At 44.2% G+C, this 132,386-nt stretch overlaps 2 protein-coding genes across 4 annotated transcripts; both read right to left on the bottom strand.

Moving 5' to 3' along the window:
- Nucleotides 1-60,306: 60,306 nt before the first annotated feature.
- MAB21L3 (mab-21 like 3) lies at nt 60,307-76,994 on the bottom strand. Its single transcript, XM_010200369.2, has 6 exons — nt 76,914-76,994; nt 72,094-72,234; nt 67,426-67,717; nt 64,142-64,323; nt 63,145-63,339; nt 60,307-60,540 (listed from the first exon to the last, which is right to left on the bottom strand). Exons 1-6 carry the CDS (start codon nt 76,959-76,961, stop codon nt 60,307-60,309), a joined length of 1,092 nt encoding a protein of 363 aa, XP_010198671.1. The 5' UTR covers nt 76,962-76,994.
- A 14,476-nt stretch (nt 76,995-91,470) lies between these two features.
- On the bottom strand, nt 91,471-131,982 carry SLC22A15 (solute carrier family 22 member 15). 3 transcript variants are annotated; one of them, XM_062005227.1, is made up of 12 exons: nt 131,836-131,982; nt 117,782-117,994; nt 113,773-113,905; nt 112,784-112,948; nt 111,637-111,766; nt 109,725-109,940; nt 108,307-108,447; nt 107,446-107,531; nt 105,250-105,370; nt 104,279-104,351; nt 100,739-100,927; nt 91,471-97,760 (listed from the first exon to the last, which is right to left on the bottom strand). In XM_062005227.1, exons 1-12 carry the CDS (start codon nt 131,920-131,922, stop codon nt 97,674-97,676), a joined length of 1,641 nt encoding a protein of 546 aa, XP_061861211.1. In that variant the 5' UTR covers nt 131,923-131,982; the 3' UTR covers nt 91,471-97,673. The 3 variants fall into 3 exon arrangements, with proteins under 3 accessions (XP_061861211.1, XP_061861220.1, XP_061861229.1); XM_062005236.1 differs by having other exon boundaries at nt 109,728-109,940; XM_062005245.1 differs by lacking the exon at nt 131,836-131,982 and adding an exon at nt 116,297-116,381 and having other exon boundaries at nt 117,782-117,866.
- Between the last annotated feature and the right edge of the window lie 404 nt (nt 131,983-132,386).

Here is a 132,386-nt window from a genome sequence, read left to right as displayed (position 1 = left end):
TCGGTTTCAAAGCCGCCGCCATGCCGGGCCGCAGCGAGCTGTGCTGCGCCGCGCCCGCTGCCGCGCACCTTCCGCCCCGCGCTTCCCCTGCAGGGTGCAGCGGTTTGTCCCTCGCGACTGCCGCCCACGGTCACGGCAGGAGCTCCCCCATGCACACCCGGTCGCGGCCTTCTCAAGTCTTGTGGTTCCCCGTGGGTTTCCAAGACTGGAGCTTGGCTAGGGGACCGTTGTTACAGAACGGGTTGGAAAGACCTTAAAGGTAATCTAGTACGACCCCCGTGCAAATGAGTAGGCTCAGAGACCCATCCAACCTGGCCCTGAATGGTTCCAGGGATAGGGCAGCTATCAAGCTCCCTGGGCAAACCTGTTCCAGTGCCTCACCACCCTCACAGTAAACAACTTATTGCTTCCATATAGTCTAAATCTCTGTCAATTTAAAGCTGTTACCTCTTGTCCTACCACCACCTGCTTCCGTGCGTAGGAGGAATGTAGTTACGGCATCTCCCTGCTAAACAGCTTGAAACTCTCAACAGAAGAAAACGGAATTGAAGCTTAAAACATCTTGCTTAAGAGCTTGCTGGGCAAACTCATTGCCCATGGACCTGTGAATTTAAGGGGAAAGGATGCCACTGCAACCATAGCTATTTTTTTTTTAAAGGTAGTGGAAGGAAGCACCACTAGTGGTGGAGCTTGGTCTCATCACCATGCCCTAGACCTTCCAGAGCTTCTGATGAATCTGGCACTTGCAGACATGCAGGATATTCCTTATTTTGTGATTCCAGCTGGGCTTACAGACAACCCAACCTGCACGGTACTGAGGTGCTTCTGTGACTGAACACAGTGAATTTTAAAGGCAAAAATTATCAGTGAGATCAAATGCAATTTTAGACAGCAGGCCAGCATTTCGGAGACACTTCCTTAGTCTTCTATATAAGCTCATTTTGTGCCTCCGGTGGTCTTCATTGGATGTGTCACTCTGCTGACAGGGAGACTGAGGCTTTTGGTTTACCTAGAAAATACGTGGCACCTGAGCAGCCGTCTCCCTCCCAAGCTGCACTGTCTTAACCCCGAGGCAGTGCTCTCAGCTCTCATTACTCATCTTTGAGGTTTTCTTTTAAGGCTCCCCATTAAAAGCCTGGCTCTTGCAGGCAGGCAGGGAGAAGGGAACTGGGCAGAAATTTCACAGCCTGAAGTCACCATTTAATTTTAAACTCCTTAAGAGCGATCCACTGTACCAAACTTGTCTTTCTATGTGGCAGTGAAACATCATCAGTATGACAATAAAAGAAGGCCCCTTCAGACAACTTCTGAGCCATGTTGCCCCTTGAAGTGCTGCCTAACCAGTGTAGTTGATTTGGCACACTGGGTTTGATCCATCTTTTGCCTTAATGCATTGCCATTTCTTCACAACATGAAACTCTAGCGTGCAACTGTGATGCTGCAAACTCAGACCCGGTGTCTCTTTCAGGAGAAAAAATGTGTCTCAGTTCTGTTACTGGCAGTGATTTAAAGAGAGCAAATCCATATGGGTCAAAGGAAATTTTATTATGTCAAAGCAGATGGGGAGGGGAGGGTAGAGTACTTGTGTTCTCCTCCTGTAATAGCTATCAGGGAGATTAGCTTAAGAAAAATAGGAGAGCTCTGTTTTCAGTATCTACAAGCAATTACAAACTGTTTTTGATACCTTGGCAGGGCAACTGGGAGAAGCAGAGGTAATGTAAAGGAAACTTCACTCCTGCCACACTCTGCCCCCTGAGGGGGGCAGATCGAAATCAGCATTTAATACCTGAAAATTCCTGCTCTTTGGTTTATGCATCCCTCTACCTTCATCCTGGGAGTAACCATGAACTGTTATTTTTCAGATTTGCAGGAATACATTGTGTTTCCCTTCAGACTGCACACTGTGATGAGGTTGTGGGCTGGTGAACAGCAGCTGAATCCTAGGGGTAGGTGGCACGGGATGCGATACAAAGAGAAGAGTGGGCCTCGGGTGAGCAGTGCAAGGGTGTTATGTGAATGCCTGCTTCTGTGGACATCACACAGCCCTTCTGCTGCGTCTTTGAGAATGTTTTATAGCAGGGAGTTTTATTACGGCCATTTTAGGGACAGGAAAAGGGAGTCAGAGAGAGGGAAGATACACTACTTTCTGCTCAGACATATTCCTGCTTCCAGCAACAGACTGCATGTAGCTTGACACAAAGCAGCAAATCTTCTTTATCCCTTTGCACCTGCCACAGCCTAGGGCTGCATTTGCTGGGAAAACTAGGATCCCAGCAGTGGACACTACCCAGAGTAGGAAAGAATGTTATCTCTCACCTGTGTTTTGTTTCTATGACATCTGCCACGTTCATCAACATTTCACATTTGTTGCAACAAGAGCCACACTTTGGCCTTCACCTTGAAAAGCACAGCTGCTTCTTCAGTGGCAATTAATATGTACACGTTGGGGCAGTTGATCTATAATACAGTGCCCTATAGGCGGTACATTGCCCTTCCCAGCTGAGAAGAAAAGCTCCTGCTACTCCCACTTAGGGAAAAAAAACAATAAAATAATGGAGCTGGACTCAAATAAGCTATTTTCCCTCATCCGTTTGTACCTTATCTCAAGAGCCTCCAGAGGATAGGGTTACCTGCAGCAGACTAAAGCAGGCAACAGAAGTGGCAGCAGTGCAGATGGAGTAAGATGTGCTCCACCATGAGGGAGGTCTCTTATCCGTGTGGTTCAGAAAGGTAGATGAAAGGAATCCATGCTTTTTGGAGGGTCATTCCCTTCAGAGGGAAACCAGAGAAGACAAAGCGATTGGATGTAACTGTGTTTCTGTTGACCTTCCCTCTATAATACCAGGTCTCACACCTCCTGCTGTCTTGTCTCCTGCCTTTAATGAGATCACTTTAAGAGATAAGGCAGTGACTCCATTAAATGACAAGGGGGAAAACAATATCTAACTGTGGGGGGAGCAAAGATCAAGATCCGCTCTACCCAGTCAGGCTTGGCTAAGCTTCTTCCCGCACATTTTTTTTTCCTCCTCCAGCTGAAGGACACAAACATTTTGCATTTTTGACAATGTTTTGCATATTTTTTCTGAAGCCTTCCAAGTCATTCAAATACTGTTGTAAAAACATGACAAAGGCTTCTCAAGGGCCCTGTGAAAATAAGGGCTCCGGCCTTTGCCAGTTCATATAAACGGTATTACCTTCCTTCAGAGAGATGGCATCGCGGCCTGCAGAGGCGAAGGGCAGAAATGGGCAGCATTCCTATCATTTCAAGTGCCTCAGTGCTATGCCTGTACAAAATTCCTAGGCACTTCTGTAGGTGGGAACTGGGGCTGCTCAGCCTTTCTCGATGGCAACCTCAAAGTGCCTCAAAGGCCCGAGAACTTAAAAACTGGAGATTATTTGTGTTTTTGCCAGAGAGGAGGTGGAGGCTTACTAGAGTCATGCAGTGAATCAGATCAACGTGTGGGATTTAGGAGAGCGTGGTTCCTGTTTGACTGCTAGGAGACAGGTTTTTACTACTGGTTCACAAATCCTCAAAGACAATTTGGACGGGGGTGGGGGGGGAATGCTATGAGAGCACAAAAAGCAAAGCTGTTGTCAATAGACTGGAATACATCATTTGAGGATTTGTGCTTCTCTGGGAAAATGTTTAGGAGTTCATAAATAATTTTAAAAAAATTTTTAAAAGGTTAAACTGTTGCTCTGGACATGCATTTAAGTGGCACTTCTATTATCGTTCCATTTTTAGTTACCGACACTGTTTTTAATTCGCCCTCTTTGCCAGTGAGTTATCTGGGAGATAAGGCAGCTTTGAAATCCCTAGACTCCCTGGAACCACGGTGTCTATCTGTGTGTGCACTTTGCCATTCCAGAGCAGATAAACTGAGTGCTGTGGAACTTGGGCCTTCTCTGAAAATTGTTTGAGCACTAGCATGGTAATATATCTAAAAGAGCATAAGGTTGAGCCAAAAATGTCTGCATGTACTCTTTCTTTTCCCCCCTCTTTTTCCTCCTGTTTGCACCTGTCTATATTCCGTGGCAGGGAAGTGATTGCATCTAAGTATATACAAGCTGGTGAAAAATGCCAGATTTCACTTTTTTACCCAGCTGAGAGAACAAGTAGGTGTATTACTGATAAGTAAGAGGGAGTTGAAGATTGTTGCTCTAGGGTGAACAGGGAGAAAAAATGAAGTATATGTTGCCAGACTAGAAACAGTTCAGTTTAGCATTTTACTGTGCAACAGGTACGTTTTCAAACACACAAAAGGCATTAATAACTGTCCATTATTTTTTTTTCATTAGAAACATATGGCATTCCCAAAGAGAAACACCTCAAAGCTAGGACATACCAAAGTCCATCCTCTGCTCTCTGTAGCTGCCTGCACGCACTATGTTGCAGCCTTCAGTTACAACATGCTGCTGCATCCAGCATTTCACATGAAGGAGAAGGAATCAGTTGTACTAGGCCAAGGTTTCTTTTCATCTGCCATAGTGCTTCATTTTCCAAGACTAACATTCCCTGAATTCAAGAGCCCCTTGTGGTAGGGTGGCTGAAGGTGTTAAGAGAGAGCAAAGGAGGCTGACAGGGACCCTTGCTGGCTGCAACCTCAGACACTGAGGTGAGCACGGAGCTCAACATCTTGCCTGTTGACTGACAGCCAAGGAGGGGTGACAGTGGGATCTTAAGACCTGTCCAGTGGTGCTCTGTCATACCTTTGGCCGTACCTTCTAATACCTGATCTGGCCTATGAGAGGCCATGCCTTGCTTCCCCTTACCTCATGCAGGCAATAAGGGTACTAAATCTGGATTTTCCTGGTGAGGAAAGAGAGGATATGGCTGGAAGTTGTTGATCTGAAATAGCTTGAATGTGACGAGTTTCTAAGCAACCCACATAAGCCATCAAATTTACAAGGTGCTGGGGGAGGACTGGAAATATTCTTCCCAGCATGACAGGGATGGATTTTCTGGAGGTGGCTGCTTCTGTTCCCGTACAAATGATTAATACAATAAAAAATGAACACTATGAGATTGGGCACCTAAGGCCTTAAGTAGCCACGTCTTTAATTTTCATTTAAGTCTGCATCCATCAATAAAATATTTGATATTGTTCACTAGACAACTGAGTTCTGCACAAGATGTTCAGTCTGGCCCTGGTTCATCAAAACACTTAAGTGCTTTGCTGAATCAGGGACTTACTTCTCATTAGGGCAGGCACTTTTTATTCAAGGAAGGAGAGAGCATGGTGCAACCTTACCTCACTGTGTGGGCTCTCTTGGCAAGTGCTGTGCTGTGCACAGTAATAGGTTATGGATTAGGATCTTGCTCTCAAGGCTGAGGCTCTTACTCTGGGTCTTCTACCAGGCACATTTTTTCATCTAGTAGTTATTAAGTTGGCACAGGAGTGCTTGAGCTTTGAGAAGGAGAGAAGACGATAGTTGTTAGTTAGAAGTAGTACCGATTTGGTTGGATTTTTTTCCCCTCAATCAGGGACATTCTTCTATGTAGCTTCAGAATTACAGAGAAAAGGTTGAAAGTAGCGGGCTCTGAAATGGAGTCATCAGTGTGCAGGTTCACTATTGGGATAAACCAACCCCCATGAAGATGTTTCCAAAAAGCTACAAAACCAGATTTTTTGATAAGGTGAGCACTACAGAACAGACATTTTAGTAGTGCCTCTATTGTAATTGTCTAAAAAAGCAGCATGTGTTAAGGAGGAAAACAAAATGAAAAAAGACATATCCCCCGAGTACATTCAAAAGATGCCTCCCCAAGAAACAAAGAAGTAATCTCATAATTTAGGACTCTGGCACTCTGACTGATTGTCCCAAAACAGCTGTCAGCACTGTCAGGGCAAAAGCTTTGCCTCACCACCATAATCCCCTGTCCCTCCCTTCCCACCCTGGAACTTTGCATCTTTACCAGCAGCTGTGTTGACCCCAGTGCTCTGGACAAACACTGTGAAACAGGTTGGATAACCACTTGGAACAAACATGCAGAAAGTATCCCCTGTGTTTTTTTCCTTGGAGTCTTTTATTTGGGGATCTGCTCTCACATCAGGTCCATACAAACAGCAGTGCTAGCACAAGGCAGCATTGCTGCAAAGTGGTATTGCCACCACAGTGTGGAAGCCAGTGGGAGCCCCCAGACTTCCTAGTAGTCAAGGATAGTTCCTATATGGTTCCCATAGTTTATAGTGGCAAAGTGCTTCACATCTGTTAGGAAAGGCATCCTGCCCACCTGAGATAGGTAAGAAAATGCTCTGGTCTCACTGAGGCACAGAGGTAGGATGCCCCTGGGGTCCTGCAGAGGTGACTGAGATGGAGAAGGAGCTAGGAAAAAACCCAGTCTCACCCTAGTCTGGACTTAGGGCAGTCTGAGTATGGCCCTAAGTTTATGTGCAGAGAAATTGCTTGTCATCTTATCTTAGATGCACAAGAATCATAGAATCTTAAGGGTTGGAAGGGACCTTGAAAGATCATCCAGTCCAACCCCTTTGCCAGAGCAGGACCACCTAGAGTAGGTCACATAGGAACTCATCAAGGTGGGTTTTGAATGTCCCCTGAGAAGGAAACTCCACAACCCACCTGGGCAGCCTGTGCCAGTGTTCCCCCACCTGAACAATGAAGAAGTTTTTCCTTAAGTTTCTTTGGAACCTCTTGTGTTCCAATTTGTACCTGTTGCCCCTTATCCTATCACTGGATATCATTGAGAACAGCCTGGCTCCATCCTCCTGACACCCACCCTTGACATACTTGTAAACATTAATGAGGCCACCCCTCAGTCTCCTCCAAGCTAAAGAGCCCCAGCTCTCTCAGCCTTTCAACACAAGGGAGATGCTCCACTCCCTTCATCATCTTGGTGGCTCTGCACTGAACTCTCTCCAGCAGCTCCCTGTCCTGCTTGAACTGAGGGGCCCAGAAATGGACACAATATTCCAGATGTGGTCTCACGAGGGCAGAGTAGAGGGAGAGGAGAACCTATCTCAGCCTACTGCCCACACCCCTTCTAATACAGCCCAGGATGCCACTGGCCTTCTTGGCCACGAGGGCATATTGCTGGCTCATGGTCATCCTGCTGTCCAGCAAGACCCCCAGGTCCCTTTCCTCTACACTGCTCTCTAACAGCTCATTCCCCAGCCTGTACTGGTACATGGGGTTATTCTTTCCCAGATGCAAGACTCTACAATTGCCCTTGTTGAATTTCATTAGATTTCTCTCTACCTAACTCTCCAGCCTGTCCAGGTCTCATTGAATGGGAGCACAGCCTTCTGGTGTGTCAGCCACTACCTCCAGTTTAGTATCATCAGCAAACTTGCTGACAGTGTCCTCTGCTCCCTCATCAAGGTCATTAATGAATATATTGAATGGTACCAATCCCAGCACCGACCCCTGAGGGACTCCACTAGATAAGGTCTCCAACTACACCCTGCCCCATTGTTCACAACTCTCTACTCTCTGTCACCTACAGCAGTCACAGCCAGTCAGTCTGGTGGCCAGAAGGTATAGGCTCACAATGCTTCTCCTAAGCTGTGTTTGTAGAGGGGGTTCTATACCCTGGGAAACATGAAGCACATATGCATGATTGGTGTTTACATATGGGGCTATTTCAGGACAATATAACTGCTGGGAAAAAGGGATGATTGAAAAAAGGTTTTTAAACAGACAAGACAGCTCCATAAAATCCACCACTGCCTGAGACAGAGAGCCAGCAAAAATAAGCTTCACCGACAAATACAACTCATTCCAGCTTTTGCGGTGGGGAAATAAAACAAGAGAGCTGCCAGAACAGTGGGTTGCAGTTCACGGCGTGAGTGCATTGGTATCATTATAGCCTTGAGATGAGCAGTTACCCTCAGTAAGAAATGCACATTCAGCAGCAAAATTGTTCTATGCAGATGGGCTATAGCCCAAGGATGTGCTGTATTCTCAGAGTGTTTTCTGGCCAGAGCAACTCAAATAGGCATGAGCAAGCAAATAACTGACCAGCTATAGATTTTTGCTCTAAGTTTCTGAGTCTTCCTTATCTGCAACACAATTTGGATTCAGTAAGAAATTCTGGTTTTGCAGAACATCTTTCTCTTCAAGGATTTTAAACCCCACCTGTTTGAACTGATCGCTGTTCTGGGGCGAAAGAAAAGAGCTGCTTATCAACACTCCGTAATATTACCCAATGGAAAAAAAAAAGGAAATTAATTACAAGAAGGGGATTAATGAGAGAGAGAGAACTCAGATGACAGGCACAGTTGACAATGTTGCTGGTGCTTTTGTTAGAATGTCATTTTAGAAATCTTGTGTCTATGTGTTCAGAACCCAAACAAGAAAGCCTAAAAAGCAGCCTTGACTAGTGGTAATTGAGATCTTGAGAAGGGTTCCTTTGTATGGTGGAGAGGTACAGCTTATCTTTAAAAGCAAAGTCTTAGAAATCCATCTGTCCTTTGTCACAAGAGCGCAGCTTCATCCCTTCTCCTTCACTGGCTTTGTTTGGGATTTCTGGTGGCCACAAGGACAAGTGCTAGCACAGAGATTTTTCCAGCAGAGCTTCACACAAATGCATGCACTTATGTTTGCTTCATTTTTTAAATAATCTGAGGATGGTTGCTGTCTGCAACAAGGTGTAGCTTCAGACAGAACCTGCATAAACCTGCATTTTCACCTTTACCATGGATGAAGTTCATTAGACCCAGGGAAATTAGAGCAAAGTGCCAAGAAGTTGCTGCTTACTCTGTATTAACACCAGAGGACACGGGGGCTTTTGTACTTTCATCAGCTTCAACATGCATTGCAAAGAAAGGGTTTGAATGGGCATAGGCATACGACAGGAGCACAGGAGCACAACTGGACACTGCCAGCCTAGCATAGCAACAGTCTGACTGCAGAGCAGAGCAATAAGGAGCTCATATTCTTTCCAAAAGTTAGTGCAGAGTGGTGGTAGCTCAGACTCAAACCAAGGGAGGACCTGCATTGTCTCCCCTAAGTGTGGAAGTCACACAGTCCCTGATGGCAGGGCAGAGCTAGCTGCCGTGAAGAAGCTCTGGGGAGAATGCTGCTCCATTTCTTCCTCCACTTTCTTTTGCCATGGGGTAAAAGATGGTCAAAAGGCTCCTCTAACTTATCTGTCCTGTGCTTCTAAATTATAACTTTCAGCCTACCCCAGGCACATTCCTGTACCAGCAAGGCACCTTGGTGGTCTGCCTGTGCTGGTAAGGAGAACATGGTGATGGGTCCTTTCTTCATGACTAGGGGCCTCCCATCTCCACCTCATTGTACCAGATGGACTATCATGCAGCTCTCTTAGTCTTGGGAAGTTTCCAGCTGAGTTGCACATCAGCCAGAGGCTGTGATAGGCTCTGTCTGAAGGATTACACCCAGATTAAGAAAAAACGATCCTGTGTTCAATCAAATTAGCAGAAGTCTAAAGTACAAGGTGACAGTCAACAGCAGTGCAGACTGTGCACATGGGAACAAGGTATTGCTGGCGAAGGTCATGTGGATTCATAATACATCACATCCCATGGCTGGCCAAGGCCATGCCTGCTGTGGGGAGGATGCAGTCCCACACTGAAAGCCTCATAGTCTACATTAGAGGGGGACAGAAAGAAACACAGCATGGAGGGGAAAGGGTGGGATTGCTGGTGTTTCATACATAGAGAGCACCTCTCCCCAAAGAGCAAATTCATTTTACCATCATCCGGCACTGAACCTGGAGTAAGGTGTCAGTCCAGAAGCCTCCATGTTTCTCCACTAACTTTGGCCCTGTTCAAATACCTAAAGTTTTGAATAAGCTAAAGCAAAGGGCAGTGAATTGCACCAAAACTTGTCTTGCTCGAGCTTCTTGTAAATCCGTGGCAGAGTTAACATCTGCTCATATTCTGCTTGGGATCCCAGTCCCAGGCAAACCTGAAAGCCCAGCCTCTCTTGAGTGGATATCAGAATCACAGAATTACAGAATGGTAGGGGTTGGAAGAGGGACCTCTAAAGATCATCTAGTCCAACCCCGCAATATCAGCTCTTCACCAGGGTACTAATGGCTCCTTTTAATGCCCTTTTGGCACCAACTGTTTTTGGGCAAGTGCAGCTTTACTTTCATGCAAAATATATGTGTACAAGGACCTCAAAGTTGGGTTAACAGCACCTGAAATGATGGTAAATTTGCTGCCTTGTAGCGTGAATTTCTCCCCCCACCCTGAAGAGCCAGGTGCCCACCCCTGGGCTTCTCTCCCAGCACTCTCCTCCATCTCTCTTTGTTCCTTCTCATAGGCTGCTGAAAAAGCAGCATTCCCTGGGGCCATAGGGTTAACATCTATCACTCCAAGAAGGCAATTGCAGTGGAGAGAGTGAGCAGCTCAGAGGACTAGCATGTCCCAGGAGAACGTGCTTTGCTCCTCCAATGACACAGCTCTGTACAGTGCACAGGTATCTGCCAAGTACACGCAGTACAGCAGCCCAGCTCCCTATCCCCCAGTGTGGTTTGGTTTTTAATGATTATATAGTGTTCAGATACATTTAGACCGTGGCTTGCCAGCACATAGCTATTGTCTGCATGGGCATGTCCTCAAGAAACAATGCAGAGAGCCCATTATGGTTAGTGATAGACCTGAGCCACATAATTGAGATCCACCCTTAAGCCTCAAGATATTCTAATCTAATGCTCAAATCCAGAAGATTCTCCCGTTGCAGATAAAAGAAATAAAAATCCCCACCAGAACCAGCATTTCCAGAGCTGATTTTTCCCAGTTTCAAAGAGCCTGAGGATTTTATTTTGGTTTGAGGGCTCAGTGTCAGAGTTCAGATCTTGTTCTCAGATATGAATGTTCAGGAGGACTGCTGGATGCTCTAGCTTGTTTCAAGCCCAGACTATAGTTACATTGGAAGTGTTTAGCAGGGAGAGGCTAATCACGAGTTGAATGAACACCTGGGAAAATGATTTTTAAAGCAGGTGTGTAAGAGTCTCTTTTTGTGCCAGAATAGCAATATTGTTAAGAAACATCTTTTTTTTTTTGTTTCCCCTCACTTTCCTTTTTTTTTTTTTCAATTTATTTGGCAGAGAAGATGAAAAATCCATAATGGCAAAAACCTTAGTGCAAATGCTGTTGAATCCACTTAGAAGTCTTTTTGCCAATGTATACTCATTTTTGTTTCACTTATCAAAATCATTTAAACCAACAGAACTCTCTTGTGACAGCAAAAACAGTACTCCCATGAGGAGGGTTTGCTGCCATAGTTCTTCTGGAATACTTACACCTGAAAATTTCGAGAGCAAGGCCTTGTTGAAGTGAATATATATATATTTATGTTGCAAAGAGGTAGTCAGGAAAACAGCCTGAGTCATCTCCAATCTATCCCAATAGACAGATGAGAAAGCTTTGCCTTGCTTCCAGTTCCTACATAAATAGCGGAGCTTCGTCTCTGTTATTTATGCCCCAGTGAGTAGGAAGACTGCAGTAACAAACTTTACCAGTCTTGTCTTCATTCTTTGCAACTTATTACCCTCACAGTGTGCACACAAGCCTCTCCAAGGGCATTGCTAAACTCACCAGACAGCCTGCCCAAGGTATGTTCTGAAGAGCTAATGCATGTCACGCCCATGCAATCCTCTATTCCTTCATCTCCAGGCAAGGGCACGAACCAACCATAAAAGCACGCAAATCATTCCCTAAGTACTGTAGCAACACATAAAAGAAAGAATTTCCTTGCCCTGAGGAAGTCACAGGCAATGAAAAGATGGAAAAGGCTGGGGCAGAAGTGGAGGGGGGGTCAGCTGTTCGTTCTCTAGCTGAAATAACAGGGGCCTGGAGTTGGAAGAAGCCACGTGATAGGGAAGCCAAAACTGCAATGCTGGCCAGCAAGACCAGGGAGTGGGGCAGAGGGCTACCTTCCTGGCTGTGTGCACCCTCTGAGCTGATCAGCTGCCATGGTCTTTGTCTGGGCACAGGTTGCTGTCCATCTGGCAGGACTGGCATGGATCAGGTGCTGTGCCTGGCCAGGACCTGTCACCCCGCCTGAGCTATCCTGGCTCTCTCAGCCATCACAGGGAACTTCATCTGGCCTTGGCTAATGCCGCCAGCTTGGAGCTAAGGGAAATATGTGTCTTCCGGGGCCCAACTTAGTGCCCAGGGCATTAGCAGAAGCATGTTATTTCAGCTGAGTGAAAGGAGCTGCGGTGGTTGCCCGGGGCCTGCTTGCAAGTGGCTGATGCTCTACCGCCGGCCTTTACAGGAGCTATTGCAGAAAGGGCCTCTTGAATTATACAAATACTGTTTAATCTTGCTTAACAGCTTGAAGAAATGTCTTTTTCCCTCTTCCTTCATCTCTGGGGCAATGTTTCCCAGGTATACTTCTAAACTCAAAACACAGGCTTCCTGATGCAAGCTGAGCATATTGAGCAAGAAGCTGGCATTACTAAATTGGAGCGGTACCACCTTCTTCTGGAGAATCACAGTGAAGGAAACAGAAGGTTTTGCAAACCTAATCAGCTAGTCCTACGGGAAGTCATGAGACCAGCTCCTCTCAAGCCAAATCACTGCATGCTTAAACAACAAATTAAGATGTTGATTAACAGGAAAAAAAGTCTTTTAAATCTATATTGGCCAATTCAGTTCAAAAGGGAGTTTTATTGTTCTAAGTGTATATACTATAAATATGGGGGTTATTTGATGTTCTGAGAATTGCACAACAGACTGTGTCGTGCAGTCTTTAAAAAAAACGGTTTTAGCATGAGTGAGGTGGGTGGTTCTCTGAGGTACTGGATTTCCTGAACATGCTGAGGCTTTTGGGAGAGCTTCCAACCAAAGATAGAAGGATCTGTCATGTTGGAGTTTCTGCTTCTGCCAGGCAACAGAGAACAGACAGGATAAAAGAACATAAGCCCCTGAGAGGTAGGAGAGGCTAAAAAAAAGAGGAACGTTTGGATAAAAGAGAAGGAGAGACTGTTTATTGCTCTTCCAAAGATGAAGTCTGCTCTACATTTGAGTTTTGGAAATACCTTTTGTCTATGTTGCCAAAACAGCCAGTATTGTATTAGGAGTCAGCTAGATTATAGCAGGTTTTTCAGAGTCCTTGACAGCAAAACATGGGCACCTTCATGATTCGTGGCAGTCTAGCAATCCTTAAGTCAGCTTGTAAGATGGTGAGAAAAAGAAATTTAAAAATCACAGCCCAACAAAGACCAGAGTGTGATCAGAGACAGGGGCTCCAGGCAGAGTGCTGTGGCAGCTGTGGCAAGATGGAGAAGAATGGAAAGATGTCAGCTCCCCTTCTTCACCTGAAGGTGTTCAGGGCTGCAGAAAGACCAGAGTATAACTGATACTTCACCTTGTACTGTTCATTTATTAAATTTCCATGCTCATGTTGTGCTATGCGGAGCCTCATTTCCTCTGCTCAAGAACAAGGATCGCAAAAGACAGATGAAAGGCCATTAAAAAACATGATGGTCGGAGAAGGCTGAGGTGGAAAACAACCCTGCAAGTGGATGCAGGTTACACCTCTGGTTCCTTCTGGCAAGCAGTGCTTGTGCCTCTGTTTGTTTGTTTGTTTGATGTGGTTGAGGCAGGAAAGCCAAGCTTCTTGCTGTTAGTCCACCCAAGATAATGAGTATAAACTGGGTTGTTGCCAGTATAAAAAATAATGCCTTGAAGGAAGATTGTAGCATAGTAAAAGAGGTAATCCAAGTACTGCACCTAATTCTGTGCTTAACATTGTGTAGCTGAGATGTTACTCACTCTTACTTGATCTTTACACCAGTCTGACTGTTAGACTAGATTTCTACCCTACATTTGAAAGAGAAAGAAAAGTTTGATGCAAAGGGTAGAGTTTAGATCTGAACCACGAAGATAATCAAGCTGTAAGCTTCACCACAGAGGCATTGCTCCACTTCTAGCCATGTAAAGTATCAAATACCATGTTCTAGTTGGTGAGGATTCACCATGGAACCTAGGAAACTCCAGTTACATCCTAAATGGAAAATAGTAGTTCCCCACTGGACTACGCACTTGAATACAACATGCACCCATGCTTTCTTCTGTAGTGGCACAGCTGGGAGAGCTCTAGCCCTTGTCACCCAGCCTGAGCTGAATGAAGGGGATACGGACTGAATGCGTAACCTCAGCTGAATGAAGGGGATACGGACTGAATGCATACTCCAAAAGCCTTCTTTTAAGGAGGAAGGCCATGAGCTGTACCCAGTTGCCTCATTGATTAGCTCATGCTGACATAACCCACTCATTGCTCTGAGACAGGTTCAAGGATATCTACCCCACCCTGCTTGAACTGCAGAGAGTTTTCAGAACGGATGGCTGTTGGCACAGCAGCAGAGCCTGTGGGTACTTGTTAGAGGACTAAAGACCCTTAAAAACTTTAACAGAGATTCTTAATGCCTACCATAAATCATCCTTATGGTAAATCAAGACAGGCCTGCCTTGCCTCTGTGGAAATGAAGAATAATGCATCACAACTTTTATGAAAGGGCAGGTTTTCTGGTCTCTGCTCAGTTGCTGTGTCAGGAAGAAAATATGCCAGACTCTTCCTCAGAGGTCATGTTTTCTGAGCGCTCTACCCAGCTTGCTGCTTTCTCTTTAAAGTTTTTGCTCACTACTCCAAGTTCTTAACCTGATCTAATGCAAACTTAGTCTGAATTCTGACCCCAACATAAAATTTCTCATGGTTCTAGGTGAACTGTTTTCCTGGTGAGGCAACAGAAAGAAAACTGAAGCATGGGTCTCATCCCTCTATGAGAGCACTTGTCCTTGGGTTATAACTTCATAGCATCTTTTTTAAAAAAGAAAGATTGAGCCAAAATCCTGCCTTTAGCCATCTCCAAACTCTGGATAAACTTACAATTGGAATGAGCACAGGGGCCCAAAAGCAGAGCCTGACCCACATTAATTCCTGAGCAAATGATTAATAATGCAAGAGAAACAGAGACTTGGGACGCTCGGCTTGATTTACCAGAAAGGTTGTGCCCATGGATTGAGTTGCAGGTCTTAGCAGCGAGGCTTGCACGACTGCTCTGTGGCAGCAGGGGTGGAGGAGCCTTTGCAGGTGGCTTTACTCCTCAGTCTATCCCAAGCACGGGCTGCAGAAGGCATGGTGTGCATTACTGACCTGGGTTTCAGCACATCTACACGTGGTAACTGGAGAAGCTGGAGGAGAGCCACAAGGCAGGCAAGCTGAAATCGATCTAAGAACGAGGCAGTCCATCAGGTATCCTGTTGCAAATCCCACTGACAGGATGTCAGTAGAGCAGGACTGGAGATTACTGCAGAACGGGCCTTTCACATCTTATTAATATAAAAAGCAAAATAAATGCAAACCCAACAAGATTGCAGCTTTTGTGTCTGAAAATCTGAGAGAACACATGTAGCAAAGTGATGGCAATAGAGCTGAATCTCACGCGTATCAGCTCGAACCTCTGCAGCTTAGCATCCAGGAGGAAGACTGACATATCTGGAGTGACAGATGATATATAGAGGAGGCCACTACTGTCAAGCCAACAGTCTGGATCTCATCTGTATGATAGCTCTGCCAGGTGGGACTGCATCTGTGCGTTCCCCTCTTGGGTTTGGGAGGAAGGAGTTCATAGCTGTGTAGTACTATAGCCTGAAGGCACTGTACATGCATGGCCAGAGAGGAGGACTGCTGGGGACTTCAGGCTGCGGAGGGAAAAGGAGCTCTTGATGAGCACACAGCAGCACTGGCACAGCTACATTTTGTACCAATGCAGCCAAGCCACCCCAGGTACCCAGGCAAAGCCAGCTGGGCTGGTAATGCTCAGAGAAAGCCCTTACCTGCCAGGCACCCTGCTTGCCCAAGGTCTGCATGTCCTTCTACCCCTGACTGAATTGTTGAGAGGTATAGAGTGATCAGAAACACATGATACCTTTCAGCCCTGCACCTGCCTCAGGAGCTTGGACACCTGGTGCTTCACCGAGAATGCAGGTGGCTGCATCTGCACCTACCCATGCCCTCAGAAGGCTTTTAGTCAGCCTGCCACAGCTCGAGGTGCTCAGGCCTCACCTCCCTTTTCCAGAGCTGGAGATACCTCAAACCTTTGTACAGGGGGTATGAAATCCATATTTCTGTATTCATCTGCCTCTCCCACTATGCTACAGGGCTAACAGAAGACATATTCCCAGTGCTGGGGCTTATCTCTAATTCCCAGCGCCTCTCAACTATGTCCCGTTAATCAGAAACAGACAAGGTGCTCGGAGTCTGCTGCCAGGGCCTATCCCATGCTTGATCTTACCTGGAGGAGAGGGGAAGGTGAACCCTCATTGGTGATCTGACACAGGGCGATGGGGTGAGGGGCTGTCCCTCACGCTTGCTAGCATTGGGACTTCACTGAGAGGCTGCTCGGTAAAAGCCATGGCTGGCAGAACTGCTCTGGAAGCTGTGGTTTTCCAATTGCGTGTCACAGGGGTTATGTCCTTTCAAACTGTGTCTCTTGTCCTCTGCACAACACACTATAGCAATGAAATGAGAAATGGATAAGGTTGATACTCCTGAGATCCTTCACCTGGGTTGTCTGAAAAGCAATACCTAGATGACAACTCCTGCTACTAAGACGGGATTTTTCTGGATGACCTGCTGGGCTCACTCCCGTTCTCCTCTGCTTTACCTGTTCTCTATCCCTTCAAATTTACAAGAGCTAATGAGCTTATTCTCCCTAAGTCAAGCAAGTATCCAGCTGAGTGTGGAGAGGGAAAAAGGACAAGGGATCATGTTAGCAGCCTCAGAATAATGTATTAGAAATTGTGGCCTGTATCCATCACTCAGCTCTGCCACAGAGACTTAGATCGACACTGTTTCTTGTATCTTGTAAAACGGAGATAATCAGTCTTCCCAAATCTGCTGCTGGGAGAAAGTTTGTTATTGCTCATTAAGCCCTTCTAAAGGGCAGGGTATCTGGCCAAACAACTAGACTGTCTGTCACCTGGCTGGAAGGCGCTCTGTGACTGGAAATTCAACAGGCTCCTTCAAGGGGGAGGATCATAAGTTCCACAGGCCATCAGATAAACTGGAGGAAGTGAAAAGACAAAGGGGAAATTTTAAGTCCTTTCCCCTCCCATCTTCTGCCTACTGCCTCCCACCTTTGCCATGCCAACACAACAATACTGGTGTGACAGCCCTCTCCATCATTGCTCAGGGCAAAAGCAGCTTATGGTTATGCTGCACTAGGTCCTGCTGCCCACAGACCACATCTCTCCTTCATCCCTGATCCTTGTCCTCAGTCAGCAGGTGGACAGCCTGAGCAGCACCTCTCCTGGGAAAACACAAAGAGGAACGGTGATGGAGGGGGAAGACAGGGTTGGACGTAGGCAGGGGTAATGGAGGGTTGTAGTATGAAGCAGGATGGAAAAAATGGAGCTGAGCAAAGGCAGAAAGCGGAGATCCTGGGGTAAAAGATGAAAGAGGGTAAAGGAACACACAGACACCCTTGCAAAAGAAAGGCAGTGGGTAGAAACATGGAGGAGGGCCTGGCAATGGTGCTGGTGTTGCACACATTTCCTGGCAACTGGGAAAAAATGAGAGGTTGAACAGAGCCTCCTTCCCAGCACAAGCATCTCTGCAGTTAGAAACCATCTTTAGCTGTGTCCACTGGAGCTGAGTTTTAGGACCAGACCAGCAACATCACCTTCATTTGGTGCAAGCAGTGCCCATTTCCCCAATTCACTCAGCTCCAGCCCCTGCTTGTCTTCCTTGCTGTGGGCTGGTGATCAGTCACAGAGTGGTCACCCAACTTGTTCTACCGCTTTGGTTGGGCAACACGGAACAGTTACAGGAGACTGGAGAGTTCCTGTGAGGGAGAAGACAAGGAAAATAAGGCTGTACTTAAAAGTGCTACCAGTGTGATTGGTTTGAAAGGGGGCTGGGAAGAGAAGGGAAGACGGCACTTTGTCAGAGCAGTAATAACCCAAGCGTAGGTACAGGTATGCTGCAAAAGAACACTTTCACCAGAAAGCTTGTTTTACTTTTATAAGGAGAGCTTATTTCAGTTGGAAATTCCTGCAAATAACATCAACAACTGCTTTGTATGGGGAAGTATGTATATAAGACCCAGGTTGCTGCCCCTAGCAAACTCATGCTCATCAGCTGCATATTGCCTGGGAAGGAGTATCTGCGTTCACAGCACATGCAGGGTCACTGAATATAGCCAAGCAAGGTACAATCATTATTTATTAGTAGTTTGTTACCATCGATACCCTGACAATGTGTCTGCTGCACAAGGAAAATGGGGGAGGAGGCCATATACAACTTTGTGAATAGCATGCTGCTGACAAACCTCTTTGGTGAACACAAAGTCTTCACCAGTTGTTTTCTATTGCACAGAGGAATAGTTGCAGTAGCTGGGCAGAAAAAAAACCACACTGCTGGACAACTTCTCTGCTACAGCTTCCTGGCATAGGTACAGCCACAGAAATGAGACAAAACTACTTTACAGCAGTTAGGTTGTCTGACTTCATCCTGGCAGCTTATGCTCACCCCTAAACTCTCCTTCATCCAGAAGCAGCAACTCTGAGCCCTTGCTGATTGCATCCATTTTTCACATGCCATGCATGCTAAGGCTTGAAAAAAACATTTATGTCAGATATGGATCCTACTGTGACAGACAGGGACCACAGGCTAATCGTATGCCTGGAGGCTGAAAACTACATTCCTCCAAAGGAAGGGTAAAAGAATTTGCCTCTTTGTTTTAGGGATTGTTCTCCCCCAGCCCTAAGCACAAGCTGAATATTCATGAACCTCCTATGTGAATTAACTATCTTCTAAAAGCCAACACAAAGTCCTCATTCTGCATGAGGTGCCCAAGCACAGGACAAAGCCCAGCGTCTGCTCTAGCAGTGGGTTTCCCAGGGACTCTGCATGCTGCCTTAAACCAGTTGCACTTGCCTATTAAAGTGGGATCAAAACTGAACAAAGATCCTTCCAGAGCTGATCAAGGCGGCAGCAGCTAGTTCAGACTTCTACATCTCTTGACCTAACGTGACTTCCAGGCTGCCACATTGTCTGGATGGGAAGCCAGAAAGGAAGCTAACGTGATTTTTATTGTAAGTGCTGCTCACCAGTGCAGTCAATCTAGTTTATGTTAAAGTGTTCAGGTTGCTAAGTAGCTTGCCAGCATAGACGTTCAGCTTCATGTCCAGGCTGTATTTGTGGTAGGAGCAAATGCACGTGTATGAGCACAGATGTGTGTAATGTCTCATTTGCCGGTGTTTGTGGTAGCATGCATGAGGAAAACTGACATCTCAAGAGTGGGAGCAATCGGGAGGTTATTGAAGACATCAGAGACTGGTTCATTATATACATGATGGAGCTGACACGATAGCATTTCAGAAATGAGTATCACTGTGGAGTCAGATCCAGGTCCAAATAAGACGGCAAGAATGTGCCAAAAAAAGCCAAGTGAACTATTGTAAATGTGTGTGCAAAAGGGACAAGACATGCCTACTGCATGTACAGGGTCTGTCTGGGGTGAAGTTGGGAAGTTAACTGTTTTCACAGTAGCCTGTATGGTGTTGTGCTTTGCATTTGTGGCTAAAACAGTGTTGACAGCATGCCTGTGTTTTGGCTGCTACTGAACAATGCTTGAACAGTGTCAAGGCCTTGTCTCACAAGGAAATAGGCTGGGTATGGACGAGAGGTTGGAAGAGGACAGCCAGTACAGCTGACCCAAACTGACCAAAGGGTTATTCTATAGTGTGTGTCTATACCATATATCATACTCAACACTAAAAGCCCAGGTAAAGGAGGAAGGAGAGGGGTCTATGGTTATGGCATTTGTCCTTCCACACAACCAATATGTCTACTGAGGTTCTGCTTCCCAGGACATATCTGGACATTTCTGTGCCATTGGGAAATAGTGAATTCCTATTTTTTGCTTTGCTTCTGTGTGCAGCTTTTGCTGTTCTTATTAAACTGTCATTAGATTGACCATGAGGGATTTTTTTTCATCTTATTTTCTCCCCCTGTCCTGTTGAGGTGGGAGGAGTGAGAGACCAACTGGATGGGTGTCTTGCTGCTGGCCATTTTCAACCTGCCACACTGTCCTGTTGTTCAGGTGGTCTGTGTCCTTCCTGAGCCCCATGTGCAGGCAGCAGGGATTGTTAGAGACACTTAGGAGGCTGGGGAGCTGGTGAGGGCCTGTGTGGGAAGCTGCCTGGGGCTAAGGAATAAGAAGGACTACCAGGGTCAGACTGACTTTGTGCCTGTATGTCTGGGAACACAAGCGTCATTGTCCCTAGAAATACGACCCCGATACCAGTGGTAGTATGCAGTGCAGTGCAGTACCAGTGCTACAGCAGTACCTCAGTATAGCAAGTGCCTCCGGGCTGGCCTTGCCAGGCTGGCCCTTCTCAATCATCAGGGACCCCTGGCTGTCTGCACAGAGAGGTGAGGAGGCTTGTGCTGAGAGCTGGGCTTGTAGGTGCTGCCCATGGCATATGCTGAAGAGCATTCCTCCTCACCCAGCAGACCTGGTTGGTGCACATGGAGATTGCCTACTCACCTACACAGCAGCAGGGCCAAGAACGTCGGACACATGGGTCCCTTTGCCTGTGCTCTGTGCCATCCCCAGGTACACCAACCCCATGCTCTGCCCAGGCCTGTCTCTGCCACTGATTCCTCTCCAGCCCAGAGTGAACATCTCACAGCAAAAGGGCAGATGGTGACTGTCCTTGGTCAGTACCCATTCATTGTGCATCCTCCACCTGTTTTATGCAGGTAGCAGAGAAACCCTCGTACCCCAAAGGACAGACCTGGCAGGTGTCACCAAAATCAGATATTTTCTGCACTACAAGTGCTTGGACTCCACTTTCCCCTTTTTCCCAATCTCTAAATGGGATCAGTCTTTACCCTCAGAAGATACTGAAGGATACCAGAAGGACTGTTAGCTCCATGAGCTAAGTCCACACCCCACAGAAGCAGCAGACACGGGCATGGGCACAGCATGGTTTATGGGGTCCCCAACACAAATCCCTTCTGCAGCATGAAAGCAACCCTGGCACACATGCACCTAGGATGCCCCAGCCCCTCCCCCATCTCCTCAAAGGGCTATGTGTTTTTCTCACTACGCTTTTTACTTGGACCCTCTCCACCTGTGACCTTACCATGTCACAAGGCCTTGGCAGCCTCCTCTTGGCTCTGGATGGGCTGACCAACTGCAGCCTCAGGAGGAGGATGAAGAGCAGGGACCACAGTGACTATTTGTCTCCTGGCACTTTGGATGCTTACAGGGGAAGTTGGAGTCTGCTCTGTGTCCCTTCCTGGCTCCCTCTTCTTTCCCTTTTAACCCTATGACCTTCATCCTTTTTCTCCCATGAGTTGTTCCCATTCATTTCTGCTGTTTTACTTTATGCCCCCACATCTCAAGACCTACATGGTTTAGTTAGGATCAGCTGACAGCCAACCTCAGGGGTAGGGTTTTCCCCAGCAGTCCTTGGCCAGTGGACACATGATTAAAACCGGTGGCATAGTGGCGGCGGGAACCCAATCTGGCATTAATGAGGGTGAGAGGTTGCTGCGTGGCCAAATAGCAGCAGAACAAATGGCACCATGTGTAGCAAAGCTCTTTGTTAGCATAACACGGGTCTTGGGCACACACAGGGTGCTCAGCACTTTCCTAAGCAGCCATATCACATCAGGAGATGGAAGAGATTGGAGCCTACTTGTTTCTTGCAGAAAAATAACAACAACAAAAAGATGTCTTACATTTCTACTTTGGTTGTGTTTGTGTCTTTCTCATCTCTGGAGCTGACAGGGTCCAGATGGAGTTGGTCAGGCTGAGTGACCTGGGATTGAGAGGTGTGGAAGAGAGTTATCTCGCTTCTCTTTGCAGGGAGCCTGCTTCCCCCATCAGCTGGCAAAGCCAGCTAGATGTCCAGAGGCAGGGAAGAGCAGGCAGGATGCAAAGAGTCGGTGGTAGGCTTTGCTGTCAAACAGCTCATTGCATGGATCTGAGCCCTGCTTGAACTTTGCAGGACTTGGTTGCTTTGGGACCTGTCTCTACTGCCTTTCAGACCGTGAAACCCTTGCCTTTTCTTCACGCAGGTGCTTGGTGAGGCTGATTGCAGGCTGCTGGCTGTGAAACTCTCTTGGCTGACCGCTCTCTTGCAAGGTCTGTATTAAGAAACTCCTTCTCAAGGTAGCTCACTGCTATATTGTACAGCAAAACACTTGGGGCTTTACAGTAACTACCAGTATTTCAACTCTTCCATGTACAACACAGCAGGGACTTGCTGACACAGCCCAGTAAGCCAAAGATCACGTTTCTTCACAGCCTTAACTGACAGCAGATGTAGTGAAGTCCTGGTCCTAAAGTCCCTGATGTGAATGTGACCAGAAGCAGTTACATGTTTAGCTATTACTATACCCCCTACACACAACAGTGCTTCTCAATTGAAGGCTTGGAGGCAGTCCATAACCTTTGTGCAATCTTGGGAATTGTTTGTAGTCTGAGGAAGCTGCTGTCTACGTAGGCCACAGACATCAAAACAGGGTATTGCTCACAACATGTCCTTTGCAAGGTATTGTTAGCTAAGGAATGACATAAAATATGTGGTCGTATCTATCATCTGTTTAGCTACACCAGCATAATTCATGCAGTCAAAGAAGTTATGTCAGTAAAATTTCCCAAGTGGGCAAGCCTCGTCATGGTTTTCTGACAACCACATAATAGAACATTTTCACACTGCTCAGAGCAGCTAAGCAAGCATCAGACTTGGCTTTCTGTGTCAGAAACCCTCTGAACAAAAGCAGCATGTTAAAGGGTAGGTCACCATCCAAGAGTTTTTCAGCCTTTTCTGGAGTAGGGAGATGCGTGAATGGTTTCTGCCCTTTTAGAATATGAATTGAGAGTAAATTTTGCTAGGGATTTCAAAAATTGTCATTTGGAGTTGGGAACCTGGCAGGACAGACAGTTTGGACTGCATGCATCAGGAGAGTTTGTACTGGTGACTGCATTTCTGCAGCAGAGATGTGTCTGGTTCAAACCCCAGGTAGAAGGCAGACCAGCACAGGGTTTTGCACTGAGCATGTCTGCTTGCACAGATCTCTGCTGAAAACTTGCCTCAGGGCAGGGCCTCCCAGTTGTGCCCTTGACAGAAGTCATACATGATCATTTATGGTTTTGAGGATGTTTCTTTTGCATGCAGCCTGAGGAGGGGGACCTGTGAGGTTGATCACAGCTTCAAGGCCAGCGAAACAGCTTCTGGAGGGGTGGAGGTGAAGCCATTCAGCACCAAGCACAGAGAGGCTGAGCTGTCAGATGCAATGACTTTAAAAAAAGGGTGCTTACCTGCTCTTGAAAGCTTGTGCAAGGATGTGCTGGGTAGAATGACAAAGATATACTGTGCAATAACAACTTTGTCCTAGGAAAAGCTCCAGTGCCAGAATCTCACCCTAGCTTTGCAGGGCCTTCTACAGAGGTAGCACTTCCATTCTAGCATGGATATCTGGCATATCTAGCTGTACTGGCAAAATCCCTTCTGACAGAGGCAAGGAATGCTTACCAGAAGGGACCCTGGGCATTTCCGAGGCCACTTGTATGACCAGACCAACCACTTCATTACCACACTGTTGGTGGGTCAGAGGCTCGTCTTTCTGAGCATCTGAGGAGGATGATATCAGTATAAGCACATACAGGTGACACAGGGCTCTGTCTGGGCTGCAGGAAAAGTGCAAGGCATGCCATTAATTATGTCTATGTGGTAGCAGAAAGGAATGCTGTGACACTGCACACCAGTTAAGGGGAAGCCTTTGGAGGATAGGGCCACAGTGTTAGATTCTGTCAGCATGCCAAAATGAAGCTACCTGTGCTTAGTCAGCCAAACACCTTCAACACGCCCCAGGCTTCAGCTTGGCTAAGGAGAGCTGTTGAAACATTACCTGCAAACGTGATTTTTTTGCCTTACTGAATACAGCAAGACAGTATTGCTCTCCATTGCAATACTGATGGGGTGACACCAGGTCTTAAGTGTAGGAGGGTTTGACAAAAGCAGTGGAGATAGAAAGTGTGCCTGTGCAATAGGTTACATATGGAGCAATGGCCTGCCATAAACAAAGTTTGGCTTCACCTATGTAGAAGGGATCGTATGTACCATATTACAGAAAACAGGGACCAAATTCTGACATTTCATTAGCTTCAAGAGTGGTGCTGACTCAGAATATAGCTAAATGCAGTTCTAGTTCCCTGTGGACAAAAAGAATTGGTTTTCCTGTAACATGAGAGGAATACTGTACCTATCTGCTTCAGGGCTTTGGTATTTGCAACAGGGATGGGACTTTGGCAGGCCAAGGAGTAGGAGGCAAGAACAAGCCATGAGCTGTATGTGTGAGGCCACACAACAGATGGGGCTGGAGGCAAACTATCCAGATGAAAATTGTCCATGGGTAAAGCAAAGACCTGCTTGCAAAAACCTGTGTCTGAACTTGCCCACGCAGTTTTGAGTTTTGGTCCAAGCCTTCCTGGAAGCTCAGTGGTGTAAGAGGTAAGAGTCAGAGCAGAAGAGATCACAGGGTTCATATCAGTAGAGGGTACATACTGGGTAACAGATTCTAAATCCAGCAGCATCTTTGGTTTGTGACTCATGACAAGGGTAGTTTTGAAAAATTGAAGCTTTAGGTCTTTGGACGGTTTGCCAAAAAGGCGTCTTGGCACTGATGCACGTGAATTGCCCTCAGCTGAGCTCTGTGAGCACAAGAGCATGGGTGGCATTCAACCTCTCCTTGTTTTATCCACTCCCTCCATATCATCACCATCACAGACAGTGGAAGAATTGCACAAAGGGTTGCCTAGCTGCTTTCCCATCACAACCCCCCTGGCCTCTGACTGCGATGGGAGGTCTAGAAGGCATGGCTTGTGATTTCATCCAGTCTGCAGGAGACTGAGAGGAGCCACAGTAATAGGCTTCAAACATGTGAAAGGTCACTGCAGAAGGCAAGGGAATAACCTATTCTCTTTTCTCACTCGGCAAAAGTCAAACTCACGTGCCTGAAACACATTAAGAAGATCCAAGTCAATACTATGAACCATCTCTAAATAATAAGATGAGTGAATCACTTCCTGAGTAGGCTGCAGGATTGGAGAGCTGTTAAAGACATGTCAAAAAAACCTGATCTGTTATGGTATGGGACAGGTTTAGTTAATTGTGCCTTGGAGAGGAGGAAGAGTTACTTTACTATTCTGTGTTCAGTGATTTCACTAATCCTCATAGTATCCAGGGAACAAATGCAGCTATTAAAAGCTTTGTGAGATCCCTACTAGTTTGTGTTACTTCCATTCAAAAAATAAAAATGAACAGACTCACCCGTGGTTTATTTAGGAAGGAAATAGATATTCAAGGAAGGAAAACATCCTCCATTACTCTGTAGCCAATACTTAAGCAAAGACTGTGAGAGGAACTAAGTCCCGCAGTGCTTTCTAAAAGCAGGCAAAACATTCCCTTTGGGAACAAAAAGACATGCCACAGCCAGCACAGCCATTTCTCCCTTAAGTGCCTCTAGTTTCTTGGACTGGTGGGTTTCGACTTTTCTGATTATAGACCTTCACAAGTTGTTCTCTGTTTGAAGATGCAGGCCCTATACAGCGAACTTAAACTGGTCAGCAAAAGGCTTCTCTCCTTAATTAACTTTCACAGACTTTTCAGAAATATGGGGTCTGCAGACTGTAGGCCGAAGGTCACTTTGCTGAAGAGAGTTCAGAGTTAATCTCTTTAAAACCAAGTGCAAGGGATCAGGCATCTGAATGTGATGGTCTATGGTAGGCCTGGGGCTCTACTTTTGATTACACTCCCAGGGAGCATTTTGCATTTTGTAACTATTATTTGGGACAGACCAAAAGGGAATGAGTTCAGAGTGAAGAAAACTCTGGATAAGCAGAAGGGAAAAAAAGAAATCTTTTTGATTAACAAGGGCAGATTGGTCTATAAACCTCCCGGGGCTCGTCAACAACCTCGTGATAACTGCCATGCCTTTCTCACGCATTCAGAGATGTAGCTAGCCATTTCTCACATGCTACACTTGGTGTCTTCCAAGGCCATTTGCAACCCTCACAAAGCACCTGGACACTTGTCTCTCATGGAGGTGATAGCCCACAGCTTTGGGCTCAACGGTAAAAGCCTCGTGGTGAGTTCCTGAGTGCTGCATTTCCCTGAGGGTGGGGAGGCTGACAGGAGTTTCTGTTTCAGCTCATGCCCCAAGGGGCTGGAGCATGCTGTACTGCAGCATGGAGCATTGTTAGCAGAGACCAAAATGGGTTGTGCTTGGCAAGCACAGTGGAAAGGAAAAAGAGGGTGACCTGGGAGCATTGCTGTTCTCACTTCATTTTTCCATTGCATCCCGTTTTTTTTTTTTTTCCTCTGACAAGCTCAAAGAGAGAAATTGAACAGAAAGAAAATATAATCAGGTTCTCTCACCATAAGTACTTCAGGAGGGGAGCACTGTCAGAAAGAACAGAGCAAGAAGGTCTGGATTATAGCCTCCATCCTTCCACTCACCCCCTCTTCTGTCATTCATCCTCTCCTGGACTTGCTTTCTGTCCAGCATCCCACCACCACTGCCACTCAGGGTGCTGAGCTAATCTTTGCACTGCCGCCTTTACAGGGTACAAAGAATTTTGTCACCCAGAGGCTGGCTCTGAAGAGACATTTTTGGAAGAACCTCAGCTCTCCCCACAGTGTGTTGTCAACAGATACAATGGCTCAAATATGGCAGCAATTGAAGGTAACAGGAATGTCATTTCCCCTGTTGCTGGAAGCAGCTTCTGGCTGTTCAGAGGGGCTAGGCATCTCTGTGAGGCATTGACACAAAGCCCCTTGCACAAAGCTCATACCATACAGAAGGTGACCATCTCCTGTAGGACCACCTCCAAATTGCATTTGGCAGAAGCTGAATGTTGTTGGCATCTGCCTCTTTTAAAGAAGCCTGGCCCTTACCAACTGGTCAAACACGACCTCTCTTCTGTCCAGCTCGGCTGAATAGCCAAGGAGTGAATGGTCCAGACAGATCCTGTCCTGCAAAGGGGTACACATGACAAAAGGTTGCTTTCTTACCATCTGGGCCACGCCCTACCTTCCCAAAGGCTACATATGCAGCATGGGGCTCAGGGACACGATGTGTCCATCAAGCAACCTGCTTTGTCCTTCCCTGTCATCAGGTCACCCGCACCACCTGCCTCCTTCCATCCCTGTGCAGCAGGAGAGATAGAACACAGGGAATATCCTTGCTCTGTTGCAGCCTGGCAACTTCAGCTGCCCATTTCCAACACTCTCATGGTCCCCAGAGAAAGGTTTGCAGAGGACAGGATGTCAGGAATCCCCGGAGAAGGTCTATTTGGAGATGATTCCCTTTGGAAGCAGAATCTCAGCCATGGGACCCATAATGACTGACCCGCCTTAGAACTGGATCTAGAGAAAAGGCATTTTTCTGCATATGAGTGGCAACCTCAATCTCAATTTCTCCTGGCAATAGGCACAAGGCAGACCCCTGAACTTGACTCCCTCTTTGCTGGCAGAACTGCAAAGGCTGAGGGAATTGCAGCTCTCACAAGCCTCGGAGCAATTTCCTGGAGAATCCTTTGCTCACACCTGGAAGCAGAAAAGCCGACATTTCTTCCCTCCGTAGCATGGCTCTGAGAACAACGGTTGCCGTGAACTGACTTGAGACTGGGCCGCAGCCAAAAGCACACGGGTCCTAATGCTGGGGAGGAGCCTGTGTTTACATTCTGCTGTTGCCTGTAACCTCAGGCAAGTCACCGCCTCACTTGCCTGCACCTCAAGCCTGCTGAAAGTAACCTTTCCTGATCTTGCTTTGACTCTCCAAGAACGCAGATTCCTCTGCAAGCCCAGCACATACCAGTTTTTGCCTTTAGCTGGCAGATTTTGCGGGCCATGCTGCTGCAAGCAGACCCTCTGGGGCTGTGGATATGCCCTGTAAATGCTGCTCCTTTATTTCAAACGGCTTTTGCAATCCTCCTGTAACCAGAGCAGACAAAATTAGTGCTGGCACTAGAAAGTGGTTACACAGCATCCAGGAGGTGACACCCGTTTGTCATGAGGATGTGAAAGGAGAAATAAGTGGGAGGCTCTGATTGCTGGGGTGAACATTCATGTCTGAGAGGGTGAGGGAGCCCTGGCACAGGCTGCCCAGGGAGCATGTGGAGTCTCCTTCTCTGGAGGTTTCCAAAACTCACCTAAACATGTACCTGTGTGACCTGATCCAGGTGAACCCACTTTAACGGGGGAGTTGGACTGCATGATCCCTAGAGGTCCCTTCCAACCCTGACCTGTAATTCTGTGTCCCCTGAAGAGCCAGGAAAGGGGAAGTGGATGAATCCACTTGAGTGACTGGCTCAATCCTGGCTATTGTTCTACCAAACCATCCTGCAATGAAGCATGGACAGATCTGGACAACAAGCGAATGGCACTGCTAGTGAATGAGGCAAGCCAGATCTGTCCAAGCCTCAAGAGCTACCAGACAGACAGGACACTTTCAGAGATGCTTTTCACCCTGCACGTGTTTCAGGCATCACCAGATGTGAGTGACGTGAGCTGTCCAGAGTTGCCAAGTCAGCCTCACGTTCACTGAATTGTATCATGTGTCCCCTCTCTCAATGCCACCCCAGCTAGGAGAGGGTGCAAACACTGGAGGTTCCTGGGACAGAGTGGGGAAGGTGCCAGGCAATGTGCAGCCTGCAAACCTTGCCATGCCTTGCCGTGGAGCCCTGTTGCTGCCAAGGGCAGGGCTTGGCTGTGGCAGGCCCAGCTCTGGCACATGTGAGCAGTAGGCCATGTCTCCTGTTTCTCTGCACTGGCATGTGCTCTACGCCCTGGCACTGTATGGACTTGAGCTGCCCCATCTCCTCACAGGTGATATCTGAGGCTGGTCTCACCCCTGCTTGCTCTAACCTGTAAAGGCAGGATTTTGCCCACAGCACTGTTTTTCTCCAGCCATGCAAATTAATTTGCTGGTAATCAAGATATGTGATCTAACCAGTGCTCTGCACCATCTACCAGTGTCAGAGCTGCTGAGATTCCTGGCCTCCTTTTCTTTGTGCTCAAGGCCTTCGAGTTGCCAGCTCCCTGTAGCTTCCTTCCCACTCCCAGTTTCAGAGACTCAGCTTCCAGCACTGCCAGCTCTCCTGTGAATGAGTGCCCATCAGCTCCTTGTTGCTTTCTCCTGCATGAGCCATGCAAAATACTTGCACCCTGGCTGCAGAAAAGCCTTGGACCCTGCTTTAGTATCCCTGCAGATATTTAAAAGATCCATCGATGAGGTGCTGAGGGACGTGGCTTAGTGGTGGGCTTGGCAGTGTGAGGTCAGTGGTTGGACTTGCTCTTCAAGGTCTTTTCCAACCAAAATTATGAATCTATGATTATTCCTAATGTTGGCACAGAAGCTGCTTTGCTTTCCCGTGGTTGGTTGAGTGCATTCCTTCCTCCCTCCCCACTTAATTCTGCCCTATGGCAATTTTCAAAGCATTTTTGTGGCATCCAAGACCTGGAGACAAATTCATGAGATGTGGGGATGCGGTTTCTGTCACGTGCGGTTAGCTCCGAGTCCTTGCTAGTGCAGGGGGTGGTGGGTCCACAGGGGCCCAGGCACTGGCCCTATTCCTTTCTTGAGGGTTGGGGTTTGCTTACTGTTTCACAGCTGGCTCCTTTTTAAGTGGCATTAAAATGCTCTCCATGAGCTGATTGGGAAAATATTGTGTCTGCACTCCCTCTCCCAGGTTCCTGACAGCCAAAATAATAATTACATGGCCTGGGAAACAATGATTATTAACTGTAAGCCTGGGAACTGCTTTTGCTATTCAGCTTTATGGGAATCCATACGGCTTCCGTGGAAGGGGATTATTTACCTAGGTCCTGAGAAAAAGCCAAGGAGCCCATGTGCTCCTTCTGGCTATTGTATTGCCAAATCCCACGGCGGTGTAGCCGGAGAGCAGTTTCCTCTAGCTGTCATTAATCCTTGTGAGCTGGGCTGACTCGGCACACTCGATCCTTTGGGTCACTGGCCGCTGGGAAGCCAAGCCATTGTTTTGGGGCTTTTTTCCCAGATGGAAGGCTTGCTGGAGCTGAGGAACCAGGCTTTGCAGGCATTGTACCATCACAAAGTGACTGGCTTGCAGCCTTGCCTAGCTCTGATGCTGGGAAACCATGTGGATTTGGGCCCATTTTGATGAGGAGGAGGGACTGCCCCTGGGATGTCCCAGTATGTGCCATGCTCGCCCCACATGAGCAAGCTTTCCTGCTCAGTCCAGCAAGGACCTGCCTCCATCACCGCTGCCACGGATGGGATAGGACACCCAAGGTCCTCCCTGTTTCCTCCCCGTCCCTGACTCCCAGTCTGATGTTCTAGGTTCTACAGGGAAGAAGCAAGAAGACCCCAATTCAATGCTTGAATTGAAGCAAAGGAGATATTATCTTTCTCTAAGAGCTAAAAGAAAGCTTCCAGGGGAAGGTTTTTAATAGGGATGGTGCCCGTGGCATACGTGTGAACATGTATGTGCAGAGAAGGCCTTTCATTCCTTGCTGTGGGCTTGTGGAGCCCTTTGCATTTTCTCCTTCTTCAAAAGACACGTGTGGTGGCCCTCAGGGAGTGGGAAGGAAAGAGGAAGATGTGAGAGAGCAGTATCAGTGATTCAGTCATCATCAGACCATCACCATCACCCACGGAACAAACGGAACAAACCAGCTCACAGGGACACTTGAGAACAAGGTGGCAATAACGAGCAGGCCAGCTGTCTGCAGGATCTTGAGCTGCCCCTACAATAACCAGGCAGCATATCTTCTCCTGCATACCATCAAACTGACCCACTGCTTCACTGGCTGAACCAGGGTGAGAGGGCCAGCACTTAGGAACGGCCCCTGCTTAGCAAAGCATGTCACCAACCCTCACGAGTCTAAAATTCCCATAACATGTTACAGCCCAGAGCTGTAAGACAGCAAGCTCTGCAAAGGATTCTTACAGTGGAAACCTGTCCTGTTTTCAGCTGGTACAAGGCTCTGTTTTGGATTTGTGCTGAAAAGAATGTTGATAACACAGGACTGTTTTGGTTATTGCTGAGCAGGGCTTGCACAGCATTGAGGCCATTTCTGCATCTCCCTCTGCCCTGCCAGTGAGTGGGCTGAGGGTGCACAAGAAGATAGGGGGGAACATGGCCAGGGCTCAACTGGCTGGGGTTAAACCACGACTGAGCCTTAGGAAAGAAAAGAAATCCGAGTGTTTTCCAAATCAGGGTTCAAAGCAGGTTTATAGCTGTGATGGGAAAGTCTCTTTTCAAGGTTGCTTCTGCATCTACAGAAGACTATGCTTTAGGCACAGCTCAGAAGAAAGCAAGTTGTAGTTTCTTCTGCTGGACGATGGCAGGAAAAGCACCAAGGAGCCTAGAAAGAGGTGTCTTTTCTTTCTCTAGGTGAGGCATAGAGCTGGGAGTGCCTACGTGTGGGCAAGCCCTCACATTGCTCCCCATTCCCGTCCCTCCCAGGGCTGCTGCAAGGCCATGGAGCAAGGCAGGCAGCCTCTACCACCCACCCAGCTCTACCATCACATCGTGACTAGCAGCTCTCCTTGTGGGTTTGCAGGAGGAGCCTCCCTCTTCCAGTCCTCTTCAGGGGCATGAGGTGCAACTGCGGCTGTGCACGTGGCAGCAATATTGTTTTGATGCTGCAGTCAATCCTTTATGATAACTCATTGCTTTGTGAGGTGCTAATGGAGATTAAGAGGGCTGAGAAAGCTACATTTTAAAAGAGTCCAGCAGGGATATCAGGATGTGGTGAAGATCTGTCTGATTGGCCTCAATGAATGGAGCTGGGCTGTTGTCCTCTCCACTGCCACCCAGGCAGAGGACATGGGGAGAGACTGGGGGTCTTCTCAACCTGCATAGCATGGGGTTGCCTCAGAGACCACTGAGCTGGTGCATCTCATGGCCCTGTGTCTGGTGTCAGTCTGGAGCAGGAGCCAGCATGGCTCCATGTCTGGGCTTCTTGCCCATACCTTGAGCATGGAGCTGCTGTCTCAGCCAGCCTCAACACCTTGCAGGGATCACAAAGCACCAACATCACCCAAGGGACCCACTCGAGCCTCCCCTGGGAGCCTGTGGCAGAGTGAAAGCCCAAACTGTGACTACCTGAGTCTCTGCAAAGCAGCACCAGCCTTCAGAGCGTGTGGAGGAGCGTGGCGATGCCGCTCTTGGGTATTGATCACTCCTTCCCCACCCTGCTCTTACCAGGAAGCAGTGTGCAGGGGAGCGGAGGATCACCCTTCCCCTCCCACGTACTCAGCGGATGCGGAGCACAGGGGCAGCCGGACAGAGCCGCTTTCTGCAGCACACTGCTGCTATTGTCCCTCTGGGCCCCAGGGCCTCATCCCTGCCAGGCAGGCAAGGGTGTGACGTCCACAGCCCAGCAGCACAGATGGCAAGGTGAAGGGGATGAAGGCAAGCCTCTGTAGCAGGCAGCCCACTGCTGCATCTCCCTGTCAGAGCCACACCAACTTTTGTGCAAAAGATGGTTTAAAAGAGGACACTAAGGGACTAAAAAAAGGGGAAATCCAAGTGATTTGGATTTAGAGAGGGAAAGGAGAGGTGACAGAGACGTTGAAGCAGAGCCGGGTTGGGAGCTGGAGTCGAAAAGCTGTGAGCCCCATGGGAGTCAGGCAGTGAGAAGAGACAATGTGATGGAGGGGAAGGAGCCGGCTCCCGCTTGGGGACACGTGAGCCCTGTGCAAGGCTGCAATTAGAGAGAGGAGACAGTGTGTCTGCCTGTGCCAGGAAGTCTCCTCTGCCATGGACACAGGCTGGCGCAGGGCTGCCTGTTCTGTGCCTCTCCACACAGCCCCCCTGGCGTCACACCCCCAGGCCAGGCGCTGGCAGTCCCCACAGAGCTTTCCTCTGAAGTGCAGGAGGCTTTGCCCTCCAGTGCTGTGATGAGGTGTCTGGTGGTGCCTTGTGTGTGCTGTCATGGCTGCACAGATGTGCCACAGCTTCTGTCCCCAGGTCAACCTTTCTCTCCTGGCTGCCCCCTCCCGCCTCCTAAAATAGCTGCTGAAATACCAACATCCTCGGGGCATGCAGGTTGCTTGACCGTCTGCCTCTCACAGATGGCAACAGGCCCTTTGTCAAGCTTTTGGGATTTTCCCAGCTGAGGGATGCTACAGGCATAAGCGACCTCAGAGCACAAGCTCTGGTTTTAGCGTCCTCCTCTGCACTGTGGTTATCCAGCCCCCAGTGGAAAATTCAAGTTTGTTTGGAAACAAAGTCTCTGGGTTTGGCTCAGAAAGGCTCAAAAACCACCACACAAGGGTCACAAACTTTTAACACAAACCATGTTTGGCCAGAGCTGTACAAGAGGAGAGAGGCAGAGAAGGAATAGGAGCACACACCTTTTTTTGCTACCACAAAGCTCGTCTGGGAAACATTTTGTGCTTCACTCTCGTTGGACATAAAGGGCCTTGCAAAGAGTTAGATGCTGTAAAAGGAAAGCGAATTAGCAGCGCAGCCAGAGCAACTGATTTCCAAACATGCTTTTTACATTTCATTTTCCCTGCCCAGTGAAGAGGTGAGAGAGTGAAGCAGAGCTACTGCGACCTTCCGCTGGGGTGACAGCAAAGGGAGATGCTTGAAAAGAGCCAGCAACTCGTGGCAGGAAGAGAAGAAATGGGAGAGCACCAGTGAGACAACAGTGGGCTTTTTAAAATGTAAAATAATATACTTCAGACTTGCAGTGGTTTGGGCTTTTTTTTTTGCTTCCTGCTCAACAGTTTGAAACCAACCCCAACTCTTTTTCTGGTCATTTTAAGACCTTTTTTTTTTCAGAGGGAAAATGAAATAGGAGGTGGGAGAGAAGACCTGCTTGTCTCCCTGCCATTCTCACCTGCGTGGCAGCGGCCTTGGCGATGAGGTAAGGCAGCACCGTGTATTGACCCACGTGTCAGAGAGAGAAGATTACAGCAGCCTGTTTAGAGCCATGCAGCAATAACAACTGATTTGTTTTTGCACCAAGAGCGGTTAGGGTTGGTTTTGTTTCATTTTAAATAAAGACATTTGGACTCCAAAGGTCATTTCCGTGGAATAACAATGCTCCTTTCAGAAAGGGGCACCGGCAGGGTCTCCCGCACACCCAATGCGGCCGGTCTGGTTTGAAAGCCGAGCTGCGGCGGGTGAGCATCCCCGGGGCTGCCCTGCACACGATGCAGCGGTTCCACAGCCCGGTGCCCCCACCCCCTGCCACCCAAAACACAGGAGTTTTGGTCAGGAAGGGATGCCGGCTTCTCCGCTGCGCTATCGGCGAGCACTTGGAGCCTATTTGTCAATAAAATGAGGATGGCATCCAGCCCCTCTCCCCGACATGCCACAACTTCAGCTGCACCCCTGTGCCTTTTTGGAGCACTGGTGCATCCTCAGCTGGCAATGTGCAGCCGTGCACTTCCCTCATCCTCACGCGGGAGGATCAGAGGTGACTAAACCCACTGACGGAAAAAGGGTCTGTTTGCAAAGGTTTTCCTGCTGTCTTTAAATGGCAGGTGAATTTGCCTCAGTAAGAAGTGGGTACTGTGGGCTCCCTCCGTGCAGGTCTGCCAAAGGAAGGCGATTCATTCACCTCACAAGGGAAGTTCTCAGTGGAGCTGGAAGCAAAAGCGGGCATCTCAGTTCCCAGTTCCACTTAGATTACATATTTCTTTCTTTACCTCTATGCTTCCTAAAGAGCTACTCAGGCTTTCAGCAGGCAGAAACCAACGGTGCTGCAAAAAAGAGATCATGCTGTTTCTCTATCTTGCAGACACACAAAGCTCCTGTCTGCTGCAGCGCAGCCCTCAGCATCACTTTCTGTCAATTGAACAGGCTTCAGGGCACTTTGCTTTAAAAGCAAATTATCTTTTATTCTGTTTGGGGAAAGAGGCTGCAGAAAGAAAAAAGCCTTTGGGATTAAGAAAAAAAAAAGAAAAAGCTCCCACTGCTGTTTGTCACCCTCTTGGAAATTTGTGAACTCTTTTGCCTGTATTTATCTAACTTCTTTGCTATTTGGGGATTTGCCATAGCTATCTGCACAGATGACTTGGGGGAGAGCTGCTTGGCTGGTATTTTTGGCTGGTGCATTGGTTGTTACTGTGAGCTTGGGTACTGCGGGAGGATGCAGAAAGGAGCCTGAATCCCCTCATTTCTCTGCCTCCTCTCCCTCCTCCTGCCCTGCCCACCAGCAGCACCTCAGAAGTCCCTAGCTGATACGGCCAGCCCAGATGCTGCCAGGAGCACTGAGGACTGGAGGAGTGGAGAGGGGAGAAGGAGGCCGGGATGGACAGCACAGCTGGCTGCAGTGACACTGTCTGGATCTCTTCTCCCCACCCCAGCCATCTCGTGGCCACATCTTGTGGCAGCTGAAGGAGGTCTGCACAATTTTGCCTCCCAGGGACACAGCAGGAACACGATGGCTCACAGGAGAAGGCAGTTTCCCCCTCTGCTCTTTCCAAAGCTGCCCTGATGACTCCCAGACAGCTAGCTCCAGGGTGAGAGAGAAAAGCACAGGACAAACACAGCCACTGCTCACAGAAAGGGAGGTGTGGGTGTACACAGGTTGTATGTACACTCATGCATGTATGCACCTTCATACTCTACAGCTTACAAGACACTCAGAATTTTAAATTTCCTGTCTTACCAGGGGCCTTTCCAAACCAGCTCCAGTCATGGTTAACCTCGGCTGCCCTATGCTGTGCTCAGAGGTGGGCTGTATGGGGAAGAAAGGAGCTGCCACTGTGGCAGTGTCACCTCCACCTCTTCGTTTGTGACTAGGGATGCCCCAGCAGCATGTAAACCAATTCCTTGTATCCTCTAAACAGCATCAATGCATGTTTATGGCTGAGAATGGGGTGAACCCCAGCAGCAAGCAGCAATTGACTCCCATCCCTTCAGGCAGCGATGACACAACAAGGAGACTCATGCTGTCAACCAAAGGCCTGCTCAGAGCCTCTGTGCATCTACTAATGATAAGGCCCTTCCCAATTTCTTAGAGGCTTGTGGGAGCAATTTTTTTCAGCTCTGGAGTTTTGATTAGGGCTTGTCTTCCAGTAGCCAGGAGGTCACAGTGTCTGGATAGATCACAACCTGAACATCTGCATCCTATTACACAGCATGGTGATTATTTTTCAACATTCCCCATGTCTTCTAACAGTGACAGTAGTGATTAAAGCCCGGAGTGGATTCCTGAGTAGCATTTCAACTTCCTTTACTTTCGCATCCTGACCGTAAACAGGAGCAGAGGGCTTTCCTTGGGCACTGGGTCAGGAAGCCCATGTACCTTATGGTGATACCGCCACGCTGATGAAAGCCCAGAGACGTCACCTGGTACAAAGCAGCTGAACAAACCTGCCAAGGGGTGCCAACAATAGCAGGATGTCACTGCAGCTTGCAGGGAGGATGTTTCCATTCAACGATTCGGTTCCCGTGCCAAAAGCCATCCACTCATCCAAGGAATAAAGCCATTGTCTCCAGGAAGTGACCACGAGCAGACCCTGGTGGCTCAGAGAGAGGGATGAGGGTTTGCATTCCCATCTAGCAGCCAGAGCAGCAAGAGGAGGAGGCGTGCGAGGTGAGCTCCGGCCAGGGCACCTCTGGGCAGCCCTGTTTGCACCTCTCACTTGATCTGGAGCTCCTGTTACAACGAGGCTCCATAAACCTTCTCTTTGGAGACTGGGGCTGTATTGTTCTCTTTCTTGGGGGAGAGAAGGGAGGTGAGTTGGGGAGATCAAGGAGCTAAGAGGAAAAGGATTAGTCAGGTCAAGCCTACAGCAAGAGGCTGGAGCTGCCAAGCAAATACTCCAGCCAGAAGACAGCCTCAGAATTTCCTGACCGAGTAAGGATTTTACCTTCTCTCCTCATTATGGGAGGAGGCATTAATGAGCCCACATTTCTAGGCCGTCAGGTTTGGGCTTGTGTGGGTCAGCATTCGACATTCAAAAACCTTCTTTCACCGCAATTTTTCACCACAGGGTTTTGTCAGGCAGCCAAGGCCAGGAAACTGTCTCTAAATGAGCACAACTGCTCCGGGTGGGTCCCGGCGCTGAAAGCAGCTGCTGTCTACACTCTGGATGTGGCCAGCCAGGAGGGAGGAGGCCGGGCTGTCTCCTGGCCACTCACCCCTTCTCTTGGGAAAAGGGCCTGTCCGCAGGCCCTGCATAGCAGCAGCTCCCGGCACTTCTGCAACTCTCCCCATCCTCGCCCCTCTTCACCTGCCTTGTATTTCTCAGCTTGGCTATGCTTATCTCTTCCTCGGCATTTGCAGCCTCCCCATCCCCATCCCCATCTGCCTGCCCATACGTGCACCCACGTTTGTGTGCCTCTCCTTGAGCCCCAGCACGTGCCTTGCTCTTAATAACTGCTCACGTTTCCCTAACAGCGACATGCACATCTGCGTGGGTCCCTATTTTTCTCCTCGGTTACACTCGTGTGCCTCTCCCTGTGCCTGCCTGCATCTCTGCTTACGTTTGTAATCTCCCCTCGCTGGCTCTTTTCATCATGGTAAACAGGACAGACACGTGTACCCAAAGCCTCGTGCTGGCTGGAATCATGCCGGCTGAGAGCTGAGATGGAGGGATGGAGAAGAGGAGGAGGGGAAACACAAAGGGCTATTGCAAAAGGCCTAAGGGACAGCCCATCTTCTTGCTGCCCACACTGGTCTCATGGAAAGATCTCATGAGATAAACCTGCTCATTAAGATAACAACTGGGTGGGTGCTCCTCAGATCTCACTCAGTCTCTGAGAAAAAGAAGGGCAAGAGTGTCCCTAGGCTGATGTCTCTCTTGGGCTGATGGGAGGCTGAGAGTGAGAGGCACAAATGCACACGAGATCTCCGCTGAAAGGGGAGAGCTGCAGAGAGTTGGAAAAGGCAAGCACAAGGTAAAAATATTCCAGTGTCAGAAAAATGCAGGGTAAGTAATTAAGGCCACTTAAAATAGGGGTAATATACATCATTCCCTCACAAAGAAAGGGTGTCCCGGGACCTAGTTTCTAAATACCTCTGCAGAGCCTTGGTTAAAACTTTGTCTCCCACACAATGATGCATTCATCACATCACATACCACCTAGATTGCCACCCACAGTGGGGGACTTGTGCTTCCAGGCATGCATCAGGGAGGATGAAGAGGGAGGATGCTGCAGTGAAGACATGGCAGGACTAAGCATCCAAAAGCAAGGGCGGGGGAGCTGTGGTAGCTGTGAGCAGCTTGGAAAGTGCAGAAGACCCTGATGGGCCAAGCAAGGGGATGCAGAGAGGCATGGGGAGAAACCCTGGAGCAGGAGGGACTGGCAAGGTTTCTGGAGAGATGGAGCAAGCTGGCTTTTACATCCCATGTGGCACATGCCACATAAGTGGTCAGAGCCACCCTGGGGTATTGTGACAATGCTGGTGGCATTCACGTGTGCAGGGAGGCAAGGCAGTGGCTGTGCCAAGGTGAGAGAGGCATAGAGGAGAGCACAGCCCTCAAAACAAGATGAAAATGAGTCAGCTGTACCAGCTGATGACTAGGAGTGTGTCCTGGAAGTTGTCAACATTTCTGTCTCAGTTTCTGGAAAATACCCAGCATCACACACATTCCCCAGTGGAAAACTACTGCAGCAGGAGTCACAAACACGGGGAGGAGAAAGGGCTGGTGAGACCAGGGCTGTGATGATGACCCCTGCTCCGACCTGGTGATGCCAGACCCAGGCTCGGTCAAGCATACTGGCCATCTCCCTCCCCATGTGGCTTTCTAGGTGTCCCCTGTCCCCCACACACATGGCCAGCTCACCTGGGAGCAGCCAGCTCCTCACCTCGGGTACCACCAGATGCACATCTGTGTCTTTGGCTGCTCTCCTCACAGGGGTGCCCACTTGCAGACCAGCCTCTGAGGCTCACCAGCACAAAGTTCAGCAAGGTTTGGCCTTTTTCATTCAGCTGGCATGCTACTTTAAGGATGGTTGTGGTTTTTGGTTTTGGGTTATGCTTTTTTTTCCCCCCACCAGCAGCACTCGTGATGCTCACGGGGATCCAGTAAAAGCAGCAAAGCCACATGTGGAGAGGACCCTTGGCCCAAGCTCCTGCTCACACTGGACACATCAGCTTGTGGGAAGCTTTGATTTGCAGCGTATTTCTGGCCTTTCCTCACCTATCACTAGCAGTTAATTTAAGAGAAATAGTTCAAAATCGGTGCAGCCAAGGCTAAAGGTCAAGAAAGGGGTGCCTGCAGCTGCAAGTGCTCTCAGGTACAGGAGCAAGAGGGGCCATCTTCGCTGCCCATAGAACTTTTCTTCCCCTTAGCCACCCATTTAACTCTCTGTGCCTTCTGCTTGTTTCTTGCTAGCTAATTTAATTTCCTCAGATGAGCGTGTTTCAGGGCAGAAGGCTGGTTAAGGGGGTGTGCAGGTGGCCCTGCTCTTGGCCAGCAGTAGCGAAGGAGCACGTGTGTGTGTGTGTGTGCACCTCACTGCTCCCTGTATCCAAACACCAGACCCAGATGCTTTATACAGTTGGACAGAAACATAACCAAGGGGCACGTTGCAATCTCCAGCAAAGGTTAGGAGATAAGCAGCCCTCCCTTAATGAAGACATGGTATACCTGGCAAGGCTATAGCCCTCAAAGGGAACAACAGACTCTTTCACTCCAGGCACTGGCACAGCTGGAAGCAGTTGCTGGGCAGAGGGAAGTGATGATAAAGCAGTTCAGCACCACCAGGCGTAGGAAGCTGCCACAGGTGTAGGGCAGCCCTGTTAGCCTCACACTTATTGTTAGGTGTCATAGAATGGTAGGGGTTGGAAGGGACCTTTAGAGATCATCCAGTCCAACTCCCCGTTTAAGCAGGTTCATCTCCATCAGGTCACACAGAAAAGTGCCCAGGTGGGTTTGAAAACCTCCAGAGAATGGGACTCCACACCCTCCCTGGGCAGCCTGTGCCAGGGCTCCCTCACCTGAACGGGAAAGATTTTTCCTCATGTTTAAGTGGAACTTTTTGCATTACAGCTTGTGCCCATTACCCATAGTGCTATCACTGGACACTACATAAAAAAGTGCTGCCCCATCCTCCTGATACCTACCCTTTAGGTACTTAATAAATGCTGATGAGATTTTCCCCCTCAGACTTCTCTTCTCCAGGCTGAACAGCTCCAGGTCCCGCTGCCTTTCCTCACTGAAAGATGTTCCAGTCTCCCCATCATCCTGGCAAGCTCTGGAATGCCCCACATTGGATTCCAGCAGCAATTGCAACAGGGAGAGCAAATCTGGAGGACTGCAGCTTTGCTAAAACTGGCTTTTTCAGGGAGGTTCAGATGGGGATAGCAGCTCTCCAGTTCTGAGGGGAAAGCTCCATTTCTGCCTCCCTTATCTGCGAGGCAAGCACATCCCAGTGGGAAAAGGCAGCACTACCTCTGCTTGCTGCTTGAGAGGTGAAGTCCTCCCTGAAAGGGGACAAATCTTTACTGTGCATATACTGAATTATTAAGGAGAAAAGATATCTTAAGGCCACAGGTGGAGCAGAGAGCTCTACAGATGGCTGGTATTGAGTGTAATGGACCTCTGACGGAGAACCACCCGATTGCCTCAGGGTGGTTCCTCAGCAGTGGAGCAACACAGAGCAGCCAGAACGAATGTGGTACAGGTGACCATCTCCCCAGGGAATTATTGGGTTTGGCCATTGCAGCCTTTGGGAGCATTACAGCAAGCATGTGATGGGGAGGTACTCCCTCCCACCCTGCTCTCCGAGAATAGCCTTTGCTGGATGAGCCCAAAACTGCCTTTCCTTGTCACATAGAGCAGTGAAATAGGCCTAGTCAGCCTCCAGAGAAAAAGTCTAGGTAAGGCCAACCAGTGATACCTGATCATGGGGAAACACCATCACTCACATGCAGCAGAGTTCTAATTGAGTACCACACACAGAGCCTGAGGCTCAGCATCTCTGGCTGGCTGGAACAGATCTCTGCAGAGTTTGTTCTGTAAAACTTGGGCTATTTGTCAGCGATGAGGAAACCCTCAAATACCCTGGAACCAGGCTCCTTCCCACCCTCCCGCTTCCACGTGATTAAGGTCATGCAAGAGCTGGCTGTAGTTTCCAGGCCTCCCGAATTTGCCAAAATTAGGCTAGATTTGTGGAAACTGGCTTCTCAAGACCTCAGGCACTTCCTGCTTCAAATGCCAGGCCAAAAACAACACAGCAGAGCTTGCACTCCCAAATTTTGGTGTGACTCCTTTAGTCCCACACGGAGCCACAAGTTACAAAACTCATTGATTTTGAAATCTTGAAGGTCAAATAGTTTGGCTTTTTCAAGGCTTCTGAAGCAGAACATTGCTATGACACTGGGGACAGGAAAATTTTGGAAGTCGATACCTCAAAGAAACACCATCTTCTGGTTGCTAACACTAGCACCAGATAATCCTTTGCTATCGAATAGCACCCTGAGGTCAAAGGAGTCTCTCCTAATGTTGAGCACTTGTGAAAGCTATTGCCACTTATGGGGACCACTGAGTAATGCTTTAAGGGACCTGAAGAGCAGGGAAGGGTGTTACAGCTGACCGCTCTGCTGTGCTGGGACAAGAAAACCTTTGCTCCAAGACCTCATAATCAAATACAAGATGAAGGATGAAATAACCAGGGTGGAGAGGAAGCCAAGGACTGGAGGAAAGCATGATATGTACCAGAGCTGCAGGGACTGAGGCTTCCTCTTCCTAATTAACAGACTCACTTGTCTTGTTTTCTCCTCTAACCACCATATTAGTCTTTTAAATATAGAAGGCTCCTCCCTGGCTATGTACACAGCCAGCCTGGCACCACCATCCATCTCAGCCACCTTGCCACAGGTTGTATTTTCAGAACCAGTCGATGGGTGGATTAATGGCTGCTTTTTTTATTGCCAGCTCCTCAGCTTTCAGGGAGAAAGGAAAAAAAAGGTAAGGAAAAAAAAAAAATCATATGTGAGGTTTTCAGGTGTCGTGAAGATGGCTAAAAAAAGCCAAGATCGGGTTTGTGGGTTTTTTTTAAAGGAATCTGTATGGTTTTTATTTGCTGCTTAGTTTGAGAAATGTGAGGCTTGCAAGCTCGTTTTTCACACTTTCCCCCACACATCCTCAGTCCTGGAGAAACGTTTTATTATTTTTAAATCAAAATATGGTGTTTTTTTCATAAGGACACGGCTCCAAGCTCGGGAACTTTACCAGAGGTAACTACAAACTGTGAGCACTTGCGGCCACTTGCAATGAAATCTTGAGGTTTCCGTCACATTTAAGGTGAAGAACAAGGTCTCCCGTCTTCTCTTTAGGGCTTTGAGATGTAAAATTCAATATGAAAACCATAGATGTGTGTTATAAGGAACTGTGATTGTCAGTGCAGGGTTTTATACAAAATTGTACAAAACAGTACAAACTGGAAAAGGTTGTGAGATGGCTTGTTTGGGGTTTTTTTGGATAGTCACTATCAAGAGGGAAACTACTCAGATTTTAAAGTTTCTCTATAGGTAGCACAAGCAAAACCCCAGCAGGATGCAGAAGGAGGTCTGGGAGCAGGCTGAGAGGAAGACAGCAACCGGTATGTCAAGTGGCAGTGCTAGGAAGGGGAGTGGGAAAAGCAAAAGAGCTACACGACTATCTCTCTCCATCACCCTGCAGAACTGCAGCAAAGCACCACTCCAGTCACAGAACTCCCGCCCAAGCCCGTGTTTCTCATAGTGGAAACCCGAGCCGGCCAAAGGACAGGGAGGGATTATTTTAACCTCTCGTTTGGAGCCAAGTCTCCAGCCGCGCTGCAAGAGGCGGCACGCCGCCCCGATGCTGTTAGTGCTGTGGCGTGGCTCCAGCCCCTGCCCCTGCTGCAAACCCCAGCTCCTGCTACTGCTGCAGCCCTTGCTTCTGCCCCTGCTCCTGCTGCAGCCCCTGCCTCTGCTCCTGCTGCAGCCCCTTCTCTGGGCACCTGCTCCTTCTGCAGCCCCTGCTCCAGCTCCTGCTCCTGCTGCAGCCCCTGCCTCTGTCTCTGCTGCTGCTGCAGCCCCTACCTCTGCTTCTGCTGCAGCCCCTGCCTCTGCTTCTACTGCAGCCCCTACCTCTGCTCCTGCTGCAGCCCCTGCCTCTGCTGCTGCTCCTGCCCAGCCCCTGCCGTGTGCAACTGTGGTGCTGCTCCCACTGTGGGCTGATGCCAGATGGCCCCTCGAACTTTGCATATACCCTCTGCGTCCAGAATGACTCAGCCTCACCCTGGCTCAGCCTGTTGTTCTTTGGAAAAGCAGGGTGACATGAGTCACTTGGTCGCACCAGCATGAGGCCAAGCGCTTTGGGCTGCCAGCAGCTGGCCACACACACCCTCTGCAATCCTCGTGGCTGCGGCTGGAAGCATCGTGGGGGAGGACAGGAGACGCGTGTACCCGGGGCCCCTTAGCAGGCTCAGAAATGCCTGCCTCCCCACCAGCAGCCAGCCACAGGAGAGTGTTATAGACCCTGAACTTATTTACAAGCACCATTTGGACTTGGTGAGAAAATTGCAAGAAAAGGGTTTAACATATCAAAAATGCTAGTGCCGTTTATCTGTTGTGCAGACACCCTTGAGGAGGTCCTGCTCTGGCAGTGGGGATGGACTAGATGATCTGTCACGGTCCCTTCCAACCCTTAAGATTCTGTGATTGTGTGTGATCCTGTGAGTGGGAGCTTGAGAATCAGCTGAGGGAGGGAGCAAGACAGTTAGGTTTTGGCTATAAATTGTGGGACAGAGCAGATAAATAACTTACAAAACAATTTCAGCAAGGCCACAGTGTCCAGAGTGAGGCTTTTGCTTTGTTAAGTGAAAAATTAATATTACAGTTAACACCCCTTTGATACCCCTAAGTATGATAATGAGCTAAAAGGAATACGTGCTACACATAATTGACCATGATCATCAGCCCTCCAGCCATATGATGCTAAACATCACCCTGTATTGCAAATGTACTAGATAGCTGGCAATAGGTCCCCTGGTTGGGACCACGTCCTCCCTGACATCTTATTTCCAACACCCCATCACTTTGCACACCAGGTTGGGCTGGCTGCTGTGCTGCCAGGGCACGTGGAAGAAGATGTATCCCTGCGGGGGTCACCCCTTCCCAGCTGCATCCAGAGGCTGCTGCAGGTTTGAGGGGTTAAGGGCAGGGAGGGGGGCTGCTGACAGGGCATGCTACAGGGGAGCAGCAGCCCGGGGCTGAGCCAGGCAGGGAATCACACCAACAGCCCTGCTGATCTCTGTGCCCTGGGTGCCCACCCAGGGTTGGGCTGACTTGCTGACACGAGAGAATTAATTTGGATACAAGCAGCATTTGCATATTAATTACTCTGCCTAAGTAACACCATGTGTGGAGTAAAGAGCACATGTTTTCCCCCTAGTCTGAACTAACTCCATTTATAGACAAAATCTTTGAGATGGATGAGGCTCAAAGCAGACACCAAGGTACGGCATCACCTTGACTTCGTCAGACTGCTGTGTGGGATCAGGGGAGCCTAGGTCAGAAACACCTTGCTAAGTAACACAGGGTCCTCCCCACACCAGCTATCCTCACACATGGATTTTCCTGCAGGCTGGCACAGCACCAACTGCCTTGATGAGCTGGTATCTGGGGGAGTGAGAAGGAATTTGGACCCAGTAGGATCTGATTACAAGCTCACAGTGCTGCTGTTAAGGAGGCACAGACCTCCACCACAGTGCTAGGACGCCAAGTCTGGACTAGAGATTACATCCAAAGTGCCTGGCTGCTTCTGGACCCTGAGCTGGCTGAGGATGCCTCACTCCCAGCAAGGGAACCTGTGGTGATCAGCAACCTGGAGCCTGCATTTCAGTGTGGAGAAAGGGAGAGGCAATGAATACACCCCTCTCCTCACCCCCCACCCCTCCTCACCTCCCCTCCCAGCTCATCTGCGGGTTTCAAAGCTCTTCCGGAGACGAGAAACAGGAGGAAGCTGCATAAAGGGCTGCTGAGAAATATTTAAAGATTTCAGTTCCCAGCGTTAACTTGAGTCATTTGGAATGGAAAGTTTCCATTGCCCAATAAATCTTGCACACTCATTTAAAAGGGGAAAAAAAAAAACCCCAAAGCCAGACAACTTTTGGTGTTGGTTGGAGCAATATAACAGTGCAGTGTGAAGGCACTGAGGCGCACCACCCAGCAGCAGGTACATGATGTTCTTGGCCCAGGCTGAGGCTGAGGAGGGGCACTGGGAAACGAGGCAGGCACAGGGCAACGGGCACCTTTGCTGCCTGAGGAGAGGCTGCTCACTCATGCTGGCACAGCCTAAGGCAGAGGAAAATTTAGGCTTGGATCAGAGCACCCTGTGTGCCTTTGGATGAAATTAAAATGTATGAGAAGCTTTTCAGGAGGTTGTTGGGCTGGTGTGGGGTTTGGTTTTTTTTTTGGTGGAGCTGCCCAAGTCTGAAGCAACAGCCTGCATTACCTGATAGTGAGGGCAAACTCAGGTCAGGGGTTGCAGACACGCTTCGCTGTGTCTTTCCCCAGGGAGGGCAGGTTTTACTTTGGGCCATTTACCTTAGTGCCCTGGCAGGGATGGCTCTGGTTCTGCATTACCCTGAACCTAGGAGACCTCTGCTTAAAGAGCAGGTAGCAAGATGGGGAGGGAGTGTCAGCTTTACCTGCTCCAGCTCCTGCCACTCTCCATCAGTAGAACTGATTCCTGATGTATGCTTTCCAGAGAAACACTTTCCCCACGTCGGGCTGCTGGAAGGAAAGAAGAAGGTTACGGCGGTGAAAGAAAGAGATTATGAGGGTGAAAGAAGAAGGTTGGGGGGGATGAGAGGGGAGAAAGAGGAAGGTTGGTATGTGCATGGACTGCTACATCCGAGCATCCCCGGCCCCCTGTGATGGTTCCGGGATGGGCAGATGAGGTAGCCCGGGCGGGTGCAGGCCCGCGGGACTACAGTGCTCCCCAGTGGCAGCCGCTCTCCCGCAAACCCCTGCGGGCTGTCCCCGGGGGGAGAATGGCTCTTTCTGCACCCGTCGGAGAATCCTCACCGTCCTCCCTGCCGTGAGAGCCTCCGGCGCAGCCAGCAGCCCTCCCCGGCGCTCTGCTGTGCACCACCGACTCTCTCAGAAAAACCTTGTCGGTATTAGAGACACTTTAGTGCCAGGGAGCTTCTCCCATTGCCCTGCTTTCCTCCCTCCCTCTGCAGCCAAACGAAGAGCTGGCAGAAGGAGCATGGGTGTAGAGTTTGGGGAGCCAGGGGCTGCACCTAGTCGATAAGAGTGTGAAGGAAGCAAAAAGAGTGGTAGAATTCATCATAAAGTGCTGTAATTTAAAACTGTAGGTTGCATCAAAGGCAGCCACTTTTCCTGCTGTAATTAACTGTAAAATATCTAACCTGACAGTTTTTATTGTGGTTACAAGATCTGCATATTTGCTTTTCTGTTTTTTACCGAATTTGTAAGATTTTGTTGTAACAAATCACATACTAATGTTGTGGCCATTACCAGATAATGAACTCTTTCAGATTTTTGAGCTTTTCAAATTCTTAATTAGAATGTATTACAGATTTATTCCAGAGCAGGACCCTTGGCAGCACCTTCTTCCCCAATGCCGAAGAGATGTGGGGCACAAGGGAGAAGACGACCGAGGTGACCTGGATACCCTCAGCCCCTTCTCCTCCAATGCCAAAGAGATATGGGGCACGAGAGAGAAGACAACTGAGGTGACCTGGAGACTTTCAACCCCTTCTCCCCATGGCTCATGGCTCTCTGAGGTCAAGAAGTGAGGCGATTGCACTTTGGGGGGCAGGAGTGGGCAGATGAAGGCAATGGATCATCACCTACCTGCCCCTTTGCCGGCTCACACACACCAGACCCTACAAGCTCAAGGAGTGGAGGAAGAGAGCAAGGAGGGCTCTTTCTGGAAGGCCCACAGGCAGAATTTGAACTACAGGAGCTGCACACCCACTGTCACCTTGATGGACTCCAGAGCATCCAGCTGCCAGCAACAGGGCAGAACAACGTGCTGTCCCTGGTGGGGGGGAAATAAATACACAGAGGTCCCATTCCACCTGTAGATGCAGCTGCTGTGCAGAAACTGCCCCTAAATCCAGTATTAGGTCCCCAGTGTTTTCATGGAGCTGAGACATAGGCGCTCTGACTTGAACAAGTGAGAGATGTAGCAGAAGGAGGGCAGAGAAGTATTGCCTCCCTGCAGCAGCTAAGTCCCAGAGCATCCATTCACACACTGCCACTGTTTCTGGGAAGATAACAACAGTGGTCCAGATACTCCTATAGCTTCCTGCCCAGGCCTGAGAAACAGAATTACAGCAAATACTGCCATTTCTGGTCAGCCTGAGAAATACTCTCTTTCCAGTCACTCCTGCCCAGTTGCAGGACCACCTTTTAAACTGAGGTCAGGGCAGCAGTATATATAATGCCCTCCTCACGACAGCCTTGCATTTACAGCCAGAACCTACTGAAAATGATGAAAGCTATTTACATGCAAGGCACAAGAAATGTTGCAGGTTGAGCAATGCAATTTAACAAGAGGTGGCTCTTGTAATCAGGGAAAAGGAAAACAAAGGGGCTTACTAACAGCAGCAGCTTTTCTGCAGACAGGACACCTACACTCAGAGATGACTTTCTGAGCTCAGCACATGCTAAGGAACCAGGCCAGAGGACTGGGAAAGCTGGGTCCAGGTCTGTCTCTCTTATTCTCTGCTGCATCACCTCAGACAAGCCACAAATCAATACAATTAAGGAGAAGCCTTGAATATGTAACAGCATTATGATGCACAGGACTACCTGTGCCAAATGGCCCTACTTGGAAGGAGAGAAACTACAGCTCCCCCACCTTAAAAGTCCTGCTAAATGCACCTTGAGTCTTACTCAGTCCTTGCAGGCTCTCAGAGGTGGGCTGATGCTCACAGGGCGTTCGTGTCTTGCCTGGGCCAGGGAGAAAAGAGGGCCTGAGGATGCTTTTGAGGATGTGGTGATGACAAATTGAAGGGAAATGAGAGTAAGAAAAAGAGGGAATCCAGGCGATTTAAATGTCCCCCTCTTTCAAAGCACTACCATGTGTCTTACATCACCAGTAGTTCAGAAAAGACTGCAGCATTTCCTTTGACCAGGGTTTCGTTATAGGGCTTTTCCAGTTTGTAAGGGAAGACCACTGAGGAGAAAAAAAATCAATAAAAGCTAAGTTTGAATTGCAACCTCTTACAGAGTGGTCTTTAGAGTGAACCATCATCCAGTGTGTGCAGGTAAGCTCCCACGTAGCTCTCCCTCTCAGTAATACAAGACACTTGCTGGGCTGATGATAGTGCTTCTGTTTATGAAGCCCTAGACTTTGGCACATGTTATAGTTTTCCTTTATTACTGGTCACAGAGCAGATCAGTCCCTCTGATGTGGGGAGCACAGGGATGTGGCTGTTTGTACCTCCAAGTTTTGTGGGAAATGTCAGTGTAAGCTCAGCACAGCAAGTTTGTGGGTACCCAACCAGCCTGCAGAGCTATGCCTGCAACGCCCTGGACACAGGGTAAATGAGAAATGGCTACCAAGGCTCTACTGGATGGCCTTAGGCTGTGTTTCAACTACTGAGTAATGCCAAAATTTCTATCAGTTTTCTGAGATGTTTCTTGTTCAGGAAAACACCTCCAGACCCCAGTCCCCTCCTGTTTACTAACCACATGTTATGCAGAGAGCTCAGTGAGCAGACAGTGGGTTTGGATGCTAGCGTGTTTTTCATCAATTACATATATTTTGGATATAAACAGTGACTGTTTCTTAAAGCATTGTCTTTAGTTTTCTTGTTTGGATTGTAGGCCAAAGGTTCAAAGAGATTCAATCTGAGAATACCAAGAGTGGCCTTTGCTGTGGTTTCCCAAGTAAAAGGGGAAAGTTGAATACTGCAACACAAAGAGGGGTGAGGTCTTCCACTTTGCTCTCATGAAACCGTAGCAAATGAAAGCAACCAGTTGCTACACCTTTTCCATGGCTGCCTGATGAGGTTGCTGTCACCTCTGTGTCCCAACTGCCCTTGCATCCTGACTCCTGGCACATCCCACCAGCTCTCCATATGGCTGTTGCACACACAGCAGGCAGAGCAGTGATCACTCCAGGTCTTTGCTCTTGTTTTGGATTTTTTTTAGCAGCTCTTAAAGTACTTTAATTTGCCGTAGGGTTGGTGCCTATGTCTTTAGGTGTTGCTGTGCCCTTGTCATAAACTCCAAGTCTGTGTATATCACATGGGGTTTGAGTTTATCAGCTCTGATATCACCACCATGCCTCAGACTCGCCTCTCTCAGTGCCTAGTGGAACCTAACTGAAGCCATAAGACGGTGAGTTGCAGCAGCTGCAAGAGGCACATTAAAGAGCAGAGCCTCTCTGCGTGGGAGCTTTAGCAGGATCATTGCCTTTAAGAGCCTTTAATACAAGAACAGGCAGTACCTGGGCACAGGCTACCTTATCTGACAAAGTCACCCGGACAACGGGAGGACAGGATTTGATGGGGTCAGTCTCCTCCTCTCAGCAGTGTGCTTTGCACAGTGCTTGCAGGCACAAGCTGCCTTCGGTTCCAGCTGGGTGCACAGGCAGAGAGAGCTTGGGCCCTGCCCCAAATACCTGTTGCTCGTGTAATTACAGAGAGTGGTGGAGAAAAACATACAGCCTAGGTCTGGCTAGATTGGTACATACATTATGTAATATACATTGTATGCATATTGTGTATAATCACCAATACATTCACAACCTTCAGCAAGACCTGAGAAGCTGAGAGCAGCCTCTTTCCTCATCAGGCATGCTTTTAGGAGTGTATGGTGCTGCTTTCAGACTGCTGCTACACCTAAGGTGGGCTCAGCCTAGTGGAGCAGGATTTGTGCCCCTGCTCCCCTCCCACCATTGCTGTGGGCTGAGCAGAAAAGCCTCCAAGCAATGCCAAAGGGCTCTGCCTCTGGAGCAGCTTCCTCAGCTCCTTGTGGGGCCAGGAGCTTGCTCAAAGTCAACACACTGTACAGAGGTCCCAGGGGCAGTGGTGAGCATCCCCCCCATTCTGCTGCAAGGTTAAAGAGTGTCACAGCTAGATTTATGCTTCCTGTCGTGTGAGTGCCCTTTCTTGTTTTCTGTCAGGCACCAGGAGGGGAAGACAGCCTGCTGCTGTCCTTTTTTTTTAAGGTTGTTAACATTGGATGCGAGCTCCCTGAAGCCAGATAGCAAGCATCTGGCACTGCCATCCCCTGCGTGCTGGCATTTCATCACCCCAAACCAGGGAATGGTGGTAGCAATTGGCATGGCTGGAGCACTGACAAGGAGTAAGGATGTGAGTTTGTCGCCTGTCTGATCCCCACCAAGTGCCTCCTCAGCACCCCAGAAGTTGTCTTGGGTGGCTGGAAAGGCTCTGGTAAATTTGCTGCTGTTTAGATCAGGATCTCCTTCGTTGCTCTGAGATTTGGCTACAGGTTTGCAAGGTGTTAAGTTTCAGGAAGCACAATGAAACTGAAGATCTTTCTATGCCAGGCTCTTGCTCTAAAGTACTTAGGCTCTAGGGAATGGAGAGCAGACAAAAGAGAAGGAAGAGGGTACAATATCTGAGCAAAAGATCAAGCTGATGAGAGAATGTATTATTCATTAAGTGTATCTCCGGGACAAGTAACAGAGGGAGTGTGGGATCAGAGCTTACAGTGGCCCAAGGTACAGGTTTAAAAAATTTATATACCCATATTTAATGTCAACTTCTCTTTGTTTTGACAGCCATTTACTGCATTTGGGATAGGACTCATCCTAGCCACTGTTTCTGAAGGTAGGTATATTTATACATTCCCACTGGTGACGATGGGAAGTGGATGTGATACTGTGAGTGCGTGCACCTCCCCTGAATCTGGAGCTCCCCTGAGCCAAATGGGTTCTCTTTACAGATTTTGCCTCCTCTTTAGCTTTAACTGTCTGTTGACTAAGGGGATAAACCCAGCACAGGGATTCCTGGGCTGCTCTATGGTCATCAACATTAAAAAAAAAGTCTTTTAGGCAGGGTTTGGGCCATCTGCTGCCCTTTGCAATGCCATAGAGAGAGCTGCAGAGGTCTGAGCTTGTTTCTGAAGGTGGTGGTAGCTGGGGTTTCTCCACAAGGCTTGCCTGTTAATGTGCACAGGACAAAGATCGAAGCTGCTTTGACCCATGATCATGTTTCTCTCTGGTGACAGAGATGCCAGAAATTAATCTGCATGTTGCTTTCCTAGCCTGCCAAGTTTTCTCTTATTACTACTTTTAACACTAGCCCAATCTGCCTAGAGGAGGTTGCAGAAGACCATCCAGCTGATATACTCACACTTTGGGGATCCTGATGACTTTTTGAGGCTTCTGCTGCCCCCAGACTACCGAAGGACTCGTAGGACACGGTGCTAAATCCACTGGAGTGGGAAGGAGCAGGGGAACAGCAGTGCAGCTCAAGGAGCTGGGCCTCCAGCACAGAGATAATGGCAATGAAGTGACTGGTGCCAAGGGCACCTCCTGCCAGAAGCACTGCTCTTCAGTGCACACACAGCTTTGGCTTCTAACATCATTTACACCCCCTGGGATTTCCTTCCCCACACCAGCCCTCTATTCAAGCCTTCATTTGGGAAGCAGAGCAGCGTGAACCGACCGTGTTGAGAGGCTGGTGGCTGCAGAGCTAACTTTTATGTTCAAAGTGAGTGCTAAAACCCTCTGCTCAAAACTAAGCAGTGAACTAACCTCCACAGCCCAAACCTCTGCAGACACTTTCTACTCTGCCTCTCTGCCCCAAGCAGAGGTAACTCTGCATTGTCACACAAAATTAAACTTTCTCTTTGTTCTCCAGTCTAATCTCTCCCTCTACAATATGATCCCGAGGTTTAATCTGATTACAATCCTTCATATCATGCTATAACAAATGGCCCCAGCTGCCAAGCTAAGCAGTTTAATGAGATACTGTGTGGGCTATCAAATGGAAGGCAGAGGAGACAGGGCAAACAAAGGCACTGCTTACCCAGAACCATCCCTGGGACACGGTGCACAGGCTGCAAGGAAGCGCTCATGCAACAGAGAAGAGAATCTGCCCTTCTGCAAGAGTTTTGGTGGAGAGCTATGCTTTATCAGGCAGGGTGGAGGATGCTGTGTGATGAGCTGGTACAAACACAGCATTTGCTGGCCATGGGGGTCTGAACACAAGACAGAGGAAATGCAGTTTGTCTGTGTCCAGATGTTATTACATCTTTTCTAGACATAAAACAGTCAGATATATATCAGAGGGCGAATCCATACTGAATGCAACCAGACACGTTTCATTTTCTTCCTGCCTGGGTAAGACCAACCCTTCCCCCTCAGAACTGCAGCCATAACGTAATTCCCTCTCAGCAGCTAATGGCATTCATAAATTACACTCAAGACCTATTGTTCATTTAATCCTTTTTGCTGCTATTAGCTCCGGTCACTGATCTGTTGCCTCTTCAGTCTATGGTATTTTAATGACACAGGTAGAAAAGAGACAAACTCTTCCACTCAGTGGTAAAAAGCCTGAATTGTGTTACAAGGAGGGAGGGTGTCTAACACTGACTGAAAGGGAAGAAGGAGGGGACAAACAGCCCAAAGCTGGCTGTTTGGTGGGAAGGGCAGAAACAGACACGTTGATTCTGGCCCAAGCTCAGGTCTCACTGAGATGATGAACCCGTTGGCTCACAGCCTTGGGAATTCAGTTCACTTCCAAGACAACTGGACCATTTCAACCAGCCTAACCTGGTTTGGCAAAGGTTTGATGATAGTGGCTCCTCCTTTGAAGCTGCAGTTATATTTTAAGGGAACTTGACCCTTGGGTCGAGGGCTTTCCTTAGCAAGGGGGATGTGTCACATGGACTAGTGCTGGTGTGCTGTTACAGGAGGCACTGAAGAGACCCCATCTGGAATGCTGAAAAACCACCCTGGTTATCCATGCTGAGACGAATTACACTTGGAAAAGGTGCAGTGCAGGACTGGAACAGAGGGGTTTTTTTAATCACAGAAGAACAGACCAAACAGTTTGGCATATCTAGTCATCGTTTCACTCAGCTAAAGCCAAGAGAGCTTCTGATTACCCTTGTGATGGTTGCATAGACAGCAAAGAGAAAGCAGCAGCTTGAGTCTGTACTGGTACAAAACCAGACAACTCTGGTTGTCTCTGGAAGAAAGATCAAAGAAAGCTCCTAATGATCTCTGTGTGTGTCCTAAGGAGCCATGGGCAAAGTGTCTAACTACCTTTGAAACAGCTCTCTTGTCATTTTGGGGAAAAGACCAGAAAGAGCAGTGGTTGGATCTGGCAGTTGATGAGATCACTCCCAGCCCTGCATCCTTATCCTTTCAAAAGAGGATCACAGGAATTCACCACTCGATGTTCACCTCCTTAAAAATTCTTTTTGCAAGCAATTGTTTTTATTTTCCTGAGCTGTGTTTTTCTTTTTCCTTCATTACTAGCTTGGTACTGGACTTTCGTAAGCTATCTTGAGTTAACAAAACTCATGCCCTAAGGGTTACCTAGCTCCCTTAAGTCACAGCATGTGCAACCTTGCCCTTCGGGTCCCCCAGCTCTGTCAGTGACAATATCGTCACGACTTGGCCTTTCCCGCTGGGATGCAGTGTAGGGGCAGATGGGCCTAAGGCTGCCTGTAGAAGGGGTTTTGCTGTTTGGGTTGCTGGATAACCAATGATACCCATCTCCTCCAAGGCAACAGCAAAAAAGCCATGGGCCAAGTGCAGCTGGGCCGTGGCTTGGGGTCAAGCTCTGGAGCATCCCTGCGTGTAAAGCGGTGCCCTGCCAGGCTGAAGGAGGCTCAATGCATATTTCTTTGGCCTGTGTAGCTGCCTAATGCCAAGAGTTGCTTCTCTAAGGAAGCGAGCAAGAAGGTATCTAGCTTTTTAATCCAGAAAACCCTAAGCTGAACCAGCCACAGTTGTGCAGCTGCTAATTACCAACACCCAGGGGAGCCTGAGAAAATGCCGTTCTTTTTTTCTAATTACTACAAAGCCTTTCAATCTGATTAATTCTTTCCTTGATGCATTTCCTTGTAATTTCTATTTGTGAGGATGGTGAGGGTAAATTAGAGAATCTTTCCTGTGCAAAATGCATTCTGTACTCTCCACAGGCCTGGCCTGTGGTGGCAGCTGTGCATTCCTCATCGCGTATCCAGGAGATACTTTCAAAGCCAGGCTCTGGCTTCTTTCAGACCAAAACTGTTGCTTGGAGCAGAACTGAGAAATACCTGTGCCATGAGAAAAGCATTTTCTCTTTCTTTGTGCTGCAAGAGTTTGGGTGTGGGCAAGCTAAACTGCGTTTGTTAGCTGGAGGTGTTTAATTTTCTTTGAGACTTCACGTCTTCCTCCAGGTGGAGAAGTCAGACTCCAAACAGGCCAAGGGCACCACACACCTCCTGTGGAGATAACAAAGGTTGGCCTTACAGGGTGAGCAGGGTCTCTTACCGTGTTTTGAGCACTGGTGCTGTGTCACCATCTCATGTGACATTGCAATGGCCTCAAATGAGTGTTCTGGGAGGGCACAGAAATAATAATAATAAAGGATATCTATCCTCAAAACCAGCAATCCTAGCATAGGTAGGGAGAACAACATTTAGCATGAAGGCAGGATTAGCCTTTTATCTTATTTGTCATAGTCCATGTCCCAGTTTTGCTCAGATGGGTTGAGCTGCTCCCACTGGGAACACAGTTTGCAAGGTGCTCTGACTTCGTTGCTGGGCATCACTCCAAAGTAAAGATGGAGCCTAAGGGTGAGGAGGGGTGAGACAGATGGTCTGCAGTGGCCTCTGTGTACCCCTGGGTCCTGTGAAACAAAGGAGAGATGAGGTGCAGTCAGAAATTGTCGTTCCCACCAGAGACAAATGGGTGGCATTAGGAAACTTGTTGAGTGAAAAATCTCTGCTGATGGCATTAGTAGAAGGAGAAAAATAGAGCCAGAGGTGCCCAGGAGATAGGCACATGTGGGAGTTATGGTCACGTTGCCTTCTGAGCAGGGCCCAGTCCCACAGAAGTAGTGCAGGGCACGTACTCTGACGAAGCAGGGTGGTGGCTGTTCCTGAAAGTTCCTTGCTTCCCAGAACCCTGCCTGCACTTCGCTTGTCAGTGCTCTCCCCAGACCAAGCCTGTTGGGAATATCTGCAAGCCCATCTATTGCTGCAGAAAGCAAGAAAAATCCATATTCTGGTTCTTGGAGTGATTCCCAGAGTTTAGAGACTTTTTACCTGAGTCTTGCTATTTATTAGAAAGCTCTCCCGTGGTCTCTTTTCTTCTCTCCTTTTTGGCAATAGAATTTAGCATTAAATCAATCGAGTTCATTTGTCTCAGCTCAGTGATAACTAACAAGATGCTGATGTTAAGATCCTGGATCGGTGTGTGTGCTTGAGAGAGAGATTGCCCTCTAGTGACTTACAGGCCGGCAGTGTAAAGGGACTAAAACATCAAGAGGCTTTTAAGGTTTGTATATGGTAACAGGAACACATTTCAAACTGAAATGTGTGACAGATGGAGCGATGGTGGCTGTGGTGAGGGTTAAGAATATCCCATAGCTATAAGGAGGCCCTTAGCACCCACCATGAGCCATCTCAGCATCCCTTGTCCCATTTAAGGCTCCAGCATAAGACAGTGAGGACAACATACCCCTCTCTGTCCCAGCTAGCATCCTGAACAAGCTATCTTTCAAGTACCTTGAAAAATACCCTCAGTTATCCTGAGTGCCATCACCTTGTGCAAAGGCAGCGGAGGCCAAGAGCTCAGTCATGAGTCAGCTGTAATTCTCTCATAGTTGCTGTTTCATGTCTTCTGAATGGAGGATTTCTGTAAACACTCATTGCCCCCCACGTCTCATCACAAACAAGCATTTTAATTTCTCCCTCTTCAGCTTATGTGACTACTTTGGGAATGTCTGCTGCTTCTGAGCGCTGTGCTTTATGCATATGCAAGATGGCTGCCTTTTGGCCACTGCTTGCCTCTTCTTGTTTTAAAGACAATAATTCAGTTGAGGAGAGAAAGCAAAACTGAGAGGTATGCAAAAAGCCATAGGCAACCATAAAGAAATAATGAAAGTCAAGAATTCTCCTTCTTTCCCTGATAGTGCCTTCGGGAGTCAGCAAACACTCATGAAAGCTATTGCAAAGGGAAGGATAACAAATGATCATAATATTCCTTCCAGATATTCTGAGCAAAGATAGAGCTTTTGACATACTTCAAGAAAGTGTGTTTATCAAGATGCTTACTTGTTTAAGGGAACAAACTAAAAATATTAAACATATTCTGTAGCCAAAACACGATGTGATACCCTTTTTTGGAGGAAAGCTTTGGGATAAGACCCTGATTTTGCAATCTGGCTAGGCACATAAATGAAAAGCTATTTGCAGAAAGTTTACTGTGATAAGAAAAGAAACAAGTACATTTGGCAAAGGGTTGTTTTTCTATGTTTTGTTGGTTTGTTTTTTTTTTTTTTTAAATCAAAGACCTCCTGCACAACTCTCCCTGCACCACAAAAAAACCTGCTTCACAGAAAACCCACACGGACCCAACCAGGCCTGCACTGGATGATAGAAGATTTCATGTAGGATACCTCAAACTGATGTCTGAGATGGAATTATTTCTCATATTCTGCTAATTTTAGTTCTTCCTTCAAAGCCTTTTCCCCTCACTCTTTGCTAGTAGCCAGCTGTGTCCTGTCTCTGGCCATTCTGGAGAAGAAGCTGGGGATGGTTCCCGTGGCATCGTGGTCAGTAGCAATGTATCTTCCTGAGCAGTTTTATATGGTCACGATGATACTTCCTGCATCAGCATGTGTCAGCTGATACATTTGCCTGTGTACCATCAAGAAAAGAGAGAAAAAAGTTGTTCAGACTTGGCTCAAGGTCCTTCATTCTCTGCTTACTTACTGGCTTTGTAGATTCACTCCTGGCTGTGAGAGGCTGCGGCCCTGACAGAGCAGGAGTACCTCCCGCTCATGGCCCCGCAGCTCACGGTGCAAGCCACCCTCGATGTCACTTCATAGCAGGCTGGAATCTGCAGCAAATGAAGACTGATACAGAGCTGCAGCTAAGCTGATATCACCACTGAAATGCTTTTACCCCCAGCTACAAAGGGAAATAAATTCTTCAACAGCCACCACTAAATCCCAAATGGATCATGCATCGGAGCAGTAAAACACCAAACCCAGGATTAAGAGACCCCAGTGTTTTTCAGTGTCCTTTCAAACTGCTTTTGCCCTCCAACTTCAGAAGCTAACTCTTCAACCACAAGACAAAAACAAGGCAAAAGGGGAGACATTATTTTATTGTCACAGCTGTTGGCATCTCTTTGCTCTTTACAGAAACAGCCCTGCTCACCAGAAACAAGAAAGCCATGCTATAATGGAGGATGTCATCAAGAAATGCCCCTTGTGCCCCATTTAGATACGAGGCCAGAGGACAAAGGTTCAGCAAGAGAAGTTACCTGCTGAAAACTGTTCCACACAATGCAGACACTCATGTGGAAAGGCAGCTTGGAGGGTATTTCCAGGTCCTGAACAAAGAGGGTGCCTGTTTATGGTAAAGTCAGGTCTGCATACGGTAGCATCTGATGCAGGAGATCAGTACCAGAAAAAACATATGGCTGGGATCCTGTCTGACCTATATCTTCTCCACTAAAGAACCAACCATAGAAGAAAGCCTACTCCCATACTTGGGTGAAGGAAATGTAAAGAATAGAATAGACTATTTCAGTTGGAAGAGACTTACAATGACCACCTAGTCCTACAGCCTGGCCACTCCCAGGTTGACCAAGAGTTACAGGATGTTGTTAAGGGCATTGTCCAAATGCCTCTTCAACACTGACAGGCTTGAGGCATCACTACTTCTCTAGGAAGACTGTTCCAGTGTTTGACCACCTTCTCAGTAAAGAAATGCTTCCTAATGTCCAGTCTAAATCTCTCTTGGCACAGCTTTGAACCATTCCCACCTATCCTGTCACTAGTTAGCAAGAAGAAGAACTCAGCACCTCCCTCTCCACTTTCCCTCCTCAGGGAGCGGTAGAATGCAATAAGATCACCTCATCCTCTTTTTCTCCAAACTAGACAAACCCAGAGTCCTCAGCTGCTCCTCAGAGGACATATCTTCCAGACCTTTCACCAACTTGTTGCCCTCTGGACACATTCAAGGACCAGAGCTGCACCCCACTCACGGCGAGGCCACCCCAACACTGAATACAGCAGGATCATCACATCTCTTGACTGGCTGGTTCTGCTGTCTGGAACACCCCAGGATGGGGTTTGCCCTCTCAGCTGCCCAAGCACACTGCTGACTTGTACTTAGCCTGCTGTCAACCAGCACCCTCAGGGCCCTTTCTGCAGGGCTGCTTACCAGACACTCCTCTCCCAATCCATACTTGTAACTGGTGCAGAATCCGGCACTTGGACTTGTTAGATTTCACCCCATTAACCATAGTCCAAAGCTCTAATCTCTCTAGATCCCTCTGCAAGGCCTCTTGTCCCTTCAATGAGTCAACAGCTCTCAGTTTGGGATCATCAGCAAACTTGCTAAGGGTGCATTCAACTCCTGCATCCTGATTGTTGTTAAATACATGAAGGGGACTGGCCCTGGAACTCAACCCCGAGGAATGCTGATGGTGACTGGTCTGGTGAACCCTGAGGAACGCTGCTGGTGAACGCAGCCCCATTCACTACAGCCATTTGAGCTCTGCCCTTCAGCCAGCTCTTCCCCCAGCACACCATGAACACACTCATCCCACAGCTGCACGGCTCGTCCAGAAGGATGCTGTGAGGCACAGCGTCAAAAGCTTTGCTAGAATCCAGCAGAGCTACATCCACTGCCTTCCCTTCACCCACCAGGTGGGTGACCTCAGCAGAGGGGGACATCACATTAGTTACACAGGACTTTCCTTTGTGAACCCATCTTGCCTGTGCCTGATGACTGCAGTTCTTTAAATGACTTTCAATAGCACTCACTAATATTTTCAGTGTTTTTCCAAAACTGAGGTTAGACTAGCATGTCTGTGTCTTCCCTCACACCCTTTCTGTAGAGGGAAATAATACTGGCCAGCTTCCAAACAGCAGGGACCACCACAGACTCCCAAGACCTGTGGTAGATGATCGAGAGGGTCCTGCAATAACATCCACTAGCTCTCTGGGGTGAATCCTATCAGGCCCCATGGACTGGTGAACATATATACTCAGTACAAAATCAAGCCAGAAAGCAAGAGGCTGTGCTAAAGACGCATGGTTAGACCACAATATGACACAAGGGGGAGATGCTCTGCCACGGATGGCCATCCACTGCAGCAGCTCCCTGGAGTATGGGCTGGAGATCCTATCTCTACCACCTCCCTTAGCAAAGGAGATAGCTACTTTTCTGCACAGGTTTAAGGGGAAAAAAAGAGAAACTAAACAAAAGCGGGCTGCTATTTTAGTGATTTAATAACATCAAAATCAGTTCTTTATACTCATTCTAGAACTCTGGTTTTTTTTTGAAACACTAAAACTGATTTTTACAAATCCAGACTATTAAAAGCTCTGGGGGTTTTGGAGCTAACAGTATTTGAAAAATATTCTCTTTCTGTACACCACCCAAAAATATGTGGGTGCTAACAACTAGGGAAAGACCTGCTCCTCCTCCAGCCTGCTGGATAGAGCCAGGGGTGGGAGTAAAAACTGCTCTGGCAAAGCCCCCTGCTCTTATGGCACTAACACAACTGGCAAAGGCAAACATGCAGAAAACATATTTGAAGCATCTGGAATTAAAATGGAAGTAGGCATCAAAAATACTGTTCCTCCTTTTGCTTCCCTTGAGCTGTTCAATACCAGCAGCGTGGTTATCTTCATACTGGGGCCGGCTCCCATCTATCTGGAGACAGAGGCCTCCAGCTTCAGTACACTTCAGGGTTGCTCCTCTGCTCTTTTGCAGAGTTGGCCTGTGAGGTAAGCAGGGAACGAACCCCACTGTCCTGGTGAAAAAGGGGCAGGCAGCGAGGATACAGGTGCTGCAGCAGGTAGGCAGCAGAGGCAGTCTTCTCTGCACAGCCTTTCTGCTTAGGTGCCACAAGACTAGAGACAGAGAGCAAGGCAGTTGCCTGTCCCAACCGATACGGCAAGTTGGGTTTCACTGGCTGTAGCTTGTAGGCAGGCTGTCACTGTCGAAAGCAAATTAGATCAGCTGGGCATCAAGCAATACCTCCCATCGGTTTTCACCACCCACTGCTGCCAGCTTGACACTTCTCTTTCACACTGCATGTGCCAACTGTCTTATAAAGCCAGCTGCAACATCTACTGGAAGGACACGAAGAGCAACTGCAGACTGGGAGATGAGGTGGGGGATCAGCTCGTGGTTGGGGTGACCCTTTCCTGCTTTAGTCCAGGCAGAAGACAGGGTTCTCCAAGAAGACTGCGAGCTTGCTGGCCAGAAGGTCCAGGTCACTGGTGTTGGCATATTTGAGCAGATTGGTATTCTTGACAAAGTAATGCTTGAGGAAGTGCTGGCTTACACACTTGTGCAGCTTCTGCACCAGCCTCAGAAAGGCTTCGTGGAAGCAGCGCCAATCCTTGGTGTGTGGGTATTTTTCACACGTCCAGAATAGCACTGTCTGTAAGAAGCAGATGGGAGAGAAGAGGTGTTAGAGGTTCTGTCGAGGGTTCACACAGCTTACTACAGCAGTTTCAGTGCTGGTAAATGGCTGTCAGCCTTGGAAATCAGAGACTCGCGCTGCTGTCTCCCTGCATTCACATTTCTGCAACTGAGGGATCGCAACTAAAGCCTCCTCTGGAGATCAAGCAGAGCAACTCTGACGTGCCTCGTTGGGATCTTTTCCTGAAGGAGCCCCACTCCATTGACTAAAGCTCAAGGAAAACGGTCTTAGTAAGATAACCTTAGCCTGTTTGCCATCCTCCAGCAGCAGCCTCTTCAGAGATGCCAGGCATTTCCTGCTGTAGAAAATAGCCTACTATACAAGCATAGAAGCCAGTAGATGCAATAAGGCAGAGAAGGACCACCAGATTTACATAATTATGTTTTAGCTTCAGCTGTATTTGTATTGAAAATGCACAGAGATCTGCATCCCAAGCAGATTTTCCAAGCAACTATTGGAGGTGCAAGGCATGTTTTCTGGTCAAATGCAGCCTGTGTTTTTTTCTGACTGCCTTGGTCAACCTGAAATCAGTTTTTAAAGTATAAAGTCACCCATCTTGGTTTCAGTCACCCATCTTCTGCTCCATTACTGTTCTCCGTACCTCAATTTTATTTTACAGATTCAGTGACCCCAAAAGAGATTCACAGATGCTGTGAGACATGACCAAACTACAGCCATCAACCTCTCTGTTTCTTCACAGGTAGAACTTCATCAAAATAAACCACACTCTTCTGAATTGGCTGGTTTGGCTTTTGTTACTTCATCAGGCCTCTCAGCGGTTGTATTGCTGATAAATTTCTTCTCAGAGACCTTTTCAAATGCTAGCAATTTTTTGTTCACAGCTGGAATAACCTCAAGGAGATGATTTGTTTGAGGGTTTTCTTTTAATGTTGCCAGGGAACAAAAGCCATAGTGAGGAATTCAAGCTTTAACTCTGCAAGAGCTACTCCTTGGAGGCTTGCAGAGCTGGTCACACTAAAACTACTTCAGCAACATCCACGGGCAGCAGTTGCAACGAAGTTTCTGGAGGCAAGAAAAACAGCACTGCTCTTTCAGTCAGCTGCCAAAGAGATGATCTATCCCCAGCATCTACTGAACTGTCCTTAATTGCCAGCTGTCTACTAGAGGCATCGAGTTGGCTTTCAAAATGTACCTAGGTCTTTTCAGACTTACTAACCTTGAGCTCCATTCCTATGGAGGTAAGCACATTGAGTATGCTTATTCAGTCCTCTAAGGCTTTCACAACATCTGGGGGAAGGATTTCCTTTGTCATAGCCTTTCTCTTTTATGTGGAGTCTTGTTTATTCACAATTGTTAGATACCTCAGACAGTTGAAACCTAATCATGTGAAAAAACCCCTAACATTAGGCATCTGCTCAGATGATAGTTTCTTAACTGACTGTTTCTCTGGGGTGTTTTATCTTTTTTTTTTTTTTTTAAATGTAAGTAATGTTGAAGCATTCCTTCTGCCTGGTAAACCAATCCTTTCTTGCAGTAAAAGCTTGAAGTACATTTACAGTAAAGAACTGAAGAGCTTCTAAAGAGCTTTTTATCTTGATCAAGAGCCCGTGCAACAGCACTTCCTGTGCCTCTTCTCCTTGAGCCAGGGAAATCAGTACTAAGGGTGAAACAGTTTTCCACTTTCTCCTATCTGTAACAGTTTTTCCACTAGGTTGTTCTTACAGGCACTAAGAAGTTTTGCACTCTGCTAAGCTACCCCCAGGCTCATCAGCTCTTTATGGACTCTGTCTTGACCTAGATTCATCCCATGACTATAACAGCATTTGATAGACACAAACTTCTCATTAGGAGAAATTTTGGCATTGCATCTGGTTTTGGACACTGAAAGATCAGTAATTACTGTGGAAATCTGGTGGCTTGAAGCTTCGAGGTGGAAGAACATCCTCCCTCTGGCAGCTCTGAAGCCCAGAAATTGCTCTACTGTCTGATAAATGGTGTTGCCTGCAGTCCAGCAGTGTCTGCAGCTGTCAGATGTGGGGACAGTGTCACAGTAGACCCTTCTGTCCTCTTCACCAGTGCTGTCTGAAGCCATCTTGAACCCTGAAGCATGTACAGGAAGGATGCTACCACCCTGTTTATTTCTTTCTTCCTTTCCCACCCCAGGTGAAACAACACTAGAAGTGTCAGTTTGCACCTCCTTCATGAAATAACACTCAAAGATAATTTTGTTTGGTCCTCAACACACAAACGCACAATTTTCCTTGAGACAGATGGATATGGATGCCTGGGATAGTCAAAAGGAGGAGGTAAGCCTGCAATTAAAGACAGTATTACCATGCCTATGTGAAGGCAAAACAGAGCAAAGGCCTAAGCTCTAACATTATTTATGCTGCTGCAATCATAATGTTCCTACAGGCTTTAGTTTCTTGCTGAAGCTTGGAACATATGCTTACTGTAAAGCAATGCGGTCCAGTTTTGATGGTTACCTTAGAAGACACATAGGAGCTATGGTGATTCGCACCATCACATTTTGATGTTACTGGATGGAAGCCCCTGCAACAGATACTGGCACGGTATCTTTGGTATCACAGTGATGCCCACCTGAAGGTGATAAGCCGTGATGACAGGCTTATTTCCAGCACACCAGACATCTTCCTTCATCTGCCTCAGGACCCTGAAGCACTTCATGCGACAACCACCGTCTTCATCAAGTCCTTCCATGAGTATATGCTCAGCACGGGAGAAGCACAGTTGCCAGTGATAACTGGAGCGGGCCAAAAGGTCAAAACCAAGTGACTGTGGACAAAAGGGGAAGTGGGACATCAGATCAGAGGCAAACTTCTCTGAGCAACACAGAAGTGCTACAAAGAGAATGTGTGACCTCTCTCAAAGAGTATTTTAAACAAGGTTAGCAGAGGCAGCAAACATGGGTCATGCTCCTGCACTAATTCCTAGTCAAATGACAGTGCAATTTGTTTTGTTTCCTCATCGTGCTGATGTTAATTACTACCAGTAGATCCAGCTCTAGAGCCACCAGATGCAGTACCAGCAGTGCTACTACAGTAGAGGTGCAGCTCTGCAGGCACTTGGTCATGGATTAGCAGGTCATGCATGAGAGGGGAGCAGGATTGGAAGGTGTAACTGGACCCACAGGACCATGGGAGTTGGAAATGAGCTGGAGTGCTAGAATCCAGCCATGAGCATTGCAGGGCAAGATGGGATTAGGCCAGAGGAAAAACTGCCCATTTGCAGAAGGCTTACATGAAGCAGAGCAGAACAGCAAGGATGATGCACATCAGCACTGAGCTACACAAGGAGAGCTGTGTGTGAGACTCGTGCAACCAACAGTTAACTCAGGTTTTTCTTCCATAGAATTCACCACTGTAAGGTGAGGCGCAAAATCTCAACAAAGCCTGACAGAATACTTGGAAATGTCACTTCTGTAGAGAATACACCTTCCAACCATGCTGTTGCCTGCCATGCAGTCCTTCAGTTGGGAAACCACTGTCATCAATGTCAGACATCTGTGAGGTAAATCCCAGCACAGACTTGATAGTGCTTTTTACACTGTTAACCTCACTGTTTTTACACTGTTCACCTTGACACACTGCACTTTTTCCTGGGAAGGCCAGCGCTTAAGGCAACGTGGCCACCGGGCTTTCTCGGGCCAGCAAGTTGGAATCTCCACAGCAGGAACCAGCTCCACCTCGACTTGGGATTCTGATGTCTCCACAGCCACTCGGACCACTGAGCTGAAGCTCTCCAGCACCGTCACTTTACCTGTGAAGGAACGGCAAGAGATGATAGTAAAGAAGGAAAGGTCCTTTACTGCAAGCCAAACCAAGTTGTATCTAGGCCCTTGCAGTTCTGTCCTAACACTTTCTCTTTTGTGCCATAAGCAGAACACAAGAGAAAACTTATCATCTTAACCTACTCTGGGGAATGAGAACAGGAAGATGATGAAGGACAACTAAGTTCTCAATTTGACACTCATTTCCCTTGCTTTTGTTTTCCTCTCTGGGTCCTCTCACATCCTAGGACCAGCTTCTTAAAAATACACACAGAAAACTAACATTTCAAATGGTGCAATGCAACAAGGAGATCATTGCAGATTAGAGGGGACCAGATGAATGGTTCATAGCTAAAGATGTCCTCCTTCCTTCAGAGAATCCATTGCTTACCCTTGCCAGTCATTCAGAATGTTTTGTGGGGTATCCATAACTTTTGTTTCTGGAGATGCACAGAACACAATGCCAGAATTTACTGCTCTGTTGTGCACAGCAGTCATACAAAAAAGGGCTAAATGCTTTCCTCATTGGCAAAGCTGAGTGTCAAAAAGAGTCAGTTCTGTGGAGATTTGGAGGAAAGAAGTTTTCTCGGTTAAATAAGAGTGGCTCATCTCCAAGAACAACATGCTCTAAAACAGCTAAAAGGAATGAAAGCTGCAACTAATGGACTTAGTGAGATGTTTCCTTTTGGTCTAGCTGGGTCCATAGAAGTAGTTTTTGTCCCCAGCTTTCCCTGTTACTCTGGCAGGATCACTGTCCCTTCAACTTTGCCAGCTGAACCAATTGTGTGATCATGCTCTCACTCACTGAAGTAAAAGACAGAGTAGATTACCACCAACAGGTTAAATAGTAGTGTGTTAACCCACCTGATTTGACTGGCAATTCGACAAGGAATCCACACATGAGACTTGAAGGGACAGTGATAGGACAAGAAGCAACAGGTACAAGCTAGAACGTAAGAGGTTCCAAAGAAATAGAAGGAAAACTTTCTTCACTGGAACAAGCTCCCAGATGGGTTGTTAAGTCTCCTTCTCTGGAGGCATTTGAAACCCACCTGGATGAGTTCCTGTGTGACTTACTCTAGGTAATCCTGCTCTGGCAGGGAGGTTGGACTAGATGACCTTTCGAGATTCCTTCCAACCCTCAACATTCTGTGATTCTGTGATGAACATCACCTGTCCTCACAGAGGAAATATCTGCCTACTCCCAATTGTAATTTCAAGTTTCATGTAGGAAGCGCAGGGCTCCATCCCAACCAGAACTTTACAACTCTTGGTGAAATCTGAATGTTATTTCCCTGCTTGGCCAAGCCTAGCACCAAAACAGGAATCCCAAGCCTTCAGCAGGGATCCCTAGCACCTCAAGCAACTGCTGAAAAGCAGATAGAAAAGAAAAGCATTAGAGCAACTGCTGTTTCAGCATGCAAATACATTCACAGCATTTCCAAAACTATTTTTCTACCACTGAAAAGTGTGTCACTTAAAAAACTCTGGTGTCAATAGTGCTCAAAGAACTAAAAAAAATAGAGAAGCAATACAATCAGGGATTTTTTTTTCTGTAACTTTAGTTGTGCTGGGGCATAAAGGAAAGTTCCTTCTTCACACAAATGAAAATGGTAGTTACAGCTAACTTAGCAGTAATTCATATAACTTCATTGTAGCTCATCTTCTCTGTGCCAATCTTTTCTCAACTGGCCTTACAAAAAAAGGCATCAGAATCATAAGCTCCCGAGGCCCTTGAAAGTAACTCTTCTGGCTTAATACCTTGATGTATTGCTGCTAGACACAATGGCTGGTTTTCACATGAGCACAATGACTTTCACTTAAGTAAACTAAGATGCAAGCCATTCCATCTGGCCCTTTCTGTGATCCTCGATGGGGAGATTTCACTCCTATCAACCTTTCCATTTCTATGATAACAAGTATTTCCTGAAAGAATGCAAGGATCTAGGTAAGCTTGACTTTCACATGTTCTCTCACGTGACTAAAATTCAGTGTGCATTCAGATGAGTGGGAATGGCTACTATTTCTGTGCAATACAGAAGATTCATGTATCAGGCTGCTGATGAGTAAAGTCATCCTGGAAATGTGCTATGAGAAGAGGCATCACAGTCTGGATTTGATCATTTCACAGTATCTCATTGTGAAAAGATGGGCAGACTGTTTAGCTTGGACCAAGCCAAGTGTTCATTAGCTGAAGTCTATAATGTGCCTCTAGGATGCTGAGAATTAAGCATCACTGTTCAGACAGCATCTTGCTGCAGATGTTGGAGCTATGAAGGCACGTTGCATGCACCACTGATTGCATTATTTCAGTGATCAGCATTTCTAGTGTAATAGCTGCAGGAAATAAACAGACACTTTGGATTGCTCACAGAGAGATCAGCAGCACTACTGAAAGCAAACTTTCCGAGTCTAGTTCTGCTGGACAGGACTGGAGTAGCCTAGACACTGGGGAAAAGAGCACTTGTCCAACAGGATTTAAGAAGTCCTTCTACTTAGTTCCCATCACCCCATGCTGGAAAGCTATGGGCAGCTAAGGATTCCTCAGAGCTAAGGATTCCTCAGGGAAAGAAGTCCTTCTACTTAGCTCCCATCACCCCATGCTGGAAAGCTATGGGCAGCTAAGGATTCCTCAGGGCATTATTTGCCCGATACACATCTTCAAGAACTTTCTCCTCTGGCATGTGAACTTTCCTTGTAGCCAGTTTTCCTATACTATCTTCCTTGATAATCTAGATATACTGCAGGTGCTGTAGCAGAAAAAAAGATTTTTCCCAAATTCCTAAATGTTCTGAAAAATCTGGGTTGCATCTTGGTGGAACTGTGAGGGTGATGTTGCTGGAGACCCTGTCCAAATTCCTAAGAAAGGAACAATATCTTGGGTATGAAGAACCCAAGATCTATTTAATTCTGTCTTCAATGCAGGTCTCTGTGCATCGCTGCAATGGGCTAAATGCTCCCTTATTTTGGAGAGGTTTGCTGTTTCTTAACTTCGGATCACGAGCCAAACAGACACTTTATGTGTGCTGGTTTCCCTTTATCAGCTGCCAAAGACAGCCAGTTCCCCTCATGCCTGTCCCCAGTCAACTCACTGGAGAGGTTACAGGAGATAATCGACTTCTCCACCAGATCCCGGAAGATGATAAGGACTTTGGCTGGAACCAGATCACCTTCGATGTTCACGTCCTTTTCATGCCACTGCTGAAGGCTTTTTGAGAACTGCTCCACCTCCAGCCATTGATGTAATTCCTCGGGGTCCCTCACGGAGGAGAGGAGCTTGGCTCCATGCACGGTGTAATAACGCCAGTGCCGTACCTGGCATTCCCTGTACCCGGTCAGACCACGCAGAGGGACTGTGATGAGGAATTGGCTGGGTGCTAAGACCTAGGAAAATGCAGAGAGGTTGAGACAGGAGACAAGGGCAAATCCAGGAGCCTAACTAAAGTGAGGCAAAGAGGGTTAAGGAAGTAATAGCTAAAACTGTAGGCTTTAGAAAGAAATACAATGGTACAACACAGCCAGGACTTGTTCCATGCCTGTGTAGAGGGTTACTTTGAAGACTAAACAAAAATTGTCTGATGAGTCAGATGTGACAGCTATAATCCATAGAAGACAAGAGCAGATTGACTGATTTGACACCACACCTGTCATGGTTTCTCCCATTCCTTGTCATTTCTAGTCTTAAATTGCACAAGATGTAATATCTAGCAGCTGCCAAGGAGCAGGAAAGCATTAGAGAGTGTGTTTTGAGATCCAGCAAAGGGAAACAAAATAGTGCAAGTTATTACCTCAGAATGGTTACTAGAATAAGCCTAGAGCTCAATAGTACTTAACTATGGCAAGAAGTGCACTTTTCTGATCTCTTTCAAAGTCCACTATAGACATGAGTAAAATAAGGTTATGGCCTAGTCATTTGACAAGTGTTTTTCACTCTACATGACTGTCCTTTAAGAGATAGAGACATGAAGCAAGTGACATGCCTGAGCCTACACAGGCAGTGGCACTGTTACAAATACAGCGAGGTCCTGGCCAGCCATACTGTATGAAACTGCAGCTCCTGCTGAGCAGAAGCCAGAAACAGTGTGAGGACATCTCCAAACACTAGTTGGGAAGCATTTGGCAATTGTGGCTCCAAGCATTCAGAGAGGCCATTCAAACTCCTTCAGACTTTTACTGTGTTGACACAGAAGCTTTTTAACTCCCTTTGCTAGCAAGCCTAACTTACATTGGCTTACATAAAGTGAAGCTACTGCATGAGCAGGATGTGAAGGTGCTTACCTTGAGGTGAAATAAACAGCTTTGTCACTCTCCTGTGATAATCCAAAACATTCTGGTGGCTTTCCTGGTCACTCAGATGATTTAAAATATAACTGCAGAGGTGTCAGGGTCCTGAGGGCACTAACAGGCTTTGACAGCCCCAAGCAGCTTTTCTGGAGTTTCTACCCACACCTTCTGACCACATCTCCACTTCATCACCACCAGGCCACATCACAGGGGTGCTGGTCTCCAGCCATGTGACTGTACTTGTCCTATCTGCAGACTACCTTCCCAGCCTGACCTCAGATCTACCTGGCTGCTATGGACTTGCCTGGCACTCAATGGACTGCATCTGACCCTGGCTTACTGTTAGGGGTCAGGGTCAGACACAGACTCAGAGAGTCCTCCTGGCTTGACCTCAGATCTGCCTTATTTTGCCTGACAATACAGGCTCTCATCTGACCCCAGCTGCTTTCCCTAGGTCTGCCTCACTCAGGGACCATGGTGTGCTCACTGTCATGCTCACCTCCTGGCTCCCTCTCTCACAAGAAGCAGATGTTTTTTCTCTGCTCCCTGGCAAGAGATCTGCAATGCAAAAGACAGCCAGCAAGAGGAACAGAAATGGCAAAGGAAAGACCAGAAAGCCTTTCTTTTGTCAAATAGAAACCATCTAAAGGCAAGAGGATACTGAAAGGATGATTCTGCAGACTGAGCTGACCTGCACAACAGGTTTGGTGGGACTGAGAAATCCTGTGAGTAGCTCAAAGTGCTGGGCTCCATAAAGGTAAAATTACAATGGCTGTCATGCAGTTGCTCATCTCACTGCCTCAGCCACATTTGCAGATAAACAACCATTCCTTCCCATGCCAAGACACTGACTTGTATGCACTGGCACTCAGCAAAGGGCTGCAGATGTTTTTGCAACTGCCTTCAAATACGAGTCAAGATTCTTCCACCTGGGGCTTACCAGGAAACAACAGAAATCACAACACTGAGGATGGCACTGTGGAGCTGGGCAGCTGGTGTCTTCTTGGCCCAAACAAATCCCAGTCCCACACCTACGCTGTGTCACACAACGATCTTAATGTATGATATGCAGACCACAGGCCCCAGTAAGTCACAGACTTACTCAAGAGCCTCAGATTCTAGGGTGTGCAACTTAGGGGAAATTCTGCTGTATTAAAAACCTGTCTGCAGTACACTGTAAGAATTAAATACAGCCTCATTCTTGCAATCCTGGCCAGGATAATCCCAGGGAGGCAGAAACGTTATGTTAGAAATAGAAGATTTATGCTTTGAGAAAATAAAATAAGCAAGTCTCTTGCAGAGAGGATGAAATAGTCACGGGAGGACAGGTGAGGTGGGTGAAGTTGTCTGGAGAAGAAGGTGGTGGGGAGGAAGCAGGCACACAGAAGGGCAGGCACCAGGTGACGGGAATGTTTTGTACCTGGATGGATGGGTGGAACGGGCGCTTCCCCCGAAGCATAGCTGACCACTTGGCCAGTAAAGCTGGCTGATCCTGAGAGAAGCAGAGAGAGGAAAACAAGAAGTAGGCAGAAGAGAGAGAAAGCATGTGCCAGGTCATTCATTCACAGAGCAAAGCTGCAAGCTTCCTCTAAGCTTGTTTGTTAAAGGAAAATCCCCACCACGATTAGTTAAACACTTGGCAATGCCATACTAGTAATTACTCTGAACCAGCCTGCTCATTACGACTTACCAAAACCTTAACAGCTTTTGCATCAGCCCTACACAGTTGACAGCTGTAAAAATGATGGGCCACAACTAAAACAAACACTTACAAATTTTAAAGATTAAAATATTCCCTTTTGTTAATCTGAATTTTTTATTTCTTATTCCAGATTTTGACTTTTGGCACCCAGCCCCACATGTTTAGAAGGAGGCTTGTAGCTTCTCAACAAATCTAGTTCCCCTCACCATGTTAAAACTTATTCCTTGAACGAGAAGCTGAAAGTTTTGAAAATTCACTGTAAATGTAGCTGACAGCAAAAAGATGCTGCACAATTAAACACAGAATAGTTAATACATTGGCTTTCCATTGACGCAAGTCTCCTCTAGGTTATGTCAGTGATGATATCAAAGATTCTAGTGTTTGGAAGCAAGACAGCTCAAGCAAAAGAATTTTTGTATTAACCCATTCTTTGCTCTTCCATACCTACAAGACAAAGTTATCCAGGCCCTCCTAGTGTGACTTCCACAGATTTATAGCACCGAGTTCAGTTAAGTATGAATAACAAATCCATCACTTTAAGAAAACACATTTTGAGGATTTATTTTACCTAGAAGTTGTTCAGATCAGCCTATCATAATACCAAATTACTGCTTAGACTAGATCATCTTGGCTTTGTTCTGCTTTGTTTTCCAGATAAGCAATTTTACCCCGACCCTGGTCCTGTCAGACCTCAGCAGCCAAGCAGGCTTGTTCCGGTACGAGAGGTGGATGACAGACAATGGCACTAAAGAACACATGGACCACGGTGTGACACCATTTCACATCACTGGGGTCATTCCCATTGACAAGACCACATGCCCTAGGATACATGACATTCCAGAAAACATATAGATATAAACGTGTTTGCCCTAGAGCAATAGCCACATTGCAGACCAAATGATTACATTCTGCCTCCACCTCCATACCCTCCCAGCAGCTTGACGTTCTTCCCTTTCAATTCTAGACAGCTGCAAAGGATGCTTCATGCTTTTACATGTTTGATGTACTTCAATCCATTACGTAAGCTGCTTTTCAGCGCAAGGGTTGACATAGCAGAGCTACCATATGCAAAACTCAGGTGAAAAAGATAATTTTCATCTGAGGTTGCCATTGCTGTGATTGTTTCTTATATGCTTACACTAGTCATTCTCGTGTTAAGTACTCACAGGAAATTACCAGCCTTCTCCTGTCACAGCTGAGACAGGACATCTTTATTTCTCTATTTGATCATCTAAAATGAGGAGGCGTTTAGCTTCTCCCACTAATAAGCATATTTCTTCCCTGTAAAATAGAAGTTCCAATCCATGATCAAGGAAAACCATATTTTTCTGAAAGAGCTTTCTAATGTTCAGAGCAGAAGGATTTCTGGTTTTTTTTCCTTTTTTTTTTTAATGAGATGACAGGTTTTCCACCTGTGAAAAATATGAGTCATAGCTCTTGAAGGCATGAGCAGTTTTTTCTTCTTATGTTACTGCTGTACAAGTTTTTCCTTTCTGTCTTCCAAAGAGCTTTGGCTTCTACTTGATTGACAGCTCTGGCAATAGATACTCTTTGTAAAAGCAGCAGCTGTAAAAAGAAGCTCTTTTATCCATTGCTCTCCTATGGTCCTCTAGCTGTAAGGTGTCCACAAGTTAGTGTCCAGTTCCACAGTGAAGTGTCAAACATGTCTGTGGTGTACTGGGTGACATATCTGGCCATATAAACACTTACACAATGAAGAAATCACTGGTTGCCTACAAGCTGCCAGAGGGTACATTAGAGCTCCTGTCCATACCTTTATATTCTCATTGTGAATGCCAGAGCTGGAGATGGCCTGGAATCGTGTGGCCTTGTATCCGATTTCTGCTGTCAGTTGCTGAATGACTTTCTGCACCTCCTCCACTGCTTTGGAAACCAGATAATGTCGCCGTTCCACCTGGCAGTTCCAACAAAGACACTTTGTATTACAGGTAACTGCAGTCTTTGTCTCCAGTGGAAAATAGACAATCAGCTTCAAACATCCCCCAAAAATTGTATCTCTGCTGCACTGGGAATAAAACTTGTTTTTCCCCGTGTGTTACAACCAACTTACCAGGAGACAGAGCTTGTAAACATCAAAAGGCCAGTACTAAAGACTGCTGAGCGTTAATTGATATTTCCATGCCAATGCCATTGGATGGAAAGGAAGGCGTTTACCACATGGATGAATTTGCTACTATCCATCTACAGGTTCATTCTTTATCCATTTGATGCAGAACACCCAGTTATTCCTCTACATGTACTAGCCATTCTCAGAGACAGGATTATGCTTCATCCCAAGAGCTGACTAAGACTTCAAGAATTACAGATGCTCTGCATTACTCAGGTTGCAGGTATACGTGTGGCAGCATTTAGATGCCCATATTACACGTGGAAAGTATCCATATTGTCTCCATATCTGAAACACGGCTGACAGCCTAATCCTAGGTGAGAAAGTTTCTTTCCAAAGCTGGTCCCCACTGAGGACTAGGTGTTTGGGTGCCTTGACGGATAGTTCTTCAATTCAAGCAGCAGTGGCCTAATTATTTATTGAAAATTACTACAGTGGAAGATCTGAGTCTTGGAAGAACTGAGGTGAACGATGGACAACTTAGAAAAGTATAAGATGAACCTGAACCTTCACATATGACTAAAAATGAATGGAGCATAAGGGGATGGTTGAAATACAAACAAGGAGATTCAACAGGAGCAACGTGAAGGAACCATGTTAGTAAATATTTCCCAAAGATCCTTACACATTTACCAATGTGAGAAAGAGATTCAGATACTGTGAATTAAGTTAATAAACATATTCCTTATTACTTATTCATCCAGAATTACCTATGCAGAATGAGATAGGAAGACTGTTTATTGCCCTCTTGTTGCATCTTAATGCTTTGTCTCATTTGGTTGGACTTTGGTTTTCATTTCATCTTGGTTTTTCTTTTTCCTCACTGTATTCTACTAAGATTCATCATTTGCAGGTAAGAAAAAAAAATTAGAAACAGATAGGAGGTTTGAAAAACCTAGATCAGAAAGTGAAAACCCACCTGAATCTAGAACTAAAACCCCAACTGGGCTATTTGCAGGTATGAAACAAGAGCGTTAGGTTATTAACAACTTGGCTAAAGTGAATGATCAATATGCTTTGATATTATTATCAAAGACCAAAGCAAAAGGAAGCAAAAGCATAAGGAAGAAATTTTTTACAATAAGAGTGATGAGGCACTGGAACAAGTCTCTCAGAGAAGCTGTGGATGCCCCATCCTTGGAAGTGTTCAAAGTCTGGTTGAACAAGGGTTTGAGCAACTTGATCTAAGGAAAGATCATAGAAACACAGAATGGTGGGGGTTGGAAGGGACCTTTAGAGATCATCTAGTCCAACCCCCCTGCAGAAGCAGGGTCACCTAGATCAGGTCGCATAGGAACACGTCCAGGCGGGTCTTGAAGACCTCCAAGGAAGGAGACTCCACAACCCCTCTGGGCAGCCTGAAAGATGAGACTGTCTACAGGAGGAAAGTTGCACTATATGATCTTTAAAGATCCCTTCCAACCCAAACCATTCTGTGATTCTATTCTAAAACTCCTCCTGTGTCCTGCTTGCTTAGCATCTTCTTCAGCATCTAAAAACTTTTCCCCCTCTTAGAAAGTAACACTGAAAAGCACTTCCACCTTTATGTCAAATTTTGAACTGTCAGACAAAACACTCAAATGCATAGAAATGGTGCTCAAGCCCTGGGACATGACAGACAGATTTACTTCTGCACAACAACAGGCCACTCAATGGACTGAAAATAACCAGTTAACCAATGAATAGCAATTGACTAACTCTGAACTTGAAGATGAGCAGAGTTTGAATACCTCCCATCCAGCCAAAGTAGTCAATAGTCTTTTTGCTAAGCTTGAATAATTTTCTGGGAATGGGAAATACATCAGACAGCACTATCACGTTCCCTTCTCTGGGCTCTCTTCTACTCTCAACGTTATGATTCTTTGCTATGTTAAAAACACATAGTCACAGAATCACAGAATCTTAAGGGTTGGAAGGGACCTCGAAAGATCGTCTAGTCCAATCCCCCTGCCAGAGCAGGGCCTCCTAGATCAGGTCACACAGGAACTCGTCCAGGTAGGTTTTGAATATCCCCAGGGAAGGAGCCTTCAGAACTCATCAGGGCAGCCTGTTCCAGTGCTCCAGCCCTTATGACTATACAATATTTTTAAATTCCTTTGTAATTCCCCTTTTTCTTCATTCCAATTCATCCTTGGTCTCCAAAACAGTTTTAGCTAGCTTCCACGTACTTTTTTTTTTAATTTACCCTGAAAAATTTCTGCTCATGTTCATTTTCACCTCCTCATTTCAGCTTTCATTTACAGCATTTCTCCATCTGCAGCTAATAGCTATTTTCTCTGACATGTTTTAGTTCCTCCAGAAGAACTCCTCAGAGCAGACCAATAAGTTTGACATGCTCAACAGCATATCTAATGCTTTCTCTAACAAGTGAATGTTATGAGTGGTAGAGAAAGTTGTCCACCTCTAAGGGATTTTGGACACAAAAAACCAGACCTTTTCTTTTGAAAGTATACAATCACTGTGGGTCAGCTCCAATAGAGATCTAAGAGTGCCTCTGTGCACCTTGCTCATGCTATGTTCTCTCTATGAGTCATCTACTAGAAATACTTTCTGCCACCTCCAGTATCCTGGAAGAATCCATCCAATCCAGCCTCGCCTCATTAGTTGTGCCTCTTTCATCACTTACTGGTTAAGCTATCGCAATTGCCATGAAATCTTTAAGAGAGTATAGACTCTCAAAAAAACCCCTGTCAAGGGAGGAACCACTACACACCTTTTTCTGCATGTACTCCTCATCACTGAGTCAGGGATAAAAGAACAAAGAGCATGTGACAGATGGTGTTAACTGTTGCTAATGTTAATTAGCCCCCTAATCATACTATTTGAAAAGAAAACCTACAGAAAGGCAGGCATAAAAATCAGAAGATTTTTATGAGTGAGTGAATGCAGCTTCTGAAGAGCCAAGACATCTAAGATGTCTTTTGCCCCAGCACAGATATGTTGGGAGGAGAAAACAGACTAGGCTCTTTGCTGGACAGCCACTTCTACCACCTACTGATATTCCCCTTACCAGACTCGAACTTTCGAAATCATACCAAAACAAATGCACAAAACCAGACCAACGAGGTCAACTAAGGTTTTAATACAGAAGAAGGAAGAAGGACTGGGATTGTTAAGAACATTTGGGCTTATTTACCCAGACACATTCATGTATATGCACTTGAGTTTTTCCTCTGCTGAGTGGCTTAAGGAGGAAATCTTTGGTATCATCGAGATGCATTGCACCAGGTGGTTGACCTATTTTCAAAACCAGGCAGAATTTGACAAGCAGAACTGGGGCTGCCTGAAGGTTAGGCAGCCTCACTTGGACAGGAGACTCGGGAGCAGGCAGAAACTAGGAATCCAGCAGAGCTGGAAGGCTGCTAGAAAACAGATTTTCAGTAGAACCTAAAATATTGGCAACTATGAGCCTCACTTAACTACACTCTGCTTCTGTTCCCTGTACTTATGGCTGTCATATGAGCATCTTCCTGTGCATGGCTTCCCTCTGTTCCTTCCTCTGTAGCTCTGCTTTTAAATCTTCAGAGAATTGTTCACTGTTACAGCTCACTTTACATATTCTGATGGAATGACTTTTCCAGTGCACAACACTGTATGGCTCAAAATGAACATTCTCACAGAAACATACCTACACCGAAACATTTCCCCAGAGAAAACAAACCTTTCTTAACTAGCCCCTTCATGGTATCAGAATATTTCATCCTTTACAGGAAAGAAAGCCCTTTGGTTTTCCATTTTGAATTTATATTTCACTTTACTGTCTTGCATTTAGTCACGGAAAGCAGACTAAAATAGGATCTAGCTAAGCACCGTGATGAAACATGTCAGCTTTAAAAGATGTTATGGCTCAGAGTTACTTGTTAAACAATATTGTTTCATGGGTGATTTTATTCTGTTTTATTTCATTTCATAATGAGGAAAAAAAAAAGTGTTGGAATACCTCATAAAATCACAAATGTGGTACTAGCCTGCATGTGCTAATGAGACATGTTATTTTAACTACAGTATATAGTGGAGTATCCTTCGCTGAGGTGACAGACCGATGGATGAATTCTAACAATTTTTCTCTCTCTCTAGTTCCTATGTGCAATGGAGAGGCAATGCCTGCTGTGGTTTTGGTTTTGTTTCTGTCAAGCCAAGACCACTGGATGGGGAGAGAGGTAAAGTCCTTTCCTTAGGATTAAATGCTAGTCTGTCAATCTGGAATTCCAGATTAGGAGCAAAAATTCAGGACATCTGAAGAAGAGGACAAGCACCCTGAAAAAAAAGGCTACCAGCTGAGATCCCTGATAACATTTTGCAACAGGAATCTAGACGCCTCATTAGAAATACAGTTCTCATGAAACTTCACCCAATCTTGTCTCAGAAATGAAGACAGCAGGCAAGCAACTATCTGTCAAGTTTGGCACCCTTCAGAATCAACACCTAGTGTGGGAGACAGAAAATCTGGACAGATAAAGCCTTACCTTGCTCTGGATGTACATTTCTACATCTTCATCTGTGAATGGTTTCATGGCAAGATGGTCTTTGCTGCTCTCTAAAGTGTGAATTCACTCTTCACTTGTTCACCTGCCTCTGGAAACAGAGGGACACTCGGAGCAAGCTGTTCAGCAACTTCTTGCACCGTGAAGCTCAGGTCATCTAATTCCTCTGTGGATGAAGGAGGAGAGAGAAGAAAAGGAGTGAGAAGCAATGAATTATGCCTATTTTTAAATTACTGTTTTTTTCTTGGTCTGAGTTACAGTGGTGATATCCAGCTGCTTTCGACAACTAGCTCGAATAATTATTTTCTAAGTGCAATCATTATTATTCATCTTATTACTTTTAAATGGTGGGTCTTGCATGCAGGCACACACAAAAATATCCCAGCTGCTGCTCTGTCTCAGGGCAGGTCTGGAAGCACCTTTCAGATTGCACTGCAGATTCGGACACAGCATTATTATTCTGCATGCCACAAGTTCCTCGCCTCACTAGCCCTTCACTAAACCATTTGTTAAGCACTCTCAGCTATCCCTTGTTGACTTAAATCCATCCACTTTCCTTCTGAAACTGCGCAGGTTGTTTTACTCAGATAATTCATTTGGGTTGCAGTCTGCAGCCTCTGCTTCCCTCTTCTCCCCTCTCCTTATATCTCCTCTCTCCGGCTGTATTGACAGTAAATATCCTGCAGCCTGTCCCCTCCTGCAGTTTGCTTTGCTTTCTTTACAGTAAACAGTCAGAAAGCTGTCTCTCATTTTCTGCCAGCAGCTCAGCTAACAACTCCATATGGATAATTCAGAGGCAAAACCAATTGATCAGGCCTCATTGATCCAGTGAGGGTTGGTGGCTTTCAGAAAAAAAAGGGTACATCAGTCCATAGAAGGGAGTGACAGAGACGAGATCCCACGCTACTAACTGTCCCTCATTAAAGAAGGCACACTCCACTTTAGAGTAAAATCCTTATTTCCCCCTGGAAACTGAACTTTGACATCCCTTAACTGATAATTACCTCTACAGCAGCTGGCAAAAGGCAACACTTGGGTAGGCACCGAGTTCTACCGTTGTTGCTAGTTATCCTTCACGATGTTCCTCATTAACAGTCAAATACTAAGTACATTAATGGACTACCAACACCTGTATGACATCTGGTCCCCTAGAATCTAGAAATCAAACCCTTCTCTGTGCCTCCCAGGCATCTGCCTTCCTCTCTTTGCTGAGGGACTTGAGGACTCCTTCACAAAGGCAGGTAAGCATTTACTTCCCAAATCATCTTCCATGGGAGTTGACACCGAAAAAGATGAGCCTCTCAATTTTTAGGGAACTCATCCTTGTTCTCTTCCAGACTTAATGGCTGTCTTTCACTTGAGGGGTTAAGCAGTGTATGCAGTGTATGCTCTGCTAAGGAAGCCAGACAAAAGGCAGGTTCTGAAAGAATATGAGCAGAACAATAGGTTAGGAAGGACACAAACGGGTAGGTTGGACAGGATGAAGTCCAAGCAGAGTGTGCAAGGGAGAAGAATGAGACTTTCACACAGTCAGATTCCGTTAAAAGTGTGTCCCCCTTGTGCCCCTTCAGACAGCCAGCTGTACATACAGAAGACAAATTCCTTAACACTCCTGATACCATACATTACATTAATATCCAGAACCTCAGATATGTATTAGGAAGCAAGGAGATATTAAGGGTCTCTCTTTCTTGCACCTATGAGGTGTCTCCTCAAGACAGCTTCTCTGGATCCAGAGCTGCTGGCAGATAGGTGAAGAAGGAGGTTCGGTCATTTTTCTTATCTACTTTATGTTTATAATCCTTTTCATAGGATCATAGAATGGTAAGGGTTGGATGGGACCTCTAGAGATCATCTAATCCAACCCCTTGCTAAAGCAGGATTTATTGGGAAGCACTTCCCCAAGAGGGTCTGGATGTCCCCAGTTTTCCCCTCTCATAGTGAGGGAAGGGGGTATAAAGTCTTGGGCAAGGATCATCTTTTTGGTTTACGTTCAAGTACGTTTAAGTACAAGTTTATGCCGAAGTCCAAGGACCCAAGCAATAATTCATGTCTAGTCCTACAGATATCTGAAGAGAATAAATAACTCTAATTTATTATTACTGTTAAGGAGGTGCAGGAGGACATGGCAGAGGAAAAAGAAACAAGAAAGACAGTATCAAAAGTAACATCAAACATCTTGACTTCAAGAACTCCTTGCTCCAGATGTAAGAATTTGCTGCCTCATAATTTCCTTGGACTGCAAAGAATCCAAAGAAAGAAAGAACAGTTATAAGAACTGGATGCAGGAGATCATAGTAGATGGAAAAGTTGCACTGAGTACCTGTGGATTTTATCGTGCTACTTATGAGTATCTGAGTGACAGAAAACACTGCGAGCACAAAGGCTCTTAACTCCAACAGCAAAACAGTATGGGTTAGAGTGACAACAGGCTCTTCTGTAAAGCGAAAAGGAGCATAAAGGTTTTGGAGACAGCAGTCAGTCTTGACCTCATCAAGGAGAGATATCACAAGGACTCTTGTTCGTCCCATGAGGACCAGATAGCACAGAAGAAAAGTAGAGGCAGACGACCATGTGTGAGAAGGGAATACTACTATGGCAAAAAGTTGCATCAGAAAAGAACATGGGGAAAAGGGAATACAGAGAGACAACTGCAGAGATAAAAGTGGGCAGAATGCAGGCTCCTCCAGCGAGATATGCTGAGCTGAAGTGGTGGTGTGGTAGTGAAACCTTCACAGAATCATAAGGGTTGGAAGGGACCTCGAAAGATCATCTAGTCCAACCCCATCAGCCAATAGTCATGGCTTTTGCAGTTCACCCCACTCAAAGATCAAGATTTTTAGATCGATTTTATTTATTTATTTACTCCAATTAATCATCAAAACTACAGAAGCAAACCCATGCTCCCGGTTGTTTGTTCTCAGGGAGCATCTGTCCTGACTGTGCCTGTATAGGAAAGTAAGATTACAAATGGAGAAAAACCAAGATGGACTCAAGCTCCAAACGCTAATAAACACAATCTCCTGAGAGAACACTTCCTCTGAGCCTCCAACAATTTAATGTGCCAGGTACACCAGCAAGAGGGAGCGAAGAAAGGCTGCTTCTTGTTTCTCACTCTTCAAGAAGCACAGAGGGAAAGAATAGTCCTCTAGTCACTCATGATAGTCACTATCTTACTCTCTCCAGGACCAAGCATATCCTTTTCCTTGAAGTAGAACGTTAGCTAACAGTTGCTTTTTGAGCAGCTTACACACAGCTAACACTCCCTGAGCAAGGGAAGCTATGGCCTGCCACAGAAATGTGTCTTCACAGTGTATCAGCCAGGGCAGTGTATTCCTGTCCAGCTCTCCCAAGTGTCAGCCTGACTGCTGAGCCAGCCATGGACTGAACAGACAGCAAAAGCTCATAACTGCTTCAAGGCGATACAAAGCACATGATGAAGCCAGGCAATGACATGGAAACATGAACAGAAAAGGTCTTTTCAGTTCTAGTTAGCTCACAGTCCATCAGATATCATGGATCTGAGCTCTGCAAAGAGCTTTTGAGCTTTGTTAGCTTAATAAATTAAATTCCCCACATATACTTGTTCCTAAGGAGATTCCCATCCACATAGAGAATGGCAGCCTTTCTGACACCTCTGAGTCCTTTTCTTTTCTTTTGAATTTTGAAAGAAGCTTAAGCCTCCACTGGGGTCTGGGCATATTTCTGAGAGCGAGGACCAACCTCAGACAGATCTTATTGAGGACACTGCAACCTGCCTTTCCTTTTTGGTGTCCCTCAGGAGGTTATCAGCCACACTTACTTACCTAGCTGACCATAGACAGAGTCCCCCAAACTCTGCATCATGACAAATCTAGTGATCTATCTGTTCTCAAGCATTTCCAAGCCACATTTCAATCTCTTAGTCTTCTCAAGTCATAGTTCCCTGCTTGCTGATCTGCATCATATTCCCCTCTTTGTTTTCTTTCAGTGCCAACCTCAAAGCATCTTGATCAGTTTGTAGCTAATTTCCTTTGTAGCTGTGTCTTCATTTGCCTATCAGTACCACAAGAGGACTTAAGGATTTCCTAGTATCTGCAAAAATACTGAATCTATGATACATCATCTTCATTCATGGCTTTGGCAATATCCAGAACTAAGTGTGATTGTGGATCCGTGAAACCCACATGAAAGTATTCTGTGAATATATACCTTGAATGGTATTAGATTGGCTCTCGTATCTTCTGAAGCTGCCAATTACTGATGCTTTCCACACTTGCCTGGCCTTCATTTCTTCACTCTTCAGTTTCATAGATATGACTAACATATTTCAAACCAACAATCAAATCTGCCATGAAAGAAGGTAGACTTAGATTAGACATTAGAAAGTTGTTCCCCTTGAGGGTAGTGAGGCACTGGCACAGGTTGCCCAGAGACGTCAGTTGGGTGCTTCATCCCTGGAAGTGATCAAGGCCAGGTTGGATGGGGCTTAGAGCAACCTGGTAAAGTAGAAGGTGTCCCTGCCCATGACAAGAGGGTTAGAACTAGAAGATCTTTAAGGTCCCTTCCAATCTAAACCATTCTTTGACTTAAAAATAATCTGAACTGCGAACTGCACAACACTAAGGAAATCAACATCATGTAAATAAGTGCAGTAACGTTAACTGCATGGGGAAGTTCAATATCATGCCTTTTTCTGTTTGGCAACTATTTAGAAAAACTACTCACACGGAACAGTAAGCATGTATTAAAAAGCCTCTACTAAATCACACAAATGAGTCAGTCCAATGTACTACTTGTGATTCACAGATGATCTGCAGTGGCAACAAATAAGCCCCGCTGAAGATGCTGCCTTCCAGACGAAATACAACCCTTAATTTGCAGTTGCTAATGATGACCCATCACTTCTTGCTCTAATTACCAGAAGCATTAAGTCTGTTGCGCTAGCTGAAGCATGTACTTGGTCAAGAGAGACTATCAAAACGAATCATCACAGTAGATTTAATAATTTCTGTCAGGTCCCTTGCCTTCTTAAACTGTTGCCCCATTTTTCCCCATTAGCGGATTAAGCGACTGTACAAAATGAGTAATTATAGCTTGAATCCCCTATAACATTTATGCTGTAACAGTCTTCAGCAGTGATAGTTCACTACTGGTTCAGAGTCTCCATTCACAGCATACTAGCATAACACAATCAGGCTTTTTGGGGGAACAAGTTCTGTGCATTTGCGTTGTGGCTTTTCCCCCCACTTCGTCTTTTAACAAGTAGATACAGGCAAAGGGGATGTTTCAAGGACAAAAGCCCGAGATGGACTACAGGAAAAAGAAAGTGCTGCTAATTCACTGTGACAGCATCAGAATCACATATGGATGCCAAATTGAAATGCTTCTCCACTCACTCCCACCCCTCACTGATCAATACTTGGCAGGCTTAAAAATGCTCCAAATGCCTATACTGCTTGTTCTCACTGCCACACGTTCTCACATTAGCCTTGGGCCGGCACCTCATATCAACTCAGTTAAAGGTTTATATCCTTCCCAAACTAAGCATAGCATTGGATCAAGTCCAGTGGTTTATCAAGCCTGATATTATTTTTTTCCTTTTGTGGACACACTGGACACATCAGGAAACAGTTTTTCCTAGAAACAAGTTCTCTCAACCTTGGAAGGGTTTTGGAACACACCATTATTTACAGCTTGAATCTTTTCAGGCTGCAACATAGCATTTCCAAAAAAAAAAGTGATCCCTTGAGGATCATTAGCTGAAGATGCGAGGAATTTTGAAAAATGCTGAGATTAAGATGCTGCTACAACACCACTGACCAGCCTTAACTAGCAAATTCACAAGGATCCAGTCAGTCTGGCAGCTGTTGTTAAGAAGCCGCTGAACAGCAAAAAAAAAAAAAAATATAATCATATAGCAGGGCTTCTAGTATTGCCAAGATCTCTAGCACCCAGTGCAGTGACCTCTGGAAAGTCTCAAGTTCACAGTGGTCAGAGGGTGGCAGTAAGGGAGGAAGCTGGGAGCCCTGGTTGCGTCAGCTTTCAGGCTTCCAGGAGAGTTTGCCAAGATGTTAGGCAGGAAAAGTGGCATTTTTGAGTTCTAAAGCTATGTATTGTCCTCTGAAAGTTCAGTGCATCACGATTTAAAAATAAAACACTCCACTAGACCCTTTCCAAGCATCTGCAAAGGACATTTTTGCTCTATATCACTCTGTTTCATACATCACTAAACTACAACTGCTGATCTATTGTTCCAACCAGTATGTCCCACCATCTTGAAAAATTACTTGTGGCCAACATTCATAAAAGCAGGAGCCTTCCAACACATTTATTTAGATGCCTGGGGAAATGGCTTGAATGTCAAAAAGGAAATACTTAATACCAGGAAGCTTTCACTGATTTAAACACGTAGTTAAAGAACAGCATCTGGAGAAAAAACATGATGCTTGGCAGAGCACAGTGAAACGGCAAAAACATTTAGCACTGGAAGTCTTGGCAGGTGAGAAAGAGCTGCCTCATTTTTGATCTCAGCATAGGTTTACTCAGCTCTTTGTAGACTGATTATTTTCAGCTGTCAAGAAAAGCACTTTAAATCTAGAGACACAATAACTCTGAGACACACAGACCACAGCCGAGATTCACAAGAGCCAAAATAAGAAGCATGCTTGCATTGATGCTCTGCCTATAGGAGAGGCTGAATCAGACTGGACCAAATTATTTCCAGGAGCTGATATTTTTTCCATGCCTGCCCTCCAGAACACAAACAATTATTTTTACACTTTGCTGTAGTGTCCAAATTGACCCGATTCAGAACGTATTGCTTGAGTCCATGGCATGTTGAAACAAATTGAATAAATCACCAATGCTAAGTGAGAATTGTCACTCCAGCACAAACTCACTTGGGAGACAGAAGACTGAGACTGGCATCCCTGTTTATAAAGCTTCATCCAGTGACTGACTAGTAGAAAATGTACAAGCGTTCAATGGAGCCAAAACTAGAAATTAGGTCTGATATTTCACAGGCCAATGACAGCTATGTACCCAACAAGACCTATTTCCTTCTCTTGATGAAAATACAATTATTGCAGAACAAAGAGGCCAGCTTCAGCAAGCAGCTGAGAAGGGTCTCCAGACCCAAAGAGCCTGATCCTTGGAAGCTAATTCTGTGTGCTGGGAGATACATTTGCATGGGACAGAAGTGAAATAGAAAAATCCCACAACAACAAAACAAACAAAACTTCAATGAAACAAAAAACCCACCACCAAGAGTGAAGAGGGCTGGACAACCACATTTTGCAAGAGCTTGAATCACATTAAAGCAGCTGTGGTTTTGTATGATCTCAGTTAGTGGTATGGCCAATCTACTGTAAAAGCTCTCTGATCAAACTTCTCAGCTTGTATCGCCTCACACATAGGTAACAGATATCAACCTTACAACTAATAGGTGATCCCTAGGATATGTCCTAGGAACTTGGACAGAGTGTTGTGTTCTGAGGATAATGTGGCACTGAGGAAAGGAGAAGCTGAAGAAACCAATCAGGATAAAGGAAAGTTTTGTCAGTATACCTCTAGAATTGTCACAAGAAAAGCACAGGGAAAGGGCCAGACAACTGCATGCTTTGGGTGGGAAAAAAGTAGGGGAGGAGAGAATCACTGAGACTCTACAGTGTGAAGGCCCTGAGAGAAACAATTGCTATGAGGGAACAATTACTATATAGAGAAGAATAAGAGCACCAGAAGAGGTGAGAAACAGAGGCTTGTTATTAGAAGTATGACAAGGGTGCAACAGAATAGGTCGAGAGATTCAGCAGACAAACTAGTAAGAACCAGCCTTGTCTGAGAGAGAATCTCAACAGAGGCTTCAGTCGAGTCTTTTGAGAGACTTTCTAGACAGATCAGATCACGACCTGCATTGCTACAAGCTCCAGCTTCAGTCACTGCAAAATGAGCTAACAGCCTCCAGTCCAAACTGTGTCTGGCCAATAAGTATGCCAGACATCATCAACATCTAAAACCTTCTCATTATCAAGAGCAAGCAGCAGGAGAAAGAAGGAGGAATACAAATGCATTCTTAAGAAAACATTTCCTCTTAGATCATAAAACTATACAGCTTCATCAGCTGCCCAGCCCTTTCCACTTTATTGGCTGTTTTGTGCAGTCAAAGCCAGATTGCCAAAGGGAGAGGGTCAATCATTTGCACTGCATCTGCTCCAGGCAGGGACAGGACATAGGGTAGATACTTAGGGCTAGAACCAGTTAAATGCAGATCCAGGGCACTGCAAGCAGGGGTAGGAGAGCAGAAACAATCCCGGAATAAAAGCACTGGGAATATCCAGAAAAAGTTGCTCGGCCACACTAGGGCATGAAGAGACAAACCATCCCTTTGCTCCCTAGACTTTCACCAAGGGAGAGGAGGGCAGGCAGATGTGTGTGTGCATGTGTATTTAGGAGAGCAAATAAGGCAATTAAAACTACCAGTTGTCTGGTAGGAGAGGGCAGGACTGCTTTATCATCATGATGACTTTGGGTCAGAAGAGAAGAGGAAGACAAACAGCATTCACAGTAACACAGGGTCACTCAGTCCAGTTTCTGCTATCAGGGGTAACAAAGATCTCACCTGAGAACTTCAGCTCCATTCACTGCTCTCTTAACAAACCAAAGGCTAGCAGAAGAAAAAAACCCAACCTCAAATGGCCACAGCTGTTATCAAAAACTTTTAGACAAGCTGATGAATCTTCAATTCAGAAAACTCCACATCCCTGAAAGAAGACCATTGCACAAGTTCTGCTTTCTCCTGCCCTGGTGTATACTCTTTCTGAAAGCCACACCATCCCAAAAGTTTACCCTCCCTATGCACCATGCAAAGGGTCAAAGCATTAATTTCCTAAGAGTTTTCAGTTCCTCTATGCCAACTTTATGCCAAGTTTAACAGAGGTGCACCCTGACCAACATCGTCATTATAAATGCTAACTTAACATAGTCTGTGATCTGCCAGAATCACACTGGCTCCATTTTACAGATGGGAGTAGGGATGAAGGGCTCAAGAAAGCAACAAACTTTGACGAGAAAAAGTGACTTAGCCAGGGTCAGTGCCAATTTCAGCTTAGAAGATAGCATCTCATATCTAGGGAAAAGGGAGAACCTGTCGGTCAACTGCTTGGACTTGGGCAGAGGCTCTGTCCCAGCAGACAGCTGTATCATGACATTAGCAAAGTCAGCACCTTGTCCTGGCACGTTGATAAGCAGAGCAGCTGGAAGAAAGGGATCAGGAGTCTCATACTGTAAGATGCAGCATCTGAGAGCTAACATAAATCCTAAAAGAAAAAAATAAATAAAAACCACATTAGAGTACATCAGCTTTGGAACTTGGTCTGTGGCTCAAACCACAGCTAAATAAAAAACTAAAGCTGAATTAGAATTAGATATTGAATTGTTTCTGAACTTGCAAACTTCCAAGTAATCTCACTTGCACGGATCAGTCAGCCTTCCCTTTAATGAGTCCTCATGACACTTCCCACCATAGTTTTGCCAATCTACTGCATGGATTATACAAAGTGCAGAGAAACAAACGTAATTAGCTCAGCTTTAGCTGCAGAACAAGTTGCAGGACTGCCGTATCTTTGCTTTCAGTAGCAAAAGTGGAGAAAGGATAACAAGATCACAAGGAATGCTACAGTTTTACTAGTCCATATTACCTCCTTCCTCTCCAAGATGCAGGTACATCAGACCAGTTGCATCTTTACCACCTTTACTAGAAAAAGAAATGGCAAGAATAAGTCACCCGAGAACCACTTGCCCATGTATGACATTCTATTACCTGCTGTTAACCAAGTTTGATAAATAAATCAAGTTTCTCTCTTCCTCCTTGCAGCAAGGAGTGTTCATTGAAGATGCTCTTAAATGAGCAGTAGATCAGATTAGAGACTTTTATTTACCAAGACAGAGAGAAATTAACCACGAGTATTTGTCTTATCTCTGTGTAACCAACAAGATGCAAGATGACAACATTGAAGAGTTGAGCCTCCTCAGAGGCATACTGCTTGGAAACAGTCAGGGAATCCAGTGGAAGTAAGGAAACTTTAGTCAAACTTGGGCCTGGTCCAGTTTGGAAGAGGTGAGTACTTTTACCCAATACTTGCTTGGGCAGGCTTTGGCCATGTTTATTCCTGCCATCTCAACACCAGTACTGGCTGTTATTGGCAAAGAATAAGTACGTTTCTCAAAATCTCCCTGTTTTCCAGAGATGGCACTTTAGTTCCACATCTCTCATTTGAAGGCTTCCAGAGGTGTCTGCCTGTTGGCACTGTAAAAACATATTGACAGCAGAAGTATTACAACAAAGCAACAGTTAAAGCTCCACTGTCTAAAAAACAACCAGGAAAACAAATCCCACAGCTATGTGAACCACAGTCCTGTATGTCATTTGTGGCCCCTTCCCCCATTCTTGATGTCTCACCCTGTTTTTCCTTTTCTTTGCCCAACAAAAAGTACAAAGCAATGGCTGGGTAGCCAAACAGGCTGCAGTTACAGCAAGAAACAGTCAGTTCTCAGACAAAACACAGGCAAGCAAAGCCACATTTAAGAGTGGCCCAAGTCAACTCAGCTTCAAAAGAAAGGCAAGTCAACGTAAATTAGCCCTTGGGGATGGCAGATCATGCCACCATACCCAGTGGCTGCTCACAGAAGCACTCATCCCCATGTAGATGACAACCATATCCTGCAGGCCAGTAGTTCCCCACAGCCTGCAGACTGGGCCTCCAGTCATCACCTCCACGGTGAAACAGCAGCAAAGAGGAAATATGAAGTAAAATCCAGAGCATTTCAAGCACCAGAAATAAGAGCAAGGTTCATGAGAATCAGAAATAACAAGAAACAAAAGATGGCCTTTGTCTGGTAGCTTCAGATCAGGGGATGAGCAATGCAAATGACTTTGGATGCAGGCATATGCTTTGTATATTGTAATTACTCACTGTAGAATGGCTGCTGATGAAAACTTTCGGGAGTTCAAAATACTTCAAAATAACTTGTTTAAAGCTTCAGGAGATTCTAGAAAGCATCACATTAATCAGAAGAGAGATTCCAGATGGCTGAATTATTCTTTTGCAGTACGTAACACAAGAGCAAAGGATGACTTTTGCACTAGTCTGTGCCCAAGAAGCACAAATAGGGAGTCTGGCTGGACTCCTGTTCTTAGCTCCATGTTGAGGAAGGATAAAATGCACCATAACACAAAGTTTGGTAATGTTATCTATCATGTAGACTACCTGTCACGCTTAGTATGTGCACTTTAAAACACTGATAGATGAAGTGCTGTGGCACCTGCTCAAGGGACTCGCTATTCAAGGAGAATCTTTAAACTACCTTTTTTTTTGTAAGCATATGCAGAGGTACAAAAGCTCTGGAACCCAGCAGCTGAAAAGCAGAGTACTGATCCATGTTTCTCACCGTCACCCTTCTCTTTTTTCAGATCCAGCCAATATTTTCCTTGCCACTGGACAGGGGACAGGAAATTGCAGTCAAGCCATTTATCACCTCATTTCCAGGTAATGAAGACAAATGTTAAAATCCTGCCATCCCCTGACAAGATGTTTAGACAGAATCCCTGAGGTCGAGGCCTGTGTTTTTATGCGACTGCATGGCACTTTAAAGAAGGAGTGTTAAGTGCCAAATAGTGTTCAGGGGAACTCTCTCAGTACAAATGTTAGAAACACCACCACCAGACACCGTGCTATGCTAAACCCCCCAAAGTGCTTCCAGTCTTTCAACATCAATCAGCATAACTGAAGCCCGTAGTAAATTGATTCTCACATTCCAGTGGTGCCAGTTTTTGTTAGAAATGATTTGTGATAGATATGGTGGAATATATTGATTAGTACTGACAGTCCCAGTTTCCCAGGCGCTTCTGTAGCGCTGCCATTCCGAAATGACCTGCTTTCCACCTTGTCAATTTTCTTCTGCAAAGCCTGTTATAAATATCTATTCTATTACAAGAGCTGCATCCCCCGCCAGAAAACACAACAAGAAAAGGGTCAGGCAAGTAAAAGAAAATAAAATCAGTGCAATTTCCAGTGTTGCAAAAGAGCTTGTTTTTATTGAGACATTTTGTGTCGGGGAAGAAAAGGCACAAAATAAGTTACAAAGACATTACACAAACTGTATGACTCAGAGGCAGTATCACAGCTGTAACAAATCACCTAAAAGTTGGCTTACCAACCAACATAGTTTAGCATCTACAAACATCTTAAAAGGAAAAAGTCTCAAGTGATCAAAATCATTCAGAAATTAAGTAAGAATGTAAAGACCACCAACATCAGCTTCTGACTTGAATTCACCTGGGCTTACCACCATCGCCTGCTCCTAGAAGACAGATATCACTGGAAAATATGCAGTACTAACAGAATTATTTTTTTAAATTAGTTTACATTTCATAAATTAAGAACCTAATCTTTACCTTTTGTACCTCCAGTGAAGTACAGCACATACAGGTAAGGCAGTATGCATAGGAAACACATTAAGGAAACTGAATAGGTAAGTGCAATTATTCTGAGTATTTCAACGTCTGTTACGGTCCCTCACCTATGGCAAAGAACATCTTAAAAAGAGGGATCCAACAGCTGTTCACAGAACGTATGGATATACCACCATAAAAGGTCTATTGTGGAAAAGCTGATGTCTTTAATTGCTGCTTCTCGGATCAAATATTCTAAAACCAGACTTTTCAGCAATACAACACTGAGTAGGCAACAGCACGCTGATACAGTTAAAGTACTTCTGAGCTCTGTCAGTCCTCATTTTAACGTGGGAAGGCTCGTAACACCCAATATTCAAGCAACCCAAATTAAATGGTTATAAACACACAAACTGACTATATAAAACTTGCATTTTTGTTTGAAGCAGTTAATCTATTCCCCTTTCTTCCTGCTTCCCTGTTACTCAACTCTCAACTGTCAAGGACTTTTGATTGTTGGTTCAAATTAAACTGGCATGAGGAAACAATACAAAGTCTACGGGATATACAGACTGCTTTACAAAGATTTGTTTTCATGATGACGAAGGGTTGAGCATTAAGGAAGTAGTTTACCCTCTTGGCTGCTCCTCTGGTCAAGTGGAGATCTAAGTTCTGTCTTCTGAAATCAGCAGGGATGCAAATGTAACCAGACACAGAACTTTGCTACAAATGTCTGATTATACCCTTAGGAGTTTCATTTACTTGACCTAAGACAACAGTAATGCAGAAAAGGAATACAATACCAACTACTACTTAAAAACCTGTCAGCCTAAACTATAAGGACTTGATTTGTGTAAAAACCATGTACAGTCAAGTACTGAGTATAATCCTCAGGGCTTTGATAAGTGAGGAGACTGCAGCATATCTTGCGTGGGAAGAGACCAAGGGCTGCCCTGTGCTGGTTCCAGCCAGCTCAGCAACAGGCAGCACAGAAATCACAGAATAAGGGAGCTGTGAAGGTCATCTGGTCCAAACCCCTGCTCAAGTAGATCCACCTAACACTATGACCGGATAGCTTTTGAGTATCTCCATGCGTGGATACTTGGCCATCTCTCACAGCAACCTGTGCCAGTGCACCATCATCCTCACAGCAAAAAAGTGCTTCCCTGTGTTCAGATCAGGATCCTGCTGCCCACTGACTCTTGGGCACAGTGGGCACTGACCTGCTGCACTCCACCACTGTCAAAGACATTTCTGGCACTTCTGCAGCAGTATGTTTAAGAAAGGGCAGTAAATGCCAAGAAACAGTGATTACAGTGTTACAGCAGTAGGAGGAAAAAAGGATAAGACCATGCCAGCACAAGAAGAGCAGAAAGGAGAGACAGATGAGCAGGAGAAATGCCAAAGAAAAATCATAGGCTAGGCAGAGGCTGGGAGTAGACTCAGAAGGATCTACAACCCTAAGGAGACTGCAGCTGGTGAAGAAACCCACACAAGAGCGGTTGAGTAAGAAACACGGAGCAGTGAAAGAACAGCAAGCAAAAGAGACTGATCCCAATCTTCTGTGCTGCCTGTTGTCCTGCTGAAGGGACTGAGCATAACGTGCATCCAAGGAACTCGAGACCATTGTGGGGTGGGGGATGGCATAAGGGGAGATAAGGAAGACTGTTGTCCAGAAGAAAGCAGCAGTGTTTTCCCAAAGTGTTGTACTTATTTCTTTCAATAACAAATCCAGTAAATGAAAAGCTCTTTAATTGGCAATGAATTAAATTGATTTTAAACTCCTCAAACCTTTTTATTGCCCTGGGAAAGTCATGTCTTCATCTGAGGTTAGTATTAAGGGCTTTCTGGCCCTTCTAGAAGCAAACAGTACACAAAGGAGAACCCATGTTCTAAGTGTATAATATTCTGCTCCTTCAAAAGTTTAAGTCTTTTAACTCAATTTAATTTGAAAAGCCTTTAAAAAACCCTTTAAACAAAAGGAAGACTTGTGGTCTTTGAGTCATGGATTCCCACATAAATAATAATAAAAAAAAGAAATATTTTGTAGTTTCCTAAAAATCAATTAAATGAAAAATTGACATAAAAAAGCTCAACATAAAGAGGTAGCTTTAAAAAACCCAAAGTATTACTAGACTCAGGAAGGAAAGGTAGTGCAATAAAAGTGTCCATATGAAAAACATCCTTCCAATTTCTACATGACTCTCCCCAAAATTTTAACAAGAGCAAAATAAAATTTGAGTTAGACTTGAAGAAGTGCCAAGGACCAAATACTTGGAAACCAGTCTTTTAGACCTGTACTTGAAATCCCAGAAAACACAATAAATTCTTTTACAACAAATCACCCAGTTGTCTGCTCTATAACCATCATTGTCTGTAGGGTTGGGTTTTTTTTTCTTTTCTACAAACTAACATCAGAAATGCCTGTATCCCTATCGAGTTTCCATAATTTAAAATCATTTTGCTTGACTACAGAACTGCCAGATACCTTTCATAGGTGACCTTTAAATAAACACAACTTTCAATATTGCCATACTTTTTACCTGCCTCCTGGTAAAGCAGTTATAAGCACCTCAGATGTGCTGGTGGGAAGCAGTAAAATGCATGCTAAATACCTGTTTCCTCTACAAATCTTTTGTAAATGAGGGCAGGCAAGTACTTATTTTAACATACTCCATTCTATAAGCTTGCTGTACATATGAGAGGACCCTGACAGCCTGAGATCCTGCTTCAGTCTGCATACACACTGGAGAAGAACGATTATTTCTTTTAAGCCATTCTTTTGGGGGCAGCCAGGTCTCGCTGTGCAAACTTTTAGCCACCTACTTACTGGCAAACAAGCAGCCACAACACAGCAGACTTTCACAGAATTTTAGTTGCAACAGGCATTTAAACCCTTAAGACATCACTATTTAGCCTCAGACAGACTCTGCACTTTACAGAAATCTGCTAGATCCTACAAAGGTCCAGGCAAACTGTTATTAGCAACTTAAGAATGATGAACGAACTAAAAATTGCTGGTTTTAACCAAGTTTAATCAGTCTTGGAGTAAGGTTTTGCAACTCGGAAGCAAACATGCTCTGGAGATTTGTCTATAATGGCTACATGGTATAAATTCTACATGTTCTACAAAATCTTAAATCCTTCATTTGATTTCTTTGGTTTCTCAGAAACAAAAGATACTTAAGGTAACTCAGCAAAGAAAGATAAGCAAACAAAGGTAACTCTCCTTCTGTTCCCTTAAGTTCCAGAGATGCTTGTAAATACCAGTTTAAGCAGGTTGCATGGAAGAGCTCCAAATGAATGCAGCTAGAACTAGTTTTGGACCATTGCTTTCCAGCAAAAACTGTCTTTGGCACTTACATGATCCAATTCTGTGATGTTACTTTACACACAGTCCCATATCAACTTGACTGAGGAAATTAAAGTAAGACTTTTATAAAACAGGCACTTCAAATTAGAACAGAAAAATCTGCTCCTCATTAGGCAATACAGAAGCTTTTTTTTTTTTGTTTCCAGAAGGCCAGAAACAGCAAGAAGTACCAAAAATAAGATGAAGGACTTCAGTAAATTCAGACTGTTGGGGTGAAAGTTTTACTATTAGACTTAAATGTAGCACCTGGAAAATCTGAAGGCTACAATACACTGGACAAAGCATTAAAAAAAATACATGGCATGGAAAAGTTCTAAATTTGTTGATACTTCAATTCTACATTTAGGTATGTCACAGAGGTTTTCCTATGTATCTTTCTTCCACTTAATATATCTTGTAGTAAGACACAAGCAACGAGACTCAAAATACAATTACATTCTGTTTGGTAAACAGATAAATATTGACATTAAGTGTGTCAGGCCAGACTAACTTCCACCATCAAGTGACAGCACCACTCTTGGGCTTTTTTGAGATATTTACTTCAAGGCTCCCAAGCTGCATGTTAAATTCAGCTGTGTCAAGGAGCACGACCAAAGAAACCCTAACAGGGTGGATAGAGGTATAAATAGCACACCATCCTTCAGCTAAAAATAATAATAATAATCAAATCTGCATTCTGTTATTATACAGAAGACTCAGGAACAAGAGTTTCATCTTACATGTTTCAATCAACATATCCTAGGAAAAGCAATTTTTTTCTTCAGTGGCTCCTTTTCCTCAGTACAACAAATCCATTATCTTATTAACAACTTTTATATACTTAGGGGATATAGGCTGGAAAATGTATGGCTCAACTGCACTCGTCATGGTCCTGCGAAGGATATTCTGCTAACTTCAGTACATCTATACAATCTGGAAACCCTGGCACAGACTGAGCTCAGTGACCAAAGGAGCATATGGCTACGATCCTTTAAGCCCTGACTGTAACAACTAGCTACAACCTGCTCCACCTTAATTAGATGTCTCTGGAAAGGTGTGGACATGTCCTTCATTCAGCACTCTGACCTGAAGACTGAGCCACCTTGTGGCCCTCCTTCAACACAGAGCTTCTGAGTTTCTGGTGTGTCTCTGTTCTGGAGTCTCTGAACAGCACTTTCTCAATCCCTAAATGAACACCAGCTTCATTTTCAGAAGTAGTAGTACCAAAGTAATAATACTGAAATAATTTTACATGAAAAAAGAAATGATGGAACTAGTGTCTCCAGTAGGATGTCCTGAAACCAATGCTATCTCTTTCAAGTCAACACAAGCAGCAAGAATATTTCCACCCAACAGTTACTATCTTGTGTTTTCACCTACCCTTGTCCTAAAGCATTTCTGTTGAATCCTCTATTCTTTTGATTCCCTCTAGCTAATTCTCACATTACCTGTCACTCTCCTTCACTCCTAGGCTGTAATTCAAGTATCACCTGTGAGGTCCCCGATAACAGAATCCCAAATATACCTCAGCTGAGACAGTACTAATATCTGACTAAGCATCAACATGGGAAAGCCTCTCTCATCTCTAGCATATCTCACTAAATCAGCTGGCTGGAAAAAAAAAATGACAGCTACAAAAACAAAGGAATTCAGGAAAGGAATTCTCATCTTGGGAGTAGCTATCCTAGTGCCTGTAAAACTAAAAAAACCAGTTAACAGTGCAACTGCTTAGCATACAAAGCTACTCTAACTAAAAATGTGGGATGAGGTTGTCATCCTTCACTCAACTACAGCAAGAATTTTGGGTCTCAGACTCTCACCATTACAATGAAATAAACTGTGATATATCTAGTGTTGTATCAGCCTGTGCTCTCCAGTAGCTCCTCAGGGCAACCTTACTGCCCAGACACTGAGGTTTATTATTTGGGCCTACACAGGCTGCTCACACATAACTACAGTTCTTCCTGACCTCCTGACTCAGGTTTTGAACTAACATAACCGTTAACAGCAGGAACTGTTAAAACTGAAGAACTTCTGCTTAGCAGTAAGTGCTCCATCTAAACAGAGAAAATGCTGACCACAGGCTACAGAACCCCAAATATCCCATACAGCACAAGTATCTCAATATCAGAAAGCATTACACTCTATGGGTTAAGAAAAAAAAGTGATTCTACAAGTTTCTGTACTGGAAGGACAGTTCTTACCAAACCAGCCTCTGTGAAAAGGAACTTCATGCACCTACCAGATTTAGACTATGGAACACAAAGGGAGAGAGCAAGTAATTGCAAGAAGCCTGACACCACATTGCTGAGCTCCTCCTGGAAGGACTGTCTCCCATAAACCTTCTCAATTAAGCTATACAGAGAAAGTAATAGAGAGTTCCTGTGGTCAACATAAAAGATGCTGCCCTTTAAAAGGTGCAAACATAGGTCAGATTTAAGGTTAAAAGTTGCTGTTCTTTTTTTTTTTAATGAAAAAAATGCTGGTTTTTTTTAACAGTTTTACATATGTAAAATTGTTACATACTTATGTACATACTTATGATATAAAAGTGCATGAGTGGAGAAGTACTTTTAATTAAAAAATTGAGGACTGTCACAAAATCCAGCTCAGGTCCTGCAAAGAGTGATCTCCACCTGAAGCATTACAGTACTCTACTATTCTAATGAAACTCATGTTGAGGTGTCCCGTGGCATGACTAGAGTTGCCAGTAGCAGATAGATAATGACAGTAAAACCATGGAGGAAGGAAAGCTACCAATTCCTACCTGTCTCTTGGGTGACTTACTCCACTTACCATCCAAAGAAACAGAGGCAACAAACATCTAAAAAAACCTGTTGGCTCTTGGCAGCATGTTAACACTGCCAGGCTTGCCACTGTTTGCTTATAAGAAAGCAGGTTTTACTTATTTAGAAACCATCAGCAATAAAAAGTCATTTTCCCATCTGTCTGTAATTCAAAATGTGAATCCAAAACAAAAGAAAACAAATTCTGTGGACAGATTCAATCCTTCCAAGTATTTCCCAGCACCTTATTTGGAGCAATTTTCTTGCACACAAAAAGGCCAAACAAGATAGAAAGTGTATTCACCTGGGCTAAAAAAGTGTGCTCCCACACCTATGACAACTATTCAACAGTCTGGAAAAACTAGGTGAAGACCACAGGCAGGAATTCCTCTAACACAGAATACACAATCACAACAATACTGACACAGTGTCCACAGGGCTCAAGTTCCCAGCTTTGCTCGCAGTCAATGCCTGGACCAAGGTCAGACCAAGCAGGAGCACTACATGGGTCAATCTGCAGTCTCTGGTCTGCCCTCAGTGTTACAGTTCCCAGGGCACAAAGTTCAAGCAGCTAGCTGCAAATGTGTCAGAAGCTGTTTACTTTCAACTTCCTTGCAGAGCAAAGGAGTTTCTCAATTGAAGCAGAAAATATTTAGTAGTCAGCTTTGATTTCTTTTTAAATCCATTTTTTTCTAGTCCAACATCCACAAAAAATGGCTAGAAAGCTTGACAATATATTTCCTGCTATTCTGTGGCACTTTGCTAAGAACTCCAAGTATAAACACTAACAAATATTTGCTGGAAATCAATCTTAAATAAGTAGAATGACACAGGTTAGAAGATGACAACAATTAAGAAAACTGAATCCTTGTAAGGCCTCATCCTTGTAGTCAGGACAGTTCATATGTTCATGTTTCCTTCTTTGTTTCAAGATTCCGTATCACTCTAATGAAGCACTCACAGAAAGCTCAGTGTAAACAGGAGGGTAAAGCTGTCTCCCTCAACAAGGTCAAGTAACCAAGTGCTTCAGCAAGCACCTGGTTAAGAAATAACATCAAGTAACCAAATGCTGTCTCAAAGAGGCTTGCACTTTTGGTGTTTTTTTTGGTAAACTTTATCAACACACAGGAATTTTAAATAAATACTAGCAGCTTCCCAGCAATAGTCCCCAAAACGTAACAGCAACCCTTTGTTCCTCTTACCACTTCAGAGTTAAGTTTCTTCCACAAATAAAGACACAGATATGTCCACAAAAGAGTGATATATTCTAACACGCACCTCACACAGAGTATGTGATAAATACCTCACTTATGTCCCACCCACAAAATTATATCCTTCACAAAATTATTTCACTGCACAGAGAAGTTGCTGAGCTTCAATATTTATGGTATGGTGAAGACAAGGTAGAAGGTAGGCCAAGCTATAAACAGCAGTGTTGAGATGTGAGGAATATGTGGCAAATTATGTATAAGACAGAACAAGAAATGTTTGGTGTATGAAAAAAAGAAGAAAATTAAATAATATCCTTTATGTCTGCAGGCTTTATGGTTGCTCTTTTCTGTAGTTGTCTCACAGCCTTCCATTATAATTCAGCTAGTGCACAGCTCATGACCAACCAGCTGCACGTTGTAACTCTACACTGGTGTCTGACTTATGTTCATAGTTGCCTCTCCCCTATTCAATATGCAGAAACCATTTTAATATACAATTTCAAGAATTTGTTCCCATTGCAGTAGCACACAGTACACTCTGATCACTTTCACTCTACAGAAAGAAAAAAAGACTTTTCCAAGTTTATCAATTTATGTTGATTCAAAATCAACCACCTTGAAAACAAAATACAAACGTGCATTGATGATCCGTTCAAACCTGTCTACACCAAGGTAACTTCCTAGGCCTGATGACCCCATCTTTGCTGTCTCACCTGGTTTCAAATGCAGTCCATGCACTGTCATTCTAAACCACAAGAATTTCAACAGCTGTCTTATTATAGTGAGGATCGGTGGTGTAATTAGTCTGAACAGTACTCAACCCCCTCTCCTAGTCAGGGAAAAAACACTGGCACTTGCCCAATAACATTCCCTGCCAGGTGAGGTCTCTGGTACTTGTCTTACAGCTGCACTAACTGCACAAGTAAGAAAAGTCATAAAATAGTCCAGTGTTTCTTCTTTTCATTACTTGATCATATGAGTCTCTTCATTAGCATCATAAAACTCCTCATCTTCACTTTCGCTCCCTGCGGAACTGTCTTTGTCTCCAGACTAGAAACAAAAACAAAGTCATTGGTTAGCACAGAAGCCCCTAAATCAACCCCAAAATATATAAGCATGAAGCATTCTACCTCTGCTGGAATGCTGGTAGGAAAAAAAAAAGAGAGGTCAAATCACTGTATTAAAACTTTGTAAAAGACATCAAGTGAATTAAGATTTTTTTTGGTGTCCTTGGCTCTTTAGAAGAGACAGGCTTCTAGTTGATGGACTTTCTCTGCTCCATCAGTACATGAGAGAATACATGCAAAAGAGACTGCCTAGAATGGTTCTGAAGTGATAGTCAACTTATCTTTTTTAAGTCTAAGGTCCTTACTTTGTGGTGAGTTACAAGATACAGAAGCTCAGAACACACAAATTACTTGATTGGGTAACAGCTTCTCCCTTCTTGAATTACTGCTTCATGTGGAGCATGAGCGCTCTCCTAAACAAGCTGAATTAAAAAGAAACCCCTGCAATACTAACTATAGGTGTCATTGAAAGGAGAAAACACAGTACCACTTTACATTCAAAAAGCCAGCTTCCTATTACAGGCATACCTACTCCATCCACACTCCTTTCAAACAATGTAATTTGTAACATATACCCAAATTGAAGTCAGCTGTTACAGATAAATGATTATTATTTGGCCAGTGTAACATTTTTTCCAGAAAAAATACACAATTATTTCACTTAACAAAGAAATCTCTTGCTAGTATCAACTCCATCTAGTTGAGTATTCAGGATTTTTTCCAGCATGCTTGCATCCACCCCAAGACTTCTGCCTGCCTAGTCATATGATAAGAAGGGTGAGAGAGAGGGTGAAAAGTAGAGAAATGGAAATCATGCTCCTGACTGACAGTACCACGCAAGCAAAATCTGTATCTTTAGATCTGTCTTCAGAGGAGTTTTGCTACAGCAATGTGTGTTAACTGCAACGGAATTTCAAGCAGTTTTGAGCACTAAGACCTGTCAGAAGATATAAAGGGAATCATGTTATGCTTTTCTTCTGGATTTCTAAAATTATTTGAGGAAAGTCAGGCTATCACTGGATGCTGTCCAACTTGAATATCACATTCATATGTGTTAACAGGGACAAGACCTCCACTCTGGGCAACCAGAACACATGTTATCTTGAAAGTGCTACAAAAGGACAATGGACTCCACAGGGGGAATTCAGGGTATGCCAAATAAACTCTACATCTTTCCTACAGAAGCTTTCTAAGACCTCTCCATGGCCTTGTCAAATAGGGTTAATGTTTAACAGCTTTCCGTTTTATCAGTGCTTTCTTTGTGAGCTTTAAAACAAACCCCACGTGTCCCAGACATTCCAGATATAACTTCACTGAAATTACAGGATTACTTCAGGCCTCAACCAATGACTTTTAAAATTTGTATTCAATAATTTTAATCCATCTGGGGAAAAGTGTTCCTGAAGAATGTTTGGAGTTTCTACCTTTTTTTCTTTTGTGGATCCTGTTCAGGTTGAGATTTTTAAGAAACCTGAGGAAGTGCAAGCAGGGAGGACTTAAACTTGAGAAGACTGCTTGACCAAGTTGTGTAAATACTGACCTTACTTGGTTAAAAAAGGAAATCAAAGATGTGACTTTCTCCCCTCTAAATTGAAACACCTGCACTGTTTGCTAGAATTGGGGTTTTTTGTTAGTAAGCCATCTGCACAGCTGAGATGTAATAATGATGTAATTACCAAAATAACAGCTTGTGACAGATTTGTGTGGCCATCAAGATTGTGATGCCATAACAGATTATCCAGTATGGTTAAAAGTGTTTAAAAATGTGCCTGTAAAGCAGCTAAAGTATAAAATTGATTATTACAGAGCTGCCTCTCTCAAGCTTTCTTCCAGGGTGCTTTTGTCATTAAACTGTGCTGTCCTGTCAAGAACTATCACGGCTAAAATGGCTGAACAAGGGAACACACTGAAGCCTTTGAAAGCAAGCAACTGTTCTGATTCTAGAATTAAATGTTACTCTGCCACATGATTTCTGTGAAAATAAGTTTATGACTACCTACAAATCTCACACAGCTTGACCAAAAATTAATGAAACAAAAGTAAAAGGTGTTAAAAGCATCCTGCCTCATCTTAGCTCAATGGGACAACCAACATTTTGTTATGAGTTGCCCTTTAAGTCTTCTGACAACTTAATTTTTTTATTAGTCCATTGATACTTAAAATTTGAGGACCAGGATTTAAACATTAAAATCTTACACAAATTCAAACACCCACTTCTAGCTCCCCAGCTATGTCTCTCTAATCCCACCCTATTCATAGAGGAGCAGCCATGTAAAAAAAACCACTTCCACACAAATGGAAGATGTACACACTTCAAGAAGTGCCCAGGACTTTGGCAAAATGAAGTGATAAGAAAAAACAACATTCAAGGAAATTTCAATGAAAAATATCCTGCTGCCGTATTTATTTATGTTTATGCCTGTGGGTGTTGTAGTTCCAGAGTTTTCAATGAACCTTATTTCCCAGAATCAACAGTGGGACAGAATTCAGAGGTTAGTGTGGCTTTAAACCCTTTTGAAGTCTCTCTAGGAGAGACCAAACAATTGACATTGTAGAACAGACAGTGCAGGTCAGGGCAGAGGTAGTCTACTGTCTTTGAGAACAGCCCTTCACAAACAAGCTTCTGTTTTCTTTAACATCTAAGGTTCCTCAAACTTCACTGGACAGCTTTGCAAGGAGCAGACTGCAGAAGTTTGTCTTACAGATTACAGAGGCACAGGCACCACCGAGTCAGTTACCCCAAAGGAAAAGACTGTAAGCTTTTGGCCTTGAAGGGACAAAGTAACCCAGCTATGTTTCAGCCTGCATTTCCAGACATTTCAGACTATCTTCTGTATTTCCTTGGAGCCTATCCTCCACAGGCCAAGAATCACTTATCCTAATCTGTTTGCAGTGGCACATTCAAGCCAACAATCAAAATAAACACAAAGGATTTACTAGAAAAAAAGAACATTAACGTACCTGTGAGCCATCTAGGGCTTGCAATGACATGGCTTCATCACCCAGCCTCCAGTATGAGCATACCTGCAGGTCTGAAATAGTTTCTAGCAAAGGGCTGTTTAAGGTCTCTGGCAACAATAAACTTAAGAACCCAGACAAAAGACCAGTTGCTCCAAAGACAATATAAGGCAGAGACCACTGTACAGATTTCTAGGAGAAAAGAACAGAGAGAGCTAGGATGAGATCCATTCCTTCTGGCTTATATTGCATATTAAAGCACTTAAGTCTTTACAACCATTCCATCTGGCAAGTGTTTGTGTTCACGTTTAGCATAAAAGTTCCTGATTCTAATGGGGTTTTTAACCAATATTGTCAGTTTCATCTTATCAACACTATGAGATCCACACAGATTTTGGGAAGGCCTTTAAAAGAAATGCCTACTGAATTTATACTCAATTCTTGCACATAACAGATTTCTTTGTTAAAATGCAACATTCCTCTGTAGTAGGGAAGACATACCAGAGAATCACAGACACGCCAGTTGGAAGAGATCTTTGGTTATCTAGGCCAAACACCAACTAAGCATGACTACAGCCAACACTAGACTAAGCTGATCATAGCTTTGTGTAATCACACAAAGTTTGAAAAGATTTTCACAGAGTTTGAAAAAACTGCAAGGATGGAGATTCCCCTTGAACAGACTGTTTCAGGGCTGTATTAAGTCTCTCAAAAAGAATATTTGTCAAATTTCCTCTCTAACCCCCAAGCCAAAACTTGTGGCCATTGACTCCTGCTGAACTGTTCCACAGTGCTGGTAAGATCAAAGGTTCAATATTCCCTCAAGCTTTCATCTGAAGCCATGTGCTCTAGGCCCCTAACCATCTTGATTACCCTCCACTGGGCCCTCCCCAGATTTTTAACATCCCTCTAGCATTGTGAAGTAACTTAATCTGTGAGCCACACACTGAACTGGGCTTGATGTCGCTCAGTGTGAAGTTTGCCTGTTTGTCATGAGAGCAAACTGCTAGCTCCCATTTAACTTGTCATCCATTGTCATACCCAGGTGTTTTCAAGGAAGACTGCTATTTAGCCAGTTGGTTCCCAGCCTGTACTGACCACTTGATTAGTCCACATCAGAAACAGAATATTATTCTTCTTGCTAGTCTTCATGGTTGACTGAGAAGGTCCCACTGGACTCGAGCTCTACCATTTGGTGTGTCAATCATTCCTCCTTATTCCTCTTAAAATATGAGGAGGATGCATTCTGTCTTATCTTCCACTTGTCATGAGCCATCAAATACTGAGCCTGGCACTATCTCTTTGAGCCTGTCAGTCCATGCAATATTCAAATCTAATATTCTTTTCATCCAGGACATACTTCCTCAGTTTCCAAACAAGAGTACTGTGAGACAATGTCAAAAGCCTTGCAAAAGCCTTTCCTGCTCTCCTTTCCTTCCTCATCCATACTATCTTCTGTGATGAAATGGCTGACTATTAAATCAAACTGGCTGAGAATTAATTGTCCTTTGTAAATCCATATTCACTGATCCTGATAACCTCCTTGGCATTCACATGCTCAGAAACAGACTCTGAGAGGTCATCTCCCATGATCTTTCCAGAGATACAGTTTGTGCTGCTAAGCCTGTACTTTCCTGGATCCACCTTCCGATCTTGAAAACAAACATAGCATTAGTTTTCTGCCCCCTGTCCCCCTCCAGTTATCAGTGACCTTCCTTAACAGCAATGGTTTATCACAGATGATGGACACTTGCCTCACTATCAAAGCAACCTCTTTCATTACCTCTTATGAAATCGTATCCTATGGAATAGAAAGCTTTCAGCATTAAGATTTATTATTGAACCTATTGCTCTTCTACTGTTTCCTGGCCCTCTGCTTCAACCATGTTGATATGCACACAGTCTTGGCATGAGGCTTTGCCTATGAAGACTAAAGCAAAAGCGTTACATATTTAAACTTAATTCACAGAATCACAGAACGGTCAGGGTTGGAAGGGATGTCTAAAGATCATCCAGTCCAACCTGCCTGCTCAAGCAGGTCTGCCTAGATCAGGTCGCACAAGAACATGTCCAGGAAGGTTTGAAAACCTCCAGGGAAAGAGACTACACATTCTCCCTGGGCAGCCTGTGCCAGGGCACCATCACCCTCACAGGAAAGAAGTTTTTCCTTGTGTTTAAGTGAAACTTTTTGTGTTCCATCTTATGCCCATTACCCCTGGATTTGTCACTGGATATTATAGAAAAAAATGCTGCCCCATTCTCTTGGCATACACCTTTTAAATATTTGTTAAGTATTAATGAAGTCCCCTCTCAGTCTCCTCTCCTCCAGGATGAACAGTCCCAGATCCTGCAGCCTTTTCTTGTAAGAAAGATGCTCCAGTCCCCTCATCATCTTGGTGTCCGTGTGCTGGACTCTCTCCAGAAGTTCGCTGTCCCTCTTGAGATGGGGAGCCCAGAACTGGACACAGGACTCCAGATGAGGCCTCACCAGGGCAGAGTAGAGGGGGAGGAGAATCTCTCTTGATCTGCTGGCCACACTCTTCTTGATGCATCCCAGGATGCCATTGGTCTTCTTGGCTATAAGAGTACATTGCTGGCTCATGGTTAGTTTGTTATCAACCAACACTCCTGGCTCCCTCTCTGCAGAGCTGCTCTGCAGCAGGTCACCCCCAGCCTGTACTGGTGCATGGAGTTGTTCCTCCCCAGATGCAGGACTCTGCCCTTGCCCTTGTTGAACTTTGTGAGGTTTCTCTCTGCCCAACTCTAAGCCAGTTGAGATCCTGCTGAAGGGCACCACAGTCTTCTGGGGAATCAGTAAGTCCTCCCAGTTTGTTGCCATCAGCGAACTTGCTGAGGGTATTCAATCTCATCCACCAATAAAATATTAATCTCATTCAATAATAAGATAAATATTTTCTTCATTTCTATTAGTTGATGGAATCCTTATTTGTGCTCCTTCACAGTTTCTTCAGAAATTTTTCAGAATTTTGCTTTGGTTTGACAGGCTGCTGTGAAGTTTGTACCCAAAAGTCTTGCCAGTGAATCGGCTCTCCACATCATCTTCATTCATTGAAAGATATCCCACTTTGCTGATAATTATAATCTATGGCTATTCAATGAGTGTACTGACAGTAAAACTATTTATTCTCAGGAAAAAAAAAGGAGTTATCAAGCTCACATGCTTTATCTTGATGTAGCAGATCTTTTAATAATGTGAGCTTTTTGCTGTTGCTCACTTAGGTTTTAAAATTGGGTATTGCTATCTTGGTATTTTGAAATTACTACACTGATAAAGCCCCACTAGCAAAGTCTCAAAATTCTTATAGGGTTAAAACATCTTCTGAACTACATAATGTTACGTTTTTGTCTGATCACAGATTACACGGCAGTGCCTTTGGCCTACCACAATACTGTTAAGACATTCAGTTTACATATCTTAATCTATATATATAATTCATCAAAAATATTGCCACCTCTGTAAGCCTCTGATACATCAGAGCTATACACTAAAAATATATATAACAGTTAGAAGTTCAGACAAACCAATGAAGGGACAAAAGGAGCAATGATTCCACCAACACGAGAAAACATGGAGCAGGCACCCATTCCAACATTCCTAAGAAGAAAAAAACCCTAATTAATCATTGATATTTGCATAGAAGAAATTATGACTTTTGAAAAGTGCCAGTGAGTATGAGAAAAAATTCAGTCATGACCCTAAGCACATTAATTGGCAAAGCAAAGTCAACTCTAAGTGAAAACATCACAAGACAGGAATTAAAACATTCAGAATTCTAACATACATACAGAGAGGGGTAAAAAAAAAAAGCACAATTTTGCTTAATGCATCTTATCTCTGCCTGAAGGTGGCTAAATTCCTTTATCCAAATCCCATTTATCAGTAGATTTTCCCACCCATGAAAAACACCACAATGTAGTTTCACTGGTAGCTGATTATCAACGCAGTTAAAACATCTACTAAAAATTGCACCCACATGATAAGATGTCTTTGTCTGCTCTGTCAGCACAAAGATGGGGGCACTTCTGCCTCTAGAGAGCAAAACCTTACTGTTACTTGCTTATGGCCTACAAAATACCATTACTTCTACAAAGATTATTGACCAGTCATCTTCCATGTTGGTGGTTAAGCAAGCTGAATGTTTAATGTAGTGGTCTGGTTTATAAAGCACTGGAAAAGTTACACATATCAGTCATTAAATATCAGCAATACTACTGTTAGTCTCAATAGTGGAGAGAGCTGTGTGCGTACCAAGCGGTCAAAGGACAATTTTACTATTATGTAAATAATATATGGTTAGCCTGAACAGAATTCTGCAAATTTGAGGGAAGAGGAAGGAAGAAGAGAGTAAGGGAAGAAATGTAGCTTAAAAAACTACAGATAATCATTATATATGACTGAAAATCTCAAATTAAAAGGTATACCTAATAGAAGTAAAAGGTGATCAGGTAAGAAAAACAGAAAAAACAAAGACCTTAAAATTAACTTGTGTTACCTGATCACTGTGGGATAAAGTTCTGATGTGTAGATGTAGACAATGTTAAATGCAGCACTGATTGTCAGTTTCCCCAGCAAAGACAGAGAGCGACTATTCACCACTGCAAACACTCCAGTATCTGATAGAGAAAATGTGACCTTTGTAAAGCTTTAAGCACTCAAATACATCTCCATAATCAGTTCAATCACAAAACAGTATGAAATGAAAAGGAATCTACTGAAGAATCTGCTGCTGTGGCCAAGTGTTTTTCTGTTAAAGGACAGTACTTACAAGTGATCTATACCTTCAGAAGAACTCTCAAAACACAAGAGAATCCAAGGAGCCTTCTTTTAGGCATCACTGGCAGAAATCATCCAACATTTTATATATTCTGTGTCTTCAGATTTATTACCTTTGTGTGTGTAATCAAATTTGTACAAAGAGGAAAAGTCTCTCTTTAATACAATTGGAAAAAAAAATCCTTAAAAATGGATTTTAAACTCATGGCAGATTTGCTACTAGCTCAAAACTGTTTCCATTCTACTAAATATAATCCAGTAGAAAATGACTGGGTGAAATGATTGAACAGTGTCAGGCATTACAGAATGGAACTATTGCTCAATATCAGAAAAAAAAGAGAAACTGAGTTTTCCTTTCCTTGTCCTCAATATTGCAATTAAGTGACACCTCCAAAGTATTGAAATCCTGCATAAAGGCTCTACCAGAACATCAAATTTTAGACACAGAAGATACAAATCCTATAAATATAGTAAAAGGTGAAACTAAAATACAACATTTTCTGAGTCGACCATTAATAAAATACCAAACTAGTTCTGTCTGTAAGCTGAAAAACAATGGATATATTTTTCAAAAGTAAGCAAGACTTTTTAGTAATAAGAGCCCTATCCAGCATCAACTCTATAATGTGATAACACGCTTCTAATACTATTAATTTGGAAGAAAAACAAAAAGACTGTAAGATTCTCTAAAGAACCATATCAAATACCCCACTTAGCTCAGTTTTGTCAGAACAGACAGTGCTTGTTTTCTTATACCAGGCACATCAGAATATGCATTAAATGCCTACAAAGGAAGGCTACAAAAGCTATTACTGCTTTGAACAAAATCATGCTCAGTAGAGACAGCTGCTTGCTTGTGGCTGGTTAGCCATTTCACTTCCTAAGGCACTTTGCTCTTGGCTGACTTTGGCAGTTCAGCACACAGCTGATTTCCTGAGGTCTTGCTGTTCTATCCCCTAAAAAAATCTTTCTTTTTGTATGTTACATACTTGGACTGATAGGCAAAAACTGCTTGATGACTGGTATCAGACTAATCAGAGTATCTGGACTCTAGAATCTGCAACACTTCTAGAAACTTGAGTTATACTCCTTCTAAAAAAAAACCCTATTACCTATTAGATTCATTGTCATCTACAGCAACTTTCACACTTCTCTTATCATAAAGATGTAATATTTTTAAATTATGCTTCCAATGATTGAAGCATTTTTTTTCTCCTTGTAGCAGAGGTTATGCATACAGAAATCTTACAAGCTGAGATGAATTAAACAGTTTTACAAGAAAAATTGTTCACTGTGCAATTTTGTTTCTATCACTTAAAAAAGCATTAAAAAATGAAGACATGAACACATTGTGTTTTCATTTTGCACTTCTTAAAGACCTCTTGCTTCAGATTTTCAGAACGCTCTCAGAACTGAAGTTATGTGGCCATATTACTGATACCACAACCACATCAGCCTTGAACATTACAGAGCAGTGAGGAAAAAAAAAAGGAAACTTGCCCCAAGATTCAGTTCTTAGGATCTTTTGACATTGGTCTTTCACTTAGACAAGGTACATACAAGTTAAATGGGTACTAGTTATATCTACATATCATTTAGCTAATAGAGATACCCCCAATAAATATCAGTCTCTGAGATTAAGTTGGAAAGGCTGGAAAGGAGTGACTGATGTGATCAGAAGGGCAGAATCCATGACAAAAGCTGAAATCCAAACCTTTCTAGCAAGCTTTCCTTAAGGTCTTAGGAAAGTTGCTGCTTAGCCTTTCTGCAAGTTAGCTTCTCTGGCTTGGAAAATTGAGACTCACATGTGGTGTGAGCTTATTAAATCTACTGGCAACTATAAAATTCTTCAGCTGTAGAATGCTGTGTTTACCAATTCTTATCACATACTCCAGAAACAGAAAGAAATGTTTACCTTTCTTTTTAGGAAGAAACATGACAATAAGACAAGCCAATCCTCCCAGGAACAGAAATGCACTCAAAGTTCGCTTCCGACCAAACCTGATGTGCAAGGATAACACAGCTTTATTGTGCATTAGAGCTGCAGTTTGCAAAGCAATGAGTTCCCTAAATTCACACCATCTTATTATTTGCAGTGGAAATTTTGAATGCCATCTCCCACAAAAATTTCCTCTCACACTGATTTTAAAACAAGCTTCTACCACACTCTTAAGACAATGAGCACCAAGAAACCTTTATGTAGTGGCTGACATTTTCTAGGATTTGTAGTTGCTTCCCATCGTGTGTGCATGTTTGTAAAACTCCTGACTCGGGAGACACGTGGAGAAGAGATTGGGAGGTAGCTGAATTCTACAAAAAGTGAAAGACATCGTCCAGAGTATCCTGGCTCAGGAAAAGGATAAATATCTGAATGAACAACTCTGCTAATATATTAGTGCACACAGCAACTCTAAAGTGAAACCACAGGGCAGCTTCACTTGAGTTTAATTGCAACAGCTTTGACAAAACAGTGACAGTGAGGGATTACAAGACAGAGGTGGGAAGAATGCCATCTTGTGTTAGCATAGAGTCAGCACAGCTAGGTTTGACTGATTTAGGAGATCAGCCTCACCTGACACAAACTTAGATGGCTCATTAACAAGTGAGCTACTGAGAACAAGTTAAATTGTTATTCGAAATATATGAGTAGTACTTTCAAGTTGAAGAAGGAAACCCCAACACAACAGATATAAGCTAGGAGATGCTATATACAGGAAATCTATCTTTGAGAAAGAAAAAGGTAACAAAACTTTGAATGGGTTAATTTCATACTTACCATTTTTGATTAATCAAGTAAATACAGATTGGGTACGCTGGGATTTCTATCAACCCTGAAAGGGCTAAATTGGCATAAATACTTCCACCTAAGTCACCCACATTAAGAGTAAGACCATAGTAAACCAAGCTGCACACAAACCTGCAAAAGACAGAAAAAGAGCAAAATCAGAGCTGCTGCCTTACCTGTCAAACCAAAGCACTGGTCTGACACAGTACACTACAAAACTATATTTAGAGTTTCAGAAAACAGGTCAAAAATGTTTCTCTGCAAGTCTATGATGCTTTCTCAGTAAAGAAACCATTTTGTCTCTGCAAAGATCCAATTCCCGACGTATTACTCAGTTACACTTAAGACTACACTTAGGAAGAATGTGCATGAACCAGAATAAGGTAAATGTGATGATTATTTGACTTGAGAAGTTATGTCTTTTTGCTTTTATCACATTACACTTTTGTCCATATTTTTTCCAATTACCGTAAACCCTTTCAAACAGTTCAGATTACACTTCTGCCTTGTTTTAATTTCTACACCCTGGTCTGGACTTATTCACTCTCCAAATCTGATTTTTTACTCTTCTTTTGTAACCCTGACTGATGGACATCTTTACAGGGAGGAAAGGAACAGGTCACCAATTCATTCTGCAGGAAATCAGCAATTCTTACTTAAGGAACAGAAAAAACAACTATTCCACAGTAAGCACTTGGAAAACCAACAGGAACACAGTTCTGTGGTGTCTGTTGACTAACTAACACCTTTTTTTTTCCCCCTAATCAATACATCTTCCCAAAGTATATGCATTGTAAAAGCAACTGTATGAATAGCAATGCCTGAGGATTTGGATACCATGTTGTTCATAAGGTTCACTTGTAGCAGCAAAAGTGCTTAGGGCTAGCAGAGATACCTGGCACAAAAGATGTGCTTTTGGAGTTACATTTTTCTATTGACTTAGAGATAGCATCATGAGTTCCAGCTCCTTACTATAGCAATTTCTAGCACTGCCAGCACTTTCTCTTAAGAAAATAAACATACTCATTAGACAAGGTAGGCCATCCACCTGCTAATCGGCTCCTTACACACAAAACAAAGAACAATCCACAGGATTTAAAGTACTGACACAACACTGGGCCAAACAGGAGGACAACACAACTAATCTCAGAAGCCTTAGAGAGTCAGAAAACAAGGAGGTGCTTCTCGACTATTTTGAGACTCAAAAAACATGACAGAAATGCAAAGATGTTAGAAATGTACTGAGAAAATACTACAATACGAGGGCTCTCTTTAGGTATAGTGTCCCTAATAATACAGGCTGAGACTAAGTACAATGTGCAGGATGAGCCAATTCTCAGTAACATATTCTCTCAAAGACTTAAAGAGGCAACAGTAGCACAGCTGGGCCTACAAAGTATTTGAAGTACCACGTAAACATCATGATCAAGGTGCGTCCCAAGAGAATCCTGTATCGGAACAGATCCAAGAAGCTGCCAGTCTCTCTGCAGCTCCTCTCTGCTGGGAGTTTTAATGAAAAAGTGCACTTCTGCTTGCGGTTCCTCTTGGCAATGAGGTAGAGGGCATCTTCTGCTTCATTCAGCCGGCCTTGTGAGTAGAGCCAGCGGGGGGACTCTGGAATGAATCTGAAACACACATATACACACAGTTTTAGGGATGTTCTTTCCTATGGAAATAAGCCTGAAAAAAATGAAAACATTTCAGTGTAACATAGAATTTTTCAAGTAACTCTTCAGGTATAAAATTCACTTGCTGAAACAAGAGACAAAGCACGTTGAAAGGAAATGGAACATAAATCATATCTAATTTAGATACCAAGAAATTACATTCATATATACATATATACACGTACATATGTGCACAACACTAGAAGTTACAGTATCTTTAGGACTCTGCCTTAAGAGAACTTAGAATTCAAGGGGCATCACATTACTACAAGTAATGCAGTGTATTTTTCTAACACCAACTAGTTGTCTTCCACTTCTCATTTTCCAACTTCTTGACACATTCTCTCCCACAGACAGGAAGGCAGAAACTGTGCGAAGGTCAGGCTCTTGCTTCCCATGCCCACTGTTCTCCTGATAGGTCTGTAGGCCTACCAAACAAATCTTCTTCTATTACTTTCAAATTCATAGAACTATCTTAAACTTTAGTCTGTTGCCAGAAGCTTTCTACAATTTTTGCCTCTGACCAGAAGGGATATTTTTCCTTCACATTTAAACAGAAGTATCTCTATGCTTTTATAAAAGAAAAGAGCTTAGAAAGGAGTATGTTTTCTTCCCTATGCTAAAAAAAAATCTGGTAGCATTTTCCACAGAGTAGTTTGCGAACAGTGTGGGAGGGAGGCAATGTGAAATTTGGAATTAAGAAATCCTTTCTTACAGTAAGACAGACCTCTGAGCACAGCTCTGAAATCCAAAGCATAAAACATTTAAAACAATTGTACACATCTGAAAGTTAATTTTCTTTTTTCCAAAGGCCACAAAGACCACCACATTTTGAAATATCAGAAATGTCATCTCTGCCTTTCACCTCATGTACAGCATCGAATACCTTTCCCTGAGTTCTGATGCTTCCTTTGAAAAGGTTGACTCTCAGCAAAGAGCTTCGTTCAAAAAGTTAGTTACTGAAGTTAAACAGATGTTGGAAAGAAAAAAGCCTTAAATTTAAACAGCAGTTAAAGTTATTTTCTCCTTTCTGTCCCTGACATTTTGCTGTCACAAAGTGTACAAGAAAAGAGCACGCTGCATCATATAGCTTTCAGCACTGAAGCCCACAAAACTCCCCTACTACCTTAATAAAAAGTCTTTTTCCTATTCTTTACTAATCACATTTTAAAAATAAAAGGAAGCTTCCCACTTTTTCTTTTGCAAGTCACCTGTTTAAGATATATGTTAGCAATTTTGTTTCTTCTGTGTAAGCACAATTATAAGAGAAACCTGTTATCACATAACCACAAAAACATTTCTCTTTTAACATGTATATATAGTGTCTTGTAGCATATCAGACAACAATTTAGATCATCTACATATATCAGTTAAGGAATAAGATGTGCTTCTGCATCATTCTAGAGGCTGTTCCCATCTACAGTAATAATACATATGCAATACAATGTACACATTTTGAAATACTGCAGCACTGCTACTTAAAGAAAGCACAGAGGATGAGGCAAGAAAGATTGAGAGAAATACATCAGTTACACTATTTCATGCCATCCCAGGAAGGCACCTTGCCTTAGCTGCTTGGATTGTTCATTGGTTTTGTTTGCTTTGTGATTTTTGACATCTTTATTGATGAAACTCAGTTTGAAAAATAACTTACAGAGACAGAAGAAAGACGACTGTTCCTTCCAGGTTAACCACAACTGCCAGCATCCTCCAGGAACGAATGAAGTACCCTAACAAAGCATACTGGGCAATTCCCACAGCAAAGAACAAGCCACCAATAGATCCTAACATACAACAAAAAACAAAACATTATCACTCCTTCAAGGAACATTATTAACTCTCAATACATGGGATCAGACAGGAATTAATACTTAATGAACAAAAATTTACCCATCAATACAGGCAAAATCACAACTATTTGCCCCCCCAAAATTCTGTCCTTCACCCATGCAGGGCAAAAGTATTACACCTCACTGCAAAGATCACTACAAGTCCAAAAAACACTCTTCCACATCCTTCCCACCCAACAAAGCCCCATAAATAATTCAAGTCTTGTAATGCCATATCTGTTTCATCTTTATATGTGTAAAAAAAAATACCACAAATCACTGCAAAATTGGTATTTTTAGGAATATAGTATTAATTTGTAGCTCTTATGACTTGTAAGACACACTGTTTTAAAACAGCCTCAGCATAGCACTTCTGTGGCACTTGTCACCAACTGGGCAAGTCGGGCCCCATAACCGTAATGGTAAAATTTATCCTCATCGTATCTGAAGGACACTTTCAACACTGGGAAACAAGTAAGTTAAGAGTGTCTGTATCTTTTGTTGCAAATTCTAAGGTTGATTACAAAAGGGGACTTTTTTTTTTTTTTTTACATATAAACAACAGTTGTTTCATCTTCCCATTATATAAAACCACTTTTCATTTATTTGAGAACTGCCAGGAATCAAAGAATAGATATTTAGCATACAAACACTAAGTTCTGTTTATCAGAGTCCAAAATTTTGATTGATAGAGCTCAGCTATTACAAATGCTGGATGAGTACTTAGCTGTGTAACATTCACAGGGGATGCTTCAACTGGACTTTTGTCAATTTGAGTGATGCAGAAACTTGAATGACCTGAAGTCATCTGCTGTGCTTATCTAAGGTTCATATTAAACAAAGCAGGGTTCAAAGATTGTGCTCACACAGACGCAGAGTGAAATTAGTAATGGCTATGGTGTTAGCTCAAGAGGTGTGTGAGACTGAAATCTATGAATTCTGACAGTAAGGACACTGGCACTCAAACTTTACCTGCTAATGCCCAGTAGGCAGTACCCACACACTCATTCAGTAGAACAAAGGCCACCAGTGACATCCCACCATTCATCATCCCTACTAAGAAGCGAGAGATGGCAAAGAATTCATATGAGGGGGAGAATCCATTTGCAATGGCAAACACAATGTCAAGAGCAAAGCCTGGAAAACAAGGCAAAAAAATTCATTTCAGAGGAGAACAAAACAAAACAAAAGCATTTAAACAGTGTTTTCACTTGATGTTTAATGACATCTGTCATAAGTAATCAGTCAATTGCAGGTTTGGGCAGAAATTTAAGCATCTAAAGTAAATATCATAAAGGAGGTGGTGACAAAAGGAATGGCTTCTGACACATAATTTGTACTATTAAACCTTCAAATTCAGTCCACAGCAGACAATTTTTTTTTACTCAGAACTACTGCCTGGCTCCATTAAGATGGCTAGATATTTACCTCCATAGGATATTCCCAAGGTGCAACAAATTCCTAGCAAGTTTTACATGCAAGAACATTGCTAACAAATTACCAGAAATTGCAACCTGTGAAGCACTGCATTGAATCATAGAATTGTTTCATTTGGAAGAGACCTTCAAGATCGAGCCCAGCCTTTGTCCCAGCCCTATCAAACACTAGACCATTTCCCTAAGTGCAACATCCACCTGTCTCTTAAACACTTCCAGGGATGGTGACTCCACCAATTGTCTGGGCAGCCCGTTCCAATACCTGACAACCCCTTCAATAAGCCCTTATTTTTTCTCCAGAACACTGCCCAGATGTTCAGATAGCAACTGAATGGTCAAATATTAATTTCTTGTCCCTGTTTATATTCCTAAAGTATACTGGAAGGACAACAGAAAACAACAACAACAAAATCACAGCACGTGATTCCCTGCTGCACACCAAACTCTCAGCAGAAACTGCTTTTGCCACTGATCTTCAGAGATGACACCTCTACTTCATTCCTTTTGTTAGGTGGCAGTACTTACCTGTAAGATAGACTTTCTTCCTCCCAAAGCGATCTGAGAGCTGGCCAAAGGAGATCGCTCCAATAAACACACCACTGAAGTAGAAAGAACTGGCAGCACTAACTTTGTATGATGTGTTGCCAATTAAAAACCACTGGATGGAGGAAAAAAAGAAAAAGGCAAATTAACCAGAACACAAGCAATTCATCACCACTTAATAGCTGGAGGGGAATGACACATACTTTAAGGCAGGTCAAACTTTGCATAAATCTCCTAAGCATCACATTCAGTCAGTCATTCAGATAGTCACCAAAACACAACTGTTGTCTCCATCTAAACACGTGATAACCAATCTTGAGGTTTCCCCAAATCATGTGCAGTCTTTGATTCTGAAATCAAGGACACATCCCTCAGAATATCTGAATTTTTGTAACCTTCTCCCACTCTTCCTTTTATTGCCTTTTCTAACATAAATCCATTAGCTTAAATACTCAGTCCTACCTCTTGACATATGTCATTGCATAGGCACACTATGCAAAAACAAACACGTGGCTTACGTCCAAAGAGAATCTTGTATATGCTCCTCATTATGAATTGTTGTGCCACTAAGAAACACTTTAGTAGCATTACACAGGTTCTCTGGTATTGCAAATACTCATCCTTTTTACAGTGTACTCTGTGTCTTTTCCAGTTCTTTTATTCCAAATACAAATCTGATCTTCATATATGATTCTTACAGACTTAAATGTCTGATGTTGAACCTGACAGGAAATTAAAACTGTAGAATGAAAATATGCCATACTCTCACTGTTTAACAGTTACTTTCTTTTGTATTCTAAAAGCTCCACATCTTTTGTTCTTTTCTGCTCCTCTTCCACCTTGAGATAATGTTTCCTTTTAGTGACACCCAACTTTTCTTCCTGTGCTTGTAAGCCAGTGATTATGTCATTATCCCTGCCAGTAACACTCTAATCTTCTCTTCATAATCTTCCTCTACCAAAATCCCATCAGATATCCTCTCTAGCAAAGCTTGTATTTTAGCAAAGCTCAGTTATAAACTGCCTCACCATGAGAACAGTGACATGCAAGTAAACCTATCCAAGATTAGGGAGCTAACAAAACAAAAACATTCAAAAGCTCAAAAAAAATAACTTGTTGCTCTCAGTATATGCTTCATTTTGAATTGTCAGTTCAACAGTGAGGTATTTACTGGTACAGTAGGTAATCACAGAATGGCTGGGGTTGGAAGGGACCTCTAAAGATCATCTAATCCAATCCCCCTGCTCAAGCAGGTTCACCTTCATTAGATCACACAGGAACACATCCAGGAAGGTTTTTAAAACCTCCCAGAGGAGACTTCACACCTTCCCTTGGCAGTCTGTGCCAGGGCTCCATCACCCTCACAGGAAGGAATTTTTTCCTTGTGTTTAAGTGGAATTTTTTGTGTTCCAGCTTTTGTCCATCACCCCTTGTACTATCACTGGGCACCACAGAAAAAAAGAGCTGTCCCATCCTCTTCACATGCACCTTTTAAAATACTCGTCAGTATTAATGAGGTCCCCGCTCAGTCTCCTCTTCTCCAGGCTGAACAGTCCCAGATCCTGCAGCCTTTCCTCATCAGAAAGGTGCTTCAGACCCCTCACCATCTTTTTGCCCATAAATCATCCAGACGGACAAAATTCAATTCTAAAACTAGCCATGTGACCACAAATCAGCTTTTTGAAGTTTCTCTAGATTTTATAAACAACTTGCAGGAAAATGCATTCATATAACAATACCATATCAGATTAATTTTATCTTGAAATAACACAGTTTGTTTTATAAGAGCTACAATAATCATGCCCTAACTTTTGGTATAAAATTTTTAAAAGCTGCCAGCAGTAAAACTCAATGACATTAGATGCTTTCTGAATCATTCAGGGATTAACGGATAATTGGATTGTGAAGTAAAACTTATACTGCAAATTAATCTCAACAGCTAATAAGCTCTTTAAAGGGCTCAAGGCTTTTCAACATAAAGCACATTCTATATATGCTTGATATTAATAAATCAAGCTTTTTACATCAGAATATTTTCAATGTAAATTTGCAGAGTGATGCTATGAGACAAGCACTAAAAACATCCTCCTCCAATACAGAAAAAGCTTCCTTAAGCATCAGTAATGAAATTACATTGTGATGAGATAACCCCCAAATAAGTGCAATCTCACTAAAATCTTCATAAAAGATGCATAGACGAAGTACTGAGGGATATGGTTTAGTGATGGGCTTGGCAGTGTGAGGTGACTGGTTGGACTCAATGATCTTAAAGGTCTTTCCATCCATAATGATTCCCATGATTCTATTTAGCATAAAATTTCCAAATAAAAACCATTTGTTAGCCAAATGTGTGGTGTAACAGTGAGAAGCAGAAGAAGTAATAAAATTTTATACACAATGGCTCTTACTGAGAAGTATGTTAAAGAACTAGAAAACAGAATCTGCATTAGTTGTTTTGGGAGGTTTTTTTTCGTTTTGTATTTTTCAAGTTAACTTAATTCTTTACCTGCATTTCTCATTTATCTCATTCTTCACAAGAGTTATGTCCTAAAATACCACTAGGCTCCACAAACGTGTCTGAATTGCCAAGTCTAAGAGAATAAAAGATTCTTGGATGAATTAAAAAGCAAAAACGAAAAAGACGAGAGAAAGTCTGAAAACCTTACTGAGCTTTAAACAATGCTTTAAAAAAACCACCATCCATTAGGATTATAATTTAAATAGCGGAATAAGTACTCATATCCTCTTTTTTACCAGAAAAAGAAGCAATGCTTGGTGTACAAAACTGCTTGGTACTATTCTAAAGGCAATAGCTTTATTAATATGCTCATAACCAATAAAGTGCTTTACAGGACTAATTCAGATAGCATAATGCCTCTGGACAATCGCCATAAATTATCAAGTGATGTTACACTTGACCCAACTATTCAGCTCTAAATTCAGGTCTTGTAACAGATGCATCAGGGCTCTTGCACAGAAGAAATTGACATTAACAGATACTGAAAGCTCCAGGAAGGACAGATGTTGCACACATCACTGCAGAGTCTGGAATAATTTCTGTAAGGACTGTATCTACAACATGAAAGAAGATACAAAACACAGAAGCCACACCAGTAAAGCTAAAGTTTGTTTTGGGACAATATAGGGGGAGTTGCTTTGTCCACCTGACTCCCCACTACCTCGTCTTCTCTTATACCTGGTGCTTCAAAGATCATAGAATCATAGAATGGTAGGGTTGGAAGGGACCTTTAGAGATCATCTAGTCCAACCTCCCTGCAGAAGTAGGTTCACCTAGATCAGGTCGCATAGGAACATGTCCAGGCGGGTCTTGAAGACCTTCAAGGAAGGAGACTCCACAACCTCTTTGGGCAGCCTGTGCCACTGCTCTGTCACCCTCACAGTGAAATAGTTTTTTCTTATATTTAAGTGGAACTTTTTGTGTTCCAGCTTCATCCCATTACCCCTTGTCCTGTTGCTAGCTACTATAGAAAAAAAAGGATGTCCCAATCTCCTGACACCCACCCTTTAGATGGCAGAAACTACTTCCTTTCCAATTCCTCCAGTTAGCTTGCTACTGCATAATGTCTGCACTACACAGATTTGACCTTAGCAAAGGAATAACAAGAGGTGTCCAGAAAAAGCTCAGGGTCCATGACAATTTTTGAGTACTTTAGTAGTGAATGGCATGTTTCCAGCTCAACTGTGGAACTAGGCTACAGGACCCAATACATAACTTCCATTTGGAAAAGGCAGGAAGTTTTAGAACAGAATTTGGTCAAGATCTGCACTGCAAAATAAAGCTTTTTTTTCTTTTTTTGCCCGTAAAGATTATGAATATATTACCTGTTCTCTACCTGTAGGTAGCACCTGTTTCCTTTGCTAATCAAAATCTGCACCGGTATCGAAGAAAGCAGCAGTACAACCAGCCCCCTGCAAGTGATTTCAGATTTACTACCCACACACAAGACAATGAAGCACATTTCAGACCTACCTCAGAGACTATTGAAGTGAAGCTGCTGCTGAAGTGTATGTGCTTATGCACTTCACTGCCGTTGGCACTCAGAAGCCATTCCCCAAATGCCCTCTGCTCACTCGTTGACTGGTTGCTATGGCTCTGATTAGCTGACAGCTCTTGGAGATCCCAGTGGTAAGGAGGAGTTGCGCCCACCAATGCGATGAGGATGGCTTCAGTGGCCACATAGAGCTGGCATGAAAGACAAAAAAACATCAAAGATGCTAAACATCCATCCAAGCAATGTTTCATCTGCAGTGGGATCAAAGCAGTATTAAAAAAAATTCCTACATTGTATTTGCCTTCCTACCACTACAAGGTGCCACATATAGCTCTCATCTACTAAGTACTACCCACTAAAGAACCATAATTTCAACATGGTGTTTCTTGCACTTTTTATATGTTGACTACTTAAAAGAAGTTCCCTCCTGACATGTTTCCCTGTCTCACAGAGGCCCCCCAACTCCCACACATCACAAGTACGCCTCCTGGATGTATGGAAAGTCGCTAGTAGTACTAAGGAGACAAAACAAAACTACTCTTTAATGCAAGCATATTACTCTATCATATCCTCTCCTTCCACTTGTGTTGTTTGTTCTTCTAATTTGGCATTTGGAATAGATCTCCTCCTCACTGTTCCATATCTAATATTTCACACTTTTATCAAAATTAATTCTTTCCTATTTTTCAATAATTTCTTTAAGAGTAAAACGAGTTCACAGAAGGCAGCACACACGTGAACGTAACATATGCATTTTTAAATATATCTACATATTTATCCAGCCACACAAGGTCTAAATACAGTTATCAACAACTGGCTTTGTTCAGGAAAGAATAAATAAAAACTGCTGGAAACCCAGATGCTTCAAGTCTGCTCTAGAGATCAGTTACTGCCACTTAGAAGAATATTCACAGGCCACGTTACAACTCCACCTTAAACCCTAGTGTTTTTTGACCTGTTTCAACACAAAAGTTCCACAAAATCCATAACAGAAGATACATGAGAAAGTCTTCCAAGAAACAAACGCAGTTACTGGTGGTAGCAAAGACCCCTGACGCTCCAAATAAAACTGCCTCCTCTCAAGTCTTCACTGAGAAACAGTAACTCAGCACAGTAGCTCCTGATAAAAACAAACAAAATCCCGTTGCATCTGCCTACTACTTCCTCCAATATAAAAAAAAAAAGCTCAGCCATGCTACACCATTCCTCAAACCCCACTTCAGCCATCTCCTGAACAGAGTCCTTGCTCTGCTCACAGCATCTCCTCCCTATGTTTCTTGGGAAGAATGTACCCACAGGGACTGCGTTCTCAGATTCTCAAAACTGGGAAGTCCACAGACAATATAGAAAAACCAGAAATCTGAGGATCGCCGAGTTCGGATGCAAGCAATACCAGGTAAACCTATTCCATTCTGTACAACAGCTGGCATTACACTCAGATCCAATTGAGAATTACCACTGCATTAACAAAGAGACCTCCAAGTTACTACCTGAAAGCATTTTCATTCCAGCAGCTTCTTTTTGCATTCTACATGATGAACTGCTACTGTAGTGCAGGAGATTAATTAAAAAAAAATATTCTCCTTACATTTTTTAATATAAAATTATAGAAAACCAAAAGTAATCTGGGAGAAAATCCCCAATCTGTTAACTGTATCATTATATAAATTAAAGAACAAGTTCTAGATAGACAAAGAGGAAAGGATCTCACCTGGGAAAGAAGATAATGATTAAGATTATATGGGAAAAGAGGTGTTAAAAAGATGAGTGGCCAATGTTGCTAGGGATGTGTGGATACAGTGCTCTCAAGAACAGTTTGAAATTACTTAGAAATGACAATTAGAGGTCATGATCTCTGGTGCATCCCTGTGCTCCAATTTGGTCAGACAATTCCATGTTAGGACTAAGTGATAACACTCTTTTGTCTTAAAAAATAAACATTTTTGAAGTAGTTCAGGAAATGAAATCCTCAAGGCATTTCGTTCAGAGAAAGAAAGCGTAGCGCTTTTAATTTTTGCTCTAGGTGAAACCCATCCCAGCTACAGAAAAGTAAATTGAAAAATAAGTGATTGCAGGCACACAAAGAAACACTACAGGTATTTTTTCAATTAAAAAAATCAGCCTTAGGCATCTGACTGGCTGCAGCAGCAAGGCTGTAACAAAGACAGAAACATTTTCAACTGATCCGCTAAATCATAAAAATGTATGAAGATGGAAACGTGTTTTGATGTTATAAAATAGTATTAACCTATATTCAAGTTCACTGGAGTCACTGCTGACACAAGACTTTTTCCTAGTGATCACCTGCCATGTCCTTTGGCTAATAAGTACGGTAAATCCTCTTCATTTCATTGCAAAAACAAAAGAAAAAAAAACAAAACAAAACAGAAACACTCTTCAAAATTCATTTAAAATTCTGAAGACCAGAAACATTTTTCTAGAAACTGTCTTAAAATCATGACGAAGCAAACTCTAAACTTAAAAGTAATTCAAAACACAGTTTTTGTCATTCAAGTAAGAGGCAGGAATTGCTGCCAATGAATCTGGAGATTCCCCCCTTAAGAATTCTAAGTGCTTGCACTTAGCAGTAACATAGTTGTATAGACTGGTGAACAATACAAATCACCATGAAATCAACTGGAAATATTACTTAACTTTATAAGGTACAAAATGGCACTGGGACAAAGCAAATCCTTCACTTTTCATTTGTTCTACAAGCCAAGTGTATTGGGTCTGGGATGGTGGTGATTTTCCGCAGCAGCACTTGTAATGCTGTACCTTGTTAGCTTTGTGCTGTGTTGATAGCTAAAAACGTGTATTTGACAGCACATCAATGTTGTGGCTACTGCTCTCGTAGCATCAAGGCTCTCGTAGCATCAAGGCTGTCCCTCCAATATTTCTTCCCCCAGCTTCACCAGAATTGTGGGCAGGCAGGACCATGGGAGGGGCCATGCTCAGGACAGCTGACCCAGACTGACCAAGGAGATATTCCATATCTCTTGACATCAGCTCAGCAATATATTTGGGGAGAGGAAGGGGAAGGTATGGTTCATTTTGGCCTTCCAAAGCAACCATTAAGCATATTGAAGCCCTGCTTCTCCGCAAGTGGCCAGACATCGCTGATGATGGGAAATAGAGAGTAACATCTTTATTTGCTTTGCCTCTCATGCACATGGCTTTGCTATTTCTTTATTAAACCGTTTTTATCTCAACCCATCAATTCCATCTTATTTTCTCGCCTCCCTGGCTTGCTGAGGAGGTGGGTAATAGAGCAACATGATGGGCACCTTGCATTCAGCCAGAGTCAAACCACCACACCAAGTCAAGTCAAATTTATATTATTTATTGTACACCTTCTACTCATGAAAGTTATTAATTGGGTCTGTGTGGATGTTAACATTTCCCTAACAAATTCCATGCACTGATCTCTATTAATCAAGATGCATATCAAGCACTGGGGAAGGAGGCAGCAGCTCGTAATAACTGATGGTGAAATGCTGAGAGTTTTGTTACAAGTTTCTCCTATTGTTTGTATTCTCTGTAGGTTAAAATTCTCTAGTCTGCCTGTATTAGAAGTCTATGGCCTAAGGAGATTTATTAAAAGACCCTGTAAAATTTCACTTTCTCTGCTAAGTAGAAGGAACTTTAATTAGTCATTTATAGCTATTTCATTAACAGGTTTTGAAATTAACTGACAATTAGCATTTTGAAATTAATATTAATAGAAATGCCTGGAATGTGAAAAATGTAGAACTTCTAATAAGACTAGCAAGGGATGGGGAGGGAGAACTTCAATAGTTTTATTTGTGTTTAATGAAAACACACAGACAAATAATATAAGAAACTCTTTTAGACCTCACAACTTACCCACTATGAAGCAAAAATGAAAAACAAAAGCAAGACAAATGTTACTAAGAAGTGCTTTCAACCTTTTTAACCAGGTTATCAGCAATTCACAACGAGCCTGGTCATTCTAGACAAGTATCAGCTGAAGCATTCACTGCTGAACAAAATGAGTAAGCCATTAAATTCTGACCTTTCAAATACAGAAACATTAAAATTACACCTTCAGGAGAGACAGAAATTAAGGAAGAGTGACAAATGACTTTGCTCTGGTAGAAGCCCATGATGAAGGGTTAAATTTTAGGATTAGTCATTTCTGCTGAACCCATGGCAAGCAGCTGAAAAGCTGGAGGGCCACCTTATTTTTGAAAGTCTGATGATCTCATCCACTCTCAGCTATTTCAAAAGGGTGATTTGCCTTTAAATTCACATCATTTTTTCCCTTCAATAACTCATTTATGTAGAAAAGCTGTAAAACGTCTTCCTGACGCAAAATTATTATCCGCTGCTGAAAACTCATTCTTCTATCCAAGTCTGTCTCAACTCAGTTTCATAGCCAGTATCATTTTGGAGGGCAATGGCAGGGGTAGGGGTTTGGTGCTCCTTCTGTTCAGACTGGCCAGAAAGCATACGTGGCAATTAGTCAGGTGACTGCTGCCACCAAACAACACAAGCACACACAAGGGCTGCTTTACTTCCCATCAGCATAGGTAAATATTTGAGTCCCAGGAACAATCAGCTTCCTTGTACAAGTTTTCTGCAAAGATGGTCCAAGTGGGAGCCAAATCCTGTGTACACACCTTCGCTTGGCAGCACCATGGCAACACCACACACACAGCCCCCTTGTACCTGTACCTACCTAATGAAGACAAAACCGGTTATAGCATTGGTGACAGGACTGCAGGACACATACCTAAGCTCTCAATTCCTCAGCTCAAATTGCTTTAATGACTATATTTTGTAGTCTATCACAAAAACAAAAAAAGAATCTACCTTTTTTTCTGACAACATGAAAAAGTGAGCTTTACAAAATGTCGTAAAGTACTTTTGGCTCTGCACTTTTTTCACTAGCGCCATCTGAGAGACTCAGTAATTCTAGGTAAATTGGTATAATCTGAGATTTCTCAGTTCCTCTTAAGGAATTCAAGACAGAAGCTATGTCACAGCTTACTGTTAAGAAGACAGGTGTCAATCTTGCACAGAAGCAGAATCTTGCAAGACAATTATCTATATGACTTGCTCCAGGACAGATGAACAACTTAAGGGACTGAAAAGAGCCCAATAGGATTCCTCTACTGTGGCATACTAATCCTCTTGAATAAATTTGGACCTGGTGCTACCTAACACAGAAACACTAAAAGTTACAAAAAATACTCTTTTTTCCCCTTCAAAGATAACATAGGAGGTACAAGCAATGCACATACAGCTAGAGAGACCTGAAATGGAGAAGCAAGTGCTACAATAATGTGGGGGTGAGGGAGCCCTGGAACAGGCTGCCTGGAGAGGTTGTGGACTCTCCTTCTCTGGAGGTTTTCAAACCTACCTGGCCATGTTCCTGGATCTGATGGAGCTGAACCTGCTTTAGCAGGGGGGTTGGACTGGATGATCTCTAGAGGTCTTTTCCAAGCCCGACCATTCTGTGATTCTAGGTTACAAAGGATACCACCCTGAAAAGAAAATCTCTCAGCCTTGCCCTACAAAGCATCAAGTTCAGTGACAGAAATTAACAGTTTTACTGTATGTTTAAACTGTACAGCAGTTGACTGGTAGATTGAAAAGGAGCCTAGACGTGCTTCAGGCAGTATAGCCTAAAGCAGCTGCGTTTTTGTAGTATGCTGATCTACTTGCAACAACAGTTAAGAAAGGCAAACATCCTTATCTAGCATGGAATACTGTATCTCAAACGGCTGAGATGCCACTTCTCACTGCTATGACTAGGTCACCCTGGGCAAGAGAAGTACCTCACATTGACAGACCTCTGAACATGAGTAAGTTGGAAGTATTATTTTTCTGTCTTTAAAAACAAAAGGCAGAAAGAAAGCCTTATTAAAATATCTACACATAAATTTCCAGTTCCTCTCTGCCAAACATGCTTACACACTGACAAGTTAGAGAAGCATACCAATAAACGTGAACCAAGACCCAAATTTATGAAAAGCACTCTACATACTACCTGTGCTTAAACAGGAATACTTAAGTGTAAGTTAAATTAATGTGCAATCAAGTGCCAAGACTCCTCAGTTTTACACCATGTAGTTTTATCAATACCATCTCACAAGTGCCACTCCATTCTTCTTATGTAAAAGAGGAGTTGTAGAACAAAGCAAAAAAGTGCCCAATGTCTCTATTCCAGATTATGATCATACCACAAACAAGTCCACAACTGAACCATCTCAACGGCGTTACAAGAGAACATGAAGGACAAGTCATCAGCTGCTGTTAAAAAAAGGCAAGAACTGTGGGCTAGCAAGTATTGGGCAGCATTTAGTCCTGCATCCACAAATATGATTACTCTCTTGTCTGTATTTCATCTCTGTACCTTCCAGCCTGCTTTGGCTATCAACATATCTGACTCACAGCCACTACGATAGAGATCAAAGATCACACTTTACGATGCTGGTTCAGGACACTGCCAAAGAATACTGGGTAAACATCTTGGTCGCAACAGAGGGAGTTGTGCTAAGACAATGAGAAGAGCACATTCTCTGCTGTGCCTGGACTTCCTCGCTACCAAATGACTAAGGCATTTCACTTGGTAAAGAGATGCAATAAAAGCATACACTGATTACTTTAGAAGTTTCTGCTGTTGAAGTATCCAGACTAAAATACACTGCTGACATTTGTTTAAGCTGCTTTCGTTTATTCATTGAAAGGACTTGCCTGTGGATAAGCAGTTGGATCTACTTGTGTTTTGTTGGGTTTGTTTTGTATTAGGTTTTTTTTTAAGAAAAAAGGTCTTGGCTTTACTGCTATTTCAGAGCATCAGGATGCTCCATAACTGGAAAAAAAAAAAATCTTTGTTTTTTTCCAATGTTCTTGTGGAACTTGCTAAACCAGCAAGTGTTCAGCTTACAGCCTACAGGCCTCAGAAGTCCCTGAATTGCTTCTTAAAGTTATGGGAAAACAAATTAGAAATACAAGACTGTCAGGAATCTTAAATTTGCTGTACAAGGATTTAACATCTTTGTTGGGAAGTCTGGTGGGGGGTCTCCAAATTGAAAGAGATTGTATTTTTTAAAACACCAATAACTGAATAGTATACCACAAACATAAAGCTGTAATAAGTTATACATGCAACTCTTCAGCTTTCCTTACCTGAGGATCTCAAAAACTTCATGGTGCCTTCCAAGTCAAATTCTTAACACCCTCCCCCCCCCCCACCCCAAGTCCACCAGAATTAGGAAAATTACCAGGTGAACATAAATACAATGTTTAATCAGGATAAGTCCCCCTAACTTATAGATCATACTGTAAACAGACAAGACCTAGAACACAGATGCTATTGCTCCAGAGGGACTCCAGTCCCACTGGGCTGCTACTTGCAAAAAGCAAGCAGAGGTTTTACTTAATGCAAACAATGGATATGTATATGAAGCTCTATGTTACCTATAAATAGAAGTAGTTATATCAACCACTCCAGTTTAAAAAAAAATTAAATCACTTGAGAGCACAAAACTTTATCTGCATCAGAAATAAAGGGAAAGAATCATGTGCAAATTGGAAACAATTGAGTTCAGTTACAAGTCTACCACTTCTAGCACCTGAGAGGAAAGGAAAGTAGTCTCCGCAATAAAGGAAGTGTCACTGAGGAGAGCCCTGGTCGCATGCCAGTGGAAAAATACAGGTAATTTATTGCTGACAAAACAAGTTAGAAACTGCAAGTACATATGGGCAGGGATGAAGGAAAGGGAGATAATATGTCATAGTACTGTATTTTTAATCCACAGCCTCTGCTATCCAGTAGACTTTCAGCTGTTAACTCCCAGGCTCACCTTCTGAGGGTGGTCAGAAGGCAGACTGGCTACATGGATTGTTTCAGCAGCTTGCCAAGCTAAAACCAACTTGATTAACAGCAGAAGATGGACTGCTTCAGCCCCACTGAGTCCCAACTCCATTCCATTGCACAAAATATTCTATGTAACAATAACTTTACTGTTAATAATCTGAAAACATCTACTTGTATTTTACCCACACTCCATATAAAGGTGCCAGTCATCTCTCTGGCACCTTCCATTCCCAGTAGTTAAAAACATTGCAAAAGCAAGGCATTCAGCCACAGCTAGAGTACTTCTCTGCACTTCTCCAAAAACTCATGCTTCTTGCCATGCCCCATCAGCAATAAATCTCTTAAGGTCTTTACAACAGCAAATGGAACAGCTGTCTTCAAGGAGTGAGCTGCACAGAAACCAGCACCAGCCTTGTAAATTCAAATGCAAAAGCCAAAGTGTTTATATGAATACGTACACACAAAACGCAAGGCTTCAGCACGAAAATGAATGTAATGACATTAGAAAAGCATGAAGATCCAGCAGTTGTGAATGACACCTTAGAACCCCCTAAATATGAGCTCAATTACATGTGCATTGCAGTTCAAATGCAGTTGAAGAAGGGGAAAAAAGGCTACAGCTCATGTTTCTTCTATACTTCAAGCTTGCTCTGACCAAACTTTTCCCCTGCATACAAGCATAAATGTAAAGCTTAGCTGTATGGATGATGCACCATTTTGGATTAAAACACAACAGAACTTTGAGGGAAGATGGAGATGTAGGCAGCTGGTAAGGTGTTCACGACTCTCCTCCACTCAGAATTACTTTTTGAAAAAAACAAGAGCAAGTTAGCTATTTAAAACTGATCGGCAAGGAAGCAGTTATTAGAATTCAGCCTTCTGTGTTACACCTGAGAGTTAAGGATCCCACTGCTAGTGAAGTATGTCACAACTTAGCACTGTTATTTCAGGTTTTCTGGAGAATATAGCACAATGTCTGTATCAGCTGCATTCATGCTTTTAAGGTTATAACCATAATATCAGGAAAGAGAAGTGATTTTTAAGGAACAGTTAAAGACCTGAATGAAGTAGTTTCAAAAAAGACAAACCACACCAGGTCTTCGTAATATGTCTGATTCTTCTGGCAGCTGTATTTTATTTGCAGAAGGCCACTAAAGGACCCAAGGAGCCTTGGTTAGCATCTGAATTATTACATGTGAAGTGTAACACATGACCAAAAACCTACCTTTTTTCCCCTTAAAAGATTCCCCTCACCCAATGGGAGCGAATGGTAGGACTGGTCTTCACTTAAGAAGTTCCACCAACTTTAATGTAGAAATATTCTTATTTAAATTAGTAGCAGCATGTCTTTATGTGACTAGTCTCCATATTTACACCTACTTAGATTTTTTTTTCTTCCCAAATAGGAATAAGCTATACCAGAACAAGGAATTCTATTCAGTGATTTAACTACTCTTAAGAGCCTTCATCACCTCTACAAGGAAAGCAACACCATCCCTTAGCATAAGCATGTTCTGAGTAAGATAGAACATACAAAAATATGTGGAAATAAGAAGCTTGCCCCAAGAAATAAAAATCTGGGCCCCTACTTTTTGTATTTGTAGTCACACCATATATGAAAATACTTCTCCACATTAAGTGGCTGCACATGTTGGACATACATATACTGCAACTGCTTTCTTCAGAATTAGAGCGACTTAAAACTCTCACTTCTCCCATAGACGAAGAAAAACAGAAAACAGTGAGGTAATCTATGTGAAGGTAGGCTACACAGCAATTCTGTAAGTTCTTTTTATACCTGCCACCTTGTTTACATACCTTACAGATACCTATAGTTGAACTACATTTAAATTAATAGTCCAAGTAAACCTTGTGTAAACAGCATACTTGTCATGATGGCCCTGGAACATCTTCAGCATCCTGTACTAGCAATTGTAATGCAACTTGTGTAAAACTCATCTCTTTCCTTCATTTTAAACTGTTCACTACATGTCAGATTTGTTTTGCACTTTTTATTCAAGCAAAGTACTAATAGTTCACCTCATCAAAGACTGGGAGTAAGCTGTCCAATTTATGATCAATTTTGTCTAGTTCAAAGAATAGCTTAATAGACTCAGGCAACATAAGTATTAAAAGAAGATTCACTGACTAAGTACTTAATGACTGTCATTACAACTATAGAGCAATATCTCCCACCATTAAAGAGGCAGAATCCATATGGAGTGTAGATAAGAAATGTCAAGAAACAGAGTAAAACAGGCTACATATCTGTGATCCTATCTGAAGACAGACACTACTTCTTTTGAATTATTTCTAAAGATTTGGGATGACTCAATCTTACTTAAGGCACATCTCTTAATATCAGCTTTCCCTCAAAATGTTTGTGCAGATGGGCTGATTAAAGAACAGCCTTCTGCACTGGGATAGCCTCACAACAGAAGTCACACATGAACTTGCTACCAACAGTAAAGACATGTCAGCGGCACCATTCATTATGGCTGCACTGCATAAAGAACAACTTTGTCTCAAAAACAATTATTTGAGAAACTTGATGTTACTATCTTAACTGCTTTTCCACCTTCCCTTCAGTCAGTAATAAATCCCTACAATGGAGGTGAACACCACCTTTGATGACTGTCCATACTGCTGTGCAATGCACATTATTCAACTTTAGGCAAAGTCTTTTTCAGCTTTGCAAACAAGACCTTCCTTTTAAAGTCCTAACAAGTTTTTAAAAGCCTTTGAATAGGGAGATAGGAACACACTTTTATTCTCAGATTTCTGCAGGTTCCATTTGGACTTGGGCAATCCTGTACCTCAGATTCATTGGCAAAGGCAAACCTCTTTCAACCATATATGTTGAGTCGTGACAGAGCAAGAAACCGGGTGTTTTTTTTAATGTGGTTGTACGCTGTCAAGCACCTGATCAAGATGTGAGATTTTGTCTAATACACCAAAACACTAAAAGACACTATTCTTTAATAATGCTTCAAAATAGTTTCTTCAAAAGGTAATGAGAACCTTTCTAGAAATCAATAGATGTCAAGTAATTACTTTTAGTTCTAAGTGAAATCTTAAGTATTTAAAGATTTATTAGCTCCCTTTATTCCTCCCTCACTCTCAAAAATATACTGGAAATGCAAGACTAATCCAGCCTTAAATGCACATCACTAGTTTATCCCCACAGTCTTCAGAGAGGTGTGGTCTTTGGACAATTCCATAGATTTTGTAAAACAGTGTTTTTCTACACTTGCTGCTGTCACTCCAGTGTAACATTAGCAACTACTGCAACAGAACATTCCTAAAAAAATCTTCCAAAGTTCTACTAAGACAGTAGTGAACAAGCCAGACATACATTAATACAGTAACAGCTCAACAAGTTCACTGATAACAGCAGCTGATAGTAGAAGAATAACACAAATCAGAGAAGATGAAAGAAGCAGCCTACAAGACTTAATCTAGTTTTACACTGATAACATACAAAAACATTTTTCTGACTACAAGCAATCTGGAGGTTTTTTGCCAGTGTCAGTAAGCTCACTCCACAGGTTGAGTACGAGTTTGCCCAAGCCCACCTGAAAACTGACTACCATGTGGAAAGTCTCATCCACACAGACTTGTTTGGTGCATTTTGCCTCAAAGAAGTCCCATGAGCTAAACTATGTTTATAATTAGAATTCAGGTACCAGATATGTTGGCATATCAGGAAGGCTACATGGTGGAAGCTGTTAGCTGTAGAAATGTATATGAAAAGAAGAACACTAAGATGAGGGAAAATATCTGTGAAGCATGAAACTCAAGAGGTTAGAAACATGCAGAGATAAAAAAAGTGCAAAAGCCTAGATGAAAAGCAAGAACATCTGTTCAGAATGTTACAGGGCAGGGAAAGCTGAGAGTTTAAGCTCAGTATATTAGCATCAGAGATGAAGGGATTTAACACACTAAAGACAAGAATACCTCATGGGTGCAAACTATTTTTACCTTTAAAAACTTTTTTTAATACCAATCTGACAATCTGAAAATACAAGCCAACCAAGGCAAGGGACAGGGAAACAAGCAATAAAATGGAATAATCAGTCCATGACAGTCAGTGACATAGACTAACAGCAGTTCTCATTCCACAGCCAGATGCTGTATGTAATAAACAAAGAAGCCCGCAATTAACTAAATCTATGACACACGCAGCAGATACATTGCTTTACCTTTGGGTGCATACTCCAAAGTTTGATGATAAACCAGACAAAAGACTACAACCAGTGGCAGAACCTGCCTTCAGTCTTGCTCTTTCATATCCCAGTGACATATTACATAATTTGGCACCAATAAAGGTGCACGGAAAGCAACAAACTACTCAAGCAGGAACCAGTTGTCTAAGTCCAAACCTACTCACAGACTGAAAGAAAACAAGCTCCATATCTAAATCCCCTACAAACTTCTGTGCCTGTGTGATCTAAAGCAAAGGAAACACATCAGCCAGGTGATGATCCTCACTGCTAAAGTTCAACAATTAAAGATAACAAACACAAGAAGAAAACAAACAGACCTGCAAACCTAATAGCCTTTTGTCTTTAGTTATTCTGAATTAGTTATGGGATTTGTAAAGATCTTTGTTTACTTCTCCCAAGAGAAATGCCAGCTAATCCATTAAGAGGAAAACAAACAAACAAAAGCATTACAGAACAGCTGACCCATACTATTTTAAAACTCTGGGAATACAGAGCACTTTTCATAATTGCAGAACTTGACCACCACTGGAAGAAAAAAATAATTATTGCTTCCTTCATCTCTGATCTTCAGTGAGCATACAAATTTCCCGTCCAGACATCCAAAAGAACAAGCTCTAAGCAATTTTAAAGGATTGATCAGCTAAATCAGTTTGGGTATTGATTTTTTTTTTTTAAGAGATAAACAGGAGGAAAAAACAGAAACTCTCAAAGCTTTTGCTATTCATCAGTCAAGTACAGAATTCCCAACTGACAGGACTAGGCATCTGAATTTGCTTTGGTCATCTCATAAAGCTGCTTAATATTTCCTGTAGGTCCCTTAGCTGCCAGCAGAAGATATCTTCAGTCTTACAGCTCATGACTAGAAGTTCTTGATGACCACATAATACCAGTCAGTAGAGGCAAGGGGAGACTTAAATTATCCTCTTCCCTCCTGCAGCTGCCCAATTTCGACAGCGGCAGTAATCTGGCCTTTGTCAGCCTAGCTGAATGCACTACAATGAAGTTTTTGAAGAGTTAACATGCAGTAAACCAAACTTCTGTCAGATTCGTGCTACACTTTATCCCTAGGCCTCACTGAGGTGGTGTATGTACTATCCTCATCGCCCCTCCCCACTCCCACAGGAACAGGCTCAATGATGAAGCAAAGCTGGAAGGTGACAAACCTGGTTGCAGAGAACATCGCTTGGTCATGTGGTCTCTGAATGATACTACAGCACTCTACACTTTCTTTGGACTTTATTTTCATCACAAGACTTAGGAGAGTTCCAGTTTCCCGTCTCACAGAATGCAAATTTGACTACACAACAGAATAGACCCTTGTCAAAATACCTAATGCAGTGATGCTGCCCCTGCATTCTAAGGGTTAAGTCAAGACAAACAGAAGTGGCTTATCAACTGATTAGATAAGCTTCTGCACACAGAGGTATGGATGAACATCTGGGGCTTTTCAAACATTTCTACTACAAATAAGTCACGAGCAACCTAGAAATCACAAGCCTCAGCCATTAACTTTAGGTTGTGTAGAATCCCTGTCTTCCAGTCTAGCTCATGGAAATCTGATTCATCTCCCTTTAATCAGCACTTCATCTGACACGCCGCACATTCCCAATTTACTCACTGAGCGACTCAAGATACAACTCCTCAGGCAGAGGAGATCAACCACTTGCCCCAAATTGACTCTGCTTTTGGACAGAGGTCACGTTTGTCACAGGAGCACAGCAAACTGCTTCAGGCTAAATCCAGACCAGAAGGCCAGTTACATCAGCAAACCTCCAATTCCGACCTTCACACCAGGCAACACTCACCGTAGGAACATCCACTCAATCTCTTGAGAGGAGGCAGCACTCATACCATGCAGGTGGAGACAACCCTCCCGCCACTGCCTCCCCCACAGGCACTCCCAGGCGACACAGGGAGCTGCATCCCAGAAAGGGCGGGAGGGGAGACGGCCTCTCACCTGGAGGAGCACGGCCAGCAAGACGCACAGATACACCTGGTAAGGTCCCATCTGTCCCACCAGCGGGAACGCCTCCTCCACCTCCATCCCGCTCCTCGCCTGCCGAGTAACTCCTACGAGCGGCCGCCGAGTAGCGCATCCCCAGCCCGGCCCCGGGCGGGGCGCTAAGCGGGGCCCTCGCGGAGGAGGAGGAGGAGGAAGAGGAGGAGGAGGAGGAGGGAAAGGCGGGAGGCGCAAGGCGCGAGGCGGCGCTCATGCGCACGCGCCGGGCAGAGCGGCTGCGGAGCGGCCCCGCCCGGCGATGCCGCGCGTAATCTCCCTCTTCCCCCCCCCACGCCTTACCGGTGCCTGCCAGGGAAGCGGAAACGCCGCGGCCGCCGTGACAGGCGCCAGCGCACGCGCGGCATTCTGACTGCCATTGGCCGCGGCCGGGGGGAGGTGGGTGTGAGGGGAGAGGAGCGTGAGGGGGTTCTGGCAGGAGCGTGAGGGAAGAGGGACATGAGCATGGGCTGTGAGGCGGGACGGGGAGAGGGGCGTGAGGGGGGAGTCAG

Source organism: Colius striatus, chromosome 1 (genome assembly GCF_028858725.1).
Source record: "Colius striatus isolate bColStr4 chromosome 1, bColStr4.1.hap1, whole genome shotgun sequence".
Taxonomy (NCBI): domain Eukaryota; kingdom Metazoa; phylum Chordata; class Aves; order Coliiformes; family Coliidae; genus Colius; species Colius striatus.
The sequence above is the reverse complement of the archived record's forward strand: the minus strand, read 5'-3'. Positions and strand labels throughout refer to the sequence as shown.

Bases quoted from the DNA above. Each gene is read 5' to 3' on its own strand.
- MAB21L3 (XM_010200369.2), bottom strand. From the start codon at position 76,961: ATGAAACCATTCACAGATGAAGATGTAGAAATGTACATCCAGAGCAAG. The intron at 72,235-76,913 runs GTAAGGCTTTAT...TGGAACTGCCAG, and splicing joins AAATGTACATCCAGAGCAAG to GTGGAACGGCGACATTATCT. The intron at 60,541-63,144 runs GTGGGCATCACT...TGCTTCTTACAG, and splicing joins TCACGGCTTATCACCTTCAG to ACAGTGCTATTCTGGACGTG.
- SLC22A15 (XM_062005227.1), bottom strand. From the start codon at position 131,922: ATGGAGGTGGAGGAGGCGTTCCCGCTGGTGGGACAGATGGGACCTTAC. The intron at 113,906-117,781 runs GTAGGTCTGAAA...TCCTCCATCCAG, and splicing joins TCACTTCAATAGTCTCTGAG to TGGTTTTTAATTGGCAACAC. The intron at 104,352-105,249 runs GTAACACAAGTT...TTTTCTTCTTAG, and splicing joins CTTTATCCCACAGTGATCAG to GAATGTTGGAATGGGTGCCT.